At 43.6% G+C, this 144,179-nt stretch overlaps 1 protein-coding gene and 1 pseudogene across 1 annotated transcript; one reads left to right on the top strand and one right to left on the bottom strand.

Moving 5' to 3' along the window:
* Window positions 1–26,635: 26,635 nt before the first annotated feature.
* LOC126106774 (gamma-interferon-inducible lysosomal thiol reductase-like) lies at window positions 26,636–112,553 on the top strand. The gene is made up of 6 exons (XM_049913151.1): window positions 26,636–26,783; window positions 66,445–66,621; window positions 80,121–80,294; window positions 91,671–91,817; window positions 98,157–98,219; window positions 111,312–112,553. Exons 1-6 carry the CDS (start codon window positions 26,727–26,729, stop codon window positions 111,471–111,473), a joined length of 780 nt encoding a protein of 259 aa, XP_049769108.1. The 5' UTR covers window positions 26,636–26,726; the 3' UTR covers window positions 111,474–112,553.
* LOC126106937 (5S ribosomal RNA) lies at window positions 74,524–74,641 on the bottom strand (annotated as a pseudogene).
* Window positions 112,554–144,179: the final 31,626 nt, after the last annotated feature.

Raw genomic sequence — 144,179 nt, 5'->3', positions numbered from 1 at the left:
GTCAGTAGAAAGAAACGCAACAGACTAACAGAAACACATACATTTGTTGGCTGACAAAAAGCTTCAGTTACAAGTTAATGCCCATGCTTGAAACTGACAAAGAACCCTTGAGTGTGAGGTCGCAAGTTCAACCGTTAGTAAGGCTCATTTGAAAGTGTTGTGTTGACAGTTATGAGAGGAAAAATATTAGCGGTTGATGGTTCACCGTATGCACCAGGAGGGCGGCAGGAAATGAGCATCCGCGGCAGTTGAGAGATCGACCTTCTGTGGGATGGACACAAAATGGATACTGTGGACATTCAAAAAAAGTTCAAAACAAGCTATTAACTTGCACCATATACAACGAATGAAAGATGGCATGCATGGCAATCACAAAGGTTCGCACCATCAAACTCCTTGGGAGCTACAAACCGTGCTAAGTATCAACTCTTAAAGAATGTAAATAGAATCCTATTGGTGTAACGGGGTTATCGTAACTGATGGAATGTGATGGCATGCAACCGAATGCGAAACTCTTTGTCTTGGAGTTTATAGTGAATCTGGCTATCCTTCAAAGCGTAGGTGCAGACAGTGCGATAATATGTTTTATAGCCACGGATAAAGCAAACATCCAGAGGCTGAACTTATCCAGTGGTTAGTGGTGGTATTAACTATAATGTTACACTCTTTTAAGGAGGGATAGTTTTCTCTAAAATAGTATGACTTTTAAGACGTTGAAAAAATCAGCCAATCCGTTGCATAACAAAGGTTTATTAGCCCTTGACCTAGGTTTCGGTATTTCTAAAAATATTTCCTTCAGAAGGAGTGGGTCTTGTTACATGATGGTGAATTAGATTAGCTAGATTAAGGGCTAATAAACCTTTGTTATGCAGCTGGGTGGCTGATTTTTTTTTTTTTTCAGCCTCTTCGATTTACACAGTTGCTGATTCGCAGCCATGTTTAAGGTTTTGAAGAATGATTTTTATACGCAGACCAGGAACCAAGCAAACGCAAGTTATTTAGACACGCTACTGGCCAAAACCAGTGCTCATACTGTAGCTGTAGTTCTCTTAAACCGGTTTTCCCACTCTTGCTTGCTGTGACTTAAATAGTCACAAATGTCCTTGCAAGATCACGCACAAGATAAAAAATCGTAGGAGGCAGGCCACGTCCAACTTCTCGCAGCACAACAAATACCTTTCCAGCCAATTTAGCATCCAGATTAACAGTCGGCATAATTTTATACGAATGCGTTAAGGGAGAAAACCACATTAGGAGGCTGTTTGAGACTGAGTTGTTGGGATTTGTTTGGGTGGGAGGAATTAATTAGAATTTAATCAAATTTCGACATCATTTCATTCATATTTCTAACAGTTTCTGTGAATTTTTTTGAATATTTTCAGCCAAAAATAACAAAGTCACGCTATGATGTCCGTTGAAGGTTGCGTGTATAGTTCTCCAATTGCGTGCAGTGTAGCCATTCCGATTCCCATCTGAAATAAAAAAGGTTTTGATTTTACATTAATAACTTATTTTCTAAGAATATGAAACTCAATAGAGGTGAAAATAATGAAAATTAAACATTTGCATATGTTGGAACAACTGACTTCGATTTCTACGACTTTTTTCTCTAATTATGCAAGGACTTGGAAGAGCAGTTGAACGGAATGGATGGTGTCTTGAAGGGAGGATATAAGATGAACATCAACAAAAGCAAAACGAGGATAATGGAATGTAGTCGAATTAAGTCGGGTGATGCTGAGGGTATTAGATTAGGAAATGAGACACTTAAAGTAGTAAAGGAGTTTTGCTATTTGGGGAGCAAAATAACTGATGACGGTCGAAGTAGAGAGGATATAAAATGTAGACTGGCAATGGCAAGGAAAGCGTTTCTGAAGAAGAGAAATTTGTTAACATCAAGTATAGATTTAAGTGTCAGGAAGTCATTTCTGAAAGTATTTGTATGGAGTGTAGCCATGTATGGAAGTGAAACATGGACGGTAAATAGTTTGGACAAGAAGAGAATAGAAGCTTTTGAAATGTGGTGCTACAGAAGAATGCTGAAGATTAGATGGGTAGATCACGTAACTAATGAGGAAGTATTGAATAGGATTGGGGAGAAGAGAAGTTTGTGGCACAACTTGACCAGAAGAAGGGATCGGTTGGTAGGACATGTTCTGAGGCATCAAGGGATCACCAATTTAGTATTGGAGGGCAGCGTGGAGGGTAAAAATCGTAGGGGGAGACCAAGAGATGAATACACTAAACAGATTCAGAAGGATGTAGGTTGCAGTAGGTACTGGGAGATGAAGAAGCTTGCACAGGATAGAGTAGCATGGAGAGCTGCATCAAACCAGTCTCAGGACTGAAGACCACAACAACAACAACAACATGCAAGGAAAATACCGTTAAAATCATGATATCATCTCACAAGTTCGTTCATATAACTCGTAATTTTATAAATAATGATACTATCAATTTTAATAACGATCGGTTCTATACTTTTTGAGTTAGACTGCACGCAAATGTGAAAAAAGTAATTTCGGGATAAATGCCTTTGAAAAATAAATTCTCGGAAACTAGAAATTCAAGGAAGTTAATAATGTAAAATGCTTACCGATTAATCTGTGATTCCAGCACCATATAGTAATCCTTCTTCTTCCTCATAGGCTTCGTTTCGCGCTTGCAGCAGTGCTTTCCGACCTTCCTTCGATTCCAATGAACTACTACGTCGATTCCGCAGGCTCACGCGCTGGTTATCCATTTGTTCGGCATAACTGCAGCTCTGCGTGCCTAGTACAGTTCCTGCCTCGTTCGTGACCATCAGAAGGAATGAATTTGCTTCATTGAATAAGCCCGCTGCTAAATACGATGCCAATTCAATGACTTTTAGTCCGGTATGCAAGTGCTTAGGAGGTAATCGCCAAATAGTGGAATTAAAACTTTCATTCACATTTTGTGGGTGACCACCTAAACATCTCTCCAGTAATTCATCCCCTGATAAATCTTCATATGTTGGAAGAATTTCCTTCTGTACGTCCATGCTCACAAAATCTAAACGAATGTGAATTTTGACAGCACATTCTTGGATAGTTAAGCTAACGATTTATGCAATAAAAAGAATCGGATTTTTTGAACCTCCTAATGTAGTTTCCCCCCTTAAGGCACTGATGTTAGCTGCTCTCGATACAACTCTCTTGGTACCCCTAATTTCCAGGGTTCCTTTCATATGCATTTCCACTTCACATCCCAGTTGGTCGGAGCAGAAAACAAATTGCTTACTGAACGATACGATAGTTTGTTTATCTCATCTACAAATTTTCGGGTCGATTCCGAAGTTTGCTACGCATCGTCAAGTTGACTTTTGTTTGAAATTTCGTTACTTTACATCATCCAATCCTGTAGCCCCCATCGACTGCTTTCCTTTAAATCACTGTAATATACATCGTGCGCAATTTGATGTACATAACGGAGCAGAAAGGTTCAAGAGTGGAATTAAAATACAAGGTGAAAGGATATCAATGATACGATTCGCTGATGACATCGCTATCCTGAGTGAAAGTGAAGAAGAATTAAATGATCTGCTGAACGGAATGAACAGTCTCATGAGTCCACAGTATGGTTTGAGAGTAAATCGGAGAAAGACGAAGGTAATGAGAAGTAGTAGAAATGAGAACAGCGATAAACTTAACATCAGGATTGATGGTCACGAAGTCAATGACGTTAATGAATTCTGCTACCTAGGCAGTAAAATAACCAATGACGGACGGAGCAAGGAGGACATCAAAAGCAGACTCGCTATGGCAAAAAAGGCATTTCTGGCCAAGAGAAGTCTACTAATATCAAATAGCGGCCTTCATTTGAGGAAGAAATTTCTGAGGATGTACGTCTGGAGTACAGCATTGTATGGTAGTGAAACATGGACTGTGGGAAAACAGGAACAGAAGAGAATCGAAGCATTTGAGATGTGGTGCTATAGACGAATGTTGAAAATTAGGTGGACTGATAAGGTAAGGAATGAGGAGGTTCTAGGCAGAATCGGAGAGGAAAGGAATATGTGGAAAACACTGATAAGGAGAAGGGACAGGATGATAGGACATCTGCTAGGACATGAGGGAATGACTTCCATGGTACTAGAGGGAGCTGTAGAGGGCAAAAACTGTAGGGGAAGACAGAGATTGGAATACGTCAAGCAAATAATTGAGGACGTAGGTTGCAAGTGCTACTCTGAGATGAAGAGGTTAGCACAGGAAAGGAATTCGTGGCGGGCCGCATCAAACCAGTCAGTAGACTGATGACAAAAAAAAAAAAAACGTAGCAGATCACTACCATGAAAATCCCGTAAATTGTATCGAGCATCATGGAACAGCGCAAACACCAGTTTTTGTAATAAGTGCCCCTTGTCGTCCCTTTAATATCCGTAGTCTTTCTTATGCTTTACACCGTCATATTGCTGCGGACTTGTTCGAAATCTGTTCATAATTGGTTTTTTTACTATGCTACGGAGGATCTGTCACATACGTAGCTGTGTTTAGTATCCGCTCCTTGGACAACGATTGTGCTTTACTGTGTTTCACTGGAGACGAGACTTGCGACCCCCTGTCCAACAGGAATGATGAACTACATGGCTCGACACCTACTTCAATGTCACTTTCACTTGTTAAGCACGTGTCGGCATCACTGTACTTCTCATGTGCATTGCCCGCGCAGTCGAGCGTGTACGACATCACACGTTCCATCTTGCAGAAACGATAACATTTCACCTGCCACTTCTTTCCCACTCTGCAAAATTTCTTGAGTTCCTTTCTGACGTAATTTCAACTTCGGCAACTGTTCTACAATGTTTGCTTTGTTTATCGTTGCCTTTCCTATGCTTTGTATCAACACCACTAGCACTGTAGCGCTGTCGTGAGTTACTCGTTGGCTGAACAGTTCAACTACGCTCCGTAGCCTCGTGCTGTGTCCACCATTGGACACTTCCAGTCGAAACACTGGTGCCATTAGCATTCAATAGAAAATATGTGGGGCATCGAATGCCGTAATCATCAGTGGCCTTTTGCGACATCGCACACAAGGGATGAGTCTTTGCCAAACAATCTCGCATGCAGCTTCAGTTACTCAAATGTTCAAATGTGTGTGAAGTCTTATGGGACTTAACTGCTAAGATCATCAGTCCCTAAGCTTCCACACTACTTAACCTAAATTATCCTACGGACAAACACACACACCCATGCCCGAGGGAAGACTCGAACCTCCGCCGGGACCAGCCACACAGTTCATGACTGCAGCGCCTGAGACCGCTCGGCTAATCCCGCGCGACTTCAGTGAACTTGAGTTTCCTGTTTTCTGCGACGAACTAACAGCCTCCATTTCGCATTCGTGTCCTTTCCATACACACTTAAATTTTTCCAAAAAATATAATTGCTTTGACTTTTGGGTTTTCACTAGCTTTCTGTGTCTAGTCTTAATTGAGTACCACTGCATTTTAAGAGTGCATCAAACTCTGGCACTTCATTGCGAGAGCTTCGGCAATTGATCACTAGGATTTCAATACCCTCGCCTGTGGGATTGTTATTAGTGGTTAATAAAATAGCGCTTCCTGGGAGAAAACTCAGAATAAACCAATACTAAATACAAAGTATGTAAGTAAGATTGGCTAAAAAGTTAGCGGGAGATACAAAAACGAAATTTGTGTAATTCAAACGTGTGTTGTAGGCGGTGCATATCAAAATGACATGAACGTCCAGCTCTTCTTTTCTGTATGTTTTTGGTGCCCCTGTCTCGTAAGTATTTGAAAAAAAGTCATATTTCAAAACCGCTAATACCTGTCGATAAACAAATGTTTATTTAAAGACGGTTTCTGTTTTCTGGTCTACGCTTCCATAAAGGCTGTTGTAAACAATGTTATGCTTCCTGTAGAAGATCTGAAAAGTTACCAGCGCAGATAAAAAATTATTTTATCAGCGGCTACTGGCGAGTTTCAAATACAGCGCAACCTCACCAGTTCGGAGTAATTGAGCTGAGTCCGAATCCAAACCATGCTTATTTGAATACTAATCTGAAGCTATATTAAGGTATACAACAAACAGTGTATGTAGTGGCTAAACAAAAACTAAATGAACTGTAATATTACGTCTAATACAGTGCGGTGTATTTTATTTAAAAGCAAGTAATTTAATTAGATTACAATGATGAGCAATACGATTTAATTCGAAATTCTGAGATAAATAGTGGTAGGTTTTGGGGAGAGACGGGTGATATACAATGTGTACAAGAGCCGAGAAGGAATAATATGAGTGGAAGACCAAGAACGAAGTGCTCGTGTTATAAAGGGTGTAAGACAGGATGTAATCTTTCGCCCTTACTGTTCAATCTGCACATCGAAGAGGCAATGACAGAAATAAAATAAACATTCAGGAGTAAAATTAAAATTCAAGAAGAAAGGATATCAATTATACGATTCGCTGATGACACTATCCTGAGTGAAAGTGAAGAAGAATTACAGGATAAATCAAATAAAGTAGGTGGTGGTGTGTTTGTGTCTGTTGGTAGTAGTTTATCTTGTAGTGAAGTTAAAATAGCTAGTTCCTGCCAATTACTATGGGTAGAGATCATACTCAACAGCCGAACTAAAATAATAATTGGCTCCTTCTACCGCCCCCACGACTCAGATGATATAATAGCTGAACGGTTCAGAGAAAACTTGAATCTCATCACAAATAAGTACCCCCCTCATACAGTTATAATTGGTGGAGACTTCAATATACCCTCGATTTGTTGGCGAAAATACATGTTAGAAGCCGGTGATAGAAAACATCTTCCGAAATTGTACTAAAAGCTTTCTCTGAGAACTAATTTGAACAATTAGTTCATGAGCCCACACGAATTGTAAATGGTTGCGAATACACACTTGACCTCTTAGCCACAAATAATCCTGATCTAATAGAGAGCGTCATGACAGATACAGGGATTAGTGAACATAAGGGCATTGTAGCGAGGCTCAAAACCATATCAACCAAAACCACTAAAAGTAAACGCTAAATAAATCTATTAAAAACAGCAAATAAAAATTCGCTTGATGACTTCCTAAGAGAGAGTCTCCATTCCTTCCAAGCTAATTATGTAAGTGTAGACCAGAATGGCTCAAATTCAAAGACACAGTATCGACAGCAATAGATAGATTCATACCGCATAAGTTAATAAGAGACGGGACTGATCCACCATGGTACACAAAACACGTCAGAACACCGCTGCAGAAGCAACGAAAAAAGCGTACCAAATTCAGAAGAACGCAAAATACTCAAGACTGGCTAAGTTTCACGGAAGCTCGAAATTTAGTGCGGACGTCAATGCGAGATGCTTTTAATAGTTTCCACAATGAAGCATTGTCTCAAAATATGGTAGAAAACCCAAAGAAATCCTGGTCTGGGAAGAAACAGTCTATACCGTCACTGCGCGATAGCGATGGAAATGTTACCGATGATATTGTCACTAAAGCGGAGTTACTAAATACAGTTTTCCGTAGTTCCTTCACGAAAGAAGACGAAGTAAATATTCCAGAATTCGAAACCAGAACAGCTGTTAGCATGAGTGACATAAAAGTAGATATCTTAGGTGTTGCGAAACAAATCACTTAAGAAAGGCAAGTCATCCGGTCCAGATGGTATATCAGGTTCCTTTCAGAGTATGCAGACACAATAGCGCCTTTCTTAGCAATCATATTTAGCTGCTCACTTGAGGAAAGGTCTCTTCCTAAAGACTGGAAAGTAGCACAGGTCACACCAATATTCAAGAAAGGAAATAGGAGTAACCCATTGAATTACAGACCCATATCACTGACCTCAATTTGCAATAGGATTTTGGAGCATATACTGTACTCGAACATTAAGAATCACCTTGAAGAAAATGACTTATTGATACATAACCAGCACGGATTCAGAAAATATCGTTCTTCATTCCCATGAAGTAATGAGTGCTGTCGACAAGGGATCCTAGATTTTCAGAAGGCTTTTCATGCCGTTCCTCACAAGCTACTATTAATCAAATTGCGTGCATATGGAGTACCGTCTCAGTTGTGTGACTGGATTCGTGATTTCCTCTCATAGAGGTCACAGTTCGTAGTGATAGACGGTAAATCATCGAGTAGAACAGAAGTGATATCTGGCGCTCCGCAAGGTAGTGTCATAGGTCCACTGCTGTTCCTCATTTACATAAATGATCTAGGTGATAATCTGAGCAGCCCCCTTAGATTGTTTGCAGATGACGCTCTAATTTACCGTGTATTAAAATCATTAGACGATCAATTCCAATTACAAAATGATCTAGAGAGAATTTCTGTCTGGTGCGAAAAGTGGCAATTGGCACTAAACAAAGAAAGGTGTGAGGTCATACACATGGGTACTAAAAGAAATCCGATAAATTTTGTGTATACGATAAATCGCACAAATCTAAGGGCTGTCAATTCGACTAAATACCTAGGAATTACAATTACGAGCAACTTAAATTGGAAAGACCACATAGATAATATTGTGGGGAAGGTGAAACAAAGACTGCGCTTTGTTGGCAGAACACTTAGAAGATGAGACAAACCCACTAAAGAGACAGCCGACATTACACTTGTCCCTCCTCTGCTGGAATATTGCTGTAGGGTGTGGGGTCTTTACCAGGTAGGACATACGGAGAATATCGAAAAAGTGCAAAGAAGGGCAGCTCGTTTCGAGTTATCGCGCAATAGGGGTGAGAGTGTCACTAGTATGATATGCGAGTTGGGGTGGCAGTTACTGAAACAAAGGCGGTTTTCTTTGCGGCGAGATCTATTTACGAAATTTCAGTCACCAACTTTCTCTTCCGAATTCGAAAATATTCTGTTGACACCCACCTTCTTCTGAAGAAATGATCATAATAATAAAGTAAGCGAAATCGGAGCTCAAACGGAAATTTTTAGGTGTTCCTTTTTCCCATGCGCCATGGTAGAGAAGTAGTGTGAAAATGGTTCAATGAACCCTGTGGTAGGCACTTAAGTGTGAATTTCGGAGTAACCATGTAGACGTGGATGTAGATGTAGATCTCCTCAATGGAATAAACAGTATAATGAGTACAGAATGTGGATTGAGAGTAAATCGAAGAAAGACGAACGCAATGAGAAGTAGCAGAAATGTGAACAGCGAGAAACTTAACACCAGGATTGATGGTCACGAAATAGATGAAGTCAAGGGATTCTTCTACCTAGGCAGCAAAATAACCAATGACGGGCGGAGAAAGGAGGACATCAACAGCAGACTAGCACTGGCAAAAAGGACATTCCTCGCCAAGAGAAGTCTGCTAGTATCATACATAAGTTTTAATTTGAGGAAGAAATTTTTGAGAACGTATGTCTGGAGTACAGCATTGTATGGTAGTGAAACACGGACTGTGGGGAAACTGGAAGAGCAGAGAATCTAAGCATTTGAGATGTGGTGCTAGAGACGAATGTTGTAAATTAGGTGGACTGATAAGGTAAGGAATGAGGCGGTTCTGCGCAGAATCGGAGAGGAAAGGAATATGTGGAAAACACTGACGAGGATACGGGTCATGATGATAGGACATCTGTTAAGACATCAGGGAATGCCGGCCAATGTGGCCGAGCGGTTCTAGGAGCCTCAGTCTGGAATCGCGCGACCGCTACGGTCGCAGGTTCGAATCCTGCCTCGGACATGGATGTGTGTGATTTCCTTAGGTTAGTTAGGTTTAAGTAGTTCTAAGTTCTAGGGGACTGATGACCTCAGATGTTAAGTCCATAGTGCTCAGAACCATTTGAACCATTTAGATCAGGGAATGACTTCCATGGTAACAGAGGGAGCTGTGCAGGGCAAAAACTGTAGAGGAAAACAGAGACTGGAATACATCCAGAAAATAATTGAGGACGTAAGTTGCAGGTGTTACTCTGAGATTAAGGTTCAAATGGCTCTAAGCACTATGGGACTTTACATCTGAGGTCATCAGTCCCCTAAACTTAGAACTACTTAAACCTAAATAACCTAACACACACCCGTGCCCGAGGCAGGATTCGAACCTGCGATCGCAGCAGCCGCGCGGTTCCAGACTGAAGCCCCTAGAACCGCTCGGCCAGCGCGGCCGGCTGAGATTAAGAGGTTGGTTGATTGGCACAGGAGAGGAATCCGTGATGGACCTCATCAAACCACTCAGAAGGCTGATGATAACTAAAAAGAAAAGAAAAAAGGGATTAAAAAGTTAAAGTTACAATACATCTTCAAAGATTACATTAAAGGAACATGATATATACGCTACAGCACGTATCCATTCAAAACTGAAAATCAGCACTCTACTGGAAATTTATATGCTACGTTTACCATACAGTGTCCGCTCCTGGTAGCTGAGTGGTCAGCGCAACGGAATGTCATACCTACCGGCCCGGATTCGATTCCCGGCTGGGTCGGAGATTCTCGCTGCTCAGGGACTGGGTGTTCTGTTGTCCTTATCATCATCATTTCATCCCCATCGACATGCAAGTCGCCGAAGTGTCGTCAACTTGAAACGCATCAGGCGAGCGGTCTATCCGACGGGATGTCCTAGAAACACGGCATTTCCATTTACCATACAATGGTACACATTTCACCAGTTTCTTTCCGCTGTCATCACGACTTACAGAGACATGATCCACAGCATGCGAAAGGGTTTCAATATTTGGCTTTGATGCCATGGTAGTATTTTCGTTCCCATATCTGTTGATAGGGGCTTAAAAAGTTGAGACCCTTTTGTGGAATCTCCTTTTATCATTTTTTGCCGTACACTGAGGCGATAAAAGTCATAGGTTACCTCCCAATACCGAGTTTGACCTCCTTTTACCCGGCATAGTGCAGAAACTCGACGTGCCATGGCCTCAACAAGACGTTGGAAGTCCCTTTCAGAAATATTGAGCCATGCTCCTCTATATCCGTCCATAGTTCCGTAAATGTTGCAGGCGCAGGATTCTGTCTGCGAACTGACCTCTCGATTATGTCCCATAAATTTTCGATGGGATTCATGTCGGACGATCTGGATGGCCAAATCATTCACTCGAATTATCTAGAAAGTTCTTCAAATGGATCCCGAACAACTCTGCCCTGGTGACATGACATTGTTGTCAGAAAACATGAAATGCATGAACGGATGCAAATGTTGTCCAAATAGCCGAACATAACGATTTCCTGTCAATGATCGGTTTAGTGGGACGAGGGGACACGGTTCATTCCATGTAACACAGCCCACAGCATTGTGGAGCCACTAACAGCTTGCACAGTACCTTGTTGACAACTTGGGTCCATGGCTTCGTGGGGTCTGTACTACGCTCAAACCATAGCAGCAGCTCTTACCAACTGAAATCGGGACTCATCCGACGAGACCACGGTTTTCCAGTCGTCTGGGGCCCAACCGATATTATCACGAGCCCAGCAGAGGCGCTGCAGGCGACGTCTTGCTCTCTCTCGTTAAGTGAAAACCGTCGACCACTGCGTTTCCCGTGGCATTAGGTATTGTCTAAGATTAGGTATTCTCGACACACTCATCACACTGTGGATTTTGGAATTTTGACTTCCCTAACGATTTCCGAAATGAATTGCCCCATGCGTCTATCTCCAACCACCATTCCGTGTTCGAAGTCCGTTATTTACTCTCGTGAGGCCATAATGACGTCGGGAACCTTTTCACACGAATGACTTGAGTACAAAAGACAGCCCTGCCAATGCGTCTACTACCGCCATCTGTGTGTGCGCATTCGTTATCCCATGAATTTTGTCACCTCAGTGTATTTATTTGCTGTACGCCAATGCTTTTGGCAATCCTGTGAAAGTGGGAGTATAAACATTGGTTTACTGCCTTTGCATTCATTGATCAAACTCGTTGAAGAATCCTTGCACCTCGGCAATTATTTCGTCCTCAGTTACGAACTGCTTGCCAAAATCTTTATCCATCCAGTGATAAACATTTTAAGCACCATCCTCAACACCTACAAATCCTTAATCCGTCCCATCCTCTGTTATGCCAGTCCCACCTGGATAACCGTCCCCCTCCCCAAATTCTATAAGTCCCCTCCAGATCCTTGAGCGCCATGCACTCCTCCTCGCATTCCGTATACACCTTCCGTCCCCCACGCGGATCGTTACGACCTGATTCCTTTACCCCATCTGCTCCTTTTCCTCGAACATATCCACGTCCTCTACACCTCCTGCCGACACGATCCCCCTCATCCCCTGGTTGCTCCTCTCGTCTGCAAACCCCACCCTCTGCTGTGCTTTTACCGTTGTGTCCTCCCTACCCTCCACCTCTACACCCTTCATATCCATTCCCAAGGTGACTTCCATCGACTCCCCCTCCAGGATGATGCCCTCTCTCCCTCCATATATCCCTCCTATTGAATCTGATCCTCACCTCCCCATCCCTTCCTGTACTTTTCCCAGGCTCCCTCTCCCCCTACCTCGATCCTGTTTATTCACCACGTACCCTCTCTCTGACTCCCTTCTCTCCCCCAAGTCCTTTTGCTCTCCCCCTACACTCTTTTCCCACTCCTCGCGTCGGCCCAGCGCCCTTTTTTCTATGTCCCCTCCCTCCATCAGCTCCCCCCCCTTTTTCCTTTTCCTCCCCCTCTTTCCCCCCTCATCAGTCCAGGTCCTCCCTCCCCCCATCTGCCGCCGTGTCGCCTGTATAGTGATGTTTTAAGTGAGTTTTGTGCATCCCCTGTCAGTGTTGCGAACAGCCACCATACTGTGACTAGTTGCGTTTTTTATCTCGTGCAGACAGAAACCAGACTGTCAACGTGTTTTTTTAATTGTGCCTGTGTGTTTACTATGTGTTTTAATCAGCATCACCGACCGTTTTATTTTTATATTTTCTTCGCATATTTTTCTCCATGTTTCAGTTTTTAACAGTCACCGTTTTACCGCCTGCTTTTGTTGTTCACGTATCTCCTAATCCTGTTTCTTAACTTTTCTGTAGGCTGCAGAGCGGCGTATTGTGCTGCTGCCAGCCAGCTCCCCTCTGGTAGGGGAATGGGGAATCGAAATCCAATAAAAAGAAAAGAAAATATTGGGAGATCGAGATATTCTATTCCTTTAATAATAAACTCTTTTTATTTGTTCGACAAAACCTCATACGATGAGTTGCGAAGTGTCGTAGTTTTCACTTCACTCTAGATGCTGGCCGAATTGAACATTGAACTCTTGATGTTAGAAGCTTTTAGATTTATTAGAGATCCGTTTGGTCTAACTTATATGTAAATCTTTCCACTGCAGCCTGGTGTTCGACTTCTCTTACAGGGACTACAGCAGAGTTCTGTTGTCTGCACCAGGTGTACGCAGTGTTTTCAGTGGTGTTCAGTTTTGGTCGAGTAGTCCCGTTACGTTCTCAGGCTAGTTCCTCTTGTTTTAGTACAAAGTCAGAACTTTTGTCGTGATTTTTATTGATGCCATGAAAAGTCGATTCTGCCGTGCCAAACCGGCTTAGTTTTTATCAAGCACTTTCATTTTATCTTCTACACTTAACGATTGACATTTACTCCAAACACTCATTGAGACGTGTTTCCTTAGGGAAAAAGCAGATTTTGGTGTGGACGGGGCCTTACTCAGTCACCATTGGTTGCTCAGTTTGTTGTTTTTAAATCACATACACTTTATTTGGAACCAATTGCATATAAGGCTGACAATAAGGAACAATTATCAAATTTGACTGTTAAGAGACAATACCAAATTAAAATTTCTTAAGACAAATTGCATACGCAGCTGAAGATCTTATTGAACAGAAGTCAAAATTATTTGTCGGCTGAAGGCCCGAATAATAATTAACCAAAGAAATTTGACAGCTGAAGGCCTAGATAGCAAATTCTTACTAAAATGTTATAAAAAGGAACTATCATATTAAGAGACAATATCTAATTCAAAATTCTTAAGACAAATTCCATTCACTGCTGAAGACCTTATTGACAATCGTCACAATCTGATCAAATCAAGAGAGAAGTGGGCCTCAGACAGTGCTCCAAGAATCGACCTGGGAAAGTCGCTCAATTTCGTAGAGACAGGCAGCCAAGAGTTGTGTGCACTTAACCGGATGGCAAACCAAACTAGTGACAGTTTAAAAGCTGTCCAACACTCTTGCAACTTCTACCTAACGTCTGATAACCAACACAACGATGGAATAACTCAGGCAAGGCAGAACGGGCGGACAGCATTGCGTCTTCTGAATCCGGTGTTGGAACATCCAGAATCAGAAGGACCCACTACATCCAAAGTAGTCCAAAAGAAACGAATATCCGAACCACAATCAAGGAGGCTCTCGAACTACATGCCTCACCGGACACCAGCGGCAAGGCGAGGAAAGGTACATTGTCGTGAAAATACGCTAACCTCCAGGACAGGTAACTGGAGCGTTAGCGGCCACTAAGCAGAAAAATACCGCTGGTTGAACATCATCGATAAACACAAGGAATTCAAAGATCAATAATAAAAGGTGGAGGACTGCTAATTAATTCCACTCGTTGCTCTTCGTCTCAGCAACCCTGCGAGCAGCTTCGCGCGAACAAACGGAGTGATTTCAAAATAGTGGAGGTTTCACTACTGGGTCAATGTTCACTGAACTCAAACGTCCTGGATCCAGTGGAGAACGAGGTTGTCGCCCTGACAACTACAGCCCCTCGATCCGGCAGTGCCTGCGTGCTGCCAGCAGTCCCAGTATGTCCTCGGGCTGTCGGACCTCACTGCTGCTATGTTCCAACCGAAATGCTCGACACACTCTGGCCTGAAAACCACTTGACGTCCTTCCAAAGATAGTACCACAGTACTAGGTATCGGTAATGGCTGCTGCTGCCACTCGCGGACGGACAACTCTAGCAAACGTAGTGGCGCTAGTAAACACAAGAATAAAACGAGACACCACTATCCCTATTACACGATACCAACCTACCAATGGCACCAACGCAATGGCTCACTCATCTTCATGTGACCACCGCCTATGTTCGACATCAACGTGAAATAATCACCCACAAACGGCAGGTGGTAGCACTAGCAGTGGAGGTTATGTGAAGTCTGTCGAGGGGACGCCGAAAACAGTGCAATCAAGGCAAGTTGACACCAGTGCAGTGGTTGGCAGAATGCCCAAATGGAGTGATTTACCTGATGTCCAAAAGGATGCGATGACTGGCTTTCGCGACAAGAGCGGAAGCATTTTCAAAGAGCTTAAGTTCGTAAATTGTTCAAGTGCCGCCATGCTTAAAGTATACCGCGCATTGCGACTTGGTGCAAATCGAAAAGCTTGCGCCAGTGCAACTGTGGTGAGCCACAGTCCATGGATAACAGGGGTGAAGGACCACTGCGGGCATGCGTATGGGCAAAGAGACACGCAGTTGTTGCACACCTGGCCATCCAGATTAACCAATGGGTATCAACGGGCTCAACGATTGTTCCGTGTGGACCTCTGCAGAAGGCGCCTGGATCATGGACTCATGCCGACTGCTGTTCATTGGCGACGAAGGCTAAAATCTGCGCACCAGAACAGCAACTGCACGCCCAGTGAGTGTCGACAGATGTCCTTTTCAGATAAATCACGTTTTGTGCTCCATCAAAAAAATGGTTCAAATGGCTCCGAGCACTATGGGACAACTTCTAAGGTCATGAGTCCCCTAGAACTTAGAACTACTTAAACCTAACCAACCTCAGGGCATCACACACATCCATGCCCGAGGCAGGATTCGAACATGCAAAGGTAGCAGTCGCGCGGCTCCAGACTGTAGCACCTAGAACCGCTCCGCCAATCCAGCCGGCTGTGCTCCGTCAGATAGATGGCTGTTGGCGTGAAACATCTGAAAGTAAACAACCTACAACAATCGTCAGAACTGTCCAGGCCGGCGGAGAGAGCCTTATGGTTTGGGAAATGATTTCATGTCATTCTCTGGGTGATCTCGTCATTCTGGAAGGTACAGTGGATCAACACTATGCAGATTATTTTTTGTTGGCACAAAGGTATCTATCAGCATGACAATGCAACGTGTCACAGAGGCCGCAGTGAAAGTCCGTGGTTCGAATAGCACCAGGATGAGTTTACCATACTCCCCTGGCCAGCAAACTTCCCGGATTAAAACCTAATCGAAACTCTGCCCATCTCCATCAGGCTGTGCGCGTGATGGATCCTCAACTGAGTAAGTATGAGGCCCCTCCACGCCCACACCGACGTAGTGACCAAACCAAAAGTTCTACTGTCACCTCCGTATAACATGTTAGTTTTCGAATCAGAAGTCACAGGATGCGGGCTGTGATGTTGTCCAAACGTCTCTGGGTGGGATTAGTCATTGACATGGTCCATCAGGAGACAAAAAGTGGACCAAAGCGAACGAAGGGAAGCGCTTTGTAAGGGCAGAGGGAGAAAAGTGCCAAGGCAAGCGCCAAGGGAAAGAAACCTCTGCGACAGTAGGAGAGGACAGTAGCCGCTTGCTAGCTGCGACAGTACATGCAAGGTGAGGTTACGTTAGTGGGAGGTATCGTGCATCGTTACCTTTGTCGTTGCAGGTGCTCGTTGTAGGGCCTGCTGCAGATGTGGCGTCCCTGTAACACTCCGTATTGTGTTTCACAGTTTAGAGGCACAAAACGCGTGGATGTTTTCAGCTCGTTACTAAATGCAAATAAGTAGGAGGCCGAGTTGATAGGAGCTGAAGGAGTCCATGTTGCAATAAAATGCGGTACGGCACACTGTTAGAGAGAAGGATTATTATGCAAAAAACACATAGTACAATAAAATTACTTATCTTCAGTAGTTCGTAGGACTGCAGCTGCGGCTATGAACTGACAATCTTGTAACATGGAATACCATGTACTAATACAACATGTTCTCAGGGACTAAGCCTGATGGGCCCTCCTCAGAGAACCAATGCAAACATTACAGAACTGGCTGAGGGCCGATAATGAAAGTGCGTCTGCCTAGGTTGAAATCTAGCTAAGAAGTGAACGAGGCACACTCCAGTTCCGTCGAGCTGCACAGCCCGCCAGAGTGCGCTGTGCTCGGCAGACGACGGGCTGCCAACCTTGTGTTGGCGCGGCGTTGTACGAGGTGCATTCAAGTTCTAAGGCCTCCGATTTTTTTTCTAATTAACTACTCACCCGGAATCGATGAAACTGGCGTTACTTCTCGACGTAATCGCCCTGCAGACGTACGCATTTTTCACAACGCTGACGCCATGATTCCATGGCAGCGGCGAAGGCTTCTTTAGGAGTCTGTTTTGACCACTGGAAAATCGCTGAAGCAATAGCAGCACGCCTGGTGAATGTGCTGCCACGGAGAGTGTCTTTCATTGTTGAAAAAAGCCAAAAGTCACTAGGAGCCAGGTCAGGTGATTAGGGAGCATGAGGAATCACCAAAGTTGTTATCACGAAGAAACTGTTGCGTAACGTTAGCTCGATGTGCGGGTGCGTTGTCTCGGTGAAAACTCACACGCGCAGCCCTTCCCGGACGTTTTTGTTGCATTGCAGGAAGGAATTTGTTCTTCAAAACATTTTCGTAGGATGCACCTGTTACCGTAGTGCTCTTTGGAACGCAATGGGTAAGGATTACGCCCTCGCTGTCCCAGAACACGGACACCATCATTTTTTCAGCACTGGCGGTTACCCGAAATTTTTTTGGTGGCGGTGAATCTGTGTGCTTCCACTGAGCTGACTGGCGATTTGTTTCTGGATTGAAAAATGGCATCCACGTCTCATCCATTGTCACAACCGACGAAAAGAAAGTCCCATTCATGCTGTCATTGCGCGTCAACATTGCTCGGCAACATGCCACACGGGCAGCCGTGTGGTCGTCTGTCAGCATTCGTGGCACCCACCTGGATGACACTTTTCGCATTTTCAGGTCGTCATGCAGGATTGTGTGCACAGATCCCACAGAAATGCCAACTCTGGAGGCGATCTGTTCAACAGTCATTCGGCGATCCCCCAAAACAATTCTCTCCACAATCTCGATCATGTCGTCAGACCGGCTTGTGCGACCCCGAGTTTGTTTTGGTTTGTTGTCACACGATGTTCTGCCTTCATTAAACTGTCGCATCCACGAACGCACTTTCGACAGACACATCCATAACTCCATCACCACATGTCTCCTTCAACTGTCGATGAATTTCAATTGGTTTCACACCACACAAATTCAGAAAACGAATGATTGTACGCTGTTCAAGTAAGGAAAACATCGACATTTTAAGTATTTAAAACAGTTCCCATTCTCGCCGCTGGCGGTAAAATTCCATCTGCCGTACGGTGCTGCCATCTCTGGGACGTGTTGACAAAGAACGCGGCCTCATTTTAAAACAATGTGCATGTTCTATCTCTTTCCAGTCTGGAGAAAAAAAATCGGAGGCCTTAGAACTTGAATGCACCTCGTAGTAGTATCTGTGGCAATGATACTACAGTCCGAGTTCGTTATAAATTAGTGGGCGATCGGCCATAGGTTAGCTCACAGTTTAGGGGGTGTATGTGGCTGATTTGCGTGTTGTGTACAGTATGGCTTCCCTGCGATTGCCTGTTTTTCGGCGGGTCGAGCATCTGGGGTTGTCAGTGATAGCGGTGTTGCGGGGTCTCGCCGGTACTGTTGTGTTAGCGTGCTGTGGACCATAGATGTTTAGTTTCTTGCTATTAGTGTCTTTGGTCTATTATGTTTCCATCTATGGTTGTGGTCGTAGTTCCCCAGAGAAAGAATAAACGCGTTACGCGACTGTCTCGTGTTTCTGTACAATCGTGTGGAGAGTTTTTGGAATACCTGCAAGAGGGTATCTATCAGATATTCCCGGTGAGGATCCGCGGTGCGTGTGTAACGCGGAGCATTGCTTATGATTCTGAGTACTTTGTTGTGTATGAGCTGCAGACGGCGCAGGCGTGTGGGCGCGGTGTATCCCCGGACCGGAGCAGCATACGTCATCAGAGGTCTAATAAGTGCCTGTTAAGCATAGGGTAGAGTTGTTTGAGCCTCGCGTTTGCTTTGTTGGTCATGTGTTGAATGTGGTTCCCCCCCCCCCCCCCCAGAGTAGTTTCCGGTCCAGCCAGACATCGAGGTATTTGACCTTTTCACGGAAACGTATTGGGCGTGCATGTGGTGTTATTGGGTTGCAGTGTTGATGTTTGCGCAGTATTTTCGGTCTTGTGGTGAACAGAACGGCTTCGCACTTGTCGAAAAATGTGGAACGCTTCACGATTTTGCGGGTCATCCTTGCGCAGCGGCCAGCGATTATCATCAACCGAGAAGCAAAGTGCGCTTTGCCACGGTGTCCTGTAATGTGCACGCAGCGGAATTTGAACCCAGATTAGGTCAAGGAGAGGTCCCATAATCCCTCCCTCCCAACTGCGGCAAGTAGAAGAGCCGTGAGTTCCCCCTCCCTTACCTCCCCCCTCCCAACCCGGCTGGGCGTTACATGGTGTGCTGAGAAAAGGACTGTAGATGCTCGAAAAAGAATTGTCTAAATTTTTACAAATGGGAGTGATTACAATTTCTTTTACTTACTAGAAGATCTTCAGAAAATGCAGTGGAAAAAATTAGAACCTAATTACAAGAACGAATTTTAAAAATTGTACCTCCTCTACTCAAGGAAGCATGCTCTAAAATAAAATATGGTCTATACCCGCAGATGTCGTACATGTAATTTACATAAGATGTGTTGTAATTCTAATGTAAAGGACATTATACATTATACAGGGTGAACCAGAACTCCATTGATAAAATTTTTGTGTGAGGAACCAGGGGTCTCTGGTAGGTCGTTGCAGGGTAATTTCACAGTTATGGAAAGTATTTTTGTTTATCTTGTGCTAGAAAGTAGTGCTGCTGCTGCCGTGTCTTTTTTATGTCGGCATAACGTGCTGACAAAGTACACTATGTGATCAAAAGTATCCGGACACCCCCAAAAACATAAGTTTTTCATATTAAGAGCATTGTGCTGCCATCTACTGCCAGGTACCGCATATCATCGACTGAAATCCCTGGACTAGCAGGACAGAGCGGGTGAGGTTACATTTGTGGAAAGGGGCTAAAAAAGTTGCTGTCAGTTACACTCCACATATAAATTTTGTTAGTTAAAACACACACTAACATAAGCAATGCATTATAAACTCTCAAAATTTTAACAAAAGATCTCCTTTGATTTGATTTAAATCAGCTGAAAGCCACATACGAAAATCCAGGGCCCAAGGCCTAAGCACGGAATTGAGGTCCAGCAGTTCTTCTGGAAGTTTCACTTCTTTCAAAAAAATTTTTACTTGTATAAAAATAAGGCCAAAACAAAGACTTTCAATGCTAATTCTAAATATGCTGAAACCCGGATGAAGGCCTCATATCAACTAAACAATTTAACAGCTTAAATCCTAGGAAGAAGGGCTTTCAATTTAACAGGCTGAGAGCCTTAGCTTAAAACATTTCATGTAAACTCGGCTGAAGGCCACATGACCCAAAAAATAACAATGTTATGACTTAACGGCAAGAGAAAGATCTTAAATTTTCTGCTTAAGAAAGTTTAAGACTCGGCTGAAGGCCACACACCATGGAGAAAACAATTTCACGGTTTAAGGCCTAAAGAGAAGAAAAAGCTTACAATTTTAGTCAGCTAGAACTCGGCTGAAGGCCACACAAAGTACTTAAGACTAAAAGGAAATCACTATGTAAAACACAAGGAGCGGAACTCAAAAGGTTACAAGGGTCGACCTGGGAAGTAACACTAAGGCACGTTTAGGTGAGACAGGCAGCCAGACCGACAACCTCTTAATCGGAAGGCAACCCAACCGAAAGCCAGCCGACAAACCAACCAAGCAAATCAGTTCTGCTCCACCCGACGAGCAAAACGACAACAAGACGTCAATAGTTAAACGTTCTGGACACTGGTGCCCAGTGCAGCCAAGTTAGAATAAACGCCCAAAACTACCAACACACCTCAGCTGTCAAACTACCTGCCGTGCTGGACAGCAATAACACGGTGAGGAAAATACACTGCCAAAAGCTACGTCAACGCCCAGGTAACTGGAACGTTAACGGCCACAAGGCAGAAGATACCACTGGTGCACTTCACTAATGAAGGAGTGAATTAAATTAAGTTAAACCCCATCCAAGAAAACGGCTGTAATTCTAGCCGACTTCAATGCACACACATTATTGCTCGCAGGAATCTCGCAGAAAGCGACAACCAGGATCGAATGAAGAGAAGTGATCGCAGTTGAGGCTTGATAGTAGGCTAAGTGAGCACTCAACTTTAGAGTCCAACATCAGTGGGCGACGAACTTCGTAACCCTCACATGAAGCGCCTCACAACTCCAACTGCACGTGCACGATGCCAGCGGCTTTGGCCCGACTATGCGCAACGGGGACCTCATTGCTGATCTGCGCCAACCGACCGACTGCCACACACCGCACACCCCGTAAATATATCCGACACCCCAAAGATATTACAGCAGTTGTAGTATCGATATACACTGCTGCTGCCACTCATGGAGAGAAGACAGCAAGGTTATGGCAATAACCGAAGAAGAAATACGAGGTGCATTCAAGTTCTAAGGCCTCCGGTTTTTTTTCTCCGGACTGGAAGGAGAAAGAAACATGTGCATTGTTTTAAAATGAGGCCGCGTTCATTGTCAATACGTCCCAGAGATGGCAGCACCGTATGGCAGATGGAATTTTACCGCCAGCGGCGAGAATGAGAACTGTTTTAAATATTTAAAATGGCGACGTTTTCCTTACTTGAACAGTGTGCATGGTGTGAAAGCAATTGAAATTCATCAACAGTTAAAGGAGACATGTGGTGATGGAGTTATGGATGTGTCGAAAGTGCGTTAGTGGGTTGCGACAGTTTAATGAAGGCAGAATATCGTGTGACAACAAACCGAAACAACCTCGGGCCCACACAAGCCGGTCTGACGACACGATCGAGAAAGTGGAGAGAATTGTTTTGGAGGATCGCCGAATGACTGTTGAACAGATCGCCTCCAGAGTTGGCATTTCTGTGGGTTCTGTGCACACAATCCTGCACGACGACCTGAAAATGCGAAAAGTGTCATCCAGGTGGGTGCCATGAATGCTGACGGACGACCACACGGCTACCTGTGTGGCATGTTGCCGAGCAATGTTGACGCGCAACGACAGCACGAATGGGACTTTCTTTTCGTCGGTTGTGACAATGGATGAGACGTGGATGCCATTTTTCAATCCAGAAACAAAGCGCCAGTCAGCTCAATGGAAGCACACAGATTCACCGCCACCAAAAAAATTTCGGGTAACTGCCAGTGCTGAAAAAATGATGGTGTCCATGTTCTGGGACAGCGAGGGCGTAATCCTTATCCATTGCGTTCCAAAGGGCACTACGGTAACAGGTGCATCCTACGAAAATGTTTTGAAGAACAAATTCCTTCCTGCACTGCAACAAAAACGTCCGGGAAGGGCTGCGCGTGTGCTGTTTTACCAAGACAACGCATCTGCACATCGAGCTAACGTTACGCAACAGTTTCTTCGTGATAACAACTTTGAAGTGATTCCTCATGCTCCCTACTCACCTGACCTGGCTCCTAGTGACTTTTGGCTTTTTCCAACAATGAAAGACACTCTCCGTGGCCGCACATTCACCAGCCGTGCTGCTATTGCCTCAGCGATTTTCCAGTGGTCAAAACAGACTCCTAAAGAAGCCTTCCCCGCTGCCATGGAATCATGGCGTCAGCGTTGTGAAAAATGTGTACGTCTGCAGGGCGATTACGTCGAGAAGTAACGCCAGTTTCATCGCTTTCGGGTGAGTAGTTAATTAGAAAAAAAATCGGAGGCCTTAGAACTTGAATGCACCCCGTAAGATACGACAGGACTGCAACCAATGATAATTTAAAAAAGACATGACGCTAGCCAGCCACGGCTCATCGACCTCAGTAGTCATCAGACATCGTGAGAGAGCAGAATGGGGCGCTCCGCAGAACTCACGGACGTCGAACGTGGTCAGGCGACTGGGTGTCACTTGTGACATACGTCTGTACGCGTGATTTCCACACTCCTAAACATCCCTATGTCCACTGTTTCCGATTTGATAGTGAAGTAGAAACGTGAAGGCACACTTACAGCACAAAAGCCTACAATCCGACCTCGTCTGTTGACTGACAGAGACCGCCGGCAGTTGAAGAGGGTCGTAACGTGTAATAGGCAGGCATCTATCCAGACCATCATACAGGAATTCCAAACTGCATCAGGATCCACTACAAGTACTATGACAGTTAGGCGGGAGATGAGAAAACATAGATTTCATGGTCGAGCGGCTGCTCATAAGCCACACATCACGGCCGTAAATGCCGAACGACGCCTCGCTTGGTGTAAGGACCGTAAACATTGGACGATTGAACAGTGGAGAAACGTTGTGTGGTGTGACGAATCACGGTACACAATGTGGCGGTCCGATGGCAGGGTGTGGGTGTGGCGAACGCCCAGTGAACGTCGACTGCCAGCGTGTTTAGTGCCAACAGTAAAATTCGGAGGCAGTGGTGTTGTGGTGTGGTCGTGTTTTTCACCTCTTGTTGTTTTGCATGGCACTACCACAGCCCAGGCCTACATTGATGTTTTAAGCACCTTCTTGATTCTCACTGTTGAAGAGCAATTCGGGGATGGCGATTGCATCTTTCAACACGATCGAGCACCTGTTCATAATGCACGGCCTGTGGCGGAGTTGTTACACGACAATAACATCCCTGTAATGGACTGGCCTGCACAGAGTCCTGACCTGAATCCTATAGAACACCTGTGGGATGTTTTGGAACGCCGACATCCTCCTCAGTGCAGCACTCCGTGAAGAATGAGCTGCCATTCCCCAAGAAACCTCCCAGCACCTGATTGAAGATGTGCCTGCGAGAGTGGAAGCTGTCATCAAGGCTAAGGATGGGAGAACACCACACTGAACTCCAGCATTGCCGATGGAGGGCGCCACGAACTTGTAAGACATTTTCAGGCATGTGTCCAGATACTTTTGATCACATAATGTATTATGAAAAAATTTACAATATGCCCTTGTGTCATCGCTTTGAATTCCTTCTAGACAGTCTGCTAATTTACCATCGCATATCCATTGAGCACGAAATATATTGGTGTGCTGTGCCTTTAGGTCTACTTCGCCCATGTTTAGCATCCGCTGATGTAAAAAGCACCACATCAACATCGACACTACAGGTCTGCATTAAGCATGCAGTTGCTGATTTATTAATACTAGAGCGCATAACAGTAAGGACATAGTAATACGGGAACGAAGACGGAATACCGTTTATTATAAATATTGTGATGATATAAATTTATGAGCTACTAGACGGTAGTAAATTAAATACTCTCCCTGATGTATGATGAATGCTTCAAGTGATTTTTTTAAAATTAATTTTAGTGTAAAACACCAGAATAATTTTAAAACCCACCATAGTTCCCACTAGTTACTAGATCCAAAATCTGTACCCTAGACAAGTACTCAGAACCATCAGATGTAGTGCGAAAACCACTAACTTGGCAACACTGGCTCTAACCCTTAACTCACGAGGTGTGGACTCTCAGACCACTCGAAAATGTTCGAACTCACTCTCCAAGTCAGTTTTGGTAGAACGCTCCTATACTCCTCTACCCTCCTTGAATTAACAAACGTACATTTTTTGTTGTCGGTTGCGTTATCGCCTTCTGTGTTTATTGACACGTGTTATTGATAGGTGTTGGAGTCTCCTACACCGCGACTCGTGAACTGCGTACCTGTTTTCTTCAGTTCGGTACCGTATAGCTCACACTGTGTTCACACGTATGTGTCTGTTTTAACTTTCCAGAGTTTGATGAAATTGTTCAAATGGCTCAAAATGATTCAAATGGCTCTGAGCACTATGGGTCTAAGGCGCTGCAGTCATGGACTGTGCGGCTGGTCCCGGCGGAGGTTCGAGTCCTCCGGCGGGCATGGGTGTGTGTGTTTGTCCTTAGGATAATTTAAGTAGTGTGTAAGCTTAGGGACTGATGACCTTAGCAGTTAAGTCCCATACGATTTCACACACATTTGAACTTTTTTTTTAGCACTATGGAACTTAACATCTGACGTCATCATTCCTATAGACTTAGAACTACTTAAACCTAACTAACCTAAGGATAGCACACACATCCATGCCCGTGGCAGGATTCGAACCTGCGACCGTAGAAGCAGCGCCGTTCCGGACTGGAGCGCCTAGAACCGCTCGGCCACAACGGCAGGCATGAAATTGTTAGTCGTTCTATGGAGGAAGGTGTCAGTGATATAGATCAAGAAACAAACGAACAAGACGACGGTTTTACATTAGCCAGTGATTACAGTTCTGCTATCAAACATTCAGAGGAAGAACTTCAGGAAACTTGTGATGGGGATCTGTCTGTTTCTTCAATGAAATACTTGAAGTGTCTGTTAAAACTGAATGTGTTCTGAGTGGTGATAGCTGTCGGGTGGAATCTTTATGCGCAAATTTAAACCCTGGAATTGAGTTCTATATGGAAATTTATTTGCTACATAGATTGTATAATTTTTCAGAATGCAGAATTCATTACTCTAACAGTCCATTTATGTGTACTATTTAAGATAGCCACTCAAAATTATGTGCTTTTATGTAATAAATAGCAAAATTCTGTAGGCTTTGTTTAATGCAATAAAACCAATTAGAAGCATTTAAACAAGACTTGTGAAAATAAATGTTGTATAGCATAAATTAAAAATTTCATATGGTTTTTGCCTTAAATCTGGGTTTAAAAGTACGGGTCCCAGAAATTCAACCTCGTGGTATACGTTACAGAAAAGTCACCTCGCGAGTTAAGGGTTGCACTTGTGGGCTTGGGCTGTGAAATTGAGCAGTTTTTGTTGCGTAATTGTGACCAACAATGAGAGGCACCTTTGTGTCATTGCAGGCCACGGGTGGCGTGAGTGGGAAGGGAGGGATGTTTGTTTAACATTTTACAGTAAAAGAGCTTGAGTGAAGGGCGCCTATACCCAGGGGCAAGTGGGAGGGGGGAGGGGGGGCTAGCTTGGCTCTGAGCACTATGGGACTTAACTTCTAAGGTCATCAGTCCCCTACAACTTAGAACTAGTTAAACCTAACTAACCTAAGGACATCACACACATCCATACCCGAGGCAGGATTCGAACCTGCGACCGTAGCGGCCGCGCGGTTCCAGACTGTAGCGCCTTTAACCGCTTGGCCACCACAGCCGGCGAGGCGGGGGGGGGGGGGGGGCTAGCTCTCGTGGGAAAGAAGAATATACCGTAGCCATGTGTTTTTCTTTCAGGAAAGTCTGTATTATGTAAGTGTTCCACAGGGTCGGACATGGAACTTTTTATAGCTACTTAGAAGTCGCCCTTCGTCTTCCAAAATATTAAAAATATTCCATACACCCAGATCTAGCCCCTACCCTCCCCAGCAAACAATGGCATGGGCGCTCTTGCTTGGTGCGAGTAATATCCGACACAGAAAGGCTACGTTTCATTTCGCAAATAGCCTCTGATGTCAGCAGTCCAATTATCCCAACGAAACCCGTGACTCAGCGCGCAGCGAGGAAGTCTACGATGCAATTTGCGTGGCCACGTGCGTCTAATCTTATCGCCGCTGGAGACGGTACACAGCCGCTGCCGGACATAAACAATGAGAGGTCGTTGCCGCTAGATTAAATCAGGCCGGTGGGCTCAGAGGTCAGCTGGACAGGACAACGTGCGACGGCACCCTGACACTGCCGACCAGCTCGCGGCGCAGTTAGGAGTCTGCTGTTGTGCTGAGATGCTGTTGCAAGCGTCCTTGTTTCTGAGCTGCGTCAGCCTCGTGTGGAACGCGCGGGTAAGTATGGCCGCGCTGCTGTGCGGGGTTAACTAGATACAAGATGGCCCAAACGACGAAGTGCATTTTCATTTCGTTATTACGAGGTTCAGCCTATATTTACACCAATATAGCTTACAGATAACTGAAGAGTGGTTTTGCAAAACGTTCCAAGTGCCAAATTCTTGCAAAACGCGTTTTTATGTTTGGTAGGGTCCCTGCACTTAACTTAGGATCCACTTAGCAACAAATAAATACACGAAACCCTCCGTTGCCAAATTTACCTTTATTGTAATTATAATTAACGTGGAAGCCATAAAAACACCAAACATGAAGGCAAAATTTACGCCTCTAAAGGCTACTTTAAAAAGGAATAAAATCACTAAAATTTGTTTCCACAAGAGGAGAATACAACGTCTTAGTTCGGACCTCGCTAACACTTACATTTTACTGACAGTAAATATAACAAGATAAATAATCATACATGTGACGAGAACAAATGAATAACACTATCAATCTTTACAGATGAGAATACGACTATATCCACGAAGGTTCGCTCCCTGGCAAGGGAGATACTTAACTTCAACATATAAGGTGATTACAGTAAGCCCTAATTCCACTCGACAAACATAGTAACGACATAAGCGAGACAAATGTACTGAAGGAGGATATCCGGATGTGCCGTAGTAAAAAGGGCCACTATCAACCCCTCAGGACGCGACCCCCGTGAACACGTCAGTTTCAGCTACCTGCAACTTACACAGAGTCATTTGTAGCTTCTTAAAAACAATTAACATGAAAAGGCACGCCGCGTAACACACCAATAAAATATAAGCGACTACTTCACAGAACTAGCTTCTCTTTAGACAAAGCGAACAGAAGATTATTAATAACACGTAAAATATTTCTAACCCATAACAAACTAGGGTACCGCGTAATAGAATATCGTCTTGAGCTCATAGAATATTCAGTTTGACTTGCCTGTTTATAGGTCCTACAACTCAACAGTGTCAGCTTAAGCAAACCCGCGAATACAAAACTGCCGGCCGGAGTGGCCGAGCGGTTCTAGGCGCTACAGTCTGGAACCGCGCGGCCGCTACGGTCGCAGGTTCGAATCCTGCCTCGGGCATGGATGTGTGTGTTGTCCTTACGTTAGTTAGGTTTAGGTACTTCTAAGTTCTAGGGGACTAATGACCTCCGAAGTTAAGTCACATAGTGCTCAGAGCCATTTGAATTTTTGAATACAAAACTCAAAATATGACAGGAATAATGATTGAAGCCACTGACAATGTTAGGCTGCCAAACAGAGGAGACAATAGTAATTTACAGCGGCACACAACCCACCTTACATCTCCAATTTAGTATAATCAGAATAAACAATTTTGTATATAATAATTACTTACAGTACCATGACAACCTCCGAATAACACTTATTACCCAAGGTAGGTGCTGGCATCGAAAGGCACCTTTAGTGAAACAGAGTTCGAGTGTATTCACTTATTGGAAGGGTTTCAACTTTACACCCCTTTCCACATAGCTCTGTGTTTACACACTTATATAACTTCTGCAACTAAAGAAGGGCATATAAATGCACATATAACTGACACAGATTTAAGCAGAATAAAACAGTACCTTAGTATGGCGCAAATGGCTTCATTTGCTTTACACGTGGGATATCTTTACCATTCAGTAATTCCGAAATATATTCAACAACGCGTGAGTGCAAGGCGTCGCCGTGGTATTAGCTATTTACTTCACATAATTTCCTGCACAGATACAAGGCAGACGAAGCGTTTTCACATGCAACAGCGGCGAGCATCACACATTTCCTCCGTCACGCCAAAGACACATCTCGATTTCAATGGCCAGTAACAAGAACCTATACATGTCCTCGCAGCAGAAAAGCCCCAAAAGACGTGGACCACCGCGATACCAAACCCGAGGTCCCATCACGTCACTGCCGGAATCTCTCGCTGGCCGTGCTCATAGCGTACAGGCGCCGTGCCACAGGCCTCACGGTAAACGTCAACAAGCCACCTTCGACCCTGCGAATGTACACTCCGCTGTCTTCTTTTCTCTCTCCCTTAATCACCCGACCACCGGCCTGAATCGCGGAAGGCAAAGATGGTGAACCTATAATCGATGGCAGCGATGCCATTCTAAGTGCGAGAACACTGGCGCCAGCCGCGCCACGGCTCAGCGTTGTGCTCTGTTGTACGTCCCTAACTTTTACCATGCATACGACTCTTTCAAACATGCATTAGTACGAGGGCGAGCTGAAAAGTAGCGTCTTCGATTTTTTGTGAAAATTCTTAACGCTTTTTTTAAATACACACAGATGATAATAGTCATGGGACAGTTATATTCACAGATACAGATGGCAGTACCATCGCGTAAACAAGTGTATTTGGGCAGTGCGTGGATGGAGCTGTCATTACATTTACTAAAGAGACTGCCCACACTACGTTTTCTGTCCTCTTTAGAATACTGCTGCGCGGTGTGCGAGTCTTACGAGATAGGATTGACGGAGTGCGTCGATAAAGTTCAAAGAAGGGCAGCGCGATTTGTATTATCGCGAAATAGTGGAGAGACTGTCACTGAAATGATACAGGATTTGGGGTGGACATAATTAAAACAAAGGCGTTTTCCGTTGCGGCGGAATCTTCTCACGAAATTTCAGTCACCAAATTTCTCCTCCGAATGCGAAAATATTTTGTTGCCGCCGACCTACTACATAGGGAGAAACGATGACCGTACGAGATTGGAATAATAAAGAATTTTTGTGTAGGTGGTTCGATGAACGCTCTGCCAGGCGCTTAAATGTAATTTGCAGAGTACCCGTGTAGATGAAGATGTAGATTTGTACTCAAGTGATTCACGTGAAAAGACTTCTGACGTGATAGTGGCGGCACGATAGCAATTAACAGACTTTGAACTCCGAAGGGTAGTTGGAGCTAGACGCGTTTCGGAACCGGTACGGAATTCAATATTCCGAGAGCCACAGTGTCAAGAATGTGCCGAACGTACCAAATTTCAGACATTACCTCTCACGACGGAGAACGCAGTGGCCGACGGCTTTCACTTAACGACCGAGAGCAGCGGCGTTTGCGTAGAGTTGTCAGCCCTAACAGACCAGCAACACTGGGTGAATTAGCAGCTGAAATCAATGGGGAACGTACGACGAACTTATACATTAGGACAGTACGGCGAAATTTGGCGTTAATGGGCTGTGGCAGCAGACGACCGACGCGAGTGCCTTTGCTAACAGCACGACATCGTCTGCAGCGTCTCTCCTGGACCCGCGATCATATCCGTTGGACTCTAGACGACTGGAAAACCGTGGCCTGGTCAGACGTGCCCCGATTTCAGTTCGTGGTCTTCGTGTGTGCCACAGACCCCACGGCCGCGCTGGATTAGCCGAGCGGTGTAAGGACGCTGTAGTCATGGACTGTGCAGCTGGACCCGGCAGAGGTTCGACTCCTCCCTCGGGCATGGGCGTGTGTGTTTGTCCTTAGGATAATTTAAGTAGTGTGTAAGCTTAAGGGGCTCCGGAAGGGCTCAAAATCATGAAAAGTTCAATTTTTACTTTTTTGCGTTTTCTGAATCTGCAGACTATTACCTTTTAATAGATATATAATTTATTCAATTCCGAAGACTACAACTATTTTTAAATTTTTTTTTAAATGTGTTCTACATGGGCGTGACCCACTGTGGCGCTGTTAAACTGCTGTCAAATGGTGTTATTATTAACGTCCGTGTTCATCAGGTACATTGTAGTGATGTGAGATAAAGTATGTGTTGTGGCTAACCTGTGATGGTTCAATATATATCGCTGGTGTGATTGTCGATTGTTTCATGTTTATTTACTCTGTCGTTATCTCGAAAATATTCGTAATTAAATCTGTTTCTTGAGTCTCTGTTTTGTTGAAGTATAATAATGAGTAAAAGTAAAGTTGCTGTTGCGACTTTCAATGATGGCAACATTGTAAAGTGCAAGGTATTTAGAAATATGGGAATGATGATAGGTTCTAACATGGTACGAGCGATGCTTGCTTTAGACAAGGAACGCCTTCGGGCTGCAGACAGGGCTGTAAAGAGTCTAGAAATACAAGCAAGAGTAAACAGGAGGAGGAACAAGAGGAAGCTGGAGGAGGAGTTTGCAGAGGATGAAGATAATCCATCCTATGGACCTGGAATGCACTAAAAAGTTAATCCAATCTTTGTCGCGCGATTCCCAAAACTTTTATTTTCTCATACTAATTACATGTTTTCTAAGGATCTTCCAAACATATTTGTTTCAAACTTTCAGTAAATGTTACACAGTACCTTCTGCATAATTTAACACAGCCTTTTTCCAAAAAACTGTATATTTTTGAATATATAAATAAAAAATTACAAAAAAATGTTGTGAATTTTCATTACAATTGGAAAAAAAATCATCTTTAATAACTGAACTAAAATTTTGTAAAATCCCTGTGTTAAGTTGTAGCCCATATTCCAATAAATAATCTGTAAAAAGTTCAACTTCCTACCTCAAATACTTTGTGAGGAAAGATGTAATTTATAAGCGTTATTTTAACATTGCAAGTATAGGGCGTTCCGGAGCCCCTTAAGGACTGATGACCTTAGCAGTTAACTCCCATAAGATTTCACATACATTTGAACATTTTTGAACAGACCCCATGAAGCGCTGGACCCAAGCTGTGAGCAAGGTACTGTGCGAGGTTGTGGTGGCTCCATAATAGTGCGGCCTGTGTTACATGGAATGGACTGCGTCATCTGGCCCAACTGAAAAGATCATTGTCTGGATACGGTTATGTTCGGCTATCGCAGCAAAGATTTATGCCGCATACGGAGAAAGCGAAAAAACGTCACCCGCTAAATCAGAATGTGAACGAAATTGTGTTGAGTGACCGTGACAGACGATAAATGGATTGGACTGCAGCGAAAAAGTCACTAGAGAACTGCGTGTTGCACTCTCGAACCCTTTCACACAAAAACAACGTGAGTGGAGCTTCATACCAGGTGTAGAAGACTCAAACCGAAATTTGGTTGCAATAATAACACGTCTGTTGTTTGAAACTGATAAACGATATTTTATTGGTTCAAATGGTTCTGAGCACTATGCGACTTAACTTCTGAGGTCATCAGTCGCCTAGAACTTAGAACTAATTAAACCTAACTAACATAAGGACATCACACACATCCATGCCCGAGGCAGGATTCGAACCTGCGACCGTAGCGGTTACGTGGTTCCAGACTGAAGTGTCTAAACCGCACGGCCACACCGGCCGGCTGATATTTTATTCAAAATAATCGCCATTGCTATTTATGCCCTAGTATTTCCCAGCTGAACACCTCGGTCGTTTCCCTAACCCGTTTTGCTGTGCGTGATAGTTCATCACGGAGCAATATGACGTTGTGTTGCCTTCTTCCATATTCCAGTAGCTCTTCACGCAATGCTCGATTTAAATCGTGCGTTTGCTGATGGTAACAATCAGCGTTAGCGGTTTCACCAGGTTCTCATAATAGATGACACCCTTCTGTTCCCACCAAACATAGAGATTGTCTTCTTTCCAAAGCGATTTGGTCTTTTAGTGGGTATCGTTGATTTGCCTGGATTCACCCATGATTCACGACGCTTAGGGCTCTAAAATTTTTCCATTTTTCACCACCTGTCACTATTCGAACGAGAAACGACTTTCTTTTGTACCTGGCGAGCAGCATTTCACAAGTGGTCTTTCGATTTGCTTGCTGTCTTTCATTCAGTTCATGCGGAACCCGTTTTACCACTTTCTGCACCTTTCGCATAACTTTCAACCGAAGAGAATCGGCTTTCTGCGTTCAGTTTGAGTATCATCTTCATCCAATAAGGATGTCTTCGAATTTTTCGGTTGTTTCCCGCGCTGTTTCTCACGTCAAAATCAGTACTTTAGAATTTTTTGAACCACTCGAAACACTGTGTTTTCCCAAGAGCATGTTTGCAGAAAGCTTCGACAAGCATTCGATGCGATTCTGTAACAGTTTTGTTCAAATGATAACAGAATACCAATACTATTCGCAAATCGTAATTTGTAGGCACAATACTCGACGTGTTTACGGGTTTGAAACAGACACCGATGTATGGAACCTAGGTTACTGTGTGTTGACATTCGTCGTCAGCCGTTACATGAGGCAGATGGCCGTGCAGACCCGGTCTCAGGGGCCCTACAATGACGGCTAGCAGCATCTATAGCGAAATTCGGGTTTCATGCTCCTACTGGTAAGAAGAGAATTGCAAGGCGAGTTGGAATTCCAAAACCACTCTCAGTGACTCAAATGCACGTAACAGGAACACGTGGTACCGAATCCTTAAAGCCTGGACTACGGAACAATGGAAGAATGTTATTTGGTCACACCAGACTTGTCGTCCAACTTCTGACCGAGTTTACGTCCCAAGAGTGATACACGACGGGGGTTTTCTGATGATTTGATGATGATGATAAGGTCTCATACTCCTTGACAGAACGTAGGGGATGATGCGGGAGACCCGCACAGCCGTACTAGGCGAGGTCCTAACGGAGGTGGTTTGCCATTGCCTTCACCGACCGTAATGAGGATGAATGATGATGATGAAGACGACACAAGAACACCCATTCATCTCGAGGCAGGCAAACATACTATGGTACTCCGTGGAGTCCATGATTATACTGTACAATTTGTCATCACCGCCAAAGATTATGACCATTTTGGCTGATCAGGTCTATACCATGGAACGATATTTGTTCCCCAATGGTGATACACTATTGCAAAGCGATAGGACCTGTGTCCACACAGTTCACACTGTCCAGGAATGGTTTTGTGAGCACGAGGAGGAATTGTCACATCTCCCCTGGCCTTCACAGTCAGCAGATCTCAATATTATTGCGACTTTGTCGTCTGCTTTGGAGAGAAGGGTGTGTGATCGATATCGACCTCCATCGTCGTTACCTGAACTTGTCACTATTTGAAGGAAGAATGGTATCTGATTCCCCTGAAAACCATACACGACCTGTGTTTACCCATTCCGAGACGACTGGAAACTGTTCTGAATGCTAACGGAGTTCCTGCGCCGTATTAGACATGCTAATGTGTCGTGTTTTTGGTGTTATACAAGAGTCCGCTAGAAAAATGTGTACACTCTTTGTCATTCTCTATCGAGATATCGATATTGTCGTTCGATTTGAGTTATGAATATGTTGCAGTATGGTCTTTGGCTAAACAGATGATAGTACTTTCATCTCGGCATTGAGAAAACAAGATGGCCGGAGCATGTTTGACATTCAAACAACGAAAATGTATTGTGAAGTGGTGTTTCAAGCTTGATAATGCCGTTTAAGTGCAACATCAGTGGAGGCGGGCGTTTGAAAAAGAACCGCCAACCCAACTAACAATTAAGTGCATCATCGATATGTTTGAATTGCATGGAACGATTTGTGATATTCACAAAGGAAGATCAGGAAAACAGCGTACTGCTAAGCAATGTGTACGTGAAAGGGGGAAGGGGGGTAGCAGTACAGGTGTACAAAGAATTCTGAAAGCTGCAAAGTGGAAAGTTTGCATTCCACGATTACTGTACGCGATTAATGATGACGATTCTGGTCTTTGAATAATTTTGCGAATGGTATCAGCAAATGGCAACTGATGAATAATTTGTGACGAAGGTAGTGTGGAGTGACGAGGCACAATTTAAACTTAATGGAACTGTGAATCGGCATAACAGTGTGTACTTGGCACAGGAAAATCCTCATGTTTATGTTCAGGGTTATTACAAATGATTGAAGCGATTTCACAGCTCTACAATAACTTTATTATTTGAGATATTTTCACAATGCTTTGCACACTCATACAAAAACTCAAAAAGTTTTTTTAGGCATTCACAAATGTTCGGTATGTGCCCCTTTAGTGATTCGGCAGACATCAAGCCAATAATCAAGTTCCTCCCACACTCGGCGCAGCATGTCCCCATCAATGAGTTCGAAAGCATCGTTGATGCGAGCTCGCAGTTCTGGCACGTTTCTTGGTAGAGGAGGTTTAAACACTGAATCTTTCACATAGCCCCACAGAAAGAAATCGCATGGGGTTAAGTCGGGAGAGCGTGGAGGCCATGACATGAATTGCTGATCATGATCTCCACCACGACCGATCCATCGGTTTTCCAATCTCCTGTTTAAGAAATGCCGAACATCATGATGGAAGTGCGGTGGAGCACCACCCTGTTGAAAGATGAAGTCGGCGCTGTCGGTCTCCAGTTCTGGCATGAGCCAATTTTCCGCGGGCTACGCGTGAAACATGCCCGCACGCGTTCAACCGTTTCTTCGCTCACTGCAGGCCGACCCGTTGATTTCCCATTACAGAGGCATCCAGGAGCTTTAAACTGCGCATACCATCGCCGAATGGAGTTAGCGGTTGGCGGATCTTTGTTGAACTTCGTCCTGAAGTGTCATTGCACTGTTATGACTGACTGATGTGAGTGCATTTCAAGCACGACATACGCTTTCTCGGCTCCTGTCGCCATTTTGTCTCACTGCGCTCTCGAGCGCTCTGACGGCAGAAACCTGAAGTGCGGCTTCAGCCTAACAAAACTTTATGAGTTTTTCTACGTATCTGTAGTGTGTCGTGACCATATGTCAATGAATGGAGCTACAGTGAGTTTATGAAATCGCTTCAATCATTTGTAATAGCCCTGTAGATAAAGCAGTCAGTTTACCAGGGATTCATGTGTGGTGTGGACTATTATCTAGGAGCTTAGTAGTAATAGCCGCCAACGGTGAACATTTTGAACATTTAAAGTAACCATGTGCTAATCTGAAGGTTGTAAGACATCTGTGATCAATTATTAAATTTAAAATAAACACATAAATAACACGTTTCGTTCCTTAAAGTGTGTATACATTTTTCTGGCGGACTCTGTATTTTTGTCCACTACTGTAACTGCCTCAGTATCGCCTGATTTAGTTCGACTACACCTTGTTTTGCTCTTTTGAAGACATTATGCATACCGTAGAATTAGTGTTCAAGTCCTTTGACATCTTTGACAGAATTACAATGTCGTTGACAGAGGCAACATGTGCAACAAATTAAAACATTGAACTTTGTTTCCTTATAATAATAAAAACAGGAGATCAAGAAAATTCGTGTTGAGACGGATATGAATCACGTTTGCAGCTCACTGCCACTATTTCTCTACTTGTACTTGACGTGAGTGATGGAGGAAGTGAAAACGAAAATTCGTAAGATGAATAACAGGGCAACAGGCACAGTGTACAGTCAGATTCCTGTGCTGAGATCTGCAGACGAGGTAGCCTTCTGGTATCTTGTAAGGGTGCTAAGAAGACCAGCTGAAAGGAATGGATGCCGTGTAACATGATTTAAGTTTGTTTCTCATACGTATAAAAAACCTTGCGTCTAACAAACAACAACCAGAATTAATAAGTTTTACGGATGACAGTAGTATTGCAATCAGTTAAAACATGTAGACCGACAGAAGAAGTTGTAAATAATGGTCTTAAAAATATTACTGAATGTCTCATTCTCAATTTTTTTTTTTAAATTCGTTTCTGCATCTACAGGTACTATGCCAATGTTACCTTTAGCACGCGGTATGGAAATAATAACTGGGGTTCAAACATCAAAATATTCAAAAGTCCGTATTCATGAGAATTTAAAATGGAAAAACAGTGTTTGCATATTTTCAGTTTTTTATGTTTTGTTCAGAAAGCATAAAATATAAAATATTTAAATATCGATCGGTGTTTCATTGTTATTAATAGTACACAGATCAAGTCAAACCAAATCAGGTGTAGACAGAGAAGTTAAAATTGCATAGTCCGCAGCTCGTGGTCGTGCGGTAGCGTTCCCGCTTCCCACGCCCGGGTTCCCGTGTTCGATTCCCGGCGGGGTCAGGGATTTTCTCTGCCTCGTGATGACTGGGTGTTGTGTGATGTCCTTAGGTTAGTTAGGTTTAAGTAGTTCTAAGTTCTAGGGGACTGATGACCATAGATGTTAAGTCCCATAGTGCTCAGAGCCATCTGAACCATTTTTTAAAATTGCATATTTAAATTAATATTTTGAAAATAGAGAATATTTGTCTGTTTGACTTTTTAATGACTCTGATCTCTTTTAAGCAAGTAAATTTTACCAGAACGAATTTTCACTCTGCAGCAGGGTGTGCATTGATTTGAAACTTCCTAGCAGATTAAATCTTTTTTATAATGGAACCAAAGAAGGCAGGGAACATGGGCGGCTGCATGGCCCTGTATATCTTTTTGGCTTCGTCATACGAGATATCTCAGAGCAGTTGACACAGTTTGGAAGAGAGGAACAACAAACTCCATCATGGGCGTAGGTACCACATTACCACAAATGGCTTCCTCCTTACAACGAAGAGTAGTGTGCCCAAACTGCTGGCATTTAAGACACTGCATTGGGGTCGGAAAATAAGGTTGTATGCTTAGCCAAAGGAATCCTGCCTTGAAATTCTCTGGAAGTTTGGTGCGTCAAGCATGTAAGTTCTTCACTGATCAGACTTTGTCTCTGGAATGCATTTTTTCCAATCGTCCACGACCAACAACGCTATTTGGGTTCCATGCTTGGCATGTGCTGGAGTTGTTTGGTATGGAGCACATCCAACGCCAAATCCACCAGGGTTAGTGCAGAGGACCAGAGTAATTTTGTAATGGGTGCACTACCGGAGAAGCTGCACTTCTGCATATGTTTTTAATACATTATTTTGTTACAGTTTTAGCTAAGCACCGCAATTCTACAGCTGTCTTTACAGATGGGTTGCTACAGGAGGACTGTTGTGTCGTCAAGGTGTGACTGCCTTGCAGCTTTACTGTCTTGGACGCCGAATTATAAGCGACCTTGAGGCCACTGGAGCAGATGAGATACGCTTCAAGTGCCAAATTCCTTGTCTGTTGCGATTCTCTGAGTGCCTTAACTCTCTACAATGCTTGTACCCGGTAGATAATGTAGTCTAGAACCTCCAAGATACCCTCCTTCAACTAAAACGGCTGGGGAAGGAGGTGTCCTTCTGCTGGGTACCAGGGGACATGGATATTGCGGGTAACGAAAGGGCGGATGCAGCAGCAAAAGAGACGTGTCGTGATCTTCAGTTTTTTCAGTTCGCCAACCTCCTGTTGAGATACAGAGTTATGCGTCGATGCCAAAACGAGTGGCTGGAAGTGACTGACAATAAGCTGCGTCCAGTAAAGCCCAGAGATGTTCTTAATGTGTTAACAGGGTGACTGTCGCACCCACGTTTTTTTTTAAGTGGTCCGCCAGTCACATTTCACTGTGTTTTTACACTCATGGTCATAAATTAAGGATAATTTCAGAATGTGGTGCCACACAACGTGGCACTACAAAAAACAGGCGCTGATAGCATAGGCACTTAGGGAACACACACGACACAGATCTGTAAGTCCATGTATTGGTGATAAGTTGCGAAAACCGTCCCGAAACACATGTGCTACAAAACGCCACTGTTTCCTGCGCATGTGCCGCGACACCAATATGGGATATGATCGCCATGCACACGTACACAGGCCGCACAACGGGTTGGCATACTCTGGATCAGGTGGTCGAGCAGCTACTGGGATATAGCCTCCCATTCTTGCCACAGTGCCTGTCAGAGCTCCTGAAGTGTCCTAGGGGTCTGAAGACGTGCAGCGATACGTCGACCGAGAGCATCCCAGACGTGCTCGATGGGGTTTAGGTCTGGAGAACAGGCAGGCCACTCCATTCGCCTGATATCTTCTGTTTCAAGGTACTCCTCCACGATGGCAGCTCGATGGGGCCGTGCGTTATCATCCGTCAGGAGGAAAGCGGGACCCATTGCAGCCCTGAAAAGGCAGACATACTGGTGCAAAAAGACGTCCCGACACACATATCCCCACCCCACACCATCAAATCACGACCTCGATACAGGTCCCTTTCAAGGACAAGGACTATGTGCATGTACTATGTTCTCGACACCAGGCTTTACGGGCTCTCCTGTGACGAGGGGTCAGTGGAATGCACCTTGCAGGTCTCCGGGCGAATAAACCATGTCTGTTCAGTCGTCTGTAGACTGTGTGTCAGGAGACAAACTGTTCCAGTGGCTGTGGTAAGGTCCCGAGCAAGGCTGCCTGCAGTACTCGGTGGCCGTCTGCGGGCACTGATGGTGAGACATCGGTCTCCTTGTGGTGTTGTACACTGTGGACGTCCCATGCTGGTAGCGCCTGGACACGTTTCCTGTCTGCTGAAATCGTTGCCATAATCTTGAGATCACACTTTGTGGCACACGGAGGGCCCATGCTACGAGCTGCTGTGTTTGACCAGCCTCCAGTCGCTCTAGTATTCTACTCCTCACAATATCAGTAAGCGTTTTTTAGCCATTTTCAACACACTGTCTGTGGTGTCACCGCCAGACACCACACTTGCTAGGTGGTAGCTTTAAATCGGCCGCGGTCCATTAGTACATGTCGGGCCCGCGTGTCGCCACTGTCAGTAATTGCAGACCGAGCGCCACCACACGGCAGGTCTAGAGAGACTGACTAGCTCTCGCCCCAGTTGTACGGACGACTTTGCTAGCGACTACACTGACGAAGCCTTTCTCTCATTTGCCGAGAGATAGTTAGAATAGCCTTCAGCTAAGTCCAAGGCTACGACCTAGCAAGGCGCCATTAACCATTTCTAGAGAGAGTCTCACTTGTATCATCAAGAATGCTGTATACAAATGATGCTCTGCGTATGTGGACTGCTGCCAGCTCCACCGTGCGACGACCGCAGGTCAAATGCACCACATGGTCACACCCCGAGGTGATTTAAACCCGCAAACCGCCCACCACAGCGTTGTTTCGCCATGTATCAGCATTATCCTTAATTTATGAGCATGAGTGTATTTGACCGCTTCTGTGGTTTTATTTCTGTTTTCATCCCAAGTAGAACACCTTTCATCCGTCGCTGTTGTCTTAAGGCCTGTGAGATAGAGTGATTCTGTGGGTCAACGCGAGTGAGATGCGAGTGAGTGAATAAGTGTCATTTTATAGGTTTCCTCCTCTCTATGTGACAACATTTTTAGTCTTTTACCCACATTCGTTTCCTTTAATTTGTGTAAGGGCGCTGATAATCTTGGTGTTGAACGCCTGTAAGCTCAAAACACACACACACACACACACACACACACACACACACACACACACACACACATGCACAGAACCCACACCTGGATGAAGGCCAATGTCCTTTCAGACATGTCCGAAAGAACAGGCTCCACACATACAATTAAGACAAATATAGCCAATTATACCTTCAGTGTAGATGCACACCAGGCTCGAACTCTTCCACGAATCGGCAAGATGCCGCAAATAATGAGACTAATGAGCAGGGGCAATACATCAGTAGTGTGTGGTACATGCTTAGAATTTGGCTCTGATGGGAGGCATACAAGAGCAGTCCGTGCGGCTGTGCTGACCACTGTGTCTGGATGGCGGTGTGGTCAGCGCATCTGCCTACTCAGCAGGAGACCTGGATCGAATCCCGCTCCAACACAAATTTTCAACTTGCCTCCTTAATGTATATCAATGTCCACTGGCATCCAAAGCCTTTAATTCCTCTGAATCAGCTTCTGAACTATTTGTTTTACAACGATACATTTTTGGAGCTACACTACTGGCCACTAAAATTGCTACACCCAGAAGAAATGCAGATGATAAACGGGTATTCATTGGACAAATATATTGCACTGGAACTGACATGTGATTACATTTTCACGTAATTTGGGTGTATAGATCCTGAGAAACCAGTACCCAGAACAACCACCTCTGGCCGTAATAACGGCCTTGATACGCCTGGACATTGAGTCAAACAGAGCTTGGATGGCTTGTGCAGTTACAGCTAACCATGCAGCTTCAACAAGATACCACAGTTCATCAAGAGTCGTGACTGGCGTATTGTGACGAACCAGTTGCTCGGCCACCACTGACCAGACGTTTTCAATTGGTGAGAGATCTGGAGAATGTGCTGGCCAGGGCAGAAGTCTAACATTTTCTGTATCCAGAAAGGCCCGTACAGGACCTGCAACATCCGGGAGTGCATTATCCTGCTGAAATGTAGGCTTTCGCAGGGATCGAATGAAGGGTAGAGCCACGCGTCGTGACACATCTGAAATGTAACGTCCACTGTTCAAAGTGCCGTCAATGCGAACAAGAGTTGACCGAGACGTGTAACCAATGTGCGTTCACCGCGATGTCGCCAAACACGGATGCGACCATCATGATGCTGTCAACAGAACCTGGATTCATCCGAAAAAATGACGTTTTGCCATTCGTGCACCCAGGTTCGTCGTTGAGTACACCATCGCAGGCGCTCCTATCTGTCATGCAGCGTCAAGGGCAACTGCGTAACATAAACCGCAAGACAACTGTCAAAACCGGTTTCGCTTCTTTGCAACAGCATCCTCAAGTGAAAACAATGGCACGTTCACCGCGATGTCGCCAAACACGGATGCGACCATCATGATGCTGTCAACAGAACCTGGATTCATCCGAAAAAATGACGTTTTGCCATTCGTGCACCCAGGTTCGTCGTTGAGTACACCATCGCAGGCGCTCCTATCTGTCATGCAGCGTCAAGGGCAACTGCACCCATAGTCTCCGAGCTGATAGTCCATGCTGGTGCAAACGTCGTCGAACTGTTCGTGCAGATGGTTGTTGTCTTGCAAACGTCCCCATCTGTTGACTCAGGGATCGAGACGTGGGTGCACGATCCGTTACAGCCATGCGGATAAGATGCCTGTCATCTCGACTGCTAGTGATACGAGGCCGTTGGGATCGAGCACGGCGTTCCGTATTACCCTCCTGAACCCACCGAGTCTATATTCTGCTAACAGTCATTGGATCTCGACCAACGCGAGTAGTAATGTCGCGATACGATAAACCGCAATCGCGATAGGCTACAATCCGACCTTTATCAAAGTCGGTAACGTGATGGTACGCATTTGTCCTCCTTATACGAGGCATCACAACCACGTTTCACCAGGCAACGCCGGTCAACCGCTGTTTGTGTATGAGAAATCGGTTGGAAACTTTTCTCATGTCAGCACGTTGTAGGTGTCGCCACCGGCGCCAACCTTGCTCTGAAAAGCTAATCATTTCGATATCACAGCATCTTCTTCCTGTCGGTTACACTTCGCGTCTGTAGCGACAAGCGTCGCGGTGTAGCAATTTTAATGGCCAGCAGTGTACATTCCACAGCAGATGTGGATAATGTTTGCTGTAAGTGTTGCAAATAGAATTAATGCCAGTGATATAATAAATTTAAATGCTTTTTACGATGTGGTAGTTTTTCACACATCTCAGTGTTTCTGCCATCGTATCTCCTGAATTAAATGACGTACAATGATGTTATTTTTCCGGTTCATTTCGTGGTATAAGTGAATGCTCGTTTTGATGCATGTACAGCGGAAACGTAATAAGGATAAACTTCCTTCTTTCCTTCATTTTGTGCGAGTCGTCAGTGAGGAAAATATTCCTAAAAGTTTGAAACTGTATGTAAAGATGACTGAAAAATGGGCACTTGCGCGTCGTGGGCGACACTGCTTTTTCACCGCCACACGAGCAGCTTTGATAAGAGGGTGGTTCTTACCACAACAGCGATTCTATCAAGACAGTAAGTGATATGTGTAACAAGTTTGGTTGAAATCAGGCCAGCGATTTAAGAGGAGATGTGGGATATATAAACATAGTTCACAGTCCCAAATAATAACTTAACAATCGTTATGGTATGTTTAGCCACGTTGGACGTTATCATAACGTTACAGTTTCTTGTACAGTGGCATTCTACAACACAATACAGAAATACACGGAAGAGCCAAAGAAACTGGTACGTCTGCCTAATATCGTGTAGCGCTCCCGCGAGAACGCAGACGTCCAGCAACACGTCGTGACGTGACACAGACTCGACTAATGTCTGAAGTAGTGCTGTAGGGAACTGACACCATGAATCCTCTAGAGCTGTCCGTAAATCCGTAAAGGGTGGAGATCTCTTCTGAACAGCACGTTGCAAGGGATCCCAAATATGCTCGACAACGTGCATGTCTGGGGAGTTTGGTGGCCAGCGGAGGTGTTTAAACTCAGAAGAGTGTTCCTGGAGCCATTCAGTAGCAATTCCGTTCATGTCGGATGTCGCATTGTCCTTCTGGAATTGCCCAAGTCTGTCGGAATGCGCGATAGACATAAGTGGGTGTAGGTAACCAGATAGGATGCTTACGTACGTGTACGTGTCAGAGTCGTATCTAGACGTATCAGGGGTTCCATATCACTCCAGCTGCACAATCCCCACACCATTATAGAGCCTCCATCAGCTTGAACAACTCCCTGGTGACGTGCAGGGTCCATGGATTCATGAGGTTGTCTCCATGCCCGTAAACGTCCATCCGCTCAATACAATTTGAAACGAGACTCGTCCGACCAGGCAACATGTTTCTAGTCATCAACAGTCCAATGCCGGTGTTGACGGGTCCAGGCGAAGCGTAAAGCTTTGTATCGTGCAGTCATCAAGGGTACACAAGAAGGTCTTCGGCTCGGAAAGCACATGTCGATGATGTTTCGTTTGGTTCGCACGCTGACACTTGTTGATGGCCCAGCATTGAAATCTGCAGCAATTTGCGGAAGGGTTGCACTTCTGTCACGTTGAACGATTCTCTTCAGTCGTCATTGGTCCCGTTCTTGAAGAATCTTTTTCCGGCTGCAGCGGTGTCGCAGATTTGATGTTTTACCGGATTCCTGATAATCACGGTACACTCGGTTGTGCGGGAAAATCCCCACTTCATCGCTAGCTCGGAGATGCCGTGTCCCATTACTCGTGCACCGATTATAACGCCACGTTCAAGCTCACTAAAATCTTGATAACCTGCCGCTGTAGTAGCAGTAACTGATCTAATAAGTGCGCCAGACACTTGTTGTCTTATATAGGCGTTACCGACCGCATTCTGCCTATTTACGTATCTCTATATTTGACTACTCGTGCTTATACCAGTTTCTCTGGCACTTTAGAGTAATACCGTTCTCTTCAATACATTGTTTTCTTATACATCTCATACGGAAGCTCAACTAAAAGTCCCACCGAATATTATCTCTTTTAATTCAGAGCCACCTCTTTCGGTGTTCAGAGAACCCCGAGCTAATTTTCTCAAATCACGTGCTCTATAGCGTTGCATAAGCTTACATAAAAAAACGGAAGTTCTTAACAAAGACACAGCTTCTGTATCCTCAATTCAACCACGTTCCCACATACATACGAAATAAAGGTCATCGGGATATGAGGACTGCACATCATACATCTCCTCTGCTCGCCTCTCTCTCTCCATTCTCCTCCTCTAGCAAATCCATCCTGCATCTCTTCCTCGCAGCGCTCTCTATCCATCATCTTCTCTCCCATCTCTCTTTCCGTCTACTACTCCTCCCTCTCTATAACCTCTATCCGCCTTCTTTATGTCCACCTTCTCCCCCTCTCTGATTCCGTCACTGCCTTACCTGCGATTAGCCTTACGCCGCTCCCTAAGCACAGGTCTACTCACAAGAATTTTGTGGAATCTCCATTCCCTTTCCCTGTCCATCTCTTCGATCCGTCTCTCTGTTCATCTCCTCCTCTCCCTTTTTCCTCATCTCACTCTTTCTGTCCATCTCCTGCTCCCCGTCTCTCTACCATCTCAGAGGCTGTATAATAATTACAGGGCTTATAAATTTGAAAGCAGTCAGCTAGAAGTGCAGTTAAACAATTAAATTAAAATTTGCCATTATTTGCTTCGGATTTCTTGCAGATGAATGTTTAGTTGGCTGTTACAGACTACCTTGCATTCTTGCTGCGTCCTCGCTTTGTAATCCATGTTGATTTTGTATACCAAGAGAAATAAAATGATTGCTTATGACCTTTCCCTTTGTATTTCTCAAAAACAAATGATCTTCAGGTTAATATAACACGAAACATTGCTACAACTATTATGGTTTATATCTCTGTGCGATTCAATTGTCATTTACGAGGACTGCCCAGAAAGCAGTGCAATGCATTTTTTTTTTCTCAGCCGAAAACCATGCTACAAATGCGTAACGTTACGTATGCACGAGGGTTGGAACTTAAATAGTGGCATCTATTTATTCACAGCCAATACAAAGAGTTACATGTTTGCACCTGTTACTGTCCTTCAGAGTAGTCACCAGCGTTGTGTAGAACCCGTTGTCTGCGATGTGGAAGGCGTAGTATACCGTTAGCAGAGCCTGTTCTGTTGATGGTGCGAATGGAGCGGTCTACAGCCTGTCGAATCTGTGGAACAGTTCTGAAGAGAATGCCACGAAGTGGTTCCTTCATCTTCGGAATCAAATCCGAGCCACAAGGACATACGTCCGGGGAGTATGTTAGATGGTACAGTACTTCCCAGTCCCATAGACCGAACAGAGCAGCCACATCTTGCGCTGTATGCGCCCTCGCATTGTCGTGCAAAATGATGAGTGGGTTGTGCAGAAAGTGTCGCTGCATCTTTCGCAAAGCTGGTCGCAGGTGATGCTCCAAAAGCGTACAGTGCACTGACGGTCTGCCGTCTCCGTTGTTCCTGTTTTGAAAACATAGTGGCACCGTTACGTTAGACCGCTCGCTCACAAGTGACTGTGTTTCCCTCTGTTGTGCGCACGCCGGTGACGTGGAATGGGCGAGTCCATTTGCTCTGAGGTAAGGTACGTATTTCAACAACGTGTGCTATCAGCGACAATAGTAGATTCCATTCCGTAGTGTCTCAACAGCAGTGTTGCCACTGAGTTCCAACCTACGTATTATTTTGTAAGTAGGCTGTTTAGGTTTTTATATTGGCAACGTTACGTAGCGCTCGGTATGAAAATCACTAGCTGTGCTGTGGGCAGTCTGTGGCTAGTTTGCATTGTTGTCTGCCATTGTAGTGTTGGGCAGCGGCAGCTGGATGTTAACAGCGCGTAGCGTCGCGCAGTTGGAGGTGAGCCGTCAGCAGTGGTGGATGTGGGGAGAGAGATGGCGGAGTTTTGAAATTTGTAATACTGGATATCATGAACTGCTATATACATTATGACTTTTGAACACTATTGAGGTAAATACATTGTTTGTTCTCTATTAAAATCTTCCATTTGCTAACTATGCCTATTAGTAGTTAGTGCCTTCCGTAGTTTGAATCTTTTATTTAGCTGGCAGTAGTGGCGCTCGCTGTATTGCAGTAGTTCGAGTAATGAGGATTTTTGTGAGGTAAGTGATTTGTGAAAGGTATAGTTTAATGTTAGTCAGGGCCATTCTTTTGTAGGGATTTTTGAAAGTCAGATTGCGTTGCGCTAAAAATATTGTGTGTCAGTTTAAGCACAGTCATGTATAATTTTTCTAAGGGGACGTTTCATATGGAAATAAATGTTGAGGTAAGATAATGGTAAATAAATAATGAAGTAAGAAATGTGTGAACAGAATACAGAAAGCATGCTTGGATAGAATTTTTTGGCTGGAGCAAATGTCGAAATAAGAGGAACGATCTATGGAATGAAGTTTTGGGTTGGACTGCAGTACCAAATGTTACACTGAAAACAAACCCTGTCCTTTCCTTTTGTGTTATCCCACTATATGTTTGTGTACCCTTGTGTATTTGTTTTCTTCCTGTCTCTGTGTAGTTTCATAGATTTTTTCCTTCTTCTAATACTAAACTACATTCACTATGATGAGGAATACTGTTATCCTCAAATATAATTGGCATTAATAATATGTTATTTACCTTGTAAATATGCTTAGACATTATTTATCCTATTTTGTTTTAATGCTCATGTGTGAAGTTGATGTTTCGAAAGTTATTCTGATCTTTTATGTATGTACTCATGTCATAATTCCTGTAACACTGATGTATATGTTATTTCGATTCTTTTGTAAAGCTCGTATTACTACAAAGGTTATCTGTATTATTATGTTTTTAATGATGTATTTTGTACCTTTGTTATTGTATTCTTATGTTATAAAATTGTAATTGACACCAGTTCATCAAATTAAGTAACTTGTAAGTTCCATTTCACTGTACACGTTTCTGTTGGTCATAGTATATGGACAATATGTGAGAAGTAGGGACTGTTAGTGTTTGCACGTGTGTTAATAATTCAGCAAGGGACTGGATAACAGCATTGCTGGTTCTAAGGACAATTCCAAAAACTTTGTGAGTGCACAAGTGAGTGGTTTATGGACTTGCTATATTGTCCACAAGACTCTTCGATGGTGATTGTGCACCTGCAGAGTCGCAGCAGATGGCTGCTGGCCATCTCTACAAGCACTACAGTGGGTCTACACCTTTGATGATCCACCAATACCATTATCTCTACAAGGACTGCAGCGGGTCTGCACCTCTGGTGGCCCACCAATACTGGAATCTCTTCCAGGACTACAGTGGGTCTACTCTGTGATGACCTACGTACCAATATTCTTCAAAACTTCGACTGACTCTGCGGTGGGTTTGCTCTGTTGTGGCCCATTACCTGTCTGCATGTCAAGAGTCAGCACTGTCTTTTCGTTGGAAGGACAACACTACTTCTTCAAGACTGCATGGAAATCCACTACTTCCGTGTGCATTTTCTTCTACTGCTCAGACTTTGAGAAAAACACTGCTATTTTATTGTGATGAACGATCAGGACTGTCTTTATGGACTGTGAGAAAATTTTAGCTTTTGACCAACCTTGTATCAATAAGTGTGTGCCTTTGATTTCTTTGTTATTGTAATTATGAGAAATTTTATCAAATCATTATTGGCCACTGCCCAAAACAATTTGTAAAATTTTTTGTGGGGAGCATGGGGGCTATGTAAGTAGGCTGTTTAGGTTTTTATATTGGCAACGTTACGTAGCGCTCGGTATGAAAATCACTAGCTGTGCTGTGGGCAGTCTGTGGCTAGTTTGCATTGTTGTCTGCCATTGTAGTGTTGGGCAGCGGCAGCTGGATGTGAACAGCGCGTAGCGTTGCGCAGTTGGAGGTGAGCCGCCAGCAGTGGTGGATGTGGGGAGAGAGATGGCGGAGTTTTGAAATTTGTAGTACTGGATATCATGAACTGCTATATACATTATGACTTTTGAACACTATTGAGGTAAATACATTGTTTGTTCTCTATTAAAATCTTTCATTTGCTAACTATGCCTATCAGTAGTTAGTGCCTTCAGTAGTTTGAATCTTTTATTTAGCTGTCAGTAGTGGCGCTCGCTGTATTTCAGTAGTTCGAGTAATGAGGATGTTTGTCAGGTAAGTGATTTGTGAAAGGTATTGTTTAATGTTAGTCAGGGCCATTCTTTTGTAGGGATTTTTGAAAGTCAGATTGCGTTGCGCTAAAAATATTGTGTGTCAGTTTAAGCACAGTCATGTACAATTTTTCTAAGGGGACGTTTCAATTTGAAGTTCCCTGAGTGAGCGCGCCAAGTTTCCGTCACTTTCGACAGACAGCGTAGCTGAGGGACAGTTTCAAAATGGCGTCTGTACGTCATGTACGTTACAAGCACGTTCCGTCATTGAATTTCTCACTGCAGCGAAAGAAACTGTGGAGAATATTCAAAAACGCTTGTGCAAAGTCTATGGAGCATCTGCTGTCGACAGAAGCACAGTTTGTCGCTGGGTACAGAGGGTGAAGTCATCAGAAGGCGGTTCGTAGGAGCTCCACGATTTGGAGCGGTCGGGGAGACCATCCACTTGTTTCGGCCTGTAAAGGTTGCCGTTCGTGGAAGACATTTTGACAACGGTGAGGAAGTGATTCACACAATGAAGCACTGGCTCCATCACGAGGACAAGGATTGGTAATGACATGGCTTGCACGCCCTTGTTTCGCACAAGAAGGAGGCTATAGAATAGGATGTGGAAAGATAGGGTGTGTAGATAAAACACTATTCTTTAGTGTGTGTAATTCTTATTATGATCAATAAAGAATTGTTGAAGAAAAAATGCAGTGCATTATTTTCTGGGCAACTATCTTATTCCTACCACACATTTTGAACTTAACCAAATTTATGCACATGCGCTTTGTGAGCGATGACCTAGGTGTCTAATTGTTCCTGTATCTTAAGCATCCTTATGATCATTATGCTCTGGACACTTCATCTTGCGCCAGCCGGTGTGGCCGAGCGGTTCTAGGCGCTTCAGTCTGGAACCGCGCGACCGCTACGGTCGCAGGTTCGAACCCTGCCTCGTGCATGGATGTGTGTGATATCCTTAGGTTAGTTAGGTTTAAGTAGTTCTAGGGGACTGATGACGTCAGATATTAAGTCCCATAGTGTTCAGAGCTATTTGAACCATTTGAACTTCATCTTGCAAAATGAAAACTGCTATGTTCATACAGCAGCACGCAAACTGACTGGAGTTACTGGTACATAAAGATAACACTCGAAATTCTGTTAGACAGCTACTTTCCAAATAACTACAGTATGTTCATCAAACTCCGTGGGTGAGTATTCATTGTTGTTGCACATGCCCTTGATGAGTATACTGTGGCCACGCCCATCTTCCACTGAGACAAGAGTCAGGTTCACAGTGCTTCATTAATATGCCCCATGTTGATGAATGAAATTAAAATTGCAATACACTCATTTATTCAGCAACACAGTATTCAACTTCAGCAGACCGTTTTATATGAGTCGTAGTCTGTGTCAGTCACATTCAGGGAAAAAGGCCAGATCGGTGAATAACGTCTTCTTTGCCATTTTACAAAGACTACTCTATAGCATTCGCTCCTTACCTAGCTCACCCAGCATTTGTCGTGAGGCTCTCGCCCAGCACAAAGTCCCAAGTGACTGGAAAAAAAGCGCAGCTGACTCCAATGTGTAAAAAAGTAAAAGAAAGGTCCCACAACATTATAGACCAATTTCCCTAACTTCGGTATGCTGCAGAGTCCTTAAACATGTTCTCAATTGGAATATAATAAACTTTCTTAACTGTTCACCCCACTAGCTGAATGGTCAGCATGACAGACTGCCGTCCTAAGGGGCTCGGGGATTTTCTCCGCTCAGTAACTGTGTGTTGTGTTGTCTTCATCATCATTTCATCCCCATCCGGCGCGCAGGTCGGCCAACGTGGCGTCGAATGTAATAAGACCTGCACCAAGGCAGCCGGATCTGCCTCATAATGGGCCTCCCGGCCAGTGACGCCAAAAGCTCATTTCCATTTTTTTTTCTTAAGACTGAGACACTTATGTCTACGAAACAGCATGGCTTTAGAAAGCATCGCTCGTGCTAAAGTCTGCTTGCCCTATTCTCACATGTTACACTGCAAACTATGGATGAACGGTAACAGGCAGAGCCCATGTTTCTAGATTTAGGGAAAGCATTTGACAAGGTGCCCCATTGGAGGCTGTTAAAGGTAAGAGTATATGGAATAAGTTCACAGATATATGAGTAGCTCGAAGACTTCTTAAGTAATAGAACCCAACATGTTGTCCTCGACGGCGAGTGTTCATCAGAGGCAAGAGTATCGTCTGGAGTGCCCCAGGGAAGTGTGATAGGCCCGCTATTATTCTTTCCACACAGGAATGGTTTGGTGGACAGGATTGACATTAATCTGCGGTTGTTTGCTGATGATGCTGTGGTGTACGATAAGGTCGCAAAGATAAGTGACTGTAGGAAGATAGAAGACGACTTAGACAAAATGACAGCTAGTTCTAGATGTGGAAAAATGTAACTCAAAGCGAAAGAGCAGGAAGAACAAACCTGCAATGTTCGGTTACAGTATTACTAATGTTCTGCTTGACGCAGTCAAGTCGTTTAAATATATAATAACGTTACAAAGCGACATGAAATGGAACGAGCATGTGAGAAGTGTGGTAGGGAATGTGAACGGTCGACTTCGGTTTATTGGGAGAATTTTGCGAAACAGTGGTTCATCTGTGAAGGTGACCGCATATAGGACGCTGGTGCGACCTATTCTTGAATACTGCTTGAGTGTTTGGGACCCGTACCAGGTCGGATTGAAGGATTCAAAGGTGGGCTGCTAGATTTGCTACCAGTAGGTTAATAACGTGTAAGTGTTACGGAGATGCTTCGTGAACTCAGTTGGGAATCCTTGTGGGGAAGACGACATTCTTTTCGTGAAACACTACTGAGAAAATTTAGCGTACCGGCATTTGAAGCTGACTGCCGAACGATTCTATCGCCACCAATATACATTTCGCGTAAGGATCACGAAGATAAAACTCGAGAAATTAGGGCTCATATGGAAGCACATACGAGGGTTGTCCAGGAAGTAAGTTCCGATCGGTTGCTAAATGGAAAATACAGTGAAATTAAAAAACATTTTATTTGCAAGAGTTAGCTACACTTTCCACATCTCTAAATAGTCGCCTCTCCAACTTAGACATTTGTCGGAGAGTTATATCAAATTTCCAACACCATTGTCATAGAAGGCAGCCGCCTGTGCTTTCTGATAATTCTCTACGCTGGTCTACAGCGCGTAGCCAAGTCTTGTCTTCATATCCAGCGTTTCATGTGAACAGAGATGATACTCAGGACGAGCCAATTAGGGCTGTGTTGTGAGTGATGGAACACTTCCCATCGAAAAGGCTGCAGGAGCGTCTTCACTGCCCCTGCAGAGTGCGGCTGAGAATTGCTGTGAAGTAGGAAGTGCGTGGCAGTTGTGTCAGGTGGGCTGCATTCGTTAAGGCGGAGCCTCTCAGCAGGACCTCCTACTTGGCGCGAGACATCGTTGTTCTAGGCACCTTTACTCGTTCACAGTGCGCTCACAACTGAAAAGAGCGTCTTGATGCAATCGACGGGCAGACTAGAGACACTGCCCAAAATGTCTGTGCAAAGCTTCACTGTAGTGTCCATTTCGCGACCGATCGGACAACCCTCGTAGACCGTTGGTTTTGCCTCGCTCTACTTGCGAGTGGAACAGGAAAGACAATGAAAAGTGGTGTTACAGGGTACCCTCCGCCACGCACCGTACCGTGGCTTGCGGAGTACCTGTGTAGACGTAGACGTAAGCACTTTTCCGTGACGGTGTCGTGCGTTGATGATTAGCGGTTGATTCCATGTCGGATTCGTCATCGGCGTGCTGATGAACTGGAGCTAAAGCTGCGATTGCGACTTGAATTGGAGCAGGAGCTCTGCTGGTTAAGCCGTGGAGTCCGGCTTGTATCCTGATGAGCAGCATTGCAAGGCTCCGCACTATTTGCTCCACATGACTGGAGAAGTGAAACGTAACGATAGCTGCAGTATGCCGTTAGAATTTGCGGGCGGCCTCGCTGCGTCTGACGTGCAGGTCGACCCTGGAACCTCGCGCTATTGGAGGGAGGTCAGTCTTGCAGGAGTCGCGACACTCGGTCACTCTGGTGTATCGACTGGCTGCAAAACCGCACGATCTTAATCTCACCGAATTTTTTGATGTATTTAGAACAGCAGGCGATACACATCAGTTGAAATGCCATTAATTCGGTACATAATCATCAGCGAGTGGCTTCAGCTTGATAAAGCGTACCTAAGAAAACTTGTGGCCTCGCCAAATTTGAGTCAGTTATCAAGTCTGGAGGGGGTACTAAACACTATTAACGATATGTCTTCTGGAAGAGGCGAATTTTTTAATGAGTTTGCTTTCACAACGAATGTTTTATACTGATTGACGGCTCTGTTTACGACCTCATTACATTTTTAATTACCATTTAACATCTGTTGTTGTTTTTTTGCCTATATTGGCTCCCATTGTCGGAGGTTCGAGTCCTCCCTTGGTCATGGGTGTGTGTGTTGTCCTTAGTGTCAGTTTAAGTTAGATTAAGTAGTGTGTACGCCTAGGGACCGGTGACCTTAGCAGTTTGGTCCCATAGGAGCTTACCGCAAATTTTTCCAAAAATTTTGGCCTATGTTTTGAGCTAACTGGTACAACGAAAAGCGAATTTCAGGAAACACGATATCATACCATCGATAGGTATCCTGATTTGCGCTAATAATGAAATATATGTCACAAATTAACAAAATTGATTTTTCTTTTAAAGTAAGAATACAGTGACATGAAATGTTTTATAACAAGTTCAAGATGTGCATTGTTTTATTGCATGTAATTTTGATCTGTCACCTAGTCACTGTGATGTAGGAAATTTGTTTGAGCTAGGATTGCTGTAGACGTATTGTATGGAAGCACATGTGTGCGTAAGGAGGGCTATGCATGACGCATTCAACCAATTCTAAAGCAAAATCCTGTCTATCGACTTGACAGAAAACCCTACGAAATTTTGCTCTCACCTTAAATCAGACAACGGATCGAACCCATCTGTCCAGAAACTCTGTGAACATAGTGGCACTGAAGCAGAGGATGTCACAAAAGATGGTTCAAATGGCTCTGAGCACTAAGGGACTTATCATCCGAGGTCATCAGTCCCCTAGACTTAGAACTACTTAAACCTAACTAACCTTGTAACCTCCCCACAAAATTGTAATAAATAATATGAGTATGATTCTAATTTAGTGTAACCTCCCCACAAAATTCTTTCTCATTTGACCTCCCACACAAAATTCTTTCTGATTTAATCTAAGCTCAAAATTCATTCACACTTAGCATAACCTCACAACAGAAAAATTCCTAAACCTCTCAACAGTAAAAATTATAATTATGTCTTTCACATTCAGTGTAACGTCCCAATAAAAAAATAAATTCAGTAACCTAGTAATAAAACAATGTAACTAACCTCTCAATTAAATTGTCGCTCACTTGTGACTTTTCAATAATTCACTGTGAATTTAACCTGGTAAATTTTGGACGACAGCAGTGCTGCGTCATGGCCCTGAAAGATCATTCCGAATAAAAAAAAAAGGAAAAATTCTTACCTCAATAAAGTCGCCGGATATATCTGCTCATAAAATAAATTTTTCCGGCACAGCTCTGTGCAATGCTGGCCGACCTATCTGTCATTTATGAAAGGAAGCAACTGATTTTTCTATTGCAATAATCGGGATGATCATGGATGGCAGAAATTAGTAAATTCTTTAAATTGAAATGAATGGTTGTTAAAAGTTACTTTTTATGAGGAAGATTATTATTACGAGAGTTTTAAAACATTTACATGGGACTTGAGATAACATTACTACATATGCGCGAGGCTGCTTTTTTTTTTACCTTATACATTAATACTCAGGCCCCGGCATCGCTGCACCGCGACCGGGCCAGCCAACACGATACACCAGACCAGACCAGGGCAGACTCCAGACCAGCAACAACTTACTGCTGCAGCTACACAGTTCCTACTGTAGTCAACACTGCTCTCTGGTCAGAGACCTTGTATATCGCAGGCAGCGCATGAGCAATACATCGAAATTACATCTGCTCAGACCTCTTACAACCTAAGGACATCACACACATACATTACGAGGCAGGATTCGAACCTGCGACCGTAGCAGCAGTGCGGTTCCGAACAGAAGCGCCCAGAACCGTTCGGCCACAACAGCTGGCGAGCATGAGACAGAAAAGACAGAAATACTAAAGATCTTTTTGCAAAACTGTTTCACACAGGAAGATCGCACTGTAGTTCCTAAATCATCGCACGAACGACAAATTGAGAGATATCTAAATAAGTGAACGTGGGATACGAGGGCTAATCGAAAAGTAAGTTCCGATCGGTCGCGAAATGCAAACCACAGCGAAAATAAAAAATGTTTTATTTCCAGTATGGAGTTCCGTGTTAGACATTTGTCGTAGCGTTGTACCAACTTCCCAGTACCCTCGTCATAGAAGGCAGCCGCGTGTGCTTTCCTCCAATTCTCTACGTTGGTCTACAGCTCGTCGCCTGTGGCAAATAGCTGTCTTCGTAGCCAGCGGCTCATATCAGCAATACGGGCTACGTTGTGGGTAATCAAGCACTTCTCATCGAAAATGGTACAGGAGTGTCTTCTTTGACCCTGCAGAATACGGCAGAGAATTGTCATGAAGAAAGAAACGCATGTGAATTATGTTATGTGGGCTGCCTGACATTACGCGAAATCTCCCACCAGACCCTCATATTTGGCGGGAGACACTGTTGTTCTAGTCATCTTTATGTGTCCACTATACGCTCGGAGCTGAAAAGCGCGACGTGACGCAGTCGACGGTCATATAGATAGATAGACATTGCCCAACAGATCCTGTGCAAAAGCTTCATCGGATTCTCATTGTGGTTTCCATTTCGCGGCCTTTCAGACCTTGCTTTCCGAATAGCTCTCGTAGGAAAGCAACTGAAATCGCTCGATAGCTACTGGACCTCACAGGATACCAATTCGATTCTACATAGAGTATGCGAAAGAACTTGCCCACCTTCTAGCAGCAGCGCACCGTACTTCTCTGGATGAGCGAAGCGTTCATATTGATTGGAGAAAGGCGCAGACGATTCCCATTTTCAAGAAGGGCCGTCGATCACACCCCCAAAACTATGGAGCTATATACCTGACGTCATTCTGTTGTAAAATTTTAGAACTTTTTTTATGCTAGCGTATTATGACATTTCATAAGACTGAAAATTTTCTCTGTACGAATTATCTTGGAATATGGAATCTGCCTGTTGCCCTTCATGCATACTTTGCAGGATACCATGTGCGAAAAGGGCAAGCTGAAGTTCGCACGAGTGATGCTTTTTGAAACCATACTGCTTTGCGAACGGAAACTTTTCCATCTCAAGGAAATTCATTGTACTCGAACAGAAAATATGTTCAAGAATTATGCAGCGAACGGATGTTAAGAACTTTGGTCAGTAATTTTGCGGGCCCGTTCTTTCAGCCTTCCTACTTACAGGAATCACCTGCGCTTTCTTCGAATCGTTTGGGACTTTGTGGTGGGCGAGAGATTCACAATAAATGCAATCTATGCAAAGGGCAAATGTCGTAACGTACTCTTTGTGAAACCGAACTGAAATGCCATCCGGAGCTGTTGATTCGTTTATGTTCAACTGTTTCGGTCGTTTCCCTACGCCATTACTATGTCCACCATACGGGAATCTGTGTGACGGTCAAATGACAATATGATTGTACGATTCTGCTGCTTGGACGATGTCTCAAACGCGAAATTTAAAACTTCGGCTTTCCTTTTGCTATCTTCTATTGCCATACCAGACTGTTCAACGAGGGACCAGCTCAGCAATTTTATATAGGACCACAATTTTCTCGCGTTATCAGCGTGATTGTTCGATAAGGTGTGACGGCAGTACTTGTATGCTTTGTGCATCGATCTTTTTGTAGACGCGCGAATCTTTGTTAACATTGGCTTGTCGTTAATTGCGCTTTCTGTTTTGAACAGAGTAAGCAACAGTCTTTGCTTCTTCAGCATTTTCCGAAGTTTGTTATTGAACAGGGTCGTTCTATTCGGTCCATAATACACTTACTCAGGATATGCAATTATTTCTCCAGAGTACGATTTAGGATACGTTCAAGTGTTGTCCATAATCCACCAACTGGAACTAAATGATGTCAATTCACTGTCTACGTGGGATGCTAACAACCGCTTATCTGCTCTTTCCAGCTGTCCTAGCCTTCTTGATTGATTTGTTAACTTCAGTAACCATCTTTGGTATGATGACATCACGATCACTGGGTGAGGCCTGTTTGTAGGTACAAGGTCTGCGTGTGTCCCGTCGAACTAGCAGCTCAAGACAGTTTTGGAAAACGTGTTCGGAAGTACTTCGCGATATTGTCTGTTTGGCAATATTACCTAAACATAAGATTTCGTTCTTCTTCAAGATCTTTCCACCGTACACTCATGCTTATAAATTAAGGATAACGCTGATACATGGTGAAACAACGCTCTGGTGGGCGGTTTGGGGGTTTAAATCACTTCGGAGTATGACCATGCGATGCATTTGACCTGCGGTCGTCGCACGGTGGCGCTGGCTGCAGTCCACATACGCAGAGGTGTGTTGATGCCTGTCAGAGTACGGTGCAGCGAGTAAGTGTGCAGACGTTTTCAGACGTGCTAATATTGACTGTGTGTTGAAAATGGCTCAAAGAAATATTGATGACGTTATGAGGGGTAGAATACTAGGGCGACTGGAGGCTGGTCAACCACAGCAGGTCGTAGCACGGGCCCTAAGTGTGCCACAAAGTGTGATGTCAAGGTTGTGGCAACGATTCCAGCAGACAGGAAACGTGTCCAGGTACGGGACTTCCACAGTGTACAACAACACAAGAAGACCGATATCTCACCATCAGTGCCCGCAGACAAGCCACAGAGTACTGCAGGTAGCCTTGTTTGGAACCTTACCGCAGCCACTGGAACAGTTGTCTCCAGACACACAGTCTACAGACGACTGAACAGACATGGTTTATTCGCCCGGAGACCTGCAAGGTGCATTCCACTGACCCCTGGTCACAGGAGAGTCCTTAAAGCCTGGTGTCAAGAACACAGTACATGATCATTGAAACAGTGGTCCCAGGTTGTGATCACGGACGAGTCCAGGTATATTCTGAACAGTGATTCTCGCCGAGTTTTCATCTGGCGTGAACCAGGAACCACATACCAACCCCTTAATGTCCTTGAAAGGGACCTGTATAGAGGTCGTGGTTTGATGGTGTGGGGTGGAATTACGATTGGTGCACGTACACCCCTGCATCTTTTTGACAGAGGAACTGCAACAGGTCAGGTGTATCGGGACGTCATTTTGCACCAATATGTCCTCCTTTTCAGGGGTGCAGTGGGTCCCACCTTCCTCCTGATGGACGATAATGCACGGCCCCACCGAGCTGCCATCGTGGAGGAGTACCTTGAAACAGAGGATATCACGTGAATGGAGTGGCCTGCCTCTTCTCCAGGCCTAAACTCCATGGAACATGTCTGGAATGCTCTCGGTCGACGTATCACTGCACGTCTTCAAACCCCTACGACACTTTAGGAGCTCCGACAGGCACAGGTGCAAGAATGGGAAGCTATACCCCAGCAGCTGCTCGACCACCTGATCCAGAGTATGCCAACCCATTGTGCGGCCTGTGTACGTGTGCAAAGTGATCATATCCCGTATTGATGTGGGGGTACATGCGCAGGAAACAGTGGCTTTTTGTAGCACATCTGCTTCGGGACGGTTTTCGCAACTTATCACCAATATCGTGGACTTACAGATCTGTGTCGTGTGTGTTCCCTAAGTGCCTATGCTATTAGCGCCAGTTTTGTGTAGTGCCACGTTGTGTGGCACCACATTCTGCAATTATCCTTAATTTATGAGCATGAGTGTAGTTAACTCTCGGACGGTACTTGCAGCCCATTTTCCCCACTCGTTATTTATTCTCTTTATTGAGTAATTGAAACAACTAACTGTTCGTGTAACCCTCTCAAACACAGCTTTTAATGAGATTTTAGCTTCCTTGTTTGACTTTTTCGACAAAAATTTAAACAAATGAAACCAAATGGTTCCAGAGACCTTTTCAAGTCTCAGACATCTATGGTGTATACACTCCTGGAAATTGAAATAAGAACACCGTGAATTCATTGTCCCAGGAAGGGGAAACTTTATTGACACATTCCTGGGGTCAGATACATCACATGATCACACTGACAGAACCACAGACACATAGACACAGGCAACAGAGCATGCACAATGTCGGCACTAGTACAGTGTATATCCACCTTTCGCAGCAATGCAGGCTGCTATTCTCCCATGGAGACGATCGTAGACATGCTGGATGTAGTCCTGTGGAACGGCTTGCCATGCCATTTCCACCTGGCGCCTCAGTTGGACCAGCGTTCGTGCTGGACGTGCAGACCGCGTGAGACGACGCTTCATCCAGTCCCAAACATGCTCAATGGGGGACAGATCCGGAGATCTTGCTGGCCAGGGTAGTTGACTTACACCTTCTAGAGCACGTTGAGTGGCACGGGATACATGCGGACGTGCATTGTCCTGTTGGAACAGCAAGTTCCCTTGCCGGTCTAGGAATGGTAGAACGATGGGTTCGATGACGGTTTGGATGTACCGTGCACTATTCAGTGTCCCCTCGACGATCACCAGTGGTGTACGGCCAGTGTAGGAGATCGCTCCCCACACCATGATGCCGGGTGTTGGCCCTGTGTGCCTCGGTCGTATGCAGTCCTGATTGTGGCGCTCACCTGCACGGCGCCAAACAAGCAGACGACCATCATTGGCACCAAGGCAGAAGCGACTCTCATCGCTGAAGACGACACGTCTCCATTCGTCCCTCCATTCACGCCTGTCGCGACACCAATGGAGGCGGGCTGCACGATGTTGGGGCGTGAGCGGAAGACGGCCTAACGGTGTGCGGGACCGTAGCCCAGCTTCATGGAGACGGTTGCGAATGGTCCTCGCCGATACCACAGGAGCAACAGTGTCCCTAATTTGCTGGGAAGTGGCGGTGCGGTCCCCTACGGCACTGCGTAGGATCCTACGGTCTTGGCGTGCATCCGTGCGTCGCTGCGGTCCGGTCCCAGGTCGACGGGCACGTGCACCTTCCGCCGACCACTGGCGACAACATCGATGTACTGTGGAGACCTCACGCCCCACGTGTTGAGCAATTCGGCGGTACGTCCACCCGGCCTCCCGCATGCCCACTATACGCCCTCGCTCAAAGTCCGTCAACTGCACATACGGTTCACGTCCACGCTGTCGCGGCATGCTACCAGTGTTAAAGACTGCGATGGAGCTCCGTATGCCACGGCAAACTGGCTGACACTGACGGCGGCGGTGCACAAATGCTACGCAGCTAGCGCCATTCGACGGCCAACACCGCGGTTCCTGGTGTGTCCGCTGTGCCGTGCGTGTGATCATTGCTTGTACAGCCCTCTCGCAGTGTCCGGAGCAAGTATGGTGGGTCTGACACACCGGTGTCAATGTGTTCTTTTTTCCATTTCCAGGAGTGTATATGCAGACAGAAGCGACGAACGAAAGTTTGTATCAAGGTGGAATAATCAGCCGGGTCTGTTCTCCGTTCCTCACTAGGCAGATGCGCTAACCACTAACCACTAACCACCCTGGCACAGCCGCTCTGGACAACTGTACGAACTACTCCCAGTCCAAGTTCCCGTTCACACCTCAGCCTGCCTGGTATTCCCCTGAACTCCACCAGTACTGGAGGCGGAGTACCAAATGGGCTGAGGCGCGCATGAGAATCAATTGAAGACATCGTCTGAAAATGAAGCCGTGATAATACTTTGGCGCTTTATTTTACAGGTACGTCTTGATCACTCAAACTTTCACACTTCACTATTACCAGTTTCGTCTACTGCTATTTCCAGATGTGTTACAAACAAAAACAGAATTTAACCAACTAAGTTCAGTTTGCTGACGCTAAATCTATAAAAGGTCTGAAGAAAGATAAGTGTTTACAGAATCAGCAGCCGTGTATACAAGCCATACATATCACTAAATATTCTGATGTAGTATCATCTTCAAACTAAACGTGTAAATACATAGTAAGTGTTGGCGATATTCAGAATGCGTCTGGTATTTATGCGAAAAAACTGAGGCGAGCAGAAATCACTATAACTAGGCTACATGATTAACCAGTATCGCAATTGTAATGGTTAAAATGTGGTATGCGTAGTCAGTAATTAAAATTACTTCACATGGCAAATCGAGCGTCTCATAATAAAACATGTACTGACATACTTCAAGTGGAATTGGATCCATAGTTAAAATTCACATAAAAAGTGCAAATACTATTAATGTGAAGCTTCTAGCCTGTCAAGGTAAAACATACAGTTGTATGAAGCCAGTATAAAAAGTATAAGATTAAAAACAGCAATAAAATAAAATCTTCCAGCCTGACAGATCAATTACCATAAACGTAATTGTAAAGTAATTAACGAAGCAGTGACTATTAATTAAAAATTAAAAATCGATAGTCGATTAAACATCGGGAGTGTGGTCTCAATGGCGACAAGTCGTGGCTTCTCTGTTTGACGTTCTTGTTTTGCTGCGGCGGAACTTGCGGAGGAAGGCCCAGTCTCCTCGTCGCCGGCGGCCGGCGCACACGACCGCACGCCAATCCGCTGGGACGCTCGACGCTGCTCAGCTGGTCAGACCAGTAGTTTTCTGAATAAGCAGTCAGGTTAAACTCATTCTCTTCTCCTAGTGTTTTATACTTCGACCACGGCCTATCAGCCCGGAAGTTTTAAGTGAAGACAATACCAGCCGTGAAAGCTTACATTGTATGATTAAACTCATTCTGTTCGTTCAGCGCGCGGCCCCTTCCGCCGGAGGTTCGAGTCTTGTCTCGGGCATGGTGGTGTGTTTTGTTCGTAGCATAAGTTAGTTTCTTCTGCTTTTAGTGTTCAATACTGAGGTTTGTTTGCAGCGGAGCGCCATTCCTCTCTTCTATCTGCCTTCCTCTTCATTTCCACGTATGCGCTACATCCAACGTCATTCATGATCTGTTGCATGTATGATATCCTTGGTCGCCACCGCCGATTCCTTCCCTCAATAGCTCCTTCTGCTATTGTTCCAGTGATGTTGTGTTGTAGGATGTGCCCTACAAGTTTGTCTCTTCTTGTTTGAATGTGCCTCCACAGAGATCTGGTTTCCTGTACACTTCTAAGCACCTCTTCATTTGTTACTTTGTCTCTCCAGCTGATCTTCATCATCCTTCTGTAGCACCACGTCTCCAGGGTCTCTAGCCGTCTTCTCTCTTCTCTTCCAATTGTCCAAGTTTCACATCCGTATATGGCCACACTCCAAATGAAACCTTTCATGATACGTTTCCTTATTTTCACACTGATGTTGCTGGTGAGTAAGTTCCTTCTCCGATTAAATTCAATTTTGGCCTTTTGTATTCTGGTCGCAATTTCTTTCCGGCTTCTACCATCTCTTGTGATTTTGCTTCCCAGGTCAGTAAATTCCTCTATCGCTTCCAGCTCCTCTCTTCCAATTCTCATTCTCAGAGGTTCATATTCTGCTCCTGTACTGCATACCATCACTTTAGTCTTTTTCTTGTTTATTCTCATTCCATACTGACTGAATAGAATTTTTTCCATTGTTCTGAGGACTTCCTCTAGATCTTTTGTCTCCGTGACTATAGCAATATCATCTGCATAACGTAGCATGTCTATCTTCTGCCCATTAATTTTGATCCACAACACAGTGGTTTCTCGGACTTGGTCTATAGCTTGCTGGATGTAAGCATTGAATATAAGAGGAGAGAGAGCACATCCTTGCTCTACCCCTTTTCTAATATTTGCTTCTTGTTCATGGTGACAGTTCCTAATCACTGCCACCTCATTCTTATAGAAACTGAGTATCACACGGATGTCTTTGTACTTTATTCCACTTTTCCTCAGCACTCTGAACATCTCTTGCCAGATAACGTTATCAAATGCCTTTTCCAGGTCTACAGAGGCAATATAAGTTGGTTTATTTTTCTGTCATTGCTTTTCGATAACGACTCTCAGTGCCAGAATCGCCTCTCTTGTTCCCAATCCCCTTCTGAAACCAAACTGATCTTCACTCAGCATATCCTCCACCTTCTCTTCAATTTTCCTCAGAACTATTTTTATGAGAATTTTTTATGCATGTGATAACGTAGCATGTCTTATCTTCTGCCCATTAATTTTTATCCACAGCGGTTTCTCGGACTTGGTCTATAGCTTGCTGGATGTAAGCATTGAATATAAGAGGAGAGAGATCTAGATCTAGAAAAGGCATATGACTGGGTCCCTAGGAGGAAGTTATTGTCTGTTCTACAAGATTATGGAATAGGAGGCAAACTTTTGCAAGCAATTAAAGGTCTTTACATGGATAGTCAGGCAGCAGTTAGAGTTGATGGTAAATTGAGTTCATGGTTCAGAGTAGTTTCAGGTGTAAGACAAGGCTGCAACCTGTCTCCACTGTTGTTCATATTATTCATGGATCATATGTTGAAAACAATAGACTGGCTAGGTGAGATTAAGATATGTGAACACAAAATAAGCAGTCTTGCATATGCGGATGACTTAGTTGTGATGGCAGATTCGATTGAAAGTTTGCAAAGTAATATTTCAGAGCTAGATCAGAAATGTAAGGACTATGGTATGAAGATCAGCATCTCCAAAATGAAAGTAATGCCAGTGGGAAAGAAATATAAACGGATTGAGTGCCAAATAGGAGGAACAAAGTTAGAACAGGTGGACGGTTTCAAGTACTTAGGATGCATATTCTCACAGGATGGCAACATAGTGAAAGAACTGGAAGCGAGGTGTAGCAAAGCTAATGCAGTGAGCGCTCAGCTACAATCTACTCTCTTCTGCAATAAGGAAGTCAGTACCAAGACTAAGTTATCTGTGCACCGTTCAATCTTTCGACCAACTTTGTTGTATGGGGGCGAAAGCTGGGTGGATTCAGGTTACCTTATCAACAAGGTTGAGGTTATGGATATGAAAGTAGCTAGGATGATTGCAGGTACTAGTAGATGGGAACAATGGCAGGAGGGTGTCCACAATGAGGAAATCAAAGAAAAACTGGGAATGAACTCTATAGATGTAGCAGTCAGGGCGAACAGGCTTAGATGGTGGGGTCATGTTACACGCATGGGAGAAGCAAGGTTACCCAAGAGACTTATGGATTCAGCAGTAGAGGGTAGGAGGAGTCAGGGCAGACCGAGGAGAAGGTACCTGGATTCGGTTCAGAATGATTTTGAAGTAATAGGTTTAACATCAGAAGAGGCACCAATGTTAGCACTGAATAGGGGATCATGGAGGAACTGTATAAGGGGGGCTATGCTCCAGACTGAACGCTGAAAGGCATAATCAGTCTTAAATGATGATGATGATGATGATATTAGGCTTAGAGTTCGGTACTGTTCGCATTTTGAAGCTGCTGCCTTCTTTGGTATAGGAACAATGACGCATTTCTAGAAGTCTGTCGGTATCTCTCCTGTGTTATAGATGGACCTAATAAGTTTAAGCAGCATCATTTTCATGCTGTCACCAGCATTCTTTATTAGTTCTGCAGGAATGTCATCAATACCCGTAGCTTTGTTGTCCCTTAGTTTTTTTGGAGCTCTGTCAAATTCTTCTTGCAGAATGTCATCTCCCTTGTCATCTTCGTCTGCTTGCTCTTCTCTTCCCATTACTTCCTCTGAAAGAGGTGTTCCGGCATACAACTCCTCTATGTATTCTTTCCATCTCTTGACCATGTCTTCACCAAACAGCATTTTCCCCTCTTTATTTTCTATTGTGCCTGAGACTTTTGTTTTAAGTTTGTTAAAAAATTGATTTGCTGTTCTGTAGGCTAAATCAGTCCTTCCGTTTCGCATATTTTCTTCCACTTCTCCGCACATTTCTTCAAGAAAATTTTCTTTTGCTTTCCTAGCTTCTCTATTAACTAAATACCTTAGTCTTCTGTATTCAGCCTTTCTTTGTCCATTAGTTGCCTTTTTCTATATTCTCCTGTTTTCTATAAGCTCAATAATATCTGCTGTAATCCATTTCCTCTTGTTTTTGGCTTCAGTTCTTCCAACTATCTTTCCTGCTGCTTTGTATATAGCAGATTTAATTTCATCCCAGTCTTCATTTACTCCACCATGCTGAAAATTCTTAGCTAGGTTGTCTGTTTCATGAGCATAGCGCTTTGCCAGTACCTCAGTTTTTCTAGATCCCATTTAAGTTTTACTGGCTTTTTCTTTAGTTAAGTTAAGTTAGTTTAAGTAGTGTATAAGTGTAGGGACCGATGACCTAAGCAGTTTGGTCCCTTAGGAATTCACACACATTTGAACATTTGTTCGTTCAGCAGTAATTCCGGTTGCCATTTTCTGTGTACATAAATCTCCATTTCCTTGAGTACGTTCAGTAGATGCCCCTTTGGCGCCCTATTCAACACTTTCATATTATTCTCAATGTTTCCTGTCGAATGCTTTCTTTGTCCAAATGTGTACCGAAAGCACTCTTATTTTCAAACTGGATTTTACACAATTGTATGTTTTGCTTTACCAAGCTAGGAGCTTTACATTATTAGAATTTACACTTTTTATGTGGATTTTAAGTACAGATCTAATTCCACCTATAGTATGTCAGTACATATTTTATTGTCAGGCGCTAGTTTGCCATGTGTAGTAATTTTAATTAATGACTGAGCACACTGATTTTTTACCATTAAATTTGCGATACTGGTTAATCATTTATTCCAGCTATAGTGCCCTCTTCTGGCCTCAGTTTTTTGTATAATCACCAGACGAATTCTAATCATCACCACCACTTACTATGTGCCTACATGTTTAGTTCGACGCTAATACTACATCAGAATATTTTGTGGTATGTATGGCTTGTATACACGGCTGCTAATAATGTTTAGTTTGCCGCGCGGGGTAGCCGCGCCGCCTAAGGCGTCTTGTCACGGTCCGATCGGCTCTCCCCATCGGAGGTTCGAGTCCTCCCTCGGGCATGGGTGTGTGTGTGTGTGTGTGTCTGTGTATGTGTCGTCATTAGCATAGTGTGTAACCTTAGGGACCGATGACCTCAGCAGTTTCGTCCCATAAGACCTTACCACAAATTTCTAAATTTCCATGTTTTGTTTGACGTTGATACTGCATCAGTATATTTTGTGGTATGTGTGGCTTGTATACATGGCTGTTAATCATGGCCGGCCGAAGTGGCCGTGCGGATAAAGGCGCTGCAGTCTGGAACCGCAAGACCGCTACGGTCGCAGGTTCGAATCCTGCCTCGGGCATGGATGTTTGTGATGTCCTTAGGTTAGTTAGGTTTAACTAGTTCTAAGTTCTAGGGGACTAATGACCTCAGCAGTTGAGTCCCATAGTGCTCAGAGCCATTTGAACCATTTTTTTTTTTTTTGTTAATCATGTAAACACTTTTATCTTTCTCATGTAGCACCAGGACTTTTGTAGATTTAGCGTCAGCAAACTGAACTTTTTGCCGGCCGCGGTGGCCGTGCGGTTCTAGGCGCTTCAATCCGGATCCGCGAGACAGCTACGGTCGCAGGTTCGAATCCTGCCTCGGGCATGGATGTGGGATGTCCTTAGGTTAGTTAGATTTAAGTAGTTCTAAGTTCTAGGGGACTGATGACCTCAGATGTTAAGTCCCATAGTGCTCCAAGCCATTTGAAATTTAAACTTTTTGGTTACACCCTATTTCTATTTGTAACACATCTGAAGCAGTTGACGAAACTGGTAATAGGGAAGTGTAAACGTTTGAGTGATCAGGACGGACCTGTAAAGTAAAATGCCAAAACATGATCACGGATTCCTTCTCAGACTTTATGTCCTCAATTGATTCTCATGCGCGCCTCAGCCCACTTTGTATCCCACGCCCCACAGTACTGTTCGTGTTCAGGGGGAATACGAAGTCGGCTGAGGTGTGAACGAAACTTGGACTGTGGCGGGGGGGGGGGGGGGGGGGGGGCGAGGGGGCGGGGGGGGAGGGGGTGTTGTAGTTCTGCAGAGCAACTGTACTAGGGTGGCGCATGGTTAGCGCATCTGCCCAGTGAGCTTTGAATCCTGACCTTGGTACAAATGTTCATACATTGCTTCAATCTGCACATATACATCAAAAATTTAAAGCCATTTCATGTAATGATACGTACCTGATTAGGAAGCTCTTTCCTTGCACCTACTGTGCATGAAGATAGCAGTCCATGCTACGGAGCAAGGAGACAATTGGCTGCGGGGCCCACCCATTCAGAACAGCAGGGTGGACTCAGCCAGTGCTCAGGGCGTGAAGGTGTCTATGTGCAGGTGGTACGTTATTTTGCTTGATCTGCAATCACACTGATGCACGCATTCCACGTTGCAGGCTTCGGCGATGGTAGTCATCACCGCCGAGGGCTACGTGCGCCCCGTGGAGGTGGGGGTGTACTACGAGTCGCTGTGCCCCTGCTGCCAGTCCTTCATCACCGGCCAGCTGGCGTCCGCCTACACAGAGGCGCCCGAGCTGATGGACCTCACCCTGGTCCCGTACGGAAACGCACAGGTGAGCAAACTTTTTTACTGCGTGCACCTGTCCTGCCCATCGGTACCTCTGATTGTCCAACCTGAGGAAGGAGATTCTGTTCCACATAGCATCACGAGCATCGTCCTCACTCTTACTTGCATGAGTAACTCGAGTAATTAAGCAGCCTTAGGTCCAGGGTTTCGCTTCTTGGGGGAGCGGGTTGGGGGTGGTTGATTTTGTAGCTGTCTCTTCTTCCCCCTCCTTCCCTCTCTATAAACTCATCAGTCTAGTGACACAGCAGGCCGGGTACGGAGCTGGTCTGGTACGCTCGTATTTTGATCATTATGCGGCAGTGGGAACTGTGCCGAAAGCCGTCCAGAAGGCAAGGAACATGGCATCAACCTGAGTGCATGTGTCCACTGCTTTCCGGATCTCGTGGGCAAATAGAGAGAACTGAGTACGACACGATTGTCCTTTTCAGAACCCATGTCAGAGATTCTCAGTTTCCATAAATTTTATATTGTTGTTGTTGTTGTGGTCTTCAGTCCTGAGACTGGTTTGATGCAGCTCTCCATGCTACTCTGTCCTGTGCAAGCCGCTTCATCTCCCAGTACCTACTGCAGCCTACATCCTTCTGAATCTGCTTAGTGTATTCATCTCTTGGTCTCCCTCTACGATTTTTACCCTCCACGCTGCCCTCCAATACTAAATTAGTGATCCCTCGATGTCTCAGAACATGTCCTACCAACCGATCCCTTCTTCTAGTGAAGTTGTGCCACAAACTTCTCTTCTCCCCAATTCTGTTCAATACCTCCTCATTAGTTACGTGATCTACCCATCTAATCTTCAGCATTCTTCTGTAGCACCACATTTCGAAAGCTTCTATTCTCTTCTTGTCCAAACTAGTTATCGTCCATGTTTCACTACCATACATGGCTACACTCCATACAGATACTTTCAGAAACGACTTCCTGACACTTAAATCTATACTCGATGTTAACAAATTTCTCTTCTTCAGAAACGCTTTCCTTACCATTGCAAGTCTACATTTTATATCCTCTCTACTTCGACCATCATCAGTTATTTTGCTCCCCAAATAGCGAAGCTCTTTTACTGTTTTAAGTGTCTCATTTCCTGATCTAATTCCCTCAGCATCACCCGTCTTAATTCGACTACGTTCCATTATCCTCATTATGTGACCATAAACATGCAACAGATCGACATCAGAAAGAAGACCTACGGTTTTGTCCGTCTGTTCGATGGCTCTTCATGGAAACGGGAAGGACCTTTTTTTTTTTGTTTTTTGTTTTTTTTTTACCACTAGGAACGCTTCACCTCTCTAGCGGCGTGCAATAGGGTAGAGTCTAGTACCTAGAGAATAGCATAACTAGGAACACACGATGTTTTTTGGTCCGCAGTTCACTCCAGTGACTGATTTTAGAATCACATGGAGAAATTTGTAATAAAGACACCATAAACAGTTTCCGTCATCTTTAGCAGTTTTTGTTGTTTTTAGACACGAGATTGACTTTTGCGCAACATTTGTACTTCTTTCCTGTTTTACACGTTTGAGCCCTGTATAATGTATTAAAACTATTTTGAACATCTTTTTTAATCCTCCACGTACAGAATTTTACCGATAGTGAAACGCTATACTTTTCGAACTACCTAATAATACTGTACTGTGTACAGCTTGTACCTTGAAACAAAAGAAGGCCTTTTATCATGAAATGTGTGATATTTGCAAGTGATGTGAGTTTCTTTAAGTCTTATCTGTTTTACCTGTATCGAAAATGGACATTTGTGTTACTTTCCAATATCTTCCGTTTGAAAACTTATTTGATTGCAATTTGAACTGCATTCGAACCATTTGAATCTGATTCTGCATTTCCTGGTTCAGCGTTTGTTCGTACACTAATATTTTGAATATCTGTTGTGACGGCTCATCGGCATCACTGTCTGTCCAACCATAGTCAGCTGCAGTCAGCATGATGGGGTCCAAGTCGTCACTTTGATTTAGAAGACTTAGCACCTCATCTTTTGTAAACGGACACTAACGCCGTGCTATTTTTGTCCGATAATGAGGAAAGCACACCACACCAACCAGATAATGTTGCGATACCAATCACCTCTAAAGAGAATTCAGTATTCAATAAGTCGTTCGGGTAATTCCCAGTATTCCAACAATTAGATCGCATATACTTCTGCAACAATCATCTCCGACTCTCTGGCCGTATAGTAGACGTTATACATATCTATATGACTGTGGCAGGGAACAGCTGTAAATATTTGTCATAGCAAGTCGTATATATACGTCTGGAGCACTGAAACAGATTTGGAAACACAGGGTGTTTCCGTAAGAGTGTGCAGAAATTTAACAGGACGTATAGGATGCTCTGCTGAATAATTTGAGGTAGGGAACCTAGAGTTGGAGAAGACAGCTTAAGGAGGTAATAGGAATAAAATCACAATACTATGTACTTTTTCACTTACATTAGTTACAGTTAACTGAAAATACCATCATTGACACAATGAACGTACCACTTGTACTGTATCTTACAAAATGTTCTGAAACCGACCGTCATCAACCTTAATGCAAGCGAACAAGATTCTGACACACGCTGGTGTGTTTCAAATCACACCACAGACAGCTGCAATTCTGGCAACTAATTCTATCTCTGTATCCACTGGGACCTCATACACAAGTGACTTTAGATATCCCCATAGAAAATAATCAAGGATCTTCAGGTCAGATGACCTCGCAGGCCATGGAATAGGACCCCCCGCCAATCCAGCGACCAGGAAATACTTACTAGTAATCAAACTCATCCTCCTCGTTTCATTGCAGGAAATAAGGAATGCACATGTAAATGAATAGCACAGTACATGTAAACTTGTACACATGTTAGTTGTAAATAAGGTGGAAAACAGTAATGCTAGACAAAGCAATAGACGAGTTAGTTCTATATTTCCTTAAACTTGAGTCTCCGAACCCCAGGCCCCCTACCTACAATTGTTCAGTGAAGCATTCTCCTCTTAAATTTTTGCACGCTCTTACGGAGACATCCCGCTATAGAAGCGCACGCGAGTCCACAGAAGGATATCACCTTCTTCACTATATGCAAAGTTACAGCAACAGCATTCCGAAATCGGGCCTCCACACCCAGCACACACCTACTTCAACCAATGCCCGACACCGAAGCGCTTATCCACGCGGACTTGCAACTTAACAATATATACTCGTATAACTCCGGAAACGAGTCTCCCTTATACATATACTCAGGAAAAGCATTTGCTGTGGCAAATATTACATACAAAGCTGCCATATCTCATAATGTAACGACGTTTCATAGGGCTACGTGAATGTGTAAATGAAAGGAAAGCTGTTTATTTCTGTCGTGTCCACCGACCTTCGGGAAGTGAGCCTTTCTGTTGTTCCTTTCTTGTTAGTGGAGGCTCTTTCCCTTTTTGTCTCAACTTACTGTGGTTTTCCGCTTCTACCTGAGTATTCGGGAACCGTGTCGAATTTGCCGTCGAATGACAGCCTGAGAATAAATGCCTCCAACTAGCTGCAGTGTTCCCCGCAGTAAGTCAAACCGCAAGTCCATTCACTATGGCCAGGAATACTAAAAGTATCCTTTGTTAAAACAGAGCTCATAGTTTCTTTGAGACTTTTAGATTTCATTCTACTCTATTCTCCAAAAGTTAGCTCAGAAACTTGGAAACTTACATATGCGACAACACAAGTGCTTTACTTTTTTGGGGAGGAGGGGAGGGGAGGAGAGTAAGGTTGGTTGGTTGGTTGATTTTAGAGAGGGGACCAAACAGAAAGGTCATCGGTCCAATCGGATTAGGGATGGATGGGGATGGAAGCGGCCGTGCCCTTCCTTAGGAACCATCCCGACATTTCGCTGAAGCGTTTCAGGGAAATCATGGAAAACCTAAACCAGGCTGGCCGGTCGCGAGTTTGAACCGCCGTCCTCCCGAGCGCGAGTCCAGTGTGCTGACCACTGCGCCAGCTCGCTCGGTTGGGAGAAAGGTCATGAACAGCTTGACTCCCCTGCCTCCTTGCTTATAAGCCTGATCCAAGGAACGAGAATCCATTCTGCGAAGCCTCCAAAGACGTACCCAATCCTTCGAACAGTTGATTGAAACGTTAATTGAACTACGTTAAATATTGGGATATCAGGGAAGACGGATGTAGTAACACACCAGGAAGGAACCAAATTTGAGTCAATAATTAGAATACACTGGCTGAGAAAAAAGTAAGGCAGGCTCCCAGAAGAACAGGAGGAAATGAAATGAAACTTCACGTGTTGAGAGGGTATATGACGTTAATTTGTTGATTAGAAATCAAGCCAAATTTACAAACAACTTAGTAGTATGAGCACACTTATCAGTATAGCGTTGCAAACCCTCTGGCCTGGATGAATGCACTGACTCGGTTGGGAGTGGTGTCATGAAGTCGTTGTATGCTTTCCTGAAGTAAGCTGGCCGACAACTGTTGTACGAGGTGCATTCAAGTTCTAAGGCCGCCGATTTTTTTTCTCTGGACTGGAAAGAGATAGAACCATGCGCATTGTTTTCAAATGCGGCCGCGTTCATTGTCAATACGTCCCAGAGATAGCAGCACCGTACGGTAGATGGAATTTTACCGTCAGCGGCGAGAATGAGAACTGTTTTAACTACTTAAAATGCCGACGTTTCCCTTGCTTGAACAGCGTGCAATCATTCGTTTTCTGAATTTGCGTGGTGTGAAACCAATTGAAATTCATCGACAGTTGATGGAGACATGTGGTGATGGAGTTACGGATGTGTCGAAAGTGCGTTCGTGGGAGCGACAGTTTAATGAAGGCAGAACATCGTGTGACAACAAATTGAAACAACCTCGGGCTCGCACAAGCCGGTCTGACGACACGATCGAGAAAGTGGAGAGAATTGTTTTGGGGATCGCCGAATGACTGTTGAACAGATCGCCTCCAGAGTTGGCATTTCTGTGGGTTCTGTGCACACAATCCTGCATGACGACCTGACGATCCAGGTGGGTGCCACGAATGCTGACGGACGACCACACGGCTGCCCGTGTGGCATGTTGCCGAGCAATGTTGACGCGCAGCGACAGCACGTATGGGACTTTCTTTTCGTCGGTTGTGACAATGGATGAGACGTGGATGCCATTTTTCAATCCAGAAACAAAGCGCCAGTCAGTTCAATGGAAGCACACAGATTCACCGGCACCAAAAAAATTTCGGGTAACCGCCAATGCTGAAAAAATGATGGTGTCCATGTTCTGGGACAGCGAGAGCGTAATCCTTACCCATTGCGTTCCAAAGGGCACTACGGTAACAGGTGCATCCTACGAAAATGTTTTGAAGAACAAATTCCTTCCTGCACTGCAACAAAAATGTCCGGGAAGGGCTGCGCGTGTGCTGTTTCACCAAGACAACGCACCTGCACATCGAACTAACGTTACGCAACAGTTTCTTCGTGATAACAACTTTGAAGCGATTCCTCATGCTCCCTACTCACCTGACCTGGCTCCTAGTGAGTTTTGGTTTTTCCAACAATGAAAGACACTCTCCGTGGCCGCACATTCACCAGCCATGCTGCTATTGCCTCAGCGATTTTCCAGTGGTCAAAACAGACTCCTAAAGAAGCCTTCGCCGCTGCCATGGAATCATGGCGTCAGCGTTGTGAAAAATGTGTACGTCTGCAGGGCGATTACGTCGAGAAGTACCGCCAGTTTCATCGATTTCGGGTGAGTAGTTAATTAGAAACAAAATCGGAGGCCTTAGAACTTCAATGCACCTCGTTAGTCTCTGTATGTCCATCATTCCGCAGATGGTCGCGAGACCTCGGCTGTTCAGTGCAGATACCTTTCAGACGTCTAAATTTCCAAATTGTTATTTTATTGGGCTACCAGTTTCGGAAATATATTACGCCATCTTCAGGCCTTCTGACCGACGTGTAGGAAGATTCCCAACTTTGGTTAGTCGAAATAGAGGCCAGCGTTCAAAGACTGATATCCGCAGAGTTTTGATGTTTGAAGTGACCACTGTCTCAAAAATCTATAGATACCAGTCTTCGAACACTGGGCCCTATTTCGACTGGAGCAGAGGTTGGAATCTTCCTACGTGTTGGTCAGGGGGCCAGAACATGGCGTAATAAATCGCCAAAACTGGCAGCGCAATAAAATAACAATTTGGAAATTTAGACAGCTGAAAGAATTTTGATCTGACATACTGTTGATATCCTGGATACTGGAATTGGAACGACCCTGACATCCCAGCTGGTCGCACACATGTTCTATTGGCGACAGATCTGGGGATCTTGCTGGCCACTGGAGTGCGTCAACAGCTCGCAGGCAGCTCATAGAGACGCGTGCCATATCTGAACGAGCGTTGTCCTGTTGAAAAATGCTTCGAAGATAATACTGTCACATGAGAGGTGGTGCAGGACGTCTGTGACGTACTGTTGTACTGTCAATCATTACCAACCGTGACCTGATGTCATACCAGACAGCTTTCCACACCATTACTTCGGGAGTAAGGCTGGGTATATACGCAAAGGTTTTTCACTCTCAGAAAGCTTTCTCGGGAAATATGTGTAGTGTAAACAGCGCCGATTGTCCACTCGCTCGCAGTGTCCGAGAGTGGGCAAGGTCTCAGCCGGGCTTTGCGGGTTTAGACATCCCTTGTAGACGGCAATTCCCATCTCTCTAGAGCTGCTTGCGGTACCTCTCAGACAACTGTACTGGCATTGTAGGGAGAGCTCAGAATGCCGAGCAGCTGTATTGCATCCACAATTTGCGCCGTGTTTCGCATTTTTTACGCTACCACATCTTAGTAATACACTCATGTTTAGGAAAAAAAATAATAGAACACTTTGAACGACTAGAGATTCACAGGACATGCACATTAATATGTTCTCCAGAAACGATCAGCACTGCAGTCACCTGGGTTCAGCATGTCTTGTTGCCTAGTAGCCACTGGGTCTGCCATGGGCCCTGATAACTTGTTCCATGCGTGACGGCATCGACTCGTATAAGGCTCGAACCGCATTCTGTGGAATAGCCGTCCATGCTGCATTCACTTGCTTCCAAAATTCATCCATGATGGTTGGCATTGGGTCACAGCGATGCACCAGGCATTTCACCATATCCCACACATTTTTTAATTGGCGACAAGTCTGGTGATATGGAGGGCCAGAGCAAAAGGCTGACATCCAGTGACACCAAGAAAGCACGTGTTCATGCAGCAACATGTGGTAGTGCATTGTCTTGCTGAAAAATGGCGTTGGGGTTGTTGTGCAGAAAGGGTATGGCCACAGGTCGCAGGATGTCATTCATATAGATCACACTGGTCACAGTGCCCTGGGCACGCACCAACTGTAATTTGTGGTTGTACTCAATAGCACCCCACACCATAAGGCCTTGAACTGGCGCTGTATGTCTTGTGAAAATGTAGTCACTGTGATACCGCTCCCCCGTCTGCGGCGAACTAAAATGCAGCCATTATTTTGAAACAGAACCTGGATTAGTGCGAATACATTATCTGATACCATTCCCGTCACCAGTGACGTCGTTCCATACACCATTGCCGTCTAGCGTGTTTCCACACCATCTTCAAAGGTGGGCGGAGAAGTGGATGACGCGCAAGTAACCCATGCCGCAATAAACAGCAATGGACTGTCACCCCCGATAATTTACGATGTGTTACAAAACTAAAAACTAAACTCCTCCCGAACAGGCTACGAAGGCCCAACCGCACCGACCGGCCGTGTGTCATCCTCAGTCCATAGGCGTCACTGGATGCGGATATGGACGGGCACGTAGTCAGCACACTGCTCTTCTGGTCATGTATCAGTTTCCGAGACTGGAGCCGCTACTTCTCAATCAAGCAGCTCCTCAGTTTGCCTCACAAGGGCTGAGTGCACCCCGCTTGCCAACAGCGCTCGGCACATCGGATGGTCACCCATCCAAGTGCTAGCCCAGCCTGATAGCGCTTAACTTCGGTGATCTGACGGGAACCGGTGTTACCACTGCGGCAAGGCTGTTGGCCTTACAATGTGTTACATCGTTCCACTATTGCGCCAGAACCGACGAGGACGCAGATCTATCCTGCAATGCCATTCGGATGAGGCGTCGATCTTCTCGGGGGGTGATCTGTTTGGTGCGACCTGACCCATCTCGTGTTGTTCTATCGCCTTCTGTGAACCATTTTGCACACACCCATTGCAGTGGCTAAACAATTCGTACCACGAGTAGTAGTTTTCCGGATGGATGCACCACATTCTCGCCTGCCCATAACGCGCCCTCTTTCAAACTCACTGATTCGACTGCACAGTTCGTGCGCACTTCTGTGAGTCATCCTGCACGTTGCTCAAGTCGCATTGTTCCATTAACTTCGGTTTATAGCGGCAACACAGCCGCAGGCACATTTTGCCTGTTGGTGGTGTTGCATTGAGATATCGATGTTGACCTTGAACAACTGGGCCGACATGATTCAAATGCTAACCATTTCTGCACAACGTACTGTGGTACATGTTGAAACGTCCCATTTGAAAAATTATACACGACTGTGCTTAAACTGACACACAATATTTTTAGCGCAACGCAATCTGACTTTCAGAAATCCCTACTAAAGAATGGCCCTGACTAACATTAACCTATGCGTTTCACAAATCGCTTACCTCACAAAAATCTTGGTTACTCGAACTACTCCAATACAGCGAGCGCCACTACTGCCAGCTAAATAAAAGATTCAAACTACGGAAGGCACTAACTACTGATAGGCATAGTTAGCAAATGAAAGATTTTTGTAGAGAACAAACAATGTATTTACCTTAATAGTCATAATATATATAGCAGTTCATGACATCCAGTCTAACAAATTTCAAAACTCCGCCATCTCTCCCCCCACATCCACCATTGCTGGTGGCTCACCTCCAACTCCGCAACGCTACGCGCTGTTCACATCCAGCTGCCGCTGCCCAACACTACAATGGCAGACAACAATGCAAACTAGCCACAGACTGCACACAGCACAGCCAGTGATTTTCATACAGAGAGCGCTACGTGGCGGCGGCGTTACCAATATAAGAACCTAAACAGCCTACTTACAATGTGCTATGAATGTGAACGTCCTATCTACAGTCGTTCAAAGTGTTCTGTTTCTTCTGAACATGAGTGTATATTTTTCTGTACTCCTGCACACATAAAATGAAAGTACTCACGAAACTGCGAGTTTTGACTCATAATTTGTGGCAGTGGCATGTTTCTGAACGAAGAAATCACCATTCTACTTCCTAATAGCACAAGCAGTAAGCCTTTTTTCGAAAGTTGTAGACTTAAACAGCGTAACGCTGCAAAGAATTTATAAAAAGACCATAAACACATTATACAGAATTAATCAGTGGAGAAAAAAATTGTCACCAAGACACTCGATATTACGTTAGTGTGGATGACAGTGAAGCGCGTTGTATGTTGGGCAACATACACGCCATGAGTCCACACATGATTAATGTGTACCAGCATCATCGGGACAGTTACAGCAAGAAAAGAGATAAAGTAAGTTTCCAGGAAGCGGACTGTCTACGAAGTTGGGCATGTAATTAGTTTGTATGAGGAACACCTAGAGTTATGGAATCTACAGTTTCTGGACTACAGGAACCGAAATACGAATTAAAGTTGGTTGGCTGAAATGGCTACAGTTTTTAACACCCCCACAGGATAACTTATCAGAGTATTCACAATTTAAGGGATCGGATAAAGCAGTTTTATAACGCAGATTAATTAACATAGACAAACAAGTGAAATTACGGTTTGAAAGTAATCGGTTTGGCACAGGGGTAATTGCCATTTAGCTTTAAGTACAAGTCCATATTTTTTACAGCGTGGTGTTTATTGATTATATCATTATATTCATTTACTGGCTGTTGAAAAACGGACTGTCAGGACACAACGAGTGGTTTCTGAAACTAATACCAGTAAAAATGTTCAAACAAATGTATCCCCAGAAACGATTCATTTATCATATATATACGTTATTTGGCTTCTGAACAAGTAACAATACCAAGATGAAATCTGGTGTAATGTTATTTCATTGTAAAACCAACTACACCAAATAATAAAATAAAATAAAAAGATGCTTTAATTCATATTTAATTCGAAGAATGCAGAAGGTTGAAATTAACAGTACAGATAGTCTGCAAAAATCAGCAGAGTCCTCTAACTGGGGAGGTATTAAGAATGGTGTCCCACCATGTTCAGACTTATTGTTCTTAATGTTACTTGCCTCTCTGTATTCATGAAGATGCAAAACTAGTTCTTTTTGCTGCTGATACAAGTATGGTAACTACACCCAACAAACAAGAATCAGCTGAGGAAATTGTAAATAATGTCTTTCAGAAAATTATTAAGTCGTTCTCCGCAAATGGACTCTCACTAAATTTTGAGAAAACACAGTTTATACAATTCTGTACAGTAAACGGCATAACACCATTGATAAATATAGACTATGAACAGAAATCTGTTGGTAAGGCAAAATATTCAAAATTTCTGGATGTGTGCACTGTTGAGAAATTGAATTGGAAGAAACAATTCGATGATCTGCTAAAATGGTTAGGTTCAGTTACTTATGCTATTAGGGTTATTGCAAATTTTGGAGATAAATAAATCAGTAAGCTAGCCTATTATGCCTATTTTCATTCACTGCTTTCATATGGCATCATATTTTGGCGCAATTCATCATTAAGAGAGAAAGTATTCTTGCACAAAATCGTGTAATCAGAATAATAGCTGCAGCCCACCCAAGATCACCTTGCAGACATTTATTTAAGGAACTCGGGATATTTACAGTACCTAGGCAATACATATATTCACACATGAAATTTGTCATTAATAACCCATCCCAATTAAAAAAACAAAAAAAGAGAAGTGCATAGCTACAACAGTACAAGAAAGGATGATCTTCACTATTCTGGATTAAATCTCACTTTGGTACAGAAAGGGATGAATTACGCTGCCACAAGAATCTTTGGTCATTTGCCAAATAGCATTAAAAGTCTGACAGATAGCCAAAAAACATTTAAAAGCAAATTAAAAGAATTTCTTATCACAACTCGTTCTACTCTATAGATGAATTTTTAGATATGACCTAGTAAATGTAAAAAAAAAAATTAATTAATTAATTTAGGTGAAGAAAACTTATTTTAAAGTGACATGTTCCTCATTACGAAATGTCGTATTCATGATCTATGGAACAAGGTTTAATGTATGTATGTATGTAAATAAAAAAAATACCTAATAAATTTAGTCTACTCAAGCTGCGGATAGTTTCGATTCCGAAATAATCCAACAATGTTAACACTATACAAAATTACCAAGAATAAGTTTTATTCTTGCGTTTTTAATGATTAATATCAAATAAACTGAAAAATTTATTGACACTTATTAAATTATAACACTGTACTGTTACAAAATTGTTAAGGCTTTCGTGGCCACTTGTTGACAAACTGCCTATTGGCTTCTGTCTCGGGTTCTTCGGCCGACGTTCATCTAATGATTTTTCTGACGTTTCGCCAGCACGAGTGGCTGGCATTGTCAAAGCTTCACCCTCCATTGCCGGTGGTGATTTTTTTTTTTTTTTTTTTTTTTTTTTGTTGCGGCTCACATATTCGTCCTGCTCTCGTTACGAGCGTACTAATCATGCCTCTTTTCTGGATCGGGTGGTGGTTTGACAGTTTGTGCAAGTATCGGTCCGTGTGTGTCGGTGGAATGGCGATTTCTACGAACAGCTGGAAGGCGTCGCCATGGGTAGTCCTCTCAGTCCAGTTGTGGCCAACTTCTTCATGGAACAATTCGAAGCACAGGCACTGGACTCGGCGACTTGCAAACCTAAGGTGTGGTACAGGCACGTCGATGATACTTTCGTGGTGTGGAGCCATGGTGAAGAACAGCTCGGTGACTTCCTAAGACACTTGAACAGCCTCCATGCCAACATAACATTTATCACGGAAGTAGAAAAGGACAAGAAACTGCCATTTCTAGATGTGCTGGTCACAAGGGAAGGCGAAAACCTGGGACACAGCGTGTATCGAAAACCGACACACATGGACCGATACCTGCACAAACTGTCAAACCACCACCCGAGCCAGAAAAGAGGCATGATTAGTACGCTCGTAACGAGAGCAGGACGAATGTGTGAGACGCAACACCTCGAACGAGAAATGCAACACCTGGAAACTGTTCTGAGGAGCAATGGGTACTCCACAAATTACATTAGAAGTGTAACAGAGCCAAACACTCGGCGAAGTAAGGAACCAGAAAAAGAAAAGTCGGGTACGGCCTTTCTGCCATACATTCCCAGAGTGACGGACAGAATCGGCCGTATATTGTGCAAACATGGCGTAAAGACGATTTTCAAACCGACAAGGAAGATCAAAGAGTGTCTTAGATCGGCGAAGGAGAAAAGAGACCCACTTGCAATGTCGGGAATATACCGTATACCATGCACATGCGGAAAAGTTTATGTCGGAATGACTGGACGATCAATTAACACCAGGATCAAAGAGCATAAGCGACATTGCAGGTTGGGGCAGGTGGAGAAATTGGCCGTGGCAGATCGCGCACTGAATGAGACCGACCACGTAATAAAATTCGCCGACACAGAAGTTCTGGCTGTAGAGAAGCACTATCACACGCGCTTGTTCAGAGAAGCTGTAGAGATACAAAAACACGCGAACAGTTTGAACAAGAAAGAGGAAAGCCTTAAGGTAAACGGATCCTGGCTTCCTGTACTGCAGCGAACGACCGTCGCAGGTAGCAAGAGGAGAACCGCACCGGAAATGACCGCGGAGAAGCCCTCGGACGTTGGCGCGCCAGGTACATATAGTCTGCGGCCGCGAGCTCGGCTCCAGTTCACCACCGGCAATGGAGGGTGAAGCTTTGACAATGCCAGCCACTCGTGCTGGCGAAACGTCAGAAAAATCATTAGATGAACGTCGGCCGAAGAACCCGAGACAGAAGCCAATAGGCAGACTGTACTGTTAGTTTTGCCGAAAAATCGTGGATTCAGTCTCACACTGAATTTTAACTGGATGATAAGCAAATAAAATGCGATATGGCTCCACACCAGAATATCTTTAGATGTACTTAAATTGCTTAATTCTGATGGTGGGTATTTATTTCACACAGGTCGCCTCGTCTCATCTATAACATTTTCATTGTTTTGATAAGATGTGAAATATATCAATACGTTAACACAAACTTTTATGACCCACTGACTTCCGCGAATACTACTATAAAAATTGCTTCACTTGTACTTTTCCACTTGTGTAACAATGTCCCGTAAGTGTTCTTGTGAAAACTGTTGACATAAAAGATTTGCAAGAACATATACTGGTATCTTACGACCACAACAACCTGGTTCTTTATTAGTAACCCTCTTCTGAAGTTCGTGACATCAATATATAAGAGAATTTTTGTATCACAGAATGTAACTACTTTATAAGCTAATTATTATTTTTTATTTCCACAGACGACAAAAACTTCAAGAGGATATGAATTTGTGTGTCAGCACGGTCCAACGGAGTGCCAAGGCAATAAAGTACACTCGTGTGCAATAAAATATGTAAAAAATAAAATGCAACTTCTGAACTACGTAGCGTGTATGATAAGCGATGAGAGCGACCCTGAAGCCATTGGCGAAGAGGTGAGTCTCAGAGCGTAATTCGTCTCTCTCTCTCCGATTTGTAACTGCTGCCAACACGTATGTATAGTCTTGACACTATACGAAACTATAGTGCCACAAAGAGTGATTGGAGAGCAGAAGGTTAGTGCATGCTTCCATTCAATAATGAGCCTCTGTTGTACGTCTACAAATCACATTGGTAAAGTAGTAGGTTAACAGGCATAAAGAAGCAATTCCGCTGCTCTCACTAATAATCTTTATTTACATATTTGTACTGCTATTTTTTAAATATTTTAATATATTTATTTTAGAATTTATTTATGCTTATATTTCCACATACGAGGTGTGTTTTTAAAAAAAAGCGAACTTTTGAAATAGCGTGCCAAACAGCAGAGAGAGCGCGCTGCGGTTAATGAGCGCACCTAGCGGCAGGTTTAGACAACAAACTGCCGTTTGCCTCGTGTCGCTCGGACAATCAACAAGCGAACCACATCCGCTGAAGTAAGCACATGTACATACAGTCTGCTCGTTGGATTAGTGCAATGAAGGAGCTTGAAGAACAACGTGTGTATGCGAAATTCTGCTACAAACTTGGCAAAACTTTCACAGACACATTTCAAATGCTTGGCGAAGCATACGGGGAGGACTGTATGAGTCGCACGCAGTGTTACGAGAGGTTTAAACGTTTCCAACAGGGCAGAATGTCGGCCTGTGACGTTTCCAAGTGTGGACGTCCTTCCATATCAACTGATGATGGCCACGTGAATAGCGTTCGTGCTGTCATTCGCGGAAATCGTTGTTTAATGTTTGGGAAGTTGCTGAGAAGGTGGACATCAGCGTAGAATTGTGCTATCAAATTTTGACTGAAAAACTTACGCGTCGTGTCAGTGCAAAATTCGTACCGCTTTTGTTGACTGGAGATTAGAGACAGTCCCGTGTTGAAATGTGTGAGGAACTATTTGATGCTGTTAATGACAATGAAAACTTTCTTAAGAACATCATAACAGGCGATGAGACTTGAGTGTACGGCTATGATGCTGAAACGAAAATGCAGTCGTCGCTTTTCCCCATTTTTAGCCCATATCTTCGCTGGGTGGTCCCCCGTCCGTGTCTGCTCCACTTACTTGGTTTTGTTACTGTGTCACATCCCCAGGTGGCATCCAACGTCGCGGTGGGCAGTGGTTGGTTGGCTGATTTGGAGGAGGGGACCAGACAGCGAGGTCATCGGTCTCATCGGATTAAGGAACGATGGGGATAGAAGTCGGCCGTGGCCTTTCAAAGGAATCATCCCACCATTTGCTCGAAGCGATTTAGGGAAATCTCAGAAAACTTAAATGAGGATGGCCGGACGCGGGTTTGAACAGTCGTCCTCCCGAAAGCGAGTCCAGTGTGCTAACCATTACGCCACCTCGCTCAGTGGCGGGCAGTAGTCATTATGTTTTGGCTAATCAGACTATATGCGCTACAACCAGCGGAAACCAATATTTTACTGTCGTGTTTATACACTCCTGGAAATGGAAAAAAGAACACATTGACACCGGTGTGTCAGACCCACCATACTTGCTCCGGACACTGCGAGAGGGCTGTACAAGCAATGATCACACGCACGGCACAGCGGACACACCAGGAACCGCGGTGTTGGCCGTCGAATGGCGCTAGCTGCGCAGCATTTGTGCACCGCCGCCGTCAGTGTCAGCCAGTTTGCCGTGGCATACGGAGCTCCATCGCAGTCTTTAACACTGGTAGCATGCCGCGACAGCGTGGACGTGAACCGTATGTGCAGTTGACGGACTTTGAGCGAGGGCGTATAGTGGGCATGCGGGAGGCCGGGTGGACGTACCGCCGAATTGCTCAACACGTGGGGCGTCAGGTCTCCACAGTACATCGATGTTGTCGCCAGTGGTCGGCGGAAGGTGCACGTGCCCGTCGACCTGGGACCGGACCGCAGCGACGCACGGATGCACGCCAAGACCGTAGGATCCTACGCAGTGCCGTAGGGGACCGCACCGCCACTTCCCAGCAAATTAGGGACACTGTTGCTCCTGGGGTACCGGCGAGGACCATTCGCAACCGTCTCCATGAAGCTGGGCTACGGTCCCGCACACCGTTAGGCCGTCTTCCGCTCACGTCCCAACATCGTGCAGCCCGCCTCCAGTGGTGTCGCGACAGGCGTGAATGGAGGGACGAATGGAGACGTGTCGTCTTCAGCGATGAGAGTCGCTTCTGCCTTGGTGCCAATGATGGTCGTATGCGTGTTTGGCGCCGTGCAGGTGAGCGCCACAATCAGGACTGCATACGACCGAGGCGCACAGGGCCAACACCCGGCATCATGGTGTGGGAAGCGTTCTCCTACACTGGCCGTACACCACTGGTGATCGTCGAGGGGACACTGAATAGTGCACGGTACATCCAAACCGTCATCGAACCCATCGTTCTACCATTCCTAGACCGGCAAGGGAACTTGCTGTTCCAACAGGACAATGCACGTCCGCATGTATCCCGTGCCACCCAACGTGCTCTAGAAGGTGTAAGTCAACTACCCTGGCCAGAAAGATCTCCGGATCTGTCCCCCATTGAGCATGTTTGGGACTGGATGAAGCGTCGTCTCACGCGGTCTGCACGTCCAGCACGAACGCTGGTCCAACTGAGGCGCCAGATGGAAATGGCATGGCAAGCCGTTCCACAGGACTACATCCAGCATCTCTACGATCATCTCCATGGGAGAATAGCAGCCTGCATTGCTGCGAAAGGTGGATATACACTGTACTAGTGCCGACATTGTGCATGCTCTGTTGCCTGTGTCTATGTGCCTGTGGTTCTGTCAGTGTGATCATGTGATGTATCTGACCCCAGGAATGTGTCAATAAAGTTTCCCCTTCCTGGGACAATGAATTCACGGTGTTCTTATTTCAATTTCCAGGAGTGTATAAGGCCAGGACTATGCCGCTCAAATTTCTGCTTTCGGATTTGCGAGCATCAGTTGTCTTACAAGAATGGTGTCTGAAACTCAGCGGTCCGATTTCTTCGGACATGTTTGGCTGACCAATTCGTCTGGTACAACAGGTGTTTTAATACAGGTGTTAAAACTTAAAACATAAAATTGAATGAAAAGTGTAGTAGTCCTCTGTAGCTGTTAAGTCGATTAGAGTCGCACACAACCGGTTTGGCAGCTTTTAAGTCGCATCTTCTGGTGTACATAAATTCCATGCCGTATTGTATAGAGAACTGTTACAGAGTGCCGCAGAGTAAGAGTTGAAGCGACTAGGTAAAGTTCTAGGCCGTCCTCAGTTGATAAAAATCATCATAGATGATGACTGTCCAGTCTGTGATAAAATCGTGAACTGTCCTCACTTTACCAATCCAAGTATTGCTCCTCGTTTCTTGACGTAGACCCACAGGGAAATATATGAGGGCTTGATTTGTGTACTGAATGGAAGGCGTGATAGTTTTGAACACTTTTGGGAATTGTGTTTAAAAGAAAAACCTTCACCAATTGATGATCCTTCGCTTCCTCGCAATCGAACAAAGAAGTATCAAAACAACGAAACCAGCTCGGCGCACACTTTCAAAACCCCAAAGGAATACTACAAAGCTATTTGCATTGAACTTTGTGAAACGGAAACGGTGCAATCTTGCATTACTGAGCGGTTCGCTTCAACTGGACTCACACAGGTCATTGCAATTGAACAAGAGTGCTTGCTTCTAGTAAACAGAGATGAAACAAATTTGGGAAAATCAACTGAGTTTTCAAAAATGACATTGAGACACTGCGCTTACACTTGAATATGTTAGCCGATATCGCTAATAAAAAACAACTGGTCTTAAAAAACATTGGTGATGTAAGAAAGTACATTACACAAGAGCATGCAGTTGGAGAAATATCTGAAGTAGTGAAGTGCATTAATCTTCTCCAAATGGTTCCAATCACCACAGAATGGTCATTTAGCGTGCTTAGACATCTGATGTCGTATCTCCGATAAACAATGGGACAGAAGCGATTGAACAACTTGGCTGTTCTTCATGCCCACCGAGATGTTTTGGACGAATTGGATATCCGAGCAGTCATCAACGACTTCATATTCAGTAATCCAGTCAGACAGTCGACATTTGCACCTTTCTAAAGACACTCTAGCCCTAATAATGGCGTTTAGAGCAATATTAAAAATCTTTGTAAAATAGAGAATTAAATACATACATAATGTTAAATTTTCAGTTTCGAAATATTAGTACTAGTTTAGTAATGCATTACTATATTACTACAGTACTGTATTAGTTATTTTCAAATACTAAAATATTTTAGGGTGTAAGATCCAATTAAAATCCGCTAATTACATACTTTTTGACTGAAAGTATTAGGCATACTGTATCAACTTTATTGCATGTATTAAAGCATTAACTTTAAGATATTGTTTTTATTTAATGAACCCTGAGCCTTACTCAAAGTAAGCTTAAATTAGTTATTTCACCTATTAATCAAAGTGCTGTTACTGTGCAACAGCAATATTTTATGTTTTAAAAGTCTGAACATAGCTGCTAAGGTTCAGTGACCGTGTCAGAATTATATTAGAACAAATAAGCCCTCGGTCACAAATATTAAGTCAACATTGACCTGGTTTCGACGCTACTATGAGCGTCGTCTTCAAAATTAAATTAACTGTTCTAAAACATATTAGGTATATAATACATTAATAAAATTAAAGTTTTTACTGACTGGAAAGAGATGCAGTACTTACAAGTCACATTTAAAAAAAAATCTAAGCCGGAAAGGCGACGTCATGAATAGTTGTAAATAAGATGACGAGCCGCTAAGGGCTGCTCGTACTTGAGTGAACAAGGGTTGCAACCCTTCCGGCTTAGATTTTTTTTTAATGTGACTTGTAAGTACTGCATCTCTTTCCAGTCAGTACAAACGCTAATTTTATTAATGTATTATAAACCTAATACGTTTTAGAACAGTTAATTTAATTCTGAAGACGAAGCCCATATTAGCGTCGAAACCTGGTCAATTTTGACTTAGTATTTGTGACCGAGGGCTTATTTGTTCTAATATTTTTATGGTTTATTCTTTTAATGATAGTTTAGGATTTATTTAAATATAATTTCATTGTTTTCAGAGCTATATATTCACTGCTCTGTGATATTCTATAAGCATAATCATTACTATAAATTAAATTAGGTTTTTACGAAAATACCGTGCATGTTTATGTTTTGTTTCTTTTTTTTCAAAGTGAAAAACTGTGTCAGGCCTGTCGAGTTTGTCAGAGTGACGAGTTATCGAGAGTCCAGTTTTCAGGGTTCTAATATTGATCATATGATTCTAAAATGCTTAAAAAAAGCTTTAAAACTCACAATTCTCATCTAAAATTTAGAAAATTTACCGGAGCAAGACCCCCAGTATCGCCCTCCCCCCCCCCCCACCCAATATTTTTTATAAGTCGGCGCCCCTGAACTGTCAGGCTATGGTCTGTGGATGAAATGGATCTTAATGCCCAGAGTCCCCACTCTACCCCAATGGAACGCCTTCTGGATAAGTTACAACGTCCACTTCACTCCAGACCATAGTATCCAACAACACTATCTTCTGTGGTTTCGGCTCGTAAGGAGTAACGAGCCGCCATTTCGCTACAGACATTCAGGTGCCTCACTGAAATTCTCCGCAGCGGAGCCAAAGGAGTCATAAAGTCGACTAACAGGTGTCAGAATAATTTTGAGCGGATAGTCCACTTCTTTTCGTTTCGTGGTATCCTGCCCAGTCGTGTAATATGGGGTGGCTAGGGTGCTGCTTTCTCGGAGAGCTAAACAACAATTCCAAATCACATTAATGGTTTTTATTGACAATAATTAACTTGGCGTTTGTACAAAGATTGTTCGAAACCAGTTCGTGACATGCAAATAATCAATGCCCTTCAATGTATACAACTTCCATGCAAGTGGATGATACTGTTCTTCCAGTGTGGCTCTTCTAGAGCGGCCAAGGCTATGTGGCGAGCAAAGACCTTGTAAAAAATAACTAGACTCACTGATGGCGCTGCAGTCGCGGGATAATTTGAACCTTCCGCTGGACGCCGTTATAGTGGTTGTAGTCTGATGTGTTGTCTAGTATTGTTGTTTATGAAGACCCTGATTCAACGTTGTATATTTGTTGGGGCGTACATACAGTATTTGTTACTCGTAATTCTACTGTCTGTATGTTCCGATCAAAAGAAGTACAATGGTGAAGAGTTGTGCAGCGATTAATTGTACAATTAAATTCGAGAAAGGAACGAATATTACACTTCACATGTATGTGAATATTTTAAGTTGTTTTGTATGTCAGTGCACTTGCTTAATAAATGTTTTTGTAACACGGTATTAGCATATTGGCTGTGCATTTATTTGCAGGTTTCCTTTCTCAAAACCACATTTGTTACAAAAATGGTTACACGCTGTCAGGAGGCAAGATTTCCGACCGACAGAATACCATTTTATATGTTCTGATCATTTTGAAGAAAGTTCGCTGATCGATAGTGTTTTCATGGTCTAGATTAGGTTGAAACTTGATAATTTGGTCGTGAGTTGCCAAATCACTATGCCATATATAACGAACGCACTTCTCGTCATAAAATCTAAAGCAAGGTAGAGTCAGAAAATATCTATTAATATAGTGGGCAAATCTTCGGGTATTTTGACGCATTTTGCGTACATGTGTCGTAAATGAACTACGAAAAATGCTAGGGGTCCAATACATAACTTTTAGCTACGGCAGATTCCATGTCGTACGTAAGATAAATTCATAAACAGTGACTAGTTGCTGTTTGTTCATAAATTAAAAAGTATATTGTAGTAACGTATTTAAATGAGGCATTATGTTTGCGACCTAACTCAAGGGAAGGCATTTTATAACCAAAAGCGATGTATAAACATTCGAACTCCGCGCGTCAGTTTACCACTCTAATGGCCGCCGGCCAGCTATTCAATTTGTCCGCTCTTTACAGTCGACCACTCGTGCGGTTGTGGGGGTCTGGTGGCGAGTAGCTTTTATTCTCTTCGAGCAGAGGCCGCTCCTGTCTTGGTGACGTCCTAGTCAGCGTGCTATTGGCTGAGGTCGTCTGACAGCCCTCTCTGCTGAATCGCCCTTGATCTTCGTGCCGGCGCCTGTCGTTACGCCGAAACACGTCTGACAAAGACTGTTAATCGACAATCAAATAAAAGAAACTTATAACTTACTCATGAGTCCAGTACTTCTTCTCAGCTTCATTGCACACAAAATAACTGTGTCCATGCTCAGCAACGTTTTTGAAAGCCAGTAGGAAGACAAATAATCGCGAATCACAACGGCGGGAATCGTTTAGATGAGCCAAAAACAGATGTGCACGCTGAAATCCAGCACTCACAACTACACTACCTAACTATGCAAAGCCTGCAGCGCACAATCTGAACATTGTTCCTATAAACTTAAGTAACCAACGGAAAATACATATTCAGAAAAAATATAACATCTTGAACGACTGGAGATAAGACGTTCATATTCACAGGACTTGTACATTAGTATGTTCTGCAGAAAGGATTAGCATGTGGCCGGCCGGAGTGGCCGAGCGGTTAAAGGCGCTACAGTCTGGAACCGCACGACCGCTACGGTCGCAGGTTCGAATCGTGCCTCGGGCATGGATGTGTGTGCTGTCCTTAGGTTAGTTAGGTTTAAGTAGTTCTAAGTTCTAGGGGACTTATGACCACAGCAGTTGAGTCCCATAGTGCTCAGAGCCATTTGAACCATTTTTTGATTAGCATGTGAACCATGCCGGCCCCATATTTCAAGGTCAACATCGATATCACGGCGTAATTCCACGTACAGGTAAAATGTGCGTGCGGCTCTCCTTGTCGCTATAAACCGAAGGTGATGTATCAGGGGGTCAGGATGCCTCACAGACGTATGCGTGAACTGTATCGTCAAATCAATGTGTTTGAAAGAGGGCGCATTTTTGGAATGAGAAAATATGATCCATCCATCCGGGAAACTGCTGCTCGTGTGGGACGAAGCCTTTCGGCAGTGCAACGGGTGTGTGCTGAATGATTCGGGGAGGGCCGTAGAACATGACGAGATGATGGACACATCATCCGAATGGCCCTGCAGGACAAATCTGCGTCCCCCTCGGCGCTACGGTGTAACACATCGTACACTGTCAGGGGTGACAGTCCGTCGTCGTTTATTATGGCATGGGTTACGTGCACGTCAATTGCAATACCAAAGAAAGCAGGTGTTGACACATGTGAAAATTACCGAACTATCAGTTTAATAAGCCACAGCTGCAAAATACTAACACGAATTCTTTGCAGACGAATTGAAAAACTGATAGAAACCGACCTCGGGGAAGATCAGTTTGGATTCCGTAGAAATGTTGGAACACGTGAGGCAATACTGACCTTACGACTTATCTTAGAAGAAAGATTAAGGAAAGGCAAACCTACGTTTCTAGCATTTGTAGACTTGGAGAAAGCTTTTGACAATGTTGATTGGAATACTCTCTTTCAAATTCTGACGGTGGCAGGGGTAAAATACAGGGAGCGAAAGGCTATTTACAATTTGTACAGAAAGCAGATGGCAGTTATAAGAGTCGATGGGTATGAAAGGGAAGCAGTGGTTGGGAAGGGAGTGAGACAGGGTTGTAGCCTATCCCCGATGTTATTCAATCCGTATACCGAGCAAGCAATAAAGGAAACAAAAGAAAAGTTCGGAGTAGGTATTAAAATCCATGGAGAAGAAATAAAAACTTTGAGGTTCGCCGATGACATTGTAATTCTGTCAGAGACAGCAAAGGACTTGGAAGAGCAGTTGAACGGAATGGACAGTGTCTTGAAAGGAGGATATAAGATGAACATCAACAAAAGCAAAACGAGGATAATGGAATGTAGTCGAATTAAGTCGGGTGATGCTGAGGGAATTAGATTAGGAAATGAGACACTTAAAGTAGTAAAAGAATTTTGCTATTTGGGGAGCAAAATAACTGATGATGGTCGAAGTAGAGGGAATATAAAATGTAGACTGGCAATGGCAAGGAAAGCGTTTCTGAAGAAGAGAAATTTGTTAACATCGAGTATAGATTTAAGTGTCAGGAAGTCGTTTCTGAAAGTATTTGTATGGAGTGTAGCCATGTATGGAAGTGAAACGTGGACAATAAATAGTTTAGACAAGAAGATAATAGAAGCTTTCGAAATGTGGTGCTACAGAAGAATGCTGAAGATTAGAGGGGTAGATCACATAACTAATGAGGAGGTATTGAATAGAATTGGGGAGAAGAGGAGCTTGTGGCACAACTTGACTAGAAGAAGGGATCGGTTAGTAGGACATGTTCTGAGACATCGAGGGATCACCAGTTTAGTATTGGAGGGCAGCGCGGAGGGTAAAAATCGTAGAGGGAGACCAAGCGATGAATACACTAAGCAGATTCAGAAGGATGTAGGTTGCAGTAGGTACTGGGAGATGAAGGAGCTTGCACAGGATAGAGTAGCATGGAGAGCTGCATCAAACCAGTCTCAGGACTGAAGACAACAACAACAACAACCTTTAACGAATGTGCAGAAACATGCTAGATGGTAATGGTATATGGTACGACGTCACTGTGGACAGGAATGGCATCATATAGTCTTTTTGGAAGAATCCATGTTCTGTTTGTTTGAAAATAATGGCCGCATTTTGGTTCGCCCCAGGCAAGTGGAGCGGCATCACAGTGATGCATTCAGGCAAGAATTCAAGGTCTTGTGGTGGGGGGTGCTACTGCGCACAACCACAAATCACAGTTGGTGCGTGTCCAGGGCACTGCAACCAGAGTAACCCACGTGAATGACATCCTGCGACCCGAAGCCATGTCCCTTCCGCACGACACCCCAGGCGCCATTTCTCAGCAAAACAATACACGCTCTCATGTTGCTGCACGAACGCGCGCCTTCTTGTTGTCACAGGCCGTCAGCCTTTGTCTCTGTCCCGCCAGATCACCAGACTTGTCGCCAATCGCAAACGTGTGGTACATGGTGAAAAGACGGATGCAGCGTTGTGACCCAATGCCAAATACCACAGATGAACTTTGGAACCAGATGATCATTCAGCATGGGTGTCTATACCACAGGACGCCATTCGCGCCTTATACGGGTCCGTCGATGCCATCACCCATGGAACAAGTCATCAGGGGCCATGGCGGGCCCTGTGCTTGTTAGTCAGCAGGACACATACTTAACCGAGATGAGTCAAATGCTAATCATTTCTGTAGAACATAGTAATGTGCATCTACTGTGAACATGAGTGTTCTATCTATAGTCGTTCAAAGTGTTCTGTTTTTTCTGAACATGAATGTAGTTTTCCGTCTACACTAGCTTAAGTAATGAAATGTTAAGCCTTTCAGACCCGACTTTTTTCTGGAGGTTATTTATGTGGTAATGCTCTTAGATGATTTTTAAAAGATTTTATATGCAATTTTTATACAAAACTCTGTACCCATTTTCAAAACATATTTCGTATATTTGACCTCACTATATTGACCAAAATGACTGATTACGAAATTTTCTCTATTGTAATAAATAGTAAAATGTTCATTCAATAATTATCATACAAAATAAATAACAATATTCGAACATACGGTGCAATATATCGAACCAAACACAACCCTGTATAATGTTTTTCATCAGTTGCTACACTGTCTTACTGGTATTTTCTCAGTGAATCCCAACAGTTGGCAGCACTTGCACGTGAAGGAAAGATTGAATACTCTCAAATGTATGCTTCAGGTTACCATTGGTAAAAAATACTTGTGTTGCAGCCAGGACACAGTAAAATTTAATGTACACAATTGTAGTCGGGGGGGTCTGAAAGGGTTAATTATAACCATTCTGTCTGCCCCCATTAGCTGAGTAGTCAGCGAGGCGGAATGCTATGCCAAGGGGCCCGAGTTCGATTCCTGGCTGGGGCAGGAGATTTTCTCCGCTCAGTGACTGGATGTTGTGTTGTCCTCATCATCATTTCATCCCCATCTCCGACGTGCAAGTCGTCCAATGTGGCGTCGAATGTAATAAGTACTTGCCCTTGCCGGCCGAACTTCCCTGAATGGGGGACTCCCGGCCCACAATGCCGTACGCTCATTGCATTTTTCATAACCATCCTGCGTATCTGCCGATCGTCGTTGCTGGCGCGCACTATCCGCGAAAGGAATTAAAAGGTGATTACGTCAAATCACGCCTCGTTGTGTCTTGCGAAGTAAATATTTAGATGAAGATTTCGAATCCTTTCTGTAGATGCGGTGTCCAATTCAAGCTTTCACTGCTCACATTTTTTTTTCTTTTGTCATTTATGTTTATTTCAGCACATTGTTCTTGTTCTGCCACTATTAAATATCCAAAATCTACAAACACTTCGTTTTTCACTGGTTCCAGTGTGCCCAATTGACGGGTATTCCGTGGAAGCCGATACTGAAGTGTTCGAGGGGAAGAGAGGGGACTGAATTGCTGAAGGCCAACGGTGACTTGACAGAGGCCCTAGGCCCTGAGATGGAAGGCGTACCAGCCATCACATTCAACGGGGTAAGTGGGACTGCTGTCCCGTCGCAAGACTCAACGCATTAAAGCGCTGCAGTGTACCACCTGAGTTTCTTTTGCCAGTTTTATCATGCTCGACTACTTGAGTACAAAGAGAGCGTATTCAGCTAATAAATGCCTACTGCTGTGCCTTTTTAATAAAACACTCTCTAGTTGAAATATATCATGTTACTGAACATAATCCATCAGTCCAAAAATTTACGAGATCCCCCTCCCTTCCTCTGTCCTTTCGCCGGGCTTCCTCTCCCCCCCCTTCCATCCTGTTTTTCCCCGCCTGCCCCCTTCTGCCTCCCTTCTCTCACCCAAGTCCTTTTGCATTCCCCTCCTCTGCCTTTCCCCACTCCCTCTCGCGTCTGCCCTGCCCCCTTATGAGTCCTCTCCCTCCGTCGGTCCCCCCCCCCCCACTTCGTTTTTCCTTTCCTCTGCCTTCTTTTCCCCTCATCTTGTCCAGGTCCCCCCCCCCCCCCATCTGCCCTTGGCTGTGGTGTGTCATCTTGATGCCAACTTTTAAGTGCAGTGTTTCAAGTGAGTGTTAAGTGTTGTGCGTCTTTTCCGAAGTGTTGCGAACAGGAACCAGACTGTCGCCATGTTTTTTTATTGTCTATCTACTACTTTACCAGTCTGCTTCCTGTGTATTTTATTAGCATCGCCAAACCTTTGTTTTATATTTTAACTTCCACAATTTTTCGCCATTTTACAATTTATGTCACCGTTTTTATCGCCTGCTTTTATTGTTTATTATCGTCTTCTTATGTTTTAAAAATTCTATGTGCTGAAGAGCGGCGTACTAAGCTGTTGCCAGTCCACCCCCTTCGAGGGGAATCGAAACTCAATAAAGGGAAAAAAAAGTTACGTGACAGGTTCAGTGAAAAATAGAGAAAAGCTAAGACGGCGTTTTTAATGCTTCACGTGTTGTAAGTAATTTCCTCAAACTTGAGTGGAACACACAGAACGTTCACACAACCATGCGAAACGTCAGAAGTCGTCCGACTCGCACGCCACATTGGCCCGAATGTCAGTTTTGTCGTCAAAGCGTTGAACCTTCATATGAATATCCACACTATTTCGTTATGTGGTAGGTCCATATTATTAACATGACAACAAATCTATTCACCCGTGATGTTCGCGTTTTGCAGTTCAATCGTGTCGTGGTTGGCGCCCACAAGTCGCTATTTTTCAATGGAAGTCAAGGTGAGCGGGGTGAGCTTTTCACACACTATTCTCTGCTTCAGAACGTCATGAAGAATGTCTTCTATTCTGTGCTTAGGGATGTTCTGTTCCTTGCTCCACGGCGATGTATAACACAACATCACTGGCACACTACGGCCGCACGTCCACTACTTAACACTGCCTTCACGCAACTGATCGGTCGAATACGTATGTCTGTTGTATACAGTTGTTAGTTCCAACTGCCACCGTAGTCACTGCGCTGACGTCTCCTCTACACCAGTGAAAAAATCAGTATCTGGACTTTTTGGACAGACGGTGCATAGATGAGGTGTACTTTTTGTTTTATTGCTGGGCTAGTATCGAGCACATGACCATTGAAAGGTCTCTGTTGGATTCCTTTCATGTTAATTTCTTAAATCTGTTGTCATTTACGGCATAAATTCCTCGTCTAAATTTACTGTGGCGTTTCTGACTATCTGGGAGGAGACTGAGTAGTGGAACGTGTTACTTTTACACATAAACAAGAACGATCTGTCACACTACTACACTTTAAAACACAGTTTATATGTAATTCATGTCACACAGTCTCATACGGAACCTACATCTGCTTTCTTTTATATACTGTATATGATAAGATACTGTCATCCCCCTTCCCTTCTGTGTGAGAGGATGAATGAGCAAATGTTTTTCTAGTTGCATGCTTGAGGGTAGCAGACAAGGCTGTCTGCTAGAGAACAGTAGGACCAACGTCGGAACAGGTAGCTACGCTTTCTAAAAGCAAAGAGGTTTCTATCCTTAGTATGGTCCTGTCCGTCCGTTGTCATGTTGGTATAGGAAGCTGCCCCTCTGGCCACTTCCGTTTGTATTTGTGAGCCACCCCTCAGGAAGTGACCAGGCAGTGGGTCCGTGGCGAGCGTCTGAAGTGGTAAGATCTCCGGCTAAGCGCGTGCCTGCTAAGTCCGTAGGACAATGGATTTCTTAAGTTCAGCCTAACTGAAAATTTAATCACCTTTATTTCAGGTTTAGCTCTAAAATATCTAATGTTATCTTAAATTGCAGCGCAGTGTAATTCTCGTGTGAAGTTCAGATTATTTTCCGGTAGTTGCTTTGTCACTACTTTGTGAGTAAAGTGGAACCACGTGTTGATCAGTAACTCTAACTAAGATCAATCTTAAATGCGAATGCTTGTGTGATTATAACGTCTCGTCTTGACAATACTTTTCAATATAGCAACTTTTCTTTATGTTCAACCCACGTGGGGTGTACTTTGCGAGACCAGTACCACGTGCTTATATAACTGTTTGACCCGTCAGGTTAACAGTAAGACGTTAGTAACCAGTTCGAGGTTTTTCTTTTGTAAATTGCTTTTCGATCTAATTTATTTTAATTATCAAAATTATTGTGGAGTTACACTCTTTGTGTAAACCAAGTTGACCACGTGAAGCATGTGGTGTAATCATCAAAGTAGCCCTCAGCTATTCTTTTTGGGAAGATTTCACAGAGAGTTAGTATGAATTTAGTATACCAGTGTGTGGTAATTACATGACGGACAAGATTGTGCTACGAACGTAATTTCTTTGGGTGAAAACTGAATCGGTTGGTTGTGGTTAATTTCCTCTTGCTTATCTTTCAACGTTCTTCGTGTGTTATTTTATGAATGCAGTGTTGTATGCAGTCTCCCAATCTTGGCTCCATATTTTATGTGTTCCGTAAGATTACGATCTCACATTTTCACAATCCTAAATAAGGCACCAGCTCAGTTATAACTCACGTTTAATATGCTGAAATTTCAATGATCAATCTTAAAATAAATTTCCAAATATAAACTGATTTCTTTCTTTTTATTTAAATTCTCCTTTTTTATATATATATATATATATATATATATATATATATATATATATATATATATTACTGGTTGTTGTATGACTATTAAAAGATTATAATTAATGTTAGTCTGTTTTGGGAATTTGGTAAACCTAGACTAGTTACCTGGTGAAACAGTTGCGCAGTAATGCAAGGTTAACTTCCCCAGACAGCTCACAGCTTTTTAACCCGCTTTTATTTAACAATCAGCACCGCTTTCATAGCAAATCAAAGTATCAATCTCATACCATCTACAGCGGATTCTCATTGTATATATTGTCTACTTAGCACATTGCAAAGGCATTTTCTGAAAAGGTTCGTATTAATTACCCAATTTGTATTCTTCTTCTTCTTCTCCTCTTGCATGCTTCCCTTGTCTCCCAGAGTCTATCATCTCCTCCCATTGCAGTCCTCCACGGTTCACGTCATCCTTCACCTGGTCTCTTCATTTTGTTCGTGGTCTTCCATTTGGTCTTCGTCCAGATTCTGTCCATTCTAGGGCTCTTCACCGAAGTCTTTCTGGTCCCATTCTTTTTATGTGGCCAAACCATTTAATGCTATTACTCCTCCTGGTTCCTCTTAGGGCCTTGATCTGAAGGGTGTTTCGTATTATTTCATTCCTTATCCTGTCCCTTCTCGTCTTACTCAGGATCTCTGGTGAGAAGTACATCTCTGTCGCTTGCATACACCTCAGATCTTTCTTTGTCCAAATGCAACATCCTGATCTGTAGCTCAAAACTGGCAAATAATATGACCTGTACATCATGATCTTTGCTTTGGCAGATGCAGTCCAATTTATGATTATGTCTAATACACAATAATAAAACTTCGAATAATTTTCTATTCTCTCAGAAATCTCATCCTCGATGTTTTCTTTCTTGTTTAATTTATTTCCTAGGTACTCTAAAGCATATATTTTCTTAATAATTTTTCCATTGCAAGTTACATCCTTCCTTTTCTCTTTTTACCTGTCGATTTTTATTACTTCACTTATTGTTAAACTTATTTCCATGCCTACCTCTTCAATTACTCTCTGTCATGCGTCTAGTTATTCTTCCAACTTCTGCTCATTTTCTTCATCGTCACATTATATATGCATATGTTATGATTTTCATACCATCTGCTGTTGGCCCGTGGTTAACTTTCGTTATGATGTTGCCCTTTACTACATTACAGCACTGGTGAGAGCATATGTCCTTGCCGAACGACCCCCCTCCCCCCCATTCGATATAAACCATTTCTTTACTACTATCTATTATAACATAACTAAGACATTTTTTGTGCATGTTTGTGATTCTCAGTTGCATTCCATTTGACAGTTCCAGTCTACTCAGACCTTCTATTCTAAGAGTATCATAAAACTTTTTTATATCTATGAATGAAACTACTATGTCCCAAATTCCCATTTCTTTTCTGCAACCTGTCTGGCTGCATGTATGGCATCTACAGTTGATCTAGGTCGAAATTGTGGTTCTATCTTATTCCTAATTTTCTGTAAAATTATCATAAATCTTCATGCAGGAGCACTGTAGTGCAACCGTCTGTAATCTACCTTAGAAGTAGGTACAATAATTCCATTATCCAGACATCAGGAATCCTTCCATATGTCCATACTATCATCCTCATTCTATATAGCCACTGAATTCCGACAGGTCGTGCGGCTTTGATCATTTCCACTGAAATATCATTTACTCAAGGAGCTTTGCAATTTTTCATCTCTAATATAATTTTCTCTGCGCCCAAAATCTGCAGATCTTTCCTTTATGTTTCCTCTATGATGGTTACAATTCTTTCGTCTCCCTCTGTGTTATGAAGAGCAATTGTTTCATATAATTTTTGGAAATATTCAGTCCACACTTTCAAAGCTTCCGCTTCCTCCCATACGGGTTTTCCTTCTTTGTTGACTTTTGAAGTATTTTCTGTTTTGCTTCGTTGTGTTACCTAATATGCAGTATAATATCTTCTTGCCATCCTTAAAATTCTTTTCTATTTCTTTTGTGAATTTTTCCCAAGAAATCTTACCCAGTTCTGTCGTTTTCCCTTGCTATACTGCTCAGTCGTTTCCATTTGTCGCTGTTATGTCCCTTTCCGATTTCGAACCACTCGCTCCATGCGTTATTCTTCTTCTTGACAGCTTCTGTAGTTCTCTCACTACAACGTGGAGTTCCTTCGTGTCTGACTCGTATTGATGTCCTTCCACATTGTAGTCAGCATGCAATCTTTTATGTTGCGCAATTTGCTTTTCCCCGATTTCCCTAATTAGGCGTCACGTGACAATAGTAATTTCCTGTCATCTGCTATTCTTTCTTTTCCTCCAGTAGTCATTAATCTTTTCACCATTTCCCTTTTCTCTTTCTTCAAACCATTTCTTACGTCTTCCTATACGTATCCTGCCTGGCAACCCTTCAAAATTTAACATTTTCCCCTCTGAAAACATTTTTCTGCTGCTTCTTATGCTTTCTTTGGTGGTGTGTATTTGTAAATATTTCATGTTACTTCCTTTTCCCAGAAAAAAAAGAAGGACGATTAAGGTTTAATCTCCCGTCGACATCGAGGTCATTAGAGACGAAGTTCATGCTCGGAATGTTCAAAGGACGGGGAAGAATATCGACCCTGTCCTTTGAAAGGAAACATCGCGGCGTTTGCCTGAAATGATTTAAGGGAGTCATGTAAAAAATCTGCTTGGCCGGAGCGGTATTCGAACCGTCGTTCTCCTGGTTGCGGGTCCAGTGTGCTGAAACTGCTCCACCTCGCTCGGTCCGTTTCCAAGAGATACTTGAAGATTTGTCTTGTCAGGCTATTGTGATTCAACCTGTACAAACTCCAAAAAATACTAGTATTCTTTCCCTTATTGTTTTTGTAACTTCTGATCTATCCTGATGAATTTCGTTATTGCTTCTTATAATTTCCATGCACTGTGTTTCTTATTAGGCAAAGTTTTTCCTCGTTATTCTTCTCACTAATATTTGTAGCTTTCCTAATTCATAATTAAGAGCTAGTAGGATTACTTGCATGTTGTAATACCTTACTTAAACATTTCTTGATATACACTTGCTATTATAAATATGTATGGTAGTTCTTTATCCTTACCATTTCCATTCCAATGGGTTTTGTATGTCTTGTTTTTTTTTTCATAAGCTAATGACGTGCGCTGATTACATTTACATTCGTGTGACTATACAATTATGTGCTGATTACCATGGTCATATAATTGAGTAATTACATGAACCATGTACAACTTTTGCTTATCATTCTATAAGAGTGGTTTGACCTTCGATCTATTTTCAGAAACTGGGCGATCAGTTAGCTGCAATAAACGACTTCTGGGGCGAACTTTGCAAACATTTCCCGGTGAGTATGAAGTTTTCATTATTGGAACAATGCATCTAGCTATCATGTCTACTTCTAAGCATTCTTGTGTGATGAATTTCCTTGTTTGCGAGATTTTCTTTCCATGAATTTGTACTTCTGTGAACGCAAAGCCACCAGTGTTCGGAAGACAAAAACTCTGGATAATTTACAGTTACTATACGAAATAAAATCGTCATAACTTCTGAACGGTCTGGGTTAGGACGTTCAAACTGCCCGATTGGCCGCGGAACATGATGGGAATTGGTATGCACATGCGTGATTTGGTTTAGCGACGAAGCCCACTTTCATTTGTAGGGGTTCTTCAATAAGCAAAATTGGCGTATTTGGGGGACTGAGAATCCTCATTTCGCGATCGAGAAGTCTCTTCACCGTCAACGGGTGACTGTGGTGCGCAGTGTCCAGTCACGGAATAATCGGTGCGATGTTCCTTGATGGCACGGTGACTGCTGCATGGCACGGGAAGGTTTTGGAAGATGATTTCATCTCCATTATCCGAAGAGACCTTGATTTCGACGAGATATGGTTCATGCAAGACGGAGCTCGAGCCCATCGAAGCAGGAGAGTTTTTGATGTCCTGGAGGAGCACTTTGGAGACCGCATTCTGGCTCTGGTGTACCCAGAAGCCACAATCGTGGGCTTCGATTGGCCACCGTATTCTCCGGATCTGGACACATGCGACTCCTTTTTTAGGGTAATATTAAAGACAAGGTGTACAACAATAACCAGAAAACCACTGCTGAGCTGATCGCTTTTCGTCTGCGCCATGTCATCGACAATGATGACAGGCATATCGAACATGTCATAAACTAAATTCGAATATCTATAGCGACGTTTACATGTTCAATAAAGTGTGTGCACGCCGTAGTTTGTAACTAATTTGCGTTCTTCTTCATATAGTTCAGTAATTGTCACCGCGTATCTACTGTGTTTTGTTATCCCAGTTTTTTTTTTTTTTTTTCAGTTGAAAAGCACGCGACAGTCCTGTGCCATTAATTCCAGATGGAATAAAAACGGACAGGTAAACGTTCAGTACACGTTCCTGATTCATAAAACAAGATAATATATTCCCTGCATATGAGTTCAGAAACACATTACATCCATTTCCAGAATGAATCACACTTTGCAAATAAAAAATGCATGGTAGTCCGAGACTCGAACCTGGCACCTTTGCCTCCAGAGGCAAGTGCGCTACCGGCCAAGTTACCCTATCACAGCCCTACCTCTGCCAGTACCTCATCTCCTGTCTTCCAAACTTCACAGAACTTCTTCTGTATACTTTGTTGCAGCGGCAGCCCATGTTTAGCGGAGTGAGCAGGAGAACTTCTGCGAGGCTCCAGCTGTAGCAGAAGAGGTACTGCCAGAAGTAGGCCTGTGAGGACGGGTAGAGAGTCGTGATTCACATGTGCAGACACGCAAAAGTACTGTTTTGTGTAATACGGGAGTTTTTTCCTTTTTGATGAAGTCGAAGAAAATAAACGCTGTTGCACTTCAAAGTCTCAATTTTACTCTGAACAGAATTTAGTGAACAAAACCTTGAACATATCAGTATCATGCACAAGAAATTTTAATGAGCCATTCATATCATCAACATAAATATCACATCTGCACCTTGTTGTAGTACACGTAATTTTTTGTTTTAGGATAACATTTGTTCTGTGGAAACTGTTACAGTACTGCTTTGTAACTTCTGTAAGTTACGTATTAAACAATTACCAACGCTATATCACGAAATTCGAGAGAACATGTTCTGCAAGAAGAATTAAACATCATTTTATATTGTTTAAAGTATTAAACATTTGACTGACTGTGACCCAGCAACCGTACGCTATTTTAATTACGGTTGCACATACAGCCTCTTTGGTTGCACAAAATTTTGTCAATCGACCACGATTGCACTAGTGCAATCTTCATTAGAATAAAAAGCTACACGGAATATCTAAAAATATAATGACATTGATTGAAATAATACAAGCTTAATACTATTACTTCCATAAATTACGTACAAACAGAATGTACTTGCATATAGTCACACCATGGTTTAAAACGTCGGAGCAAAAGTGCTCTCGTCAGACAGAAATGTCATAAGAATAAAAACTGACCTGTAAAGGTATAACGTAATTGTCAACCAAATAAAATACTTCATGGAATATAATGACAACCGCAAGGTCACTTAGGACCAAGAGCGGCATAACGGCATAATACGGCCGCTACCGTCGAACTAAACGGCTAACACGCCGAGGAAGCCACGAGGTGGACATGAAAACAGCAGGAAGTAATCGAAATATAGACAATGTAAGAGCAAATGAGGCATTGCAAGGACAATCTAAAACACTACTGGTAACAAACAGGAACCGGTGTATGAAAGTTGCAACATAACGTAAGAACTTTTTTACACAAAACACAGTTCAGGTAACATACGGATAAAACATAAGATTGGAAGGAAAAACGATGTTTAAGAGACTACATAGAGGAAAGTTTCGTCATTCAGACAGTTTTAATTAGCGGCTCTATACCTTGAAAAAAGTTTTTGTTGCGTAATTGCAGCTGTTCGTTAAGAATGAGACCGTCCTTTAGAGACAGGTGTTTAAGAATTTCTAGCTCTTCTAAGATGGTTCAAAATGGTTCACATGGCTCTGAGCACTATGTGACCTAATTTCTGAGGTCATCAGTCGCCGAGAACTTAGAACTAATTAAACCTAACTAACCTAAGGACATCACACACATCCATGCCCGAGGCAGGATTGGAACCTGCGACCATAGCGGTCGCTCGGGTCCAGACAGTAGCGCCTAGAACCGCACGGCCACTCCGGCCGGCCCTTCAAGATGTTAAGCCTAAAGCCTTCTCTCTGAGTGCAAGATCTGGACGTCTTACATCTTTAGGATCATTCCGTGTGACTAATAAATGATTGCAGTGTCAAAACTGCGTGGTGAAGCTAAACGTTGCAGTTTCTGTTGGTGGCACCGAGCGCCGATTACGTCAGCATTTCCCCTCACACGGCTCCGCCCACCACAAAGACCAACTTCTCATTCAGATCTTTGTTCATCATTTTGAGTAACTGTTTTCGAATAATGCCCATGTGAAAAAATAGAACAGCCCTATTGTTTCACATCGGAACTACTCCATACACTCCCCCCCCCCCCCCCCCCCCACACACATACACACACGGTGTAATAATCGGACTTCTTCTTTTGTGACACATATACTTGCTTCACACAGCCAAACAGAAACATTGGACGTGATGAAAGCTCGAAAAGTACTAAGAGTCCTTCACAAACTGAAATTAAAATATTTACCAAAGCTTTTGAAAAAATATATAATATGAAATAAAAATATCGACACTCGATACTGCCATTCTGATATCTGTGTGTCTATACAGGGTGTTACAAAAAGGTACGGCCAAACTTTCAGGAAACATTCCTCACACACAAAGAAAGAAAATATGTTATGTGGACATGTGTCCGGAAACGCTTACTTTCCATGTTAGAGCTCATTTTATTACTTCTCTTCAAATCACATTAATCATGGAATGGAAACACACAGCAACAGAACGTACCAGCGTGACTTCAAACACTTTGTTACAGGAAATGTTCAAAATGTCCTCCGTTAGCAAGGATACATGCATCCACCCTCCGTTGCATGGAATCCCTGATGCGCTGGTCCAGCCCTGGGGAATGGCGTATTGTACGAGGGGTATCCACAAAGTACGTTACGTTTTGGAATTAAAAATAAAGTATTGGAAAATTTTTTTATAATACACAAATGAAAGCCACACTTAAATACTACTTTTCTACATAGTTGCCATTTAAATTAAGGCACTTATCGTAGCGATGGACGAGATTGGAAATTCCTTCGTCGTAAAATTCGGCCACCTGCGCCTTCAACCACGTGGTTACCTCTTCTTTTGGGACAGAAAAGGTGTGATTTTTGTGGATTTCCTGGAAAGAGGCACTACAATAAACTCTCAAAGGTATTGCCAAACTCTGCACAACCTCAGAAGAGCAATACAAAACAAGCGCAGGGGAAAGTTGGGATCAAAGATCTTGCTGATTCACGACAACGCCCGGGCCCACACGGCAAATGCCACTCGTGAAGCTCTCAAATCTTTTAAGTGGGAGTTGTTTCCTCATCCGCCGTACAGTCCCGACATGGCACCGAGCGACTTCCACTTATTCCCAGCAATGAAGAAGTGGTTGGCTATGCAGCGTTTTGATGACGACGCACAGCTTCAAAAAGAGGTAACCACGTGGTTGAAGGCGCAGGCGGCCGAATTTTACGACGAAGGAATTTCCAAGTTCGTCCATCGCTACGATAAGTGCCTTAATTTAAATGGGAACTATGTAGAAAAGTAGAATTTAAGTGTGGCTTTCATCTGTATATAATTAAAAAATTTCCAATACTTTATTTATTTTTAATTCCAAAACGTAATGTACTTTGTGGATAGCTCTCGTATCACAGCCGTCCACAATACGAGCACGAAGAGTCTCTATATTTGGTACCGGGGTTGCGTAGACAAGAGCTTTCAAATGCCCCCATAAATGAAAGTCAAGAAGGTTGAGGTCAGGAGAGCGTGGAGGCCATGGAATTGGTCCGCCTCTACCAATCCATCGGTCACCGAATCTGTTGTTGACAAGCGTACGAACACTTCGACTGAAATGAGGCCGGCCGAAGTGGCCGTGCGGTTAAAGGCGCTGCAGTCTGGAACCGCGAGACCGCTACGGTCGCGGGTTCGAATCCTGCCTCGGGCATGGATGTTTGTAATGTCTTTAGGTTAGTTAGGTTTAACTAGTTCTAAGTTCTAGGGGACTAATGACCTCAGAAGTTGAGTCCCATAGTGCTCAGAGCCATTTGAACCATTTGAACTGAAATGAGCAGGAGCTCCATCGTGCATGAACCACATGTTGTGTCGTACTTGTAAAGGCACATGTTCTAACACCACAGGTAGAGTATCCCGTATGAAATCATGATAACGTGCTCCATTGAGCGTAGGTGGAAGAACATGGGGCCCAATCAAGACATCACCAACAATGCCTGCCCAAACGTTCACAGAAAATGTGTGTTGATGATTTGATTGCACAATTGCGTGCGGATTCTCGTCAGCCCACACATGTTGATTGTGAAATTTTACAATTTGATCACGTTGGAATGAAGCCTCATCCATAAAGAGAACATTTGCACTGAAATGAGGATTGACACATTGTTGAATGAACTATTCGCAGAAGTGTACCCGTGGAGGCCAATTAGCTGCTGATAGTGCCTGCACACGCTGTACATGGTACGGAAACAACTGGTTCTCCCGTAGCACTCTCCATACAGTGACGTGGTCAACGTTACCTTGCACAGCAGCAACTTCTCTGATGCTGACATTAGGGTTATCGTCAACTGCACGAAGAATTGCCTCGTCCATTGCAGGTGTCCTCGTCGTTCTAGGTCTTCCCCAGTCGCGAGTCATAGGCTGGAATGTTCCGTGCTCCCTAAGATGCCGATCAATTGCTACGAACGTCTTCCTGCCGGGACACCTTCGTTCTGTCTCGATACAAACGTACCTCGCCACGGCTATTGCCCCGTGCTAATCCATACATCAAATGGGCATCTGCCAACTCCGCATTTGTAAACATTGCACTGACTGCAAAACCACGTTCGTGATGAACACTAACCTGTTGATGCTACGTACTGATGTGCTTGATGCTAGTACTGTAGAGCAATGAGTCGCATGTGAACACAAGCACCGAAGTCAACATTACCTTCCTTCAATTGGGCCAACTGGCGGTGAATCGAGGAAGTACAGTACATACTGACGAAACTAAAATGAGCTCTAACATGGAAATTAAGCGTTTCCGGACACATGTCCACATAATATCTTTTCTTTATTTGTGTGTGAGGAATGTTTCCTGAAAGTTTGGCCGCACATTTTTGTAACACCCTGTATATATGTGAATTTTGTCACCTCAGTGTTCCGTCCGCCCCCGGTAGCTGAGTGGTCAGCGCGACAAATATCATTCCTGAGGGTCCGGGTACGATTCCCGGTTGGATCGGAGATTTTCTCCGCTCAGGGACTGGGTGTTGTGTTGTCCTATTCATCATCATTTCATGCCTATCGACGCGCAAGTCGCCGAAATGGTGTCAAATCGAAAGACTTGCACCCGGCGAAAGGTCTATCCGACGGGAGGCCCTAGTTACACGACATTTACATTTACCTCAGTGTTCTACGGTCTTGGTACGTCCTCGTGATTGCATCAACCCAGGCATGACATGTATTTTACTAGTTGTCTCCGCATTTCTTCGCTAGCCTGTCATCGTTATGTTTTATCCTCGAATAATGAGGCTACATTGCGTTTCAAAACTTCAACGGTTTGACTCAAAGTTATTAATGCGTTTCTGGTCGTTTTGTGACTTCCATTTCGACGTACGGGGTGTTCAAAAAGTCTCTCCGCAGTGCTGTATGATTGTTAGCCGTGCGTGCCGTATGCCGCAGTGAATATACCGAAATGAAACTCAGTGAAATACAAGTTATTAATTTACTAAATATTCATTTTTACTAACAAATTTTCACATTAAATATTGAAAGTGCCCCCCCCCCCCCCCCTGTTGTTGAATATACAATTCAATTCGTCTAATCATGTTTCCAAAGCCCGCACCCGGTAGCTGAGTGGTCAGCGCGACGGACTGTCAATCCCAAGGGCCCGGGTTCGATTCCCGGCTGGGTGGGAGATTTTTTCCGCTCAGGGACTGGGTGTTGTGTTGTCCTAATCATCATAACTTCATCCCCCATCGACGCGGAAGTCGCAGAAGTGGCGTCAAATCGTAAGACTTGCACCAGGCGAGCGGTCTACCCGACGGTAGGTCCTCGTCACACGACATTATATGTTTCCAAACACAAGATGTAACATTTCTTCTGCAACGGAAGCAGTGAAAGTGGATATTGCAGTTTTCAATTCATCGATGGATTCTGGACAGTTTTTATAGACAGTTGCTTTCGCTGCACCCCAGAAGAAAAAGTCAGGTGGTGTTAGGTCAGGCGATCGTGGAGGCCAGTCCCTGTGAAATTATGCGATCACCAAAAACATCAGCAGGAGTGACATTGAAACGCGATCTGTATGCGCGGTTGCACCATCTGCTAAAAATAACCGTTCAGTATTTCACTTAACACAAGTTCTCCTATGAATGTGTACAGAATACCACTGCAGTATCGTTGTGCGTTTATTGTTTCGTTGAAAAGTATGGGACCCACAATCCGACGTCTGAAAATTGGAATCCAAACCTCTATTTTCACAGAATGAAGTGGTTCCTCATGAATACACAATGGATTTACAGTACTCCACATCCGAGAATTTTGCGAGTTCATGTTCCCGGATAAATGAAACCACGCCTCATCAGTGAAAAACGTTTCATTAAGAAACTGGTCCATTCTGTTGAACGAAATTTTTGAACCATTGACAATAATGCAGTCTCTTGCCTTGATCAGTATTTTTCAGTTCTTGCACGATGCCACGTTGTATGGGAAAAGTTCCATTTTTTTCCTTACAGCAGTGTAGGCCGTTCCGACACTAACGTCAATTTCCTGGGCGAGTTTTCTTACCGACTTGTTCGGACTCATGGACATTTTATCGGAAATATCGAGTAGTTTATCCTCAGACAAAACGCTAGGACGACCACTTCTCGGTGCATCTGGCACTGAACCCGTACTTCGAAATTTGTTAGTCAAATCTCGCACAGTATCGCGATGTGGGAGTGTTGTCCCCGGGAAAACTGAATTAAATGTTTGACGAACTGAAACTGTGTATTTACCGCCAGCTTTGAACACTTGTTCGACTAAAAACACACGTTCTTCAATGGTTAGCATTTTAACAGTGACAAAAACGAAACAAACGAACAAGGGAACTAAACTTAAACGTTCATATCAACACGTAACGACACACCCCAAGAATACTACTGCCGCCGGCTGAGATAAACGAAACAGTGGAATGTTTGGAGGGTCCACTTGAAGGGAAGTAACCCAGGCAGGCGAATGATCATACGGCACACGCGGCGGCTAACAGTCATACGGCACTGCGGAGAGACTGAAACCTAGTATCACGACACAATATGAATAAGCAAAACCAACTATATTAATCTTACGTATCATCAGCCCAACGTGACTCACTGCACTGCCAGGCTTCATGACCATGACTTCTACAAGTTTCACGCTTTATTGGCACTGCCTTAGTACACAGTAATTCTTGTCCTGATAGATTAGTCAGCCGTAAGTACCGTTGGCTGTAAGTTACCCCAAAACTGTGAAAGATCTGCAGAATCTTGTTGCCTATAAAGTGTCACTTTCAATTTCATATGCAGATCCTTCCTACTCAACTTAGCCCCCAAAAATAAAAGAAAGAGGCCAACAAAAATTGGTCACTGAAAGCACCGCATAGTGACAGGTTTCGATGGCTGCTGGTATACAGGTACGGCTCCCTGATGGTGACGACAGCTGGCATCAGCACCTATGGCGTCCAGCGTGTTGAACTGCAGTATATTGTGGCACTAAATTTTTAGGTGCCAGGGTATCAGAAGACCCCTTGCTGACTCCAAATTTGTAGCTGCCTGCCAGATGCGTAGCGCGGGATAGACGGGCGGTGGTGCGGTTGTGGAGTCCTGTGGATTGCCAGGGCAGGGTGCTGATGAGACATCATTAAGTTCACAGTCGTCTATTAGCAAACAGTAGCCATGCTGACAGCGCGTTGCACGAAGGTGCAGTGTGGTGTATCAGTGCCCGGCAAGGAATGTGGGGGCTCAGGCGTTGTCTGGGGTCAGTGCTGTGGTCCCATCATTGGAAGTGGTACGTTATTTCTATTTTGAACTGCAATTTTCTTAACCTTTAATGTAAAAGGAGTGGAAGGACTTGACCCATACAGTGACCATTTCATTTCAGCATATTTATTTGCATCATAGATAAATCATTAAGAGAATTACAATCATAAATCAGATAATAATTTCTTTAAGAAACGCCTATCAGGCAAATTTTACAAACTGCTTGTTATATGAAACCACAATCGAATTAATCTCTTTGCAAACATTTAAAAAAACCGCCACTCGGGCCAAGTAAATCATTTAAATTAAACTTTACATCAAATAACCAGGAAATCAATTATTATTTCCACATAGATTGAAAACCGCCCCTCCCGGGCGAGATATTACCAAACAACTTTACAAGGTTATAGACAGTTTGATCAATAATAACCCAGTGATTTCCCCATCAAAACTGACATACGCCACTAAGGCTGAATTGCGCCGCAATTTTAGAAAACGGTTTCAATTAAGACACATTCTTCTAGAAATTCCTGAAAATTCTTAAGACAAATATTTAAAACATTTAACCCGGGCAACCTAGCAGAGCCACCACAAGTTTTAGAAAACTGGAGCTTGTACAGTAACTGAGGCCCGAGATTGTGAGGCCGCGACTTGGCCACGAACGGTGGAGGCGACTGAGTACTCATCTTAGATTTAAGATGTGGACTCCGTCTGTACTTCCACCCCGTGCAGAACACCGAAATCGGAACCGAACAGCACACGCGAGCTCAGGCGAAGTCCACTGCCCATACGCCCGCTAGTAATTTAAAAGGGGCGGCTCTGCACTTCGGTGGCCTTCTGCTTCCGATCTCTGAAACATAAATCAGAAGCGACAACAACCCTTCCTTCACCTTAATACTCAAACTTATACAGAAAAGTACTTCGATACAATTGACAATAATACACTCCTGGAAATGGAAAAAAGAACACATTGACACCGGTGTGTCAGACCCACCATACTTGCTCCGGACACTGCGAGAGGGCTGTACAAGCAATGATCACACGCACGGCACAGCGGACACACCAGGAACCGCGGTGTTGGCCGTCGAATGGCGCTAGCTGCGCAGCATTTGTGCACCGCCGCCGTCAGTGTCAGCCAGTTTGCCGTGGCGTACGGAGCTCCATCGCAGTCTTTAACACTGGTAGCATGCCGCGACAGCGTGGACGTGAACCGTATGTGCAGTTGACGGACTTTGAGCGAGAGCGTATAGTGGGCATGCGGGAGGCCGGGTGGACGTACCGCCGAATTGCTCAACACGTGGGGCGTGAGGTCTCCACAGTACATCGATGTTGTCGCCAGTGGTCGGCGGAAGGTGCACGTGCCCGTCGACCTGGGACCGGACCGCAGCGACGCACGGATGCACGCCAAGACCGTAGGATCCTACGCAGTGCCGTAGGGGACCGCACCGCCACTTCCCAGCAAATTAGGGACACTGTTGCTCCTGGGGTATCGGCGAGGACCATTCGCAACCGTCTCCATGAAGCTGGGCTACGGTCCCGCACACCGTTAGGCCGTCTTCCGCTCACGCCCCAACATCGTGCAGCCCGCCTCCAGTGGTGTCGCGACAGGCGTGAATGGAGGGACGAATGGAGACGTGTCGTCTTCAGCGATGAGAGTCGCTTCTGCCTTGGTGCCAATGATGGTCGTATGCGTGTTTGGCGCCGTGCAGGTGAGCGCCACAATCAGGACTGCATACGACCGAGGCACACAGGGCCAACACCCGGCATCATGGTGTGGGGAGCGATCTCCTACACTGGCCGTACACCACTGGTGATCGTCGAGGGGACACTGAATAGTGCACGGTACATCCAAACCGTCATCGAACCCACCGTTCTACCATTCCTAGACCGGCAAGGGAACTTGCTGTTCCAACAGGACAATGCACGTCCGCATGTAGCCCGTGCCACCCAACGTGCTCTAGAAGGTGTAAGTCAACTACCCTGGCCAGCAAGATCTCCGGATCTGTCCCCCATTGAGCATGTTTGGGACTGGATGAAGCGTCGTCTCACGCGGTCTGCACGTCCAGCACGAACGCTGGTCCAACTGAGGCGCCAGGTGGAAATGGCATGGCAAGCCGTTCCACAGGACTACATCCAGCATCTCTACGATCGTCTCCATGGGAGAATAGCAGCCTGCATTGCTGCGAAAGGTACTAGTGCCGACATTGTGCATGCTCTGTTGCCTGTGTCTATGTGCCTGTGGTTCTGTCAGTGTGATCATGTGATGTATCTGACCCCAGGAATGTGTCAATAAAGTTTCCCCTTCCTGGGACAATGAATTCACGGTGTTCTTATTTCAATTTCCAGGAGTGTATAACTGACTTCATTCCTTTAAGCAGAACCACGTACACGAATGATGCAAACGGAACTGGCTCGTTAAAACCCAAGCATCACATGGAGCACCTAATGTGGGCCTGTAACGTACCACAGGGCAATCTCTAGACACGGAATATGGATCGTTCGGTAAGACTGCGCACACGTATCAATGTTTCAGACACTTGCCAGCTGAAGTAAGAACAATACTATTAAGGAGCGAAGCACACACTTAATAAGAGGCATCAAATATCAAATCACAGTCCTTACAACGCTTTGCTGCCTCAAGAGCAATCATCATTATATTTCACTAATCGTTGGTAGGACTTGGATTACTTAACTTGATGCCAGCTGCTGTATCGATGTGGTGAACACACCAGACTTTGTTTAGTCCGATAGTAACAGCGTGTTCCTTCACGGAAGCGAGCACATGCATAGCTTCACGAGGTCGCCAAGAAGCCACAGCGCCGGCCCGCTGTTACTGACCCCAGTACGATCGAGCGCCACCTGCCGCCCGTACGCGGGCACGGCCGACTTCCTTCCCAATCCTTCCCTAATCCGATGAGACCGATGACCACGCTGTCTGGTCTCCTTCCCCAAACCAACCAACCAACCAACCAACTGCCCGCTATCCTCCTAAGCTGGCCCAGGCTCCAAAGACAAACTTCTACCAGAGGGAATCGATAGTGCCTAACCAAAGATAGCCCTGGCACCAGTCCCGCCACGGCGCAGGAAGATCCAGAGGCCAAAGATTTTCTACAGCTGGAATGCCTGTGGACGTCTGTCAGAGCATCAGCGCTCTCCTTGAGTGAAGTACTTAGGCTCGGCCCCAGAAATCTGCATGCATCTGCTGTCTGTTGTATAGAGGGAAGTCCCAGCAGCAAACACAGAGGGCAGCTCGAGGTACGGTCCCAACACACAGCCAGTGAGGTGGTACTTACACTGCCCAGGGGTGACAGTACAGGCGCCCTGTCCCCAAGTTGAACAGCTTGTAGATGGGCCGATCGGTTCTTCATTCATGGAAGAGTGGACCAGCCCTCATCTTAGTCAGTCACCATTGTGTCCAGCAGGAGCGCAGCGCACATAGTCGGAGTTCCCTCCGTGGCTAGATGGTTGCGGACCCGTAGCAATTGACTCCAAGATGGCAGCGGCTGTAGACACTGCACAGTTTTTACCAGCACTTCCTGAAACTTGTGGAGTCCACCTTCCTTCGGTATCTGTGATGCAGATAGAATGGCCTGCTTCTGAGAATGAGTGAAAGGAAGGTGAGGGTTTTATAGGAGTCGATGAACTGATCCCCGTGTGTGGATGACCGAAGATGCTCCCATTTTCTGAGCTTGACAGCACTTTTGGTTGACCTATTGTTTAACTTCAGGGTTTCAGAGCGTCCCCTTACGCAAAGTTTGTAGCCTGAAAGGCGTTCTTGTGTCGTGTCTAGATGAAGTTATTACATGTAGCCCCGTTACAGAAGAGCATTGCGTCTGTTTGAAACTGTTGTCTAATTACTGTATCAGGGTTTCACATTATGAGGCTATAAGCTCTTTGTCTGTTTGTAATTCAGTCCTTCCAGATGTTTACATTCGTTATGCCAACGTTGCGTGTCTGGTGGATATGTTCCACTTAGAATCGTGCCAACTGATTTTAACAAAATTTTATTTGTACATTTCATTGCTATTCTGTCCTGCAATTGGTCTTTGTCCATTGATTAACTGGGCAGTGTCTCACCAAATCTTCCCATCGATGGTGCTCAACTTATAAATTTTTTGTGTAATTTTCGACTGTTACATAACAAAACACTCACTAAAACTGCAGTTTTTTGTGTTTTTCAAGCATATTTACACTTTTATTGACCACAATAGCTGTATCACTATGGATGAACACTGCTGTTTTATGATCCCGTATTATGATTTTACTAATTATAACTTCCTTTTCAGGAACCTAAGCCAACAAAGTGTCTAACTCCTTCCTACAAGACTTTTTCACTGGATGGAAGGCTTCAGGATGGCACAGACAGAAAAGAACACAGCTCTGGGGAACTGTGGAAAAAGCGATTCCCTTTTGAATGGAACACAAAATACACGAACTGCCCCGAGTAATTTGAGAAAATTATGGAAAACAGTTTATGGGAATAACCTGAAACAGTCGATACAGTAAAGGTTACTGAGCTAACTCATTTGTCATAAAACAACATACTGCTCTGTTTTGAGAATGTGATGGAATGGCATTTGGAAAATGCAGTCAGCTGTGTGGTGACAACACTATGTAATTGGATTGTCACATTCACTAACTGCATGTGGCAAGCCTTTCTTGTGTAACAAAATTTCCCTTGTGCAAAAAAGGCAAATTATTAAAAATGGGTAATTATGATCATCTACCACACCAATATCCCATAATTATATAATTAAATATATAATTTCATTTATCTGGATTTCTATTTTAGAAACAATCTAAACATTACATATTTGTAATAAACAAATATATGCACAAAACACAAGGTAATAAATGATGAACTGCAAGTCAAGTAGATATAACACTGAGTAATAAAGATGGGCGCCATTGGTAAGCTCCATTTTTACGAAAAATGTGAAAGACAGAGTTATAAAACATTTTTCTGTTAAGTATTTGAAAGAAAAATTGCAATATTAAGTTGTAGATGGTAAAGCCAAAATAATGTTTCATATTTCAATATGACACACTTCTAAATAATGTACTTTTAATTATTATTTAAATATCTTTACTTCTCTCTATTGTACAGACATTGTCAGACAAAGTTTGCTATTTCTATTGAATTCCTTTAATATGCTTGCAGTTATCTTATCATGTTAAACTGTTTTGTTTTTTCCTTTACTGTCGTATTAACGATAAAGCCACTTTGTTTTATTATCGTACTCTGGGAATATATAGCATATGGCTGGTTTTAAATTTCTTGTTGCAGAAAAATGTACAAGAGGAGCTATGAACATAATGTTATACTACATATTTCATACATTATACTTGTTACCCATATACCAGTTTTTGACTTTCAATGTTCGTAGATAAGATCTGGAGGTATACGTTAATTTTACAAACATTTTTTGCTGCAAATGAATTTAAATATTGTACATAAATAATTGTCACCACTGACAGCTGTTACTAATGTGTGTGCACTGAGGCTGGCTGTATGATCATGAAACCAAAACCCAATAAATAAATAAAAAACTATTTAAATGTGTTGCTCATCTGTACACTGCATGATGTATCGACCAATAATAAATACAAATTTATTAAACTAAAGTACTTGACATATCTTAGCTGCACATCTCACTTTATATGTGCTGCAAAAATTATGGTAAACAGTGGAGTTTCGACGAACTGACAGGGAATTCTGTATAACGCTAAGCCAAAGAGCAAGATATCCTGCTTTAGAGTAGATGAATGGGCGAGCGTACTTTAAACATTTAGTACCTGAAAAATTACACTATTGGCCATTAAAATTGCTGTGCCAAAAAGAAATTCAGATGATAAACGGGTATTCATTGTACATATATGTTATACTAGAACTGACATGTGATTACATTTTCATGCAATTTGGGTGCATAGATCCTAAGAAATCAGTACCCCCAACAACCACCTCTGGCCGTAATAACGGCCTTGATACGCTTGGGCATTGAGGCAAACAGAGCTTGGATGGCGTGTACAGGTACAGCTGCCCATGCAGCTTCAACACGATACCACAGTTCATCAAGAGTAGTGACTGGCGTATTGTGACGAGCCACTTGCTCGGCCACCGTTGACCAGACGTTTTCAATTGGTGAGAGATCTGGAGAATGTGCTGGCCAGGGCAGCAGTCCAACATTTTCTGTATCCAGAAAGGCCCGTACAGGACCTGCAACATACTGTCGTTCATTATCCTGCTGAAGTGTAGGGTTTCGCAGGGATCGACTGAAGGGTAGAGCCACGGGTCGTAACACATCTGAAGTGTAACGTCCACTGTTCAAAGTGCCGTCAATGCGAACAAGAGGTGAACGAGACGTGTAACCAATGGCACCCCATACCATCACGCCAGGTGATACGCCAGTATGGCGATGACGAATACACGCTTCCAATGTGCGTTCACCGCGATGTCGCCAAACACGGATCCGACCGTCATGATGCTGTAAACAGAACCTGAATTCATCCGAAAAAATGACGTTTTGCCATCCGTGCACCCAGGTTCGTCGTTAAGTACAACATCGCAGGCGCTCCTGTCTGTGATGCAGCGTCTAGGGTAACCGCAGCCACGGTCTCCGAGCTGATAGTCCATGCTGCTGCAAACGTCGTCGAACTGTTCGTGCAGATGGTTGTTGTCTTTCAGACCTCCCCATCTGTTGACTCAGGGATCGAGACGTGGCTGCACGATCGGTTACAGCCGTGCGGATAAGATGCCTGTCATCTCGACTGCTAGTGATACGAGGCCATTGGGATCCAGCACGGCGTTTCGTATTACCCTCCTGAACCCACCGATTCCATATTCTGCTAACAGTCATTGTATCTCGACCAACGCGAGCAGCAATGTCGCGATACGATAAACCGCAATCGCGATAGGCTACAATCCGACCTTTATCAAAGTCGGGAACGTGATGATAGGCATTTCTCCTCCTTACACGAGGCATCACAAAAACGTTTCACCACGCAACGCCGGTCAACTGCTGTTTGTGTATGAGAAATCGGTTGGAAACATTCCTCATGTCAGCACGTTGTAGGTGCCGCCACCGGCGCCATCCTTGTGTGAATGCTCTGAAAAGCTAATCATTTGCATATCACGGCATCTTCTTCCTGTCGGTTAAATTTCGCGTCTGTACCACGTCATGTTCGTGGTGTAGCAATTTTAATGGCCAGTAATGTATTTATAACTGGTAACCTAAACGCTACCACTTTTGCCTGTTTCTGCATTGTGTCTTTGATTTCCTACCTTGAAGTGCCCTTGATGGCTCCAGACAGCCTTGAGTGCAACAACGTATAAGTTATTATGTCGTCAATATATGACAAGAAACGATGGGCAAATGCTAAATAGGATTATGACCTGTTACTAAGATTAGAATCCCTTCCAGGGGAACATATCACTAACTTACATATACTTAGAATTTACTATTTGGAAAACTGGGGGACTCTGAGGTCTGCTCAGATATTCCGAATTTCATCAACTTTTCGTGGTCGCTACCCAACTGAGTGAGGAAAACTTAATCATGACAAGGGAATTAATTACTGACTTTTATACACATCAGTTACAAATATATAATTACGTTCATCAATTCATCAGCTGGAATCAAATTAATCACATGGAACGTTCCTTCTGAATGAAAGGAAACAAGAGGTTAAGCCTCAGCATAACACAATAAACTCTCACTGAAAATATGAAAATCTTAGGCCTGCAAGAAGTGTTGTGCTTTGGGAACGCCAAGCTGAATGCACTATGGTTATTGTAAAGAGGGCGGCTTGTATGGAGAAACAATTTATTTTCACATAAGAAAACTTAAACGTTGAACAAGAAATAAAATTTAAGTTTGTTGTTGCTTGTATTTATGTAGCGAAACCATTTCAACAAACTGCCTTCTGGATACTGAGGGATATCGTAACGAGACTTCATGTAAAGTTAAAGGAAGGGAAACATAAATTGACGCACGCACACGGGATTCACACTGAAAGAACAAGGATCAAATGAAGTTTGTCCTTCACCACGTAACTAATGACCAAGAGATTCGTGTCTTTCGGCGTAGTGTTGCAGTAAATAAACTAACAACGAGTGTCTACACTCGCTACAAATCTATGCAAAAAGGGGAACAACATGGACGCAAGACTCAATAAAGTGAGATATTCACAAACTGTTACTAATAAGTCAATGAAACAGATATGTGCCATGATTAGAAAATAAGAGTGCAGTGGAAACGAGGAATCGATGAATACGCGGAAATGATAGCCTCACTGATTCAATATTCAATACTTGACTTGAATTTAATAATAATAAAAAATAAATAGTGCTGAAGGTGCATAGAAGGAATTTACTACCACGAGGTGTGCAGCACAAGGCCACGTTACAAACCTGCTATGAAAATAAAAAAGAATGAAATTACGACAATAAATTAAAATATATTCACACGAGGTCACAATCACAAGCACATTCACTCTTAGGAAAAGCCATTGCATGGAAACCTAAAGCATTTCCTAGTGGAAGCATTTCCACACCAAAAGTTCTAGCAGAACAAAGTAAGTACCAGAAAAAGTTGACAAAACCTATAGATAACGCCCTTTGCCACTCTGTATATACTATGAAACATAATTTGAGCCCCAAGCCGTAAAAGTAATTCCTTCAGAATCCTTAAGATAGCCAGAACACTTACACGACTTCTAACCCACTTTTCTTATGTAACTCTTAGGGCTACGATCCGCACTCACCAGCCACACAGCGCCAAGTGCGGAAGAGTGGGACTCTCCAGGTAACCAGAACTGACCAAAGGTGTCTCTTCTGCCACCAATCTAACTATAGTCGGATGGCTACTTGGAGGACACAAACTCCTGTGTCTTTCTGGAAAACACTGACTACATTGTGACTACAACAGACAATATGGTGCTGCCCTACTAAATACCACTGAAGTAAGAAAATAAAAAGCACTTGCATTCACACAGACTTTCACACAGAGGATAATGAGAGAAAGGAAATGTAGAAGCACAAAATATGAGCAATGTAAACAGGAGTGAGGGCTTGCATGGGAACATAAATGCGCATATGTAAACAAGTTTAGAGAGATGCAGAACACAGATTGTCTACATCGTTCAGTTAATTTAGAATGAAACAAACATGTCCCAATGCTTAATTGTCTCATGGTTTGAGCCAAGAAAAGTGCCGAGATTCGAGGTGATAATACTGAATGGAAATATCATGTAACAGAAGAGAGAGTACAGGAATCGTTTCTGACAGAGACTTTTCACAACCACCAGGAACCGCGAGAAAGACTGTGGGGGGAACGCTAGGGCGTTCCCAAGCAGTCTTTAAGAATAAAAGAAGCAATGCCGCAAACCACCACAAAAACCAACAAATTACGGCAACTAACAAACAGATAACATGCATTTTAAGGAAAAGGAACATCATGAATTATCTAAAGCTAAAAATATGTATGTGAAGTTGAAGTTGAACTGTGGCACTTAAATTTAGTGAAGGTGAAACATGGTCACAAAATTAAAGTAATGATCACTGTGTCACTTAACAAAAATTAGAGTTAAGGAAAAGTTGATTGCTTTATCTTATGAAGTCCGCCACTTCATCCTCAGTGCAAGAGCCAAGTCAAAGCACAGGTTAACCGGATTCAAACTTGAGAACACAGCAACCTAATCATGAAAAGAAAGCGCAACATCAAACGTGTACAGAAGACAGTATAAATTACAATATGCAGCACATCAAAAAGTTTAAGAATAACACATAGTACACCTGCAAGGTAGACAAAGTTAATCAAAACAACAATAAAACATATAAATTGGTCACGTAAAAATATAGTAAAATGCGTTATTGATAAAACCAAAATTATGAAAAATAAACAGTTTTGATGAGAATATTTAAAACTGAATGAGTGTCTCACGAATTAAGAGGTCATGTTTGAAGTATTCTTTAGATTTTTAAAGGAAGTGTTCAAGGCACCACAGATCACAATGCAATAATTAACTACATGGAAATAAACTTAGAGGTGAGACAGAAATCAAAAAAGCAGACAAAGAAAGGAGTAGCAAAGTTATGAAAAAATCATCAGCGAGCCAGAAGTTAAATCGTAATTAGAAATGAGAGATGCCTGATTTGAAAGTTCACAAGAGTCTTTGAAAATGTTTATAGCATAACAGTGCATAAATAAATAGTTGAGAAGAAGAATTGAAACTTAGAAATCTCTTGGACCTTGCTGAAGAGTCAATTGGTCAACAAATGTGATGAAGAAATGGTTCATTAATTAGCAAAAGTAAGGCATATCTCAGCTAAGTCTATTATGAAGGATGCACGCACAGGTTCTTACATTGCATCGTAAGCAGAAATCACCGAGGCACTGTTTTGACACACACAGTTGTCACAGTTTTGAGTCCCAAAGGGAGAGGGACTTGTGGTACTGAGTTTCTGAAAAGTACTCATCAACAACTGTAGTGCACAATCTCGCCACCTCTTCCGTCTCAGCCATCTCCTTATAGTGAGCAGGTTCGTCTCTTCCATCTAGTCCTGTAGTGTGACATTTCCAGACGTCACCTGAATCCGCCCCCCCCCCCCTACTGTGCTGCGTAGACTATTGTTTGTGATGTCTCTGTGCAAGGGTTGCATGTAATGGTGAGTACCCCTAACCAGCACAGATATTGATCAAGGTGCATGGCGTGTGACGGCAGCGGCCGATCACATCCATTGATTTTCCTCTATGGACGTCTGATCAATTTATCTGGTGTAATAGCTGACATCCATTACAGCGCCATACACCATCGGCGAGCCATCAGGTTCTCATAATTGCTGCAGGTTGATGCTGCACAACCCACTGGTTGATGAGCTCCATGTCTCATTAACTGTCGGATTTATTGTCGCCTTAGGTACGCTCCTGCCTGGCTCAGAATGTTTTGGTGAATCTCCCTCTGCCGGTGTGCATGTCAACATGGTCAGTTGCTTGCACGCCCAGATGCGGAGCACGCTGAGTTTGGATAAGTGTGTCTGCTAGCTGCGATCACGCCACTTAAAGACACTGATCCAGGAGTGAACAGCAATCACTTGGTCAGATGGTGCCATCAGGTATCAGAGAAGCTGTATGGTAGGTTGTGCAGCGCCATCCTTCCATGTTTGTCTACCTGGCCCACAGATGCCTTTGGGATTTCTGCCCACAGTAGCTAAAATTTTGCCCTCTGTGACAGAGCTGCTGGCCACAGGCACTGAGTTGGGAAACTCATTTTAACTGCAATCAAGAAAGTATGTCCCCCGATAGCTTTATATTAGTCATGTTTTACAAAGTACCCACATAAATTTTTATTACTACCTTAAAGGTTTACATGTACATACTGCCCCAAAATTACTCTATAAGGTGCGCTCCTAAAAGTGGCTAAACTGGTGATTTCCATTTACAAAAATTTGTATCTTGTGTTGCCCTAAATCGCTGTATAAGGAGGGCTTTAAAAATTTAAAGAACAAAAAAAAAGACAATGAATCTTAATAAGTTACTTAACTCACCCTGCCAGTATATCCACATAGTTCCCCCATAACATACTTCTTTCATTTAGCTCACTCTGCCTGGGCTGCCCAGATAATAATAGACTTCTTTCAAGGTGTACCAAATGCTTCAAACCCAGTCTTAGCTCTCCCAACATCTGAAGAGCCCCAGAGGCTCAAATTATCACCATCTGCAGCAGAAGAAGGTCACATGGGTGTTACAGATATTTCAACAGAAGTCAAGCAATACATTACAGCAGATTATTGTTCTAGACTAGCACATGATTAGTCCCATTCCAACAACATATTCACATCCACCATGGAAAATACGGTGTGGCTGCGTGTTAAGTGGCTCCACACAGTGCAGTTCAATCTACAAGTATGGAAGAGATTTGTGCAGTTTACCAGTAATGGAATTAATGGTAGTAGAAGTGCAATAACTTTCCCATCATTTATTAATTTGCCATCAAGCAACAGGAAGAAATTACACAGAAATATTATTAAAAGAATATAATTAAACGTTTGTTGACAGAGATCGAATATGTCATTAGTCAATTGCTCTTGTGTATAGTCATCCCAAATATTAAAATAATTGTGGCAACAACCACCTCTTACAGTCTCTTTCATTTTTTGGTATAAATTTACTGAATTAGGATTATAATTAAGTCTTAACATTTCTTCAGAATTTGGATGTCTATCTTCGATTCTGTATAAATACTTTTGTAAATTTTTTGTTGTGCTCAAATAACATAATAAATGTATTTACAGTTTTCATCAAAAAATTTTAAAAGAGTAAAAGTAGGCCTCAAATTTCCAGTAACTGTTTCATGTATGACACGAGGAAACAATTATCTATTTCTCTGTGTCTTTGTTGTATTGTTTCTAAACCATTATCAACTATTCCATTTAAGTTTTGAAAATGATCTTCTCGAATTTTGCTTAAATTTTCCAAGTGAGTTATTTGACCTTTACACATTTCTTTCACTTCGTTTTTAATCTTATATTCTCCATGTTTCTGAACTGATGGTAAAACAACTTCATAAACCCAATCTTGAAAAACTATTGCAAAAGGCAGCTTGAAACTAATAACTAAAGAATATAGACTGGTTTCACTGATAAATTTTGTTGAATTTTGTACATATTAAGATAGCACCAAAATGACACTGCTAAAATTTTCACATGTTTTACAATTTTTTTTAACATGGTCTTTAACTGCTTTCCTAGGACGTTCATGTATTAAAAGATCAGCAACCTGATTTCGATAAAATGATGAATCATTTTGATTATCAATAATCATAAACAATAGCCTATCAGGAGCCCCTAGTTTAAGGAAACCATATCGTGGCTCAAAGATTCATCGTTCACCTAGCTCTGGAAAACATTTAGTGAGCAGTTGAAGGCCAATCACAAGAAGAGACAAACTGTGTTTCACATTGGACAGAAGATTCTCTTGGAGTGTCACCGATTACCATAAAAGGAACCCTTTGTGCAAGAAGTTTTTTGCTGTCGACCAGGGTCCATGTCAAATACTTCATCTGAGTGTAACTGAAGTGGAAGGTTTAAGAGCGTGCAAGACATGCAGACTCCACCATATCAGAGGCATAAAGCTATGGAAAAAATAACATAGGGAAGTGCAAAAGGAAGGTACTCTGATCTGTTCAGATGATGTATGAGGCATGTGGTAAGTGATCTCAATTTTCTTATGGTGTATATATACAAGGTGAATATTGTGAGGTGACCAAGAGCCTTGTGGTTAAAACCAATAGGGTAATGCTACAAATCTGTAATCATATTAGATGTTGTATTATGTTTACAAATTCTTTTGATGTAGAAACTATGTGAATGTTATCTTGGTTTTGTGAGTTTTAGCTGAATAACACAAACAGAAAGAAGAAGTCTTGGGTGATGTTCCAGGTTGTCAGATCAAGAAAAGGTTGACAGGTAGGTATGAGTAAGGAAATTGGTAAATCTGGTGATATTTATAATTAATTATTGAAAAAGCATCCCTTGGGTCTTAACAAGTGAGTGATATTAACTTTTGTTAACGATATATTTGTCATACTGTTTTACATGCTTTCAATGTGTATGATGCAGTTAGTGTAGGTACTAATCATTTTACGTTAGGGAAGGCAAGTAAGACTGCTAGAGACTGGGGTGTCTATAGTATTGCATAGTGCAGATTTATTTTGGGATAGCAAATAGATTTTTGTGAATGTGAACTTCAGTAGCACTTTGTGGTACAATGGTTCCAATAATTTACATTTGGTATCATGGCAGAGAAGCTATGAACGCTTGGAACGTCTTGACCCTCTGTACTCCGTTGGTTTTTACTGCAATGTGAGTGTTAGTATGCAGTGAATGTGAAATGTACTCGGATGAATGTGAATGACAGTTTCATATCTGTTTTTTTACATCAATCTCTGGTGTGTATGAACATTTACTATTATTCTATGTGTATCCTCTTTATATTTGTACTGGTAGTTAAAACTACGTTTATTTTGCCCAGCAAGATGTGGACCATTACTTAGAATGTACGTTACCTTAATTTTCTAGAGATCTTAAATATTTTGGCAGTTTCATTGTCAATTAAGACCCTTGCAAATTTATAAACTTCTGGTGTGTATAATTTTTCCTTTCATTAATGAGTATTGCTTTAGATTCTAGGAAACTATCAATATTCTTATGATTTCATTAACAGTTAGGCAACACTCAAATTTATAAAGTTCTGTCGTGGATGGTTTATGCTTAGCATTAATGTGTATTGTTTTAGAGCCTAGGAAATACGAGGTTCGACAAAAAAGTAATGAGGCGCTGTGAAAAAAAATGTTGGTTACCGTTTTAGTCAAGTTTAGTGTTGTCTCCTTCAAAGTAGTTCCCTTCTGATTACACACACTTTTTCCAGCACTTCGTAGATAAATACTGTTATGATTTCATTGTCAATTAGGAACGCGCAAATCTATAAAGTTCTGTCGTGGTTGAACCTTTTCTCTTATGTTATTGTACCATTACTACGAATTCAAAAGACTAAGTCTCTGCCGTTTTACTGTCATAATTTTGCGTATAATTATAAAGTTTTGGCCTGGCCAGTTTTCCTTTTGTCTATAATCAAGTATACACCATTAACTGTTGGAGCAACAAATAGAACAATTATGGAGACACTTTACAATTATCACCATGCAGCCCAAGTGATACTCTGTTGTAACAGACGGAACTGACGCGGTTGGAGTTACTGAGGTGACGAGAACATTTCCCTCTCCTCTTAGCTCACTCAACGACTGATGCAGCTACTGGCTTGCAAGCTGCGCAGCATCTGGGGTCAGTCTACCCAACTGACATGACACACCGAGTGATGTGGCGCAGTGGTTAGCACACTGGACCCGCATTCGGGAAGACGATGGATCAGTCCCGCGTCCAGCCATCCTGATTTAGGTTTTCCATGATTTCCCTAAATCGCCTCAGGCCAATGTCGGGATAGTTCCTTTGCCAGGGCATGACCGACTTACTTCCCCACCCTTCCCTAATCCGATAAGACCGATGACATCGCTGTTTGGTCTCTTCCCCCAAATCAACCCAACCCTCAACTCCAACTGACATGACACACCCACCTCACCTGCTCAGTGGCACACTGCAGTTTCTGTGGGGGGAATGCCTGCTCTACAGCCGCCAGTTGTCATTCACCCAGATCAGCTGACACAAGTGATCTTGCACGCAGCATCCAACCCAGCCTCTGCCCCCCCCCCCCCATCCGCCACACTGAGACACTGGATGTCAACAAACTTCCGCTCAACAAGGAGGACTGGGTGACTCGCCACGCGCCACTCGCATTCAGATTCTCGTTGATGGGCGTGATTCCACAATGCCGAACCTTGCTGTGAAGCAGTCGCTAGTGTGAGTTGTTACAAAGATGCAGCCAGGTATTTGATAAAATATAGTTGAATATGCTTGTTACATGGATGGCGCAACGTCCCAAAATGCCAAATGAACATTACAGGTACTAATACAGGCTCCAAACACGAGTATTCTGGATTCTTCAGTTTCTCCTGGTGTATTTCTTGATCGATCAGTCTATGGGTGTTCTCCCAGTTCATAGAGTCCAACAGCCACAATATTTCAGTGATCGCACATGTCCCATCATCAGGTGCGCTGACGAACTGATCTCCTGAAAGCGTGTGGCCCACCCCTGCTATCCACTCAGTCCGCGGTCAGCGCCAGCGGCTGCGCGCCAAATCGTTTTATTCGCTGAGTCTTCTTCATCAAACTCAGTGCTGGTTCTCAAGCCTTGCTAATACTATAGTCGCCATCTCGATTGATGCAATCGTCCTTTGTGAGTATTTCTATGGCAGGGCTTAACAACTGGCCGGTTTTGAGCGCGAGTACTCGCGTCTGCTCAGGCACGTGCTCGCGAGCAGGTGCAAGGTCGCGGAGTAGGGTAGGAGGGGAGGGAGGGGAAATGCGCGCGCACGTTTGAATAGGGCCGCAGCATGCCTATTGAATTCGCACCGACTGTGTAACGTTTAAAGTACTACGATCAGTTCTAACAGTCACTTCGCTGGTTAAGAATCATGTCAAGTCGCCGTTGTGTAACCCCAACCATGCTTTCGCAGTTCAACCCCCATTGGGAGGAATTGTAGCTGTTTACAGAAAAAGATGGAGTTGCAAAATGTTTAGTATGTCACAAAACGCTGAATTCTTTTAGGAAATTTAATTTGCAGTGACATTATATGTCTTACCACGCGAAAGACTACGGAAGTGGAAAATGTGATGGACCAGATCGTGCACAGGAAGTTATTAAACTTAAAAGGAAGCTACCCGAAGAAGATCTGGACGACGAAGAAAAGTCAACTGAGGCAGCTCTCAGAGTGAGTTACAAAATTGCTTTGCTTTTAGCAAAATCCCTGCGCCCTTTCACTGATGGCGATTTAATAAAAGAATGTTTGGTAGCTGCAGCGGAACATTTGTGTCCATCTCAAGTTGAACAGTTTCTGATTGTGCCATTATCTAACATGACCATTATGCGTCGCATACAGGACATGGCAGACGACGTCCAGAGCCAGATTGCAAATATCTGTAAACATTTTATGGCGTATTCTCTAGCTCTGGACGAAAGTGTTGATATCACTGGAACAGACAGCTTGCCATATTTATTAGAGGTGTTAATAGAGATCTTCAGGTGAGGGAGGAGCTCCTCGATGTATAGTAGTCATGAAGAACACTGAAACTGGAGGTGATATTTTAAGTAGTGTTGAAGAAAGTGTTGAAAATATAGGATTGTCGTGGAGTTGTTTAGTTTCAGTGTCTACAGACGGTGCACCAGCGATGACAGGGAAAAAATCAGGTTTCGTTGCGCTGTTGAAGGAGAAAATGCAAAAACTGACCGTGCCGAATGAAATAAGCGGCGTTCACTGTGAGATCCACCAGGAAAACTTATGTGCAAAGAGTATCACTCTAAAAAATGTGATGAGTGTTGTTGTTCGTACAACCAATTATATAAGGAAGCATGGGCTACAACACAGACAATTTAAAAGCTTTCTTGAGGATGTAGAAAACCAGTATGGTAGCCTGCCTTATTACAGCGAGGTCCGCTGGCTTAGTCGTGGCGAATTATTAAATCGATTTTTTTGCCTATTAGATGAGATAAATATGTTCACGGAAATAAATAACATATGTGTTCCTGAATTGAAAGAGCCTTCATGGAAATGTGATCTCGTGTTCTTAGCAGATTGAACTAGCCATCTGAATGCTTTGAACATTTCACTACAAGGTAAAGATCTGCTAATTACTCATTTCATAGATCGAATACGAGCTTTTAAAATGAAATTGACACTTTGGGTGAGTCAGCTGGAAACAGGAAATCTAGCTGATTTTCCTACATTAGCATCCATGCAAGATGTTCACAAAAACTGTGAACGTTATTCACATAGTTTAGTTGCCCTTAAGGAAGAATTTGATCAACGCTTTCAAGATCTGACAGCACTAGACAGTGGTTTTGATCTGTTCTCTTCTCCATATTCAGCTAATATTGAAGAGATTCGTCCTGAGCTGCAACTAGAAATTATTGACTTGCAGTGTGACAGAGAATACGGAGACAAATTTCAGAACAAGAAAAACATTTGGAATTCTACAGACACTTCCCTCAGCATAGATTTCCTCGTTTGCACAAACTGGCGGCTACAATAATATCAATGTTCGGTTCCACGTATGTTTGTGAACAACTGTTCTCTGCAATGAAATGTAACAAGACGCGCCTGAGAAACGCATTTTCTGATCGAAATTTAAACTGCACGCTGCGCCTACAATGCACAAGAACAATTACTCCGAACATAAACGCAATTCTAAAGGGCAAAAAGTACAAGATAACCGAGAATCCCACACTTCAGTGACACCTTTTTTTGTGTAACACTTCACAAATTAATACGAATGCAGAGGCATACACTAAGCTAATAAAATTATCTGGCACGTGTACATTCTCCTTTATTTGTTTCATTTGTCGCAGTATAATTCGTGAGTGATACCCCCGCAGGTGGCCGCGGATTTACATTGACTGGCGGCACACTCTCCGCTCTGGTCCGGTAGTGGGGGTAGCGTGCTCGCGCCGCTCCGTGCTCGCGCCTTGCTGCTCACAGCTTGCTCCGCGAGCACGTATGTTGTGAAGCCCTGTTCTATGGCCTCTCTAACAACGCTGTCCCAATATTTGGAAGTCTGCGCCAAGATCCTTAGACGTTCTTCCGATAGACACCGTGGCCCAGGGAGCCATCAGCTCCTCTTGATCATGATGTCCAGGTATGGTAATCTTCCTTCTGCTTCGGTCTCCATAGTGAACTTCATTTTGGGATGTATGGAGTTCAAATGTGTAAGGAAGTTAAGAAGTTTGTTCATTACATGAGGCTACATGTCGAACGTGTCATCCACATAACGGAAAAAACATGTGGCTTTCCATTCGCATGATTCCAGGGCTTCTTCCTCGAAGTACTCAATATACAAATTCACGGCCACAGGCGAAAATGGGCCGCCCTTTGTAGCCCCTTCCGGTTGTTCACAGTACTCACCATTAGACAGAAAATAAGCGGAGATCACGTCAGGACATGCCTGGAAAGGTCGCTGGTCTTCTCGTCAAGTTTCTGACCAATAAGCTCCAGTGACTCGTAGCGGGTAGCCTGGCGAATCTCGAAGCGTCAAAATTCACCAGGATATCTAAGTCTTTCACCCTGCAGTTGACGAGACGTTTTACAAAATCCACAGAACTGCGGATATAATAAGTGCATTTAGCCACATCAGGGTTTAATATTGCCATCAAAAATTTTGCCATCAAATATGTAGCTGTCCTAATGTTGCTGACAATGGGGAGCAATGGCACCCCACCTTTGTAGTCTACGAAGTCCTGGCGGTAAGTTTCCTCTGTTAAATTCGCGTCCTTGAGAAGAGCTCTAGCCTTGTTCTCCACCTTTATTATGGGATCAGCGTTAGCCTTCTTCTAGGAATCATTTATCAGACTCTGCGTCTTCTCAACGTATTCCTTGTGGGAATAAACAACAGTAGCGTTGAGTTCGCCAGCAGGTAAGACAACGATCCCAGGGCACTCTCTCAGATCCCAAACAGCCACCTTCTCTCTGCTGGTAACTTTAGATTTGGGCTTAGTTTTCAACAACATTAGGGCACCTACATATTTGCTGGCAGATACATTACGGAAATATTAGACCCATATGTGGGTTAATTCACTCACGATATCGGTAATTCTGTAGATTCTGTAGATTTTGCAAAACGCCTCGACAACTTCTGGGCGAGACTCAGACTTTTTTTTTGTCATCAGTCTACTGACTGGTTTGATGCGGCCCGCCACGAATTCCTTTCATGTGCTAACCTCTTCATCTCAGAGTAGCACTTGCAACCGACGTCCTCAATTATTTGATTGACGTATTCCAATCTCTGTCTTCCTCTACAGTTTTTGCCCTCTACAGCTCCCTCTAGTACCATGGAAGTCATTCCCTCATGTCTTAGCAGATGTCCTCTCATCCTGTCCCTTCTCCTTATCAGTGTTTTCCACATATTCCTTTCTTCTCCGATTCTGCGTAGAACCTCCTCATTCCTTACCTTATCAGTCCACCTAATTTTCAACATTCGTCTATAGCACCACATCTCAAATGCTTCGATTCTCTTCTGTTCCGGTTTTCCCACAGTCCATGTTTCACTACCATACAATGCTGTACTCCAGACGTACATCCTCAGAAATTTCTTCCTCAAATTAAGGCCGGTATTTGATATTAGTAGACTTCTCTTGGCCAAAAATGCCTTTTTTGCCATAGCGAGTCTGCATTTGATGTCCTCCTTGCTCCGTCCGTCATTGGTTATTTTACTGCCTAGGTAGCAGAATTCCTAAACTTCATTGACTTCGTGACCATCAATCCTGATGTTAAGTTTCTCGCTGTTCTCATTTCTACTACTTCTCATTACCTTCGTCTTTCTCCGATTTACTCTCAAACCATACTGTGTACTCATTAGACTGTTCATTCCGTTCAGCAGATCATTTGATTCTTCTTCACTTTCACTCACGATAGCAATGTCATCAACGAATCGTATCATTGATATCCTTTCACCTTGTATTTTAATTCCACTCCTGAACCTTTCTTTTATTTCCATCATTGCTTCCTCGATGTACAGATTGAAGAGTAGGGGCGAAAGACTACAGCCTTGTCTTAAACCCTTCTTAATACGAGCACTTCGTTCTTGATCGTCCACTCTTATTATTCCCTCTTGGTTGTTGTACATATTGTATATGACCCGTCTCTCCCTATAGCTTACCCCTACTTTTTTCAGAATCTCGAACAGCTTGCACCATTTTATATTGTCGAACGCTTTTTCCAGGTCGACAAATCCTATGAAAGTGTCTTGATTTTTCTTTAGCCTTGCTTCCATTATTAGCCGTAACGTCAGAATTGCCTCTCTCGTCCCTTTACTTTTCCTAAAGCCAAACTGATCGTCACCTAGCGCATTCTCAATTTTCTTTTCCATTCTTCTGTATATTATTCTTGTAAGCAGCTTCGATGCATGAGCTGTTAAGCTGATTGTGCGATAATTCTCGCACTTGTCAGCTCTTGCCGTCTTCGGAATTGTGTGGATGATGCTTTTCCGAAAGTCAGATGGTATATCGCCAGACGCATATATTCTACACACCAACGTGAATAGTCGTTTTGTTGCCACTTCCCCCAATGATATTAGAAATTCTGATGGAATGTTATCTATCCCTTCTGCCTTATTTGACCGTAAGTCCTCCAAAGCTCTTTTAAATTCCGATTCTAATACTGGATCCCCTATCTCTTCTAAATCGACTCCTGTTTCTTCTTCTATCACATCAGACAAATCTTCACCTTCATAGAGGCTTTCAATGTATTCTTTCCACCTATCTGCTCCCTCCTCTGCATTTAACAGTGGAATTCCCGTTGCACTCTTAATGTTACCACCGTTGCTTTTAATGTCACCAAAGGTTGTTTTGACTTTCCTGTATGCTGAGTCTGGCCTTCCGACAATCATATCTTTTTCGATGTCTTCACATTTTTCCTGCAGCCATTTCGTCTTAGCTTCCCTGCACTTCCTATTTATTTCATTCCTCAGCGACTTGTATTTCTGTATTCCTGATTTTCCCGGAACATCTTTGTACTTCCTCCTTTCATCAATCAACTGAAGTATTTCTTCTGTTACCCATGGTTTCTTCGCAGCTACCTTCTTTGTATCTATGTTTTCCTTCCCAACTTCTGTGATGGCCCTTTTTAGATATGTCCATTCCTATTCAACTGTACTGCCTACTGCGCTGTTCCTTATTGCTGTATCTATAGCGTTAGGGAACTTCAAACGTATCTCGTCATTCCTTAGTACTTCCGTATCCCACTTCTTTGCGTATTCATTCTTCCTAACTAATGTCTTGAACTTCAGCCTACTCTTCATCACTACTATATTGTGATCTGAGTCTATATCTGCTCCCGGGTACGCCTTACAATCCAGTATCTGATTTCGGAATCTCTGTCTGATCATGATGTAATCTAATTGAAATCTTCCCGTATATCCCGGCCTTTTCCAAGTATACCTCCTCCTCTTGTGATTCTTGAACAGGGTATTCGCTATTACTAGCTGAAACTTGTTACAGAACTCTTTCATTCCTTGTCCCAAGCCCATATTCTCCTGTAACTTTTTCTTCTACTCCTTCCACTACAGCTGCATTCCAGTCGCCCATGACTATTAGATTTTCGTCCCCCTTTACACACTGCATTACCCTTTCAAAATCCTCATACACTTTCTCTATCTGTTCATCTTCAGCTTGCGACGTCGGCATGTATACCTGAACTAGCGTTGTCGGTGCTGGTCTGCTATCGATTCTGATTTGAACAACCCGGTCACTGAACTGTTCACAGTAACACACCCTCTGCCCTACCTTCCTATTCATAACGAATCCTACACCTGTTATATCATTTTCTGCTGCTGTTGATATCACCCGATACTCATCTGACCAGAAATCCTGGTCTTCCTTCCACATCACTTCACTGACCCCTACTATATCTAGATTGAGCCTTTGCATTTCCCTTTTCAGATTTTCTAGTTTCCCTACCACGTTCAAGCTTCTGACATTCCACGCCCCGACTCGTAGAACGTTATCCTTTCGTTGATTATTCAATCTTTTTCTCATGGTAACCTCCCCCTTGGCAGTCCCCTCCCAGAGATCCGAATGGGGGACTATTCCGGAATCTTTTGCCAATGGAAAGATCATCATGACACTTCTTCAATTACAGGCCACATGTCCTGTGGATACACGTTACGTGTCTTTAATGCAGTGGTTTCCATTGCCTTCTGCATCCTCATGTCGTTGATCTTTGCTGATTCTTCCGCCTTTAGGGGCAATTTCCCACCCCTAGGACAAGAGAGTGCCCTGGACCTCTATCCGCTCCTCCGCCCTCTTTGACAAGGCCGTTGGCAGAATGAGGCTGACTTCTTATGCCGGAAGTCTTCGGCCGCCAATGCTGATTATTTATCAAAATTTAGGCAGTGGCGGGGATTGAACCCGGGACCGAAGACGTTTTGATTATGAATCAAAGACGCTACCCCCCCTTTTTTTTTAATCTCATTTTGTTCGCTATTGTTCGTTGCATCTGCTCGGCGCGGACGTCGTAAGACATCCATTTATGTTCGTTGTTGATCGATTGACTCAGTTTTTTTTATTACAGAGAGCACGTAACCCTCTGACCGAACACGCTGAGCTACCGTGCCGGCAACCGTAGACCACGGGTACACCTGAGACTCAGGTACCCTGGTGAATTTTGATTTCTTTTCGTTATTTATCAGCCTACCTGATAAATCACTAGTCAATAGAGCTTATTGCTCAGAATTTTGACGAGAAGACTATCGACCTTTTCAGGCATGTCCTAACCTGATCTCCACGTACTTTCTGGTTAATGGTGAATGCTATGAACAAACGGAAGAAGTCGCAATGGATAGCCAACTCTCATCTGTGGTCGCTGATTTGTATATGGAGTATTCCAAGGAGGAAGTACGGGCGTCATCCTGATGGAAAGCCGCTTGTTTTCGTTATATCGAAGACATGTTTGTCATTTGGCCTCATGTGAGGGACAAACTTCTTGACTTCCTTACACATTTGAATTCCATACACCCAAAAACAAAATCACTATGGAGACCGAATAAGTAGGAAGATTACCATTCCTCGACGTCATGGTCAAGAGGAGCTGACGACTCCCTGGGCGGTGGTGTGTATCGGATGAAAACGCACACTGACTTGTATTTGCATTCAGACTGCTGCAACCACTCTTTGAGGAGAAATGGGGTACAAAAAACAGTAGTACACAGGGCGCGTACCATTTCAGAAGCAGAGAGTCTGCCACGCTAGCTGGAACACCTCAGAACTGTATTTCGAAAAAACGGATACCTTGAAAGAGGATTATTGTTAATGAAGTAAAAGATCCACGCAGTGGACACCAAGTGAAAAAGCTACTCCTTATGTTTCAGATCTAGACTCCCATAAAAAAATGCGAAGGAACTGTTAATCAGAACTCAGGGAGAAGTTGTAGTCTAATTCACAATCAATTTATTGATCTTAGACATGACAAGAGAACAAAATTATTAAAGAAACATCACACAAAACAAATTTTATTTAACAAACGCCTTACTAACGTGGGATCTATGGTGGACAAAGTGATCTGCTGGGGATCGACACACGACACTAACCAGAACACTACTCGCTCTATCTGACTTCATACACGTGAATCCAGGTTATGGCATCAAACTACACCACCACCAAGCATTTATATTCTACCATATAAAAAAAAGAAAAATATGGTTCGAAAGAACATGGTACTGAGAAATATATATTATAGCCCTACGTCGCAGCAGCAAATACTTTACCGTCCTGCTGGTCAAGGTGGCACACCACGATGCGTTCGGCGACTGAAGTCATGGATGGCGGCAATCTGTTATTAAATGCGCGTTCCCGAAAAAATGCAAGTACTCGGTCTCGCGTTCTGTTAATTCAGAACGCAGGTACTTGCCTATGAGCCTCTGAAATCCCGATAGATACCAGTGTGCAGGTAGACCCATTTGCTGGTCTGCCAAACCAATCTGACTCCGTGCCACAACTGTGCGTGTCAGAATACGTTAAATGTTTAGACGGCCGACTCAAGACAAATAAGTACACGCACACATCACTCGTTGTAACCGTGATGATATAAGCAGTACCTCTGACGGTTCTGAAGGTGACTAGGACAGGCTCTAAGTCGCACACTAGGAAAGGACACAGATCTCACCGTTTAGGTAGAGACCTAAAGTTCTTTACTAGCGAATCGCCAGTACAAGAGAGATCCTTCTTCCTTTCTCCCCGCTTCCTCCTCAGCTCGGTTCCAAAAGCACATTTCTCTTTTTTGAATTCCCTCCATTTTTGCTATGCACTGCAAACCGATTTGACCAATGAGAGACTTTAAAGTTAATAGGCAGAAAATGGAAAAAAATTCAGCTTCGCGGCCTCTTTCCCACACGTTTGCCATGTCTTTTTCTAACACAATACAAGCTGGAAGCACAGCCCTTGATATACAGCTTGTTATCTCCCCTGTTGCATCCATTTAAAAGTTTCTATAGAATGGCCATAAACTCAGAAACAGCTCCGTGCATTGACAAACATGTTTTGAAACAGAGTCTGGACGTCTGGACGCCAGTTTCCCTGTCCCATGGAGATTCGCAGAACGTTTACATTCCCTTTGGCGGCTTGCTCCCTGACAAGGGCCCATCCTCTGCTTTATTCTCGGCCTACAATGAGCTGTCGGCGACTTCTCGGCGCTGGCCCCGTATACCTGTCGTCCAGCGCCATCTTAATGTGTTTTTGCACAATGTGACCGTGGCACGCGGCCGTCTGGAAATGTCTCCTCATCGTTCTCCAGAAAAACGCGCTTTGTCGGCCCACCAACACCGTGCTTTTACTGCAGTCCTTTAAGTCGGCACCCTGTTCCTTTGAACACAGGTAAAGCTTACCGTATTTCCTTCCCTAGAGCACGCAAACAAGACCATAAACTACTGCCCACCATTTCATCATAATGTATGAAGTCAAATAGCAGTAGATCGTATGCCGTACACCGAATCAGAAGTGAGAGTGCCCTGCAATCTCTCAACCTAGAATGGCAGGTTAGGTGCACTCTCCAAACCACCACAACAGCACAACCTGTGGAAACAGAAGAAGTCACGGTCGAAGACACAGTCACTGCCTTTGTACATACACCGTCGAATATCAGGAAAAATCGGCCGCATTTTGAAGAAGCACCAAGTAAAAACTGTCTTTTGTTCACAAAGTAAACCAAGAGCCTTACTGGAGAGCGTTGAAGGTGATATCAGTTTGCAAAAGGCCGGCGTATACCAGATTCCATGTCAATGTTGGGAGACGTATTGGACATACGGAGCGCACAGTGGGAGATCGATGCCGAGAACACCAGAGGCACACTCGACTGATGTATCCCAATAAGTGAGCAGTTGCAGAGGACTGTTCGTTGGAGAATCACACGATGGAGCACGAATGTACCGGGACCTTGGCACCGACGTCTGAATAGTGGGACAGCGTCGTTAGAGAGGCCATAGAAATTCGCACCAGGGGCAATCGCATCAACTGAGATTGCGGCTATAGTATTAGCACAGTCTAACATAACAGTCGCGACACTCACTGCTGTAAAAGTTGTTGACGTTTGACAGATAGAGCGACACTAGCGCTCCAAGCGGCAGGTAAGGTGAACGTCAGACGCGTTGTAAGCATAATGTTTGTTTACATCCATTTCCTACGTAATTTCCGAATTATTCGAGTTATTTTCTTGCCTCCAAGAGTTTGTTTAGTAGCGGAAGGCATATATGTTTCTATTAATGATTCTAAACTAAGCGCAAGTATGGACAAAAACCATGAATAGAGTGGCAAGCTACAACACATTCGTGAAGAAACACTTGTGACATAGGACAGAATTGCAGCTTACCACGTTGATATCAAAAGAATATAAACACACAGATTCACATGTAAGAAGCACAGACATGTACCTCTACATGCAAAAGCGATCGACAGCACGTTTATCGTTCTGCAGGCCTACTGTGTGTGTCATTGTTGCCTGTTGCCACAAGTACGACCTTAATCTTTATATTATTCAAAGTGGGTAAAGCAACTGCCAAATAGTGGCAGAAATATGCTGAAAACATTATAATGAGCTGATTACATTACATTTCACGAAAAACGAAATATTTGAATAATTTTCAAACAATCTGTCTGTAGGCACTTTCCTTGTCCCGTAATACTTTCGCTCGATCTGCACATTCTGACACTTCACACGCTTTTGTAAGACATGAACAGCTGCACTTAATCTAACCACTTTATCGTCAAAGCACGTCTGTGGTGACGATTCGCACGAATCTGGCTCTGATACATGGAGAGCTGAACTGGCTGCTTCTGTGTCATACGACTGTTTTACAGCTTTAGATTGACTGTGGAATCTTTGTGGCAGTTTCCTCTTCGTCGTCAGTTGAGGTGGCTTATTTAGGATGTCAAACAGTGTGGGTACTGCATTCCGCACGTGTTTGTTATTGTCTGAGTTTATGAACTGGTTTTCTTCGAAATGTAGCGGACAAAACCAAATATTATTATACAGGTAAACTGGCTCTTTCTTCATAAGGTCTTCTCGTCAGCTATTAACAAGCCATTTTCTGCTCCTAAAACGATACATTCATTATTTATACACATATAGTTTGCAAGTGAATCCTGACGATACAGTTTAGTAACATGATGGTATATACCTCTCAGGATCCTTAGGAAACCTAAAAAGAGACAGCTGTGGTGTCTTCTTCCTGCTGTTGCTGCAATTTATTGCGCTACAAACGCTCCCGATGGTATAAACCATTGTGTAAATCAAAATAATTAATCACTATTAGCTTTCACGATCGCGCCGAACTCACAGTTCAACCTACCAGCCGCTTGGGGCGCTGCTGGCGCTGTAGGCAACAAAATCGAGGCGAAGTGTCGCGACTGTTATGTTAGACTGTGATATTAGCAAGGCACGGGAGTCCGCCCCTGGTAGCTGAGTGGTCAGTGCGACGGAATGTCATGCCTAACGGCCCAGGTTCGATTCCTGGCTGGGTCAGAGATTTTCTCCGCTCAGGGACTGGGTGTTGTGTTGTCCTTACCATCATTATTTCATCCCCGTCGACATGCAAGTCATCGAAGCGGCGTCAACTCGAAAGACTTGCACCAGGCGAATGGTCTACCTGACAGGAGGCTCTAGCCACATGGCATTTCCAAGGCACGGGAACCAGCGCTGAGTTTAACGAAGACTACTCAGCGAACAGAACGGTCTGACGACCAGGGCGGACGGATACCTTACATTAACGCTGCCCTAAACGCCGACGACAGAGTTTCCACACAGAGCGGCTCATGGGGCAGGAGGATACTGGTCGGCGGTGCGCCCTTACTAGCTAAGTTAGTCAGCGCACCTGACGATGGCGGCATGTCTGATCGACGAAATATTGTGCCAGTTGGACACTGTGAACTGGGACTACACCCATGGAGTGTTCCATCAATGTGTATTGGTGATTAGTGTCAACATCTTGGCCACTGATGATTGGCTAGAGTATATGAAGAAGATAGTGTTTTGCCATGAGAACTGTCTGTTGTTGAAAAAGAGTCAGCTACTGAAAAACTTGTCTCAGTAAGGTACCTTGGTGCCACAAGTTGCCCTTTGACGCCTGTCACGTAGACATTCGAGTTTGTACGAGAACTGAGGCTTTGGAAATGTTGGAAGAAGATGTGGACATAGTCATTACAGAAGGGACTGTTTTCCAACAACAGTAGCCCCATTTGTCAAAACATCTCCAAGTGTGCCCTCTTGAAGACTCAGGTCTCCACTGGCCTTCCCCAGTCTTCCCCATCTCCTAGCACGTGATGTGTGGGATGTTACGATACAATCTGAGTAGTTTACAGCGGAAGTGTAATCTGTACGTCCTTGATCTATTCTTTTCACATCATTGAACAGAAGCAACCTAAATGATAGACTTCATCCATATTATCATACGTCATCGTTTTTTGGAAGGGTAACTACTAATATTTTGTTGATAAACTTTGTGGGTAACTTGAGTATGTCGAATTGTTGTTATTTATGAAAATAATGGAAGGCAGGGCTAACTATGGACTGTGTGCTATTAACTTGCTCACATAAAATCCAACATTTTGATATATGACTGCCAGTCAGAATAATTTGCAGTATCACATTGTATCTTTATGGAGCAACTACTGACTCTACCACCTTTAGTACTTTAATGAGCGATACTGATAGACCTTAAGTCCTCTTGCTGGATGTGTATGCAGTCTAGTTACTTCTAATCCTAATCCCTTGAAGGTTTTTTATATAATTCTTAGTTTTCTTAATATACAATGATTCACTTGAATAAACTTAATTTTGCGGTTCATACCTCAATGTCTTGTCTAATTTAAAAGTGCCAATAATTCTGAGTGTCATGTAATTGAAAACTAATGTCTCCATTCATTGACGCATGTCGGCGTATTTATTGCATGATTTATTTTGTGTTCCCTTCAAAGAAAAGGGCATAAGACAAAAAAGTGTTCATACCACTAACTTTGCATAGACAGGGTTTTGCAATGATAAATTTCTACATTTGGTTTTGGTGTTGACCCTTTTACTAATATCTGTGCATATTTTTTGTTTAACTTAGTCAACAGTTCTTGGCTTAGAGTTAGAGCGTTTTTGGATGGATATCTCCAGGTTTCTGGTAGTTCAGAAGCCCAGTAGAAAGCTCATCACGTTTTCCCATCTAATTTGCGTTTTTACTGAATTTAACATTTTTCTTTTCCCATGATGAGATGTCATGTCCCTACAAATGGAGATACCTACTTCTCCTTGGTTTCAATTAAGTGAAGAATCACTGTGGGCCGCTAAAGTGTTGTGTTTGTATTATATGTATCTGTGTTATTCCTTAGTATGTCATAGATTTAATGAGGTTTTAGGCTCCCAACCTCCACAGGAAATCTTACATGTAAAAAATACTTGAGTTCGTTTTCCAATTAGATCAACCTCTGCTCTTTTTTTCTTAAAGGGGAGTGTAACAGAAAGGTTGTCTTGAAACTCATTATTGGTAAGTGTGACTTTCGCCTTAGCAAGCTGGCTCCATGTACATCTCGATTCGGTTTTCTGCCAGTCTGACAGCCTCTGGGAGAAGAATGAGAACCTGTCTTCATTTATTGGTGTTCTGTCGTTGTACAGTTCCACTTCTTTTCATCAAACCTGTTTGAATGAGAACACAAGTAACAGACCAGAGTTTACAACTTGATCCAGCACAGTTAGAGCGTTTGGTAGTCCTATCTTAAAAGATAGATTAAGGATTGGCAAACCTACATTTATAGCAGTTGTAGATTTATAGAAAACTTTTGACACTGTTGTCCAGAATACTCTCTTTGAAATTCTGAAGGTATCAGGGGTAAAATACAGGGAGTGATAGGCTATTTAGAAATTGAACAGAAATCGGATAGTAGTTATAGGAGTCGAGAGGCATGAAAGGGAGGCAGTGGTGGAAAAGGGAGTGAGATAAGATAGAAACCTCCAATGGCATTCAAAGGAAACCAAAGAATAGTTTGGAGTAGGACTTAAAGTTCAAGGAGAACAAATAAAAACTGATGTTTGACGATGACATTGTAATTCTCTCAGAGACAGCAAAGGCCCTGGAAGAATAGTTGAATGGAATGGACAGTGTCTTGAAAGGAGGATACCAGATGAACATCAGCAAAAAAAAAAAAACATGGATAACGAATGTAGTCGAATTAAATCAGGTGGTGCTAAGGGAATCAGATTAGAGAGTGAGATAGTTAAAGTAGTAGATGAGTCTCCCTATTTAGACAGCAAAATAAGTGATGATGGACAAAGTAGGGACGATATAAAATGTAGACTGGCAATAGCAAGAAAAGCATTTCTGAAGAAGAGAAATTTGTTAACATCGAACATACATTTGTTAGTAACTCTCTTCTGAAGGTACTTGTCTGGACTGTAGCCATGTATGGAAGTGAATCATGGACGATAACCAGTTTAGGTAAGGAGAGAACAGAAGTTTTCTAAATCTGGTGCTACAGAAGAATGTCGAAGATTGGATGAGTAGATCACATAACTAATGAGGTGGTAATAAATAGAATTGGGGAGAAAAAAGTTTGTGGCACACCTTGACCAAAAGAAGGGATCGTCTTGTAGGACACATTATGAGACATTAAGCAATTCCCAATTTAGTACTGGAGTGAAATGTGGGAGTTAAAAATCGGAGAGGAAGACAAAGAGAAGAATACCGTAAACAGATTCAGAAAAATGTAGGTTGCAGTAGTTATTGAAGAGGTTTGCACAGGATGAGTAGCATGGAGAGCTGCATCAAGAGAGTCCTTGGACTGAAGAGCATAACAACCAGATGGTTTATTGTAGTATTGCCAACTTAAATTTCTGGGTAGGCAATGCTAGCTAGCACCAAAGAGTATTACCTGAGGGCCCAACCAGTACCCGAGCTGGAAAGTTAGGACATAGGGAGCTGCTTGGGACACTCACATTCTGACAGTTGGATAAGTGAGGTGTGGAGATCTCTGGTATGCACTTTTATTTTTTTGGATGAAGGTCTGTGGTTGTTATGTAGTCCTTCTTAGTTTAAAGCTCTAAACTGTAGACTTTGCTAGGGGTAATGTTAGTTTTTCAACAGTTGACTACAATATAGTTCATGTTGAGATGCATGTGAAACCTCGTAATTTCAACATCTTTGCTACTGTGGGCTTCAGAAAACCACATGATCCTTAGTCTGTCCGTTACCACTGCACAAAGATTATAAAAGGATGCCGTGCATTAGGATAAGCATGACGATATAAAGTTTCTGTGCGAATGTTTGCAATTTTACTTAATTCTCTTTGTGAATCGAGTCATTGCTATTGTGTCCTCGGCGAGGCATGTAGTCCGTTAATCTGTCTCTAATATGAGCAAAAATTCTCAATTTATTTCGTGTTGCGTAATCATATGCTGCTGTGAAGTGTAGTATTTTTGAATAATTTCCATTCTAACTTTGATCCATGATTCAACCACATGGCAATAATGTCATAACTTGTTTGGAGCTTGGCTAGAGAATTGTTAGGATTTTTTTTCAGCGGTACATCAATGGTTCACCATTTCTGTTTGAAGCGCTTTATCCATATTTTATCTTCTATGCACAGTATGGAAGTCAAGTTTGAAGGTAATGCTTGCTTGAGTATGAACGATTTCAGATGCCGCTATCATCTTCTATGTCAGATCATCTGGTGGATAGTAAAGCTCAGTAACTTAGTGAGAAACGACCGCTGAATGCTTCCTTGTTTCTGAAAATTAATGCTTCCTTGTTTCTGAAAATTAATGCTTCCTTGTTTCTGAACCTGTGCACGATTATCGCTTCCTCACGACCGCACTGTGCAAGATTAAATAAATCAGCCTGTCTGTTTGATTTCAGCATAAGGGATCATTTTTATCAGAAATATTTATTTGTGCATTGAAAACTGACGGAATGTATGCTCGTAGGGTTGTGAAGTTTGGGTTTTCTTTGAAACAATAAAACAGTTCACATTAAATGAAGCCACTTTAGATGCTCATTAACCCAAATCACTTCTTTCTTTATGTCCTGCCCGTAAACAACTTAAAAACACTACTTTTTACGATATCTTGTGAAGTACAAATGACAGAATGAGCTGATCACCTGTACTAACGAGAGATAGCAAATCTGCCACGTTTATGGTCACCAGTCCTTATGTGCCTGTCATTATTCATGCAGATCAACATCCAGATTATCCACTGCATAATTAAATAATTTATTAATGATCATTCCACATTTTTTATTGGCCAAGCCTTTGGATTCCGGGCTAAAATGTCTGCAGGGTATGTACTGAAAGTGAATCTGGCATATATAAATACAAAGAGAGCTATCTCCTCGGGGGGCTCACCACTCTTTGGTGAGTTTGTGCTGGCTACTAGAGGGCATCTGTCTTTCGGCATCTCTCCCCTTTCTGTGCTGCATGTCTATCCTCCTGCTACTCTTTTTCCTCTCCCTTGGAAACATATCTGGGATGTTTTTGGGAATGTGTTTTGAATTTTCGATAGCTTGACATCTGAACAGTCCCTTATCTGTTGTTTTTCTTTCTTTAATTATTTTTTTGAGCTCTGTCTCCTTCCATTCCTCAAGTTTGGCGTTTGAGGTTCCTCTCATTTCGTCTTCTCCCCTGTGCGCCCCTGAAGGCCGGCGCATCTGGTTGAAGCATAACAGTTGACTGGGTAATGACTAACTCCCAGCCACAGATCCACAAGTAGGGTTCGCACATACCGTGGTACAGGCCAGGTCCAGGGAGTGGTGATTGCCTGAGCTGCTACCTTCCCAGTTCCCAATTGGTTCCTCAGTGAGGAGTTCGGGAGGTGTAACCTAAGTGTGAACAATCACCTAAGGCGGGTGAGCCCCCTTCTGAGAGAGGGAACCCAGTTGGAAGGAGCACTCCATCGTGGGGATTTTTTCACAATGAGCCAGTCATCATCTCGATCTACATCTGCTATACATAAACGGGATAAGGCTAAACATTCAAAGACCATCCCCAACGCACCTTGGTTCCCCATGGTGTCATGTACTGAAGGAGGTCAGTCATTTGCTACAGTTAATCCGTTTCTTATTCAGAAAGGTGTTGATATAACTGCACGCCCTGCGAAATGCTGCTCTCATTAATGTAATGGGACTTTGCTTCTGGAGGTTAATTGTGATTTTCAGGCCCAACAACTGCTTACAGCTTCGCCCCTCCATTTCTATAGTGTTCATGTCGAAGCACACTGAGTGCTGAATTCTTCACTTGGTGTTATTTACACTTGGCTGCTTGATGATCTGACCAAGGGGGAAATCTAACATTATCTCTCTGATCAGGGGTCACTGCAATACATATGGTAGTGGAAAAGATTGATGGAACGTTAGTGCCCAGAAGAACTCTCTTTCGCATGTTTGACCTAGCAGTGCTTCCATCGATGATGAAAGCAGGCTACGAAGTCATTATGGTGCGACCGTATATTCCAAATCCGATGGATTGTCACCAGTGTCAAAGTTACAACAATACTCACAAGTCCTTTCAAAACATAACCAAACGTGTTACTTGTGGTAGGGATGCTTATGAGGGCGATTGCTCGCCTCCTTTTCTCCGCTGTATCCATTGTACTGACGACCATGCCGCCTCATCCGGAGAATATCCCGCTTATCTCTATGGAAGGGCCATCCAGGTGATCCAGGTGAAGGAAGAAGTACCTTACCCTGTCGCTCGCAAGTTGTTGGCTAGTCGGAAGTCCTGCATCCTATTACCTGGCACTTTAAGTACCGTTCTTGCTATGCCTCGCTCCACAAAGGACATAGACACGCTGACTTGCGACCTCCAATTCAGCACTGCAGTTGTAAAATCGCCCAGTATCACGGCAGCATCTCCTTCTACAGCTGTGCAACAAGCCACCAAATCTTCGCCCCCAGGACGAAATCACCTGCTCCACAACTGGCAGGCTGGAAAGGACAGAAGGAATACTTCTGCGAGGAGTTTCTATGTCCCTCCAGCCAACAAACATCTGAGTGTTCATCTGCCAACCGCAAAGGCTCTAAGAAATAAAAGAAAGGAATGGTCTTCTCCTTCCCTGACTCGGAGATCATCGTCAATGGTGTCGGCACATGATACCCTCACCCTGTCGACCTCCATTTCGCTGGAGTGCACCGCCTACCGTTTTTCTGCATTGGAATCCGCAGGTCGACCCAGGGAGAATGTCGATGCTTCTATAGAGATCTTGGAACAGGATCCTCTGGCCTCTTCGCCATGTAGCAGTGAGTCTTCAAAGGCTGGTACTCAGCAGCCACCAGGGTGACTACCCTTCATTTGTTCACTCTCTTCCATTCACTGTTATGACTTCACCAATGGAATGTTCATGGCATTAGATACAACAACTACAGCTGCTCTTGGAAACTTGTTTTCTTCCTCAAAGACACAAAATTGCGTCCTCGCGACCACTTTGACATCTGGCATTTCCTTCCAGTCCTCTTTGACCTTCCTCCTGAGGACAGCATTCCATTTCATGGAGGTGTCATGCTGCTCATCTGGAATGATGTTCATAGCCAGACCACCTCACTGAACACTCAGCTGCAAGCTGCTGCAGTTCACATACCCTTTCATGTCTCACCTCTTTTTTCAATGTTTGCATCCCTCTGTCACTCAGTGTCACCAGGGCAAACTTTCTCCAGTTTATTGGTCAACTCCCTCACACCTTGTTGATGTTCAGTGACTTTAATGATCACCATCCTCTTTTTGGTTCTTCCAGAATTTGTCTGGGAGTATCCCTCTTGGCTGACCTTCTCAACCAACCCATCTTCATCTATCTTAATACTGGGGCACCCACATTCCTTTCGGACTCCACAAGCACCTATTTCCATTTGGACCTCTCTTTCTGCACTTTCCAGCTTGTCCACCGTCTCAAGTGGTTCATTCTCTGACACATACTAGAGCAACCATTTCCATGTGCTATCCGTTTGCTTACTCCTATCCCACCTACGCGTAAACACAATTGGCAGCTTTCTAAGGCTGAATGGAGGCTTTACTCCTCCATGGGACCTTTGATGAACATATCCCCAGTTGTGATCACCAGGTAGAATACCTTACAAAGGTTATCCTTATTGCTGCAGAACGTTCCATACCTCTCACTTCTGCTTTAGCGTGCCATGTTCCAGTCCTTTGGTGGATGGAGGTGTGCCACGCCGTGATTCTCGTGCAGAGAAATGGTCTACGCGTTTTTAACCAACATCCTGCAATGCCAAACTGTATTCATTATAAACAGTTACGTGCGCAATGTCGTACATTCTTCAGGATGGCGAAAGAGTGAACTGGATTTCATTTACTGATCTTTTAACAGTTTCACCCCCTCTTCCGTCATGTGAGGCAACCTCCGTCGGCTCTCTGGAACCAAGGTAGACTCCCCGGTTTCCGGCCTGACCGTAGCAGATGATGTCATTGTTGACCCTATCGCTGTCTCCAACACCTTAGGCCGCTATTTTTGCGGAAATTTCGAGCGCCACCCGCTTTTCCGCGCCTACCTCCATCGGAAACGAGTGAAGGAGGCTTGGGCAATACCTCTCTCTCAGAATCGTGAATGGTACACCGCCACCTTACTATGAGGGAGTTATATCATGCTCTCACTTCATGCTGATCTTTCGCCCCATGGACTAGACTTCACATTCATATGTTGCAGTATCTTTCTCTTGTGGGCAAACAATTTCGCCTTCATACATACAATCGCATTTGGACAGATGTTTCCCAGATGCTATCATCAAGCTATTGTCGTGACCATACCTAAGCCGTATGATTCATGGCCGGCTGGTATGATGGTTCAAATCTCGCAATCTACTACCCAATGCACAATATGGATTTCGAGCGCGCGGTTCTGCAGTATACCAACTCGTCACTTTGTCAACACATGTCGTGAACAGTTTTCTGCGGAAATGCCACATTGTGGCCGTGATTTTTGGTTTGGAGGGGATACCAGTCCTCCATACTCTACACATGTGGAGCTTCCTAGGACGCCTGCCCTGTTCCTTCAGGAATTTTTAAAGACCCAGTTTTCAAGGTATCTGGGATTGAACTTGTCAGACACTTATCGAGGAGAACAGGGCGCCTCAAAACTCCATACTGAGCGTTGTCCTCTTTGCTATAGTCATTAACCCTATTATGGTATGTCTCCCTCCAGGCATTTACAGTTTCCTTTTCGTCGAAGACTTTGCGATCTATTGCAGTTCTCCACGGACTTGTCGTTGAGCAACTTCTTCAGCGATGTCTCGACCACCTTTAATCGTGGAGCATCGACAATGGCTTTCGTTTTTCCACTGGCAAAACTGGCTGTATGAATTTCTGGCGGCGCAATGGGTTTCTTTCACGTCTTTACATCTTGGGCCTGTTGCTCTTTCGTTTGCTGAAACTCCGAAATTCCTGGAGCTCGTACATTCTTGGTCCCCCGCTTGTCTTACCTGGCCATATACTGTACCCAGTTCCTCAATGTTCTACATGTCGTAAGCAGTACTATGTTACTTATAATCCGTCTTGATTGCAAAAATGTTTATTCACATGACCGGTTTCGGTTCATCTAGAACCATCTTCAGATCTGAAACAACAATGATACTACTGTACTGTTTCACAAATGCAAACATTTTTCATCCTATCCGATCAACATATAAATGCACCAGAATGTACTTGCAATTTTGGTTACAGGAGTAACCCGTCCACACACAGCAACCTCCACATGGTGCGTCAAAAAAAATGGTTCAAATAGCTCTGAGCACTATGGGACTCAACGGCTGTGGTCATCAGTCCCCTAGAACTTAGAACTAATTAAACCTAACTAACCTAAGGACAACACACGCATCAATGCCCGAGGCAGGATTCGAACCTGCGACCGTATCAGCAGCGCGGCTCCGAACTGGAGCGCCTAGAACCGCACGACCACCGCGGCCGGCCATGCTGCGTCACTTTAAATTGGTTGGCAGAATGCACATCATTTATACTAATTATAAAACCATTACCGACAGGTGGCGTCTGGTACATTTGTTACATTACATGTGCACATACTATATTAAGTAGATTTTTCTAATTTACTTTTATCTCTAAAAATACTTAGTTAAAATCTGTAGTTGTCAAGGTTAACATCTGTACTTGTCAAAATTAAAATAAACAATAAAATTGTCATTTTTGTACGATCTAAAACAAAGGGCGATTTCTATATCCATGGCGCTGGTGTAGACTTTGCATTTGTGAAATAGTAAAGTAGTATCATCGTCGTTTCAGATCTGAAGATGGTCCTAGATGAACGGAAACCGGTCATGTGAATAAACATTTTTGCAATCAAGACGGATTATAAGTAACATTGTATAACCAGTGATTGCGGTATCCCATCAGGCATTATGTCTGTTTTTGCTAAGCAGTACTTCCTGGGGAGCTGACTGGACCACTCTCCACCATTTTCATCCATTCCTTCTTCGTTTGAAACTAGGCTAAGGGTGTCTCGTTTATTCATCTGCACGT

Source organism: Schistocerca cancellata, chromosome 10 (genome assembly GCF_023864275.1).
Source record: "Schistocerca cancellata isolate TAMUIC-IGC-003103 chromosome 10, iqSchCanc2.1, whole genome shotgun sequence".
Classification (NCBI taxonomy): Eukaryota; Metazoa; Arthropoda; class Insecta; order Orthoptera; family Acrididae; genus Schistocerca; species Schistocerca cancellata.
The sequence above is the reverse complement of the archived record's forward strand: the minus strand, read 5'-3'. Positions and strand labels throughout refer to the sequence as shown.

What these genes read in the sequence shown, in the direction of transcription:
- LOC126106774 (XM_049913151.1), top strand. Translation starts at nt 26,727, where the DNA reads ATGCTGTTGCAAGCGTCCTTGTTTCTGAGCTGCGTCAGCCTCGTGTGG. An exon ending in CTGAAGCCATTGGCGAAGAG is followed by an intron (nt 80,295 to 91,670) that starts GTGAGTCTCAGA and finishes CACTGGTTCCAG; the next exon opens with TGTGCCCAATTGACGGGTAT. An exon ending in CAGCCATCACATTCAACGGG is followed by an intron (nt 91,818 to 98,156) that starts GTAAGTGGGACT and finishes ATCTATTTTCAG; the next exon opens with AAACTGGGCGATCAGTTAGC.